The sequence below is a fragment of the Gallinula chloropus genome (assembly GCF_964237585.1).
Source record: "Gallinula chloropus genome assembly, chromosome: 26".
NCBI classification, from domain to species: Eukaryota; Metazoa; Chordata; class Aves; order Gruiformes; family Rallidae; genus Gallinula; species Gallinula chloropus.
The window spans coordinates 967696-1079115 of NC_140111.1; the positions used below are offsets into that span (position 1 = coordinate 967696).

Below are 111420 nucleotides of genomic sequence, written 5' to 3' on the forward strand. Positions count from 1 at the left end.
CGGGGTGGGGGGTGGGGGGGTTGACACCCCGAGAGGCGACAGCGACACCGGGGGCTGGGGGGGGGGCGGGGGTACCCGGGGGGTCTCTGTCTGGGGGGGGGGCGGGGGTACCCGGGGGTCTCTGTCTGGGGGGGGGGCAGGGGTACCCGGGGGTCTCTGTCTGGGGGGGGTGGGGGGTACCCGGGGGGTCTCTGTCTGGGGGGGGGTGGGGGTACCCCGGGGGTCTCTGTTTGGGGGGGGTGGGGGTACCCCGGGGGGGGTCTCTGTCTGGGGGGGGTGGGGGGTACCCCGGGGGGTCTCTGTCTGGGGGGGGTGGGGGATACCCCGGGGGGGTCTCTGTCTGGGGGGCGATGGGTGCCCCAGGGTGGCGGTCCCGCTGTGCGCGCGCAGATGGCGCCGTGCCCGCGCCGTGGCGCGCGCTGGCGGCGCTGGCGCTGCTGTGCCTGGGGGGGCTGGGGGGCGCCACCCCCCCCAAGCCCCAGAGCCCCGGCGACGACGCGACCCCCGAGGAGCTGGCGCGGTACCTCGCGGCGCTGCGACACTACATCAACCTGGTGACGCGGCAGCGGTGAGCGGGCGGGGGGGCGGGGGGGGAACGGCCCGTGCAGGGAGCACAGAGGGTCCTGTTCGCACGCGGGTGTGCGCAGCCCTGTGCACACACACACACCCCCTGTGCACACACACACAGCCCTGTGCACACACACCTTGTGCACACCCAGCCCTGTGCACACACACAGCCCCCCCGTGCACACACCCCCTGTGCACACCCAGCCCTGTGCACACACACTGCTTGTGCACACACACCCTGTGCACACACACCACACACACCCCTGTGCACACCCAGCCCTGTGCACACACACTCCTTGTGCACACACACCACACACCCTGTGCACACACATCCCCTGTGCACACACACCACACAGCCCTGTGCACACACTCCTTGTGCACACACACCACACACACCTGTGCACACACACCCTGTGCACACACAGCCCCCCTTGCACACACCCCCCCTGCACACTGTGCACACCCAGCCCCTTGCACACACCCTGTGCAAACACAGCGCCCTTGCACACACACCCCCATGCACACCCAGCCCTGTGCACACACACTCCTTGTGCACACGCAGCCCCCTTGCACACCCCCTTGCACACACACTCCTGTGCACACACAGCCTCCTTGCACGCCTGTGTGTGCCCCTTCTCCACACGCTGTGTGCACACACAGACCCCCTTACACGCCCTCTGTGCACACCCAGCCCCCTTGCACACCCGTGTGTGCCCCTTCTCCACACGCTGTGTGCACACCCAGCCCCCCTTGCCCCCCCCCGCACACCAGCCCCTTGCACGCCCGTGTGCCCCCTGTGCACACGAGTGGCCCCGTCCCGCAGGTACGGCAAGCGCGACAGTCCCGAGCCCGCCGTGTGGGGGCTGCTCCCGGGGACCAGCAGCGACAGGTCACGGTGAGTGTGTGCCCCCCCGTGCCCCCCCCGTGCCCCCCCCGTGTCCCCCCGTGTCCCCCCGTGTCCCCCCCGTGTCCCCCTCATCTCCCCCCCATCTCCCCCCATGTCCCCCCATGTCTTCCCGTGTCCTCCCGTGTCCTCCCATCACCCCCCGTGTCCCCCCATCTCTCCCCGTGTCCCCCGTGTCCCCCTCACCTCCCCCCATCACCCCCGTGTCCCCCCCGTCCTCATCACCCCACCGCAGGGGAAGGGGCTGCCCCGGGCTGGGGGTCCTGTGGGTAGGTTGGGGTCCCTGGGGGGGTCCCTGGGGGGGTCCGCCCCCCTTGGCTCACTCCAGCTCTTCCCTCCAGGTACGACGATGACTCGGCGTGGTGACCGGCCCCCCAGCCCCCCCGCCCCGACCCCCCGAACCCCCCGACCCCCCCCCCCCGTGGCTCCTGCGCCGCGGGGGGGTCCCAACACCCAGGGCCGGCGTGGACCCCCCTCCCCAAAAAAAGACTCGTGGACACCCAGAGCCCGGCCTGGGGGTGTCCGCCGGGGGGGACCCCAACCCTGTCCCCTCCCACCGCTGTCGGGGGTCCCGCGGGGTCCCTGTGCGTCCCCCCAATAAAGAGAACGATCGTGGGCACCCGCCTGGGCTGCGTGTGCGGGGGGTGCGGGGGGCGGGGGGGGGGCGGGGGGTGCGGGGGGCGCGGGGGTGCGGGGGGTGCGGGGGTGCGGGGGGTGCGGGGGGATGGAGGGGGGCGCGGGGGGCGGGGGGGCAGGAGGCGTGTGGGGAGGGGGTGGGGTGCAGGGGAATGAGGGACGGGGGGACCCGGGCAGAGGGAGGGGGGAGTGGGGGGTGGGGGGGTCGGTGGGGGGTCGGTGGGGGGCTGGGGAGTGGGGTGTCCGGGGGCTGGAGCGCGCTGGGGTCGGGACTGGGGTGCACTGGTGGGGAGTGCTGGAGGGGCTCTGGGTGGGGGGGTACGTGATCGATGGGTGTGGGGTGTCCTGGGGGGGGGCACTGAGGGTGGGGGGCGCAGTGGGGTCCCTGTCATCCCAGTCACCCACTGGGGGCTGCGTCGGGACTGGGCTGGAGGCCCCACAGGCCGGGGGGTCTCACACCCCCCCCCCCCGACCCCCCCATCACCCTGAGTCCCCAGCCCAGCCCGCGGGGGGGGCGGGGGGGGCGTCCACGTCCTTGGGCTGCCGCCCACCCCCCGCTCCGCTGCAGCCCCCTGTGTGGCCCCTCCCTGTCCCCCGTCCCCCCATCCCTCTGTCCCCCTGTCCCCCGTCCCCGTGTCCCCCTGTCCCTCTGTCCCTCTGTCCCCCTGTCCCACATCCCTCTGTCCCTCTGTCCCCTGTCCCTCTGTCCTCCTGTCCCCGTTCCTCTGTCCCCCTGTCTCCCCGTCCCTCTGTCCCCCGTCCCTCTGTCCCTGTCCCTCTGTCCCCCTGTCTCCCTGTCCCTCTGTCCCCTGTCTCCCCGTCCCTCTGTCCCTCTGTCCCCCTGTCCCCCCGTCCCTCTGGCCCCCCATCCCCCTGTCCCTCTGTCCCACCCCTCTCCCCGGTGTCGGATCCCATCACCCACCCGTCCCCCTCCTCCCTGCCCACCCGCCTGCTCCTCTGCTGTCCGTCTGTCCCACCGTCTGTCCCTCTGTCCATCCCTCACTGTCCCTCCGTCCTGCTGACGCCCGTCCCCCCGTCCCCCTGTCCCTGCGTGGGGGCAGACGGGGACACCCATCCCGGTGCCCCCAGCCCCCCGGCAGCCCCCCCAGCCCGGGGGTCAAACATTAACCAGCCCCACTTGAGGGGCCAGGTGGCCGCTGTCCCCCCTCTGCCTCCATGGCCCCTGTCCCCCCCTCCCTGGCCACGTCGCTACCACCTGTCCCCATGTCCTGCGTGGCAGGGTGACATCACCTGGGGGGGCCCGGGGGGATATAAGGGCCGGTGTCGGGGTGGCAGCGTGTCACTGGGGAGCGGGGACCTGAGGGCAGCGTCCCCCGTCTCGCCGTGTCCCCCCGTCTCGCCGTGTCCCCCCGTCTCGCCGTGTCCCCCCGTCTCGCCGTGTCCCCTCGTGTCGCCGCTCCTGGCAGCAGGTGAGTGTGGGGGGGCTTCACCCCAGGGGGGCACGAGGGGCTGAGGGGGGGGGTGTGAGCGTGGGGCATCCCGAGCAGCGTGCAAGGGGGTGCGTGCACCTGGGGGGGAGCAGGGTGTGCACAGGCCTGTGCAAGGGTGAGGGTGTGGGGTGAATGGGGTGGGCACACGCGTGTGGGGGCTCTGGGACCGGAGCGGTTTTGGGCACACTGGGAGTGGGGAGCACACGTGTGTGTGTGTGTGTGTGTGTGTGTGTGTGTGTGTGTGCAGCTGTATGTGTGTGTGCACACTGGGGTGTGTGCTGTGGGACTGGAGGGTTTGTGTGTGTGCACTCAAAGCAGAGGTGTGAGTGTGCAAGGGCTCTGAGCAGGAGTGTGCAAGGGCTCTGCACATGAGTGTGCAAGGGCTCTGGGTGTGAGTGTGCAAAGGCTCTGCACATGAGTGTGTGAGGCCTCTGCGCATGAGTGTGCAAGGGCTCTGGGTGTGAGTGTGCAAGGGCTCTGTGCTCAGAGCGGTGCGCGTGGCCGCGCACACGTGCCGCCCGGCGTGTGTCCGTGCGTGTGCACACGCGTGTGCCCGGCGTGCGCAGCCATGGCTCCCCGCTGGCCCCTGCTGCTCCTGGGCTGCGCCCTGGCGCTGCTGGCGGGGGCTCCGGCCGCCGCGGGCCCCGCGCAGCCCACCTACCCCGGGGACGACGCGCCGGTGGAGGACCTGCTGCGCTTCTACAACGACCTGCAGCAGTACCTCAACGTGGTGACGCGGCACCGGTGAGCGGGGCCACGGGACCCCCGGGGCGCCACGCGGGCACCGGCCTCGGCCGCCGCAGAGTGTCCCTGTCGCGACACCCATCGCGGTACCACCCCCCCATCGCGCCCTGTCGCGACACCACCCGTGTCACAGCACGGTCCCTGCTGCAGCCCCAGCCCCATCCCCGTCCCCATCCCCATCCCCATCCCCATCCCCTCCCATCCCAATCCCCACCCCATCCCCATCCCCATCCCCATCCCCACCCCCATCCCCATCCCCATCCCCATCCCCATCCCCACCCCATCCCCAGCCCCATCCCATCCCATCCCCATCCCACCCCATCCCCATCCCCATCCCCATCCCCATCCCCATCCCCATCCCAATCCCCACCCCATCCCCATCCCCATCCCCACCCCCATCCCCATCCCAACCCCATCCCCATCCCCATCCCATCCCCATCCCCATCCCATCCCCATCCCCAGCCCCACTGCCCCGTGCTCCCCAGCACAGCATCCCCCGTCGGGACACCAACCGTGCTACCCCCGTTGCCCCCGTTGCCCCCGTTGCCCCCCGTTGCCCCCGTTGCCCCCGTTGCCCCCCGTTGCCCCCGTTGCCCCCACCCCGTCCCCGCTGCACCCCCGGTCACCGTCCCGTCCCCCCCGCAGGTACGGGAAGCGGTCGGGCGGCCGGGTGCTGTGTGAGGAGCCCTTCGGCGCCGCGGGGTGCTGAGCCCCAGGTGAGGGGGGGGTGGGGGGTCCTGTGCAGCAGGTGAGCCGGGAGGGGGCGTGGGGGGTAGTGGGAGCTGGGGGTGGGGGCGTGAAAGCTTGGCGACCCCCCCCCCAGCGCCACCCGTGCCTCAGTTTCCCCAACTCATCCCAGGTGGAGAGTGGGGCCGGGCCGGGGTGGGGGGGGTTTGGGGGGTCGCTGCGGGGTCGCTGAGCCCCTCTCGTTGCAGGGACAACGCTGGGGCCGAGCGGGTGAAGAGGAGCCGGGGGGGGGGCTGCTGCGCGCGCGGCACCCACAGCACCCACCGAGCCGCAGCGCCCGTCACCGCGGGGCCGGCTGGGCCCCCCCCCCCCCCAATAATAAACCCCCTTTGCAGCCACCTCCCGCCTCTGCCTGCTCGGGGAACGGGGGGCACTGGGAGCACTGGGAGCACTGGGAACAGTGGGAGCAGGGGGGACACTGGGAGGACTGGGAGCACTGGGGGCACTGGGGGCAGTGTGGGCACTGGAGGCACTGGAAGGACTGGGAAAAGCTGGGGGACACTGGGAGTGCCGGGGGGCGCTGCGGAGCACTGGGAACAGCGGGAGCAGCAGGGACACTGGGAGCACTGGGGGAAGTGGGAGCACTGGGAGCGCTGGGAACACTAGGGAAAGCTGGGGGGCACTGGAAGCACTGGGAGCACTGGGAGGCACTGAGGGGACTGGGGGTACTGGGGGCACTGGGCGCGCTGGAAACAGTGTGAGCACTAGGAGCAGTGGGAGCACTGGGGGGCACTGGGGGGCACTGGGGGGCACTGGGGGCGCTGGATCGCGGTCCCTTTAAATCCGCGCGTGCGCCCCCCGCTGCCATGGCAACAGCGCATCCCCCGCGCCCCGCGCGCGCCCTTAAAGGGGCCGGGCCCCGCCCCGCAGCGCGGAGGCTGCGCGGGGGGGGTGGGTGGGGGGCTGGGTGTGCAAGCGGGGGCGGGCACGCGCCGCGCGTGTGCCCCGCGGGTCTGCACGCGCGCGTGAGCGGCGGCTGGGCGGGCGCGCGCGGGGCCGCGTGTGTGCACAGGTAGGTGTGCAAGCACGCGCGGGGCGGTGAGTGTGCACGGGGGGGGTGAGTGTGCACGGGGGGGTGAGTGTGCACGGGGCTGTCTGTGCGCAGGGGGGTGTCTGGGCGCGGTGCGGTGCGTGAGTGTGCAGGGGGGTGAGTGTGTGTGCAAGGGCGTGCGTGTGCACACGTGCGTGTGTGTGTGCACAGGTGTGTGTCCGTGCGCGTGCTGCTCACACGGGTGTGCGCTCCGCGTGCAGCTGTGAGCTCACACCACTCCCCCCCCCCTCCCCTTGCTGCGGGTGTGCGAGGTGTTTGCACGCCCACGTGCCAGGACCCTGCCTGGCCTTGTGTGTGTGCACGCGTGTGCAAGGGCCGGGGGGCGCGGGGCCGGGGCGCAGGCGGGGCTGGGGACACACGGACAGATGGACACACGGACACACGGACACGCACACGCGTGTGCACACACGGACACACGGACACGCAGGGACACAGGGACACAGGGACAGGGACAGACACACGGACACGCGGACGGACACACGGTCCCCCCCCGCCCCCCCCGCGGTACCCGGATCTGGGGGGCAGGCGCGAGGCCCGGCTCCGCGCGCAGCCATGAGCGGAGGGGCCCCGGCGCGCGCCCCGCGCCCCCGCCACCGCCCCCCTGGGCCCCCAAGGTACCGGGGGGGGGCGGGGGGGGGCCCCGGGGGGACGATGCTGCGCTGGGGCCGCGCGGGAGGGGCGCGGGGGGTGGGGAGGGGGGGGGAAAGAGGGAGGGGACGGGGAGTCGGGGGGTCGGGCCGGGCCGTGGCCCCCAGACGCTGGAGGGGGAGGTGAGGGGGGGTCGGGATGGCAAACGGCCCCCCCGCGCCGCGAGCATCCCCCGCCACTGCGGCGCGGCCCCCGCATCGGACCCCCCGCGTGGCCCCCCCTAAACTGCAGCCCCCCCGTATTGCCCCCCCCATCGCCTCTGTGCTTTGCCCCCCTGATGCGCTGCATCCCTCCGATGCATTGCCCCCCCCCCCCCGCATTGCCCCCCCATTGCAGCCCCCCCGCTGTGCATCGAGCCCCCCCGATACCTTGCAGCCCCCCAATCGCACTGCACCCCCCATAACGGCATTGCTTTCCCCCCCCCCGGATTGCAGCCCTCCCTTCGTACCCCCCCATTTACACCCCCCACCCCCCCCCCCGCATGCCCTGGCTGTGGGGAGTGCCCCCCCCCTCCTCCCGGGGGCATTTTGGGGGGTTTCCCCCCCATCACCAGGACACGTCCCCAAAGGGCTGGTCTGGGGGGGGGTTTAGGGGGGAGGGGATGTCTCCTTGTGGTCCCCACTGTGGGGGGTGGGGGTGCAGCGATGCACGGGGGGGCTGGGGGGTGTTTAGGGGGACAGCAGGTCTGGGGGCAGCTGAGCTCTTTGCAGGGGAAACTCGGATGGGGAAACTGAGGCACGGGAGGGGGGGGCACATTGCTGGGCAGCCTTAGACCTTACCCCCCCGTGAGGTGCTGGGGGGGTCCCCACATACCCCAGCCAGGCAAGGTGGGGTGATGCTGCTGCTGTGCAAGGGGGGGCACCCCCCCATGTGTCTGTCCTTCCTGCACCCCACAGGTCCGTAACGGGAGGGGGGAACAGGATGGGGGAGACACACAGCGACTTTCACACTGATGCTCAACCCTGCTCTGTCCCCCCCAATGTGTGTGTGTGTGTCCCGTGTCCCTGCCCCACCCAATGTGTCCCCCCCCCCGTGTCCCTGCCCCCCCCACTGTGTGTCCCCCCCTGTGTCCCTGCCCCCCCCAGCCATGCAGCAGGTGCTGGACAATCTGATGGGGCTCCCGGGTACCCCGGGGGCCGCTGACCTGGACCTCATCTTCCTGCGCGGCATCATGGAGAGTCCCATCGTGCGCTCCCTGGCCAAGGTACGGGGCACGGGGGGTGTGGGGGGCACGGGGGGTGTGACCCCCGGCACGGGGCACGGGGGGTGTGGGGGGCACGGGGGTGAGCACCGGGGTGGGTGTGTGCGGGTGGGCACACCTGTGATGTGGGGTGTGGGGAGAGATGTGCGTGTGAGCACGTGTGTGCACAAAGGCAGGTGTGTGTGTGTGTGTGTGTGCACAGGGAGATGTGTGCAGATATTTGCACACGCGTGTGTGTGTGTGTGCACACGTGTGCATGCGTGTGCCGTGCATGTAGGCACGCGCCTTTGTGCGTGCATGGGTGTGCACTGACACGTGGGGGTGTGTGCATGCGTGTGCACGTGGGTGTGCACGTGGGTGTGCCCGCAGGGAGGTGTGTGCTCGTAGTTGCACGTGGGGGTGTGTGCATGCGTGAGAGAGCGTGTGGGCACGTCTGCGTGTGCAGGACAGCCCTGTGGCAGCACGGGGGCGATGGGGGGCATGGGAGGGCGCCGGGTGTGCACACGTGTGTGCAGGGCTGTTCTGGTGGGGTGTGGGTTGGCATGGTGACCTGTGTGCGAGGGCGTGTGCACAAGTGTGCACCCAGCAGGGTGGGTTTGCACGGGGGGAGTGTACACAGGGTGTGTGTAAAGGTGGGTGTCCTCGTGTGTGTGCATCCTCGTGTATCTGTGTCCTTGTGCGTGCTCTTCCTTGTGCGTGTGTCCTCGTGCATGTGATCCTCGTGTGTGTGCATCCCTGTGTGTGCTTCCTTGTGCGTGTGCATCCTCATACACGTGTGTCCTCGTGTGTGTCCTCGTGTGTGTCCCTGTGTGTCTGCATCCTCATGTGCATACATCCTCGTGCGTGAGCATCCTTGTGTGTCTGTATCCTTGTGCGTGTCCCCCCCGTGCGTGTCCCCCCGTGCGTGTCCCCCCCGTGCTGCGCCCGCTGTGCTGCCCCGGAGCCCGTGCCGGGGTCCCTGAGCCGCGGCCCCGCAGGCGCACGAGCGGCTGGAGGACACCAAGCTGGAGGCCGTGAGGGACAACAACCTGGAGCTGGTGCAGGACATCCTGCGGGACATCGGGCACCTGGCGCCGCGGGACAGCGCCGCCGCCGAGCTGGCGCGCATCCTGCGCGAGCCCCACTTCCAGGTGGGGGCGTGTGCCACACGTGTGACATGCGTGTGACATGTGTGTGACACATGTGTGAGATGTGAGTGACATGTGTGTGCCACACATGTGACGTGTGTGACATGTGTGACACGTGTGTGCCATGTGTGTGCCACACATGTGACGTGTGCGCCATGCGTGACATGCATGTGCCACATGTGTGTCACGCATGTGATGTGTGTGCCATGCGCATGTGATGCACGTGACGTGTGTGCCATGTGTGTACCGTGCGCGTGATGCGTGTGCTATGACATACCATGTGTGTGCCATGCGTGTGCGATGCTCATGTGATGCACGTGACATGCACGTGACCTGTGTGCGATGTGTGTGCCATGCCTGTGTGATGTGTGTGCCATGCGTGTGCCATGCACGTGGCATGTATGTGCCATGGGCCTGTGATGTGTGTGCTGTGAGCATACTATACATGTGCCATTCATGTGCCATACATGTGCCATGCGTGTGCCGTGCACGTGCCACATGTGTGCCATGAGTGTGCCACGCAGACGCCCTGAGTGCTGTGTGTGCTGTGTGTGCGCTGCACATGCCATGTGTGTGCCGTGCATGTATGACGCCTGTGTGATGCACGTGCCATGTGTGTGCCACGTGTGCACCACACGTGTGCCATGCATGTGCCATATGTGTGCACCACACGTGTGCCATGCGTGTGCGAGGCGGCCAGGCGCGACCCCCCCGTGTCCCCCCGCCCGTTTCAGTCCCTGCTGGAGACCCACGACTCGGTGGCCTCCAAGAGCTACGAGACGCCCCCGCCCAGCCCGGGCGCGGCCGTGCCCCCCCCGGGCAGCCAGCCCGTGCCCCCCGACGCCGTGCGCATGGTCGGCATCCGCAAGACGGCCGGAGAGAACCTGGTGCGGGGACGGGGCTGGGGGGGCTGGGGACGTCCTGGGGGGTGCGGGGGGGTGCTGGGCTATTTGGGGGTGCTGGGGGGTGCCAGGGTGGGGGGGATGTGGGGTGCTGGGGTTATTCCTGGGGGGGATGTGGGGTGCTGGGGTTATTTGGGGTGGGGTGTGCTGAGGTTATTCTTGGGGGGGGGGGGGGTGTGCAGGGTGCTGGGGTTACTTGGGAGGTTGTGCTGGGGTTATTGGGGGTGCTGGGGATGGTCCTTGGAGGGTGCTGGGGTCATTCCTGGGGGGCGATGTGGGGCACTGGTGGTGTTTGGGGGGTGCTGGTGTTGTTTGGGGGGTGCTGGTGTTGTTTGGGGGTGCTGGTGTTGTTTGGGGGGTGCTGGTGTTGTTTGGGGGTGCTGGTGGTGTTTGGGAGGTGCTGGTGCTGTTTGGGGGTGCTGGTGCTGTTCGGGGGTACTGGTGTTCGGGGGTGGTGGTGTTGTTTGGGGGGTGGTGGTGGTGTTTGGGGGGTGCTGGTGTTGTTTGGGGGGTGGTGGTGTTGTTTGGGGGATGCTGGTGGTGTTTGGGGGTGCTGGTGTTTGGGGGTGGTGGTGTTGTTTGGGGGGTGGTGGTGTTGTTTGGGGGTGCTGGTGGTGTTTGGGGGTGCTGGTGTTGTTTGGGGGGTGCTGGTGTTGTTTGGGGGGTGCTGGTGGTGTTTGGGGGTGCTGGTGGTGTTTGGGGGTGGTGGTGTTGTTTGGGGGGTGGTGGTGTTGTTTGGGGGGTGCTGGTGGTGTTTGGGGGTGGTGGTGTTGTTTGGGGGGTGGTGGTGTTGTTTGGGGGGTGCTGGTGTTGTTTGGGGGGTGCTGGTGTTGTTTGGGGGTGCTGGTGGTGCTCGGGGTGCTGGTGGTGCTCGGGGTGCCGCTGCGGGGTGCTGACGCGGGGCCGCGCAGGGGGTGACGTTCCGCGTGGAGCGGGGGGAGCTGGTGATCGCCCGCATCCTGCACGGGGGGGCCGTGGCTCAGCAGGGGCTGCTGCACGTGGGGGACGTCATCCGCGAGGTGAACGGGCGCGAGGTGGGCAGCGACCCCCGCGCGCTGCAGGACACCCTGCGCCAGGCCAGCGGCAGCGTCGTGCTCAAGGTCCTGCCCAGCTACCAGGAGCCGCCCCCCCCGCGACAGGTCCGACCCCCGGCTGTGCCTCCCCCCCGGCTGCACCCCCCAACTGTGCCCCCCCCAGCCGCAACCCCCCCGGCTGCACCCCCATCTGAGACCCCAAACTGCACCCACAGCCGCCCCCTGGCCGCCCTCCGGCTGCACCCCCACAATCTGCACCCCCCCAACCTGCACCCCAATCCATGTCCCCCCATTTGCACCCCCCCCATCTGCACCCTTATTTATGCCCCCATCTGCCCCCCCCAATTTCTTCCCCCCCCACTGGTGCCCCCCAGCTGCACCCCCCCAATCTGCACCCCCCCAACCTGCGCCCCAATCCATGCCCCCCCCAGCTGCATCCCCCAGCTGCACCCCAATCCCTGCCCCCCCCATTTGTACCCCCCCATCTGCACCCTTATTTATGCCCCCATCTGCCCCCCCAATTTCTTCACCCCCATTGGTGCCCCCAGCTGCACCCCAGCTGCACCCCACAGGCACCCCAAGCTGCACTACCCAATCCGCACCCATCTGCACCCCCAGATGTGCACCCCCATCTGCACCCCCTGCCCATGCCCCCCCCCACCCCCTGCCCCCCATGTCCCCCCACCCACAAACAGCAAAGACCCACCCCATGTGCCCCTTCCCAGCTGACGGGACCCCACTGCCCCCCACCCCCCATCACCAGGGTGGGCACCCCGTGCCCCCTCCCCGTGCCCATCCCCGCGGCAGGACCCGGGTGGCACCGGGTGCCCCGTCCCCCCCGCAGCCCCCCCGCCCCTCCCCGTGCCAGCCCGGCGCAGGCACCCGCTGCCACCCAGGCCCTGTGTGGACAAAGCCACCCTGTCACCGTGCCCCGGGCACCACACGTCCCCACAGCGCCCCGTGTCGCCCCGTGTGCCGGCACACGCGTGTGTGCAGCGTGTGACACGCGTGTGGCCGCCTCCATGTGTCCCGTGCTGGGGGCGGCGGCGGCGGCTCTGGGGGCGTGTGTGTGCCTGTGCGTGGGTGCGGGGCTGTGCGTGGGTGCTGCTGTGGGTGCCCTGTGGGGTGCTGCCCTGGCTGCCGGCCTGGCCTGCCTGTGCGCCGGTGCCACCCGCGTTTGGCTGCGCCGGGTGATGCGGGGACGGGGGGACGGGGAGGGCGCATAGGGGGGTACGCAGGAGCTGGGGAAACTGAGGCAGGGCCCGGCAGCAGCCAGGGGATGCTGAGTGGGGACCCCCGGCAGCCGCCCCCCGCCGCTCCCCCTGACCCCCCCGGCCCCCAGGTGTTTGTCAAGTGCCACTTCGACTACGAGCCGGCCACCGACAGCCTCATCCCCTGCAAGGAGGCCGGGCTCCGGTTCACCGCCGGGGACTTGCTCCAGATCGTCAACCAGGATGACCCCAACTGGTGGCAGGTCAGGGGGGGTGTTTTGGGAGGGGGGGTGGGGGGGGTGTCCTGGGCCTTTAACCCCTCCCCAGACCTCCCTTCCTGGGGAATCCTGGCAGCTGGGCTCCGTGGAGGGTCGGGGGGGGGTTTGGGGCTGGGGGTCCTTGGGAATTTGAAGGGTCCCTGTGGGGCTTGGGGAGGTCCTGGAGGGGGGTGGAACTGGGATGTAGGGGGCCTTGGACCTGGGGGGGTTTGTTGGAGCTGGGGGTTCCTATGGAGATGGGGAGGGTGACTGTGAAATGGGAGGGTCCCTGGGAGTTGGAGGAGGGGTGTCCCTGGAGCTGAGGGCATCCCTGTGGGGCTCAGGGTGTCCCTAGAGCTAGAGGGGGTGTTCTCTGGAAACTGGGGGCCCGTGTGGGGCTTGGGGGCATCCTGGGGGGCACTGGGATGGGTGGATGGGGGGGCACTGGGAGGTGGAGGGGTCCCTGGAGCTGGGGGGGGGGGGGTTATGGAGATGGGGAGGGGCCCTCCAAGATGTGGGGGTCCCTGGGAGCTGGGGTGGGGGTCCTTGGAGTTGGTGGGCAAGGGGTCCCTGTGGGTCTCAGAGCGTACCTGGAGCTGGGCGGGGGGTGTCCCTGTGGGGCTGGGGGGTCCCTGTGGGGCTGGGGGTCCCAGGCACGGCGCTGTGCCCCAGGCGTGCCACGTGGAGGGGGGCAGCGCGGGGCTGGTGCCCAGCCAGCTGCTGGAGGAGAAGCGCAAGGCCTTCGTCAAGCGGGACGCCGAGGTGACCCCCGCCTCCGGTACGGACCCCGACCCCCACCTCGGCGGGGGCACGGCCCTGGGGCGGGGGGACAGGAGGTCCCGTCCTGAGGGGGCACGGTGGGTCCCCTGCGCCCCATGGTGATGCCCCTGTGCCCGTGGCACATCCCCGCGGCCCTGGCCCCATCCCATGGCACTGGCCCTGTGCATCCCTGTGCCCATCCTATGGTACCGGCCCCCTCCCATGGCGCTGTCCCTGTGCCCTGGCACCATCCCTGTCCCCATGCCATGGCACCATCCCTGTGCCATGGTCCTGTCCCTGTGCCCATCTGATGGCACTGTCCCTATCCCATGGCCCTGTCCCCATGCCACGGCCCCGTCCCCGTGCCCAGCTCAGGCAGCCCCCGTGCCCTGGCAGGGGCCCTGTGTGGCAGCCTCAGCGGGAAGAGGAAGAAGAGGATGATGTACCTGACGACGAAGAACGCGGGTGAGCGTCCCCATGGCATTCCCCAGGGGAAAGGGAGGGGGTGTCCCCCCCAGAGCCGTGCTCGCGGTGGCTCCTGGCTCGGGGTGCTGCCGGGGGTGCCAGCGCCGTCCCTCGCCCAGAGTTCGACCGCCATGAGCTGCTGATCTACGAGGAGGTGGCGCGGATGCCGCCGTTCCGCCGGAAAACGCTGGTGCTGATCGGGGCGCAGGGCGTGGGGCGCCGCAGCCTCAAGAACAAGCTCATCATGTCCGACCAGGCGCGATACGGCACCACCATCCCCTGTGAGTGGCCCCGGCAGCGGCACCGTCCCTCACCAGCATCTCCATCCCTCGCCAGCATCTCCATCCCTCGCCAGCATCACCATCCCTCACCAGCATCTCCATCCCTCACCAGCATCTCCATCCCCCACCAGCATCTCCATCCCCCACCAGCATCTCCATCCCTCACCAGCATCACCATCCCTCACCAGCATCACCATCCCTCACCAGCATCTCCATCCCTCACCAGCATCACCATCCCTCGCCAGCATCACCATCCCTCGCCAGCATCACCATCCCTCGCCAGCATCACCATCCCTCGCCAGCATCTCCATCCCTCGCCAGCATCACCATCCCTCGCCAGCATCACCATCCCTCGCCAGCATCACCATCCCTCGCCAGCATCTCCATCCCTCGCCAGCATCTCCATCCCTCGCCAGTATCACCATCCCTCGCCAGCATCTCCATCCCTCGCCAGTATCTCCATCCCTCACCAGTATCACCTGTCCCCTGCCAGCATCACCATCCCCTTGCACATCACTGACTTCCAGTACCACCATCTCTCACCAGCATCACTGTCCCCTCACCAGCATCACCGTCCCCTCGTGCATCACTGACTTCCAGCATCATCATCCCTCACCAGTACTGCCAATCCCCTGCCAGCATCCCTGTCCCCTCACCAGTATCACCATTTCCAGCAGCACCACTGACCCCAGGACCATTCCCATCCCCACGCCCATCACTCTCCCCCAGAGCATCCCAGTCCCCACCCAGCATCCCTGTCCCCAGCCCAACCTGACCAGTGCCAGGTGCGCCGCAGCCCCGTGTCCATCACCGCAGGCTGTGGATGCCCCTCAGGGTGGGGAACCCCCCCCACCCGACCCCGGGACAGGTGGGTGACCCTCGGGGGTGCTGTCCCCACGCAGACACGTCGCGGAAGCCGAAGGAGAGCGAGAAGGACGGGCACGGGTACCGCTTCGTGTCGCGGGGGGAGATGGAGGCCGACATCAAGGCCGGGCGGTACCTGGAGCACGGCGAGTACGAGGGGAACCTCTACGGCACCAAGATCGACTCCATCCGCGCCGTGCTGGAGGCCGGCAAGATGTGCATCCTGGACGTCAACCCCCAGGTAGGGGACCCGATGGAGGGGGGGACATGTGCGCCAAGGGGTGGCTGAACTGCCCCCCAGGTAGGGGACCCGATGGAGGGGGGGACGTGCGCCAAGGGGTGGCTGAACTGCCCCCCGGGTAGGGGACCCGATGGAGGGGGGGACATGTGTGCCAAGGGGTGGCTGAACTGCCCCCCAGGTAGGGGACCCGATGGAGGGGGGGACATGTGCGCCAAGGGGTGGCTGAACTGCCCCCCGGGTAGGGGACCCGATGGAGGGGGGGGCATGTGCGCCAAGGGGTGGCTGAACTGCCCCCCGGGTAGGGGACCCGATGGAGGGGGGGGACATGTGTGCCAAGGGGTGGCTGAACTGCCCCCTGGATAGGGGACCCAATGGGGGGGGGACATGTGCGCCAAGGGGTGGCTGAACTGCCCCCTGGATAGGGGACCCAATAGGGGGGGGACATGTGTGCCAAGGGGTGGCTGAACTGCCCCCTGGATAGGGGACCCGATGGAGGGGGGGACGTGCGCCAAGGGGTGGCCAAAGCTGCCCCCCAGGCAGGGGACCCGATGGAAGGGGGGGACATGTGTGCCAAGGGGTGGCTGAACTGCCCCCTGGGTAGGGGACCCGATGGAGGGGGACATGGACACGCACACCAAGGGGTGGCCAGAGCTGCCCTCTGGTAGGGGACCCAATGGAGGTGGGGGGGGACATGCACCAAGGGGTGGCCAGAGCTGCCCCCCCAAGCCCAGGGCTCAGCTCCGTCCTGTCCCGCCCAGGCAGTGAAGGTGCTGAGAACGGCTGAATTCGTGCCATACGTGGTGTTCATCGAAGCCCCCTGCCCCGAGACGCTGCGGGCCATGAACCGGGCGGCGCTGGAGAGCGGGGTGGCCACCAAGCAGCTCACGGTGGGTTCCCATCCCCCTCGCCCTGGGTTGAGGAGGGAAGTGGGGTGGCGGGGGGGGGGGTTACTGGGAGCACTGGTGAGCTGAGGCTGGGGGGGGGTGTGGCGCAGGAGGCCGATGCCAGGCGGACGGTGGAGGAGAGCGGCCGCATCCAGCGCGGGTACGGCCACTACTTCGACCTCAGCCTGACCAACGACGACCTGGAGCGAACCTTCGGGCGGCTGCGCGAGGCCATGGACCGCCTGCGCGCCCAGCCGCAGTGGGTGCCCGTCAGCTGGGTCTACTAGTGCCCCCCACGCCGCCCCCTCCCCTCCTGCAGCTCCCGGGGGGGGTGGGGGTCCCCCCAACACCCTCAGCTCCCACCCCCAGCCCGGCCAGGAGGGCTGCGGGAGGAGGAGGAGGAGGGTGGTTGTGTTGTGTCCTCCCATCACCACCACTGTTGTCTCACCCACTAGTGTGATGAGCTTGCCGTGCTCAGCACTGAGGGCTGGGGGGGGGCTCTACAGAGACCCCTCTTTATGGAACCCCCCCCCCGCCCAAACACAGCCCCTCTCTCCCTCCTACTCAGCCCCAGAGTTACTGGGGGGGGGGGGGGTGGGGGGGCGTGGGGGGAGAAGCAGTTTGTGGGGTCTCATAGGGGGGACAGACCCCCCCCCCCCCACTGTGCCCAGCACCCACACAGCTAATTCACTGCCAAAACCTCACCCCTCCTCAACTGTGCCCCCCCACCCCAGCTGGGGTTGCTGCGAGCTGGGGGGCACAGGGAGGGTGGGGGTTCCCATAGCCCTGTGCCTCAGTTTCCCCACGGGGAAGCCCACCCTGCCCCACAGCAGCGTGTGGAGTGGGACCCCCAGGGCCACGGGGGGGGGGGGGGAAGGAGGTGGGGGGGTCACACCCACAGCCCCACAAGCTGCCAGGGGCCCAGGCATCCTGTCGTACCCCCCCCAGGGTCCCACCCCCCCCCAGGGACCCACTTTCAGCCTTACCAGGGTGGGGGTCCCCCTCTGTCCCTTGTGTCACCCTTCCCAGGTAGCAATAACAACTCCCCCCCCCCCCCCCAGACCCCCTGCCCACCTGGGTCCAACCCTGTAATTAACCCTTAATTAACCCTCTAATTAACCCCCGGGGGAAGGGGCTGCGGGGAGGGGGTGGGGTGTGTCAGGGTGCGGGTGGGGGGGGTGGGTGGGGGGGCTACCGCGGGGTGACCCCCGAGGGGCGGGGACGCGGGGGGCGCCGGGCACACGCGTGTGCACCCAGGGGGTGGCCGTGTCCCCGTGTCCCCCCCGCAGCCCCCCCGGCTGCTCCTTTTGGTACTTGGTGACTTTTATTAAAGCTCCAGGGTTGAAACGCGGCCGGTTGGTCCGGGGGGGGGGGGTGAGGGGGCGGGTCTGGACCCCCCAGGGGTCGCGGGGGTGTCTGTGCCCCCCCGTCCCGCGGGGGGCTCACGGGGGTGGGGGCGGGGGGGGGATGCTGGTCCTGCAGACCAGTGGGGTGCCCTAGTTCGGGGGGGGGGGGGCTTGGGGGGGGGCACACGCGTGTGTGTGGTATTGGGGGTTGGAGGGGGGATGAGGGGGGTGGTGGGAGGGTCGGGGGGTGCGCGTGCCACTGCCCGGCCGGGCCCTACTGGGTGCTGCCGGGAGGGGTCAGCAGAGCTGAAGGCACCGGGCTGGGGGGGGCGGAGTGTGTGGGGGGTGTGGGGGGGGTGGGGAGGGTGCAGGGGGGGTGTGGGGGGTGTGTGGGGTGGGGGATGTGGGGGGATGTGGGGGATGTGGGGGCTGTAGGGGGGTTGGGGGGTGTGTGTGGGGTGAGTGTGCACCAGGGTGGGGGGGTGTGTGGGGCTGGGCTGGGGGCCCAGTGTGCGCAGGGTTGTGCGTGTGTGTGTGTGTGCCTGTGTGTGTGCACATGTGTGTGTGCAGGTGCACACGTGTGTGTAGGGGTGCCTGTGTGTGTGCACACGTGTGTGTGTGTGCCTGTGTGTGTGCACACGTGTGTGTGGGGGTGCCTGTGTGTGTGCACACGTGTGTGTGTGTGCCTGTGTGTGTGTGTGCCTGTGTGTGTGCACACGTGTGTGTGTGGGGGTGCCTGTGTGTGCACACGTGTGTGTGTGCACTTGTGTGTGTACAGGTGCACACGTGTGTGTGTGTGTGCCTGTGTGTGTGCACACGTGTGTGTGTGCACTTGTGTGTGTACAGGTGCACACGTGTGTGTGTGTGTGCCTGTGTGTGTGCACACGTGTGTGTGTGCACTTGTGTGTGTACAGGTGCACACGTGTGTGTGTGTGTGCCTGTGTGTGTGCACACGTGTGTGTGTGCCTCTGTGTGTACAGGCCTGGCCCTGCCCCACCGTGTCCCACTGCTGCCGCCCAGGGGTTACAGTGGGGGGGCCCTGCCCGCCCCCAGCGCCGCCTGCTTCTCGCCTGCAGCAGGTACCGGGTGCTGCGGCTGTGGGTGCTCTGGCCATAGGGCGCTGTGGCTATAGGGTGCTGTGGCTATAGGGTGCTGTGGCCATACACTGTCATAGCTACAGGATGCTGTGGCTATAGGGTGCCATGGCTATAGGCTACTGAGGCCAGAGGGTCCCATGGCTATATGGCGCTGTGGCTATAGGGTGCTGTGGCCATACTATGCCATGTCCATACAGTCCTGTGGCCATATGGTGCCATGGCTATAGGGTCCCATATCCATAGGGTCCCATGGCCATATGGTGCCGTGTCCATAGGGTCCCGTGTCCATACGGTGCCGTGGCTATAGGGTCTCATGTCCATATGGTCTCATGGCCATAGGGTCCCATGTCCATATGGTCTCATGGCCATGGGGTCCCGTGTCCATATGGTGCCGTGTCCATAGGGTCCCGTGTCCATCCGGTGCCGTGGCTCTGTGCCCGGTGTCTCTAAGCCGCTGGGGCTCTCCGGCTCCGTGCTGATAATCACCCATAATCTCCTCAGCCCAGAAGGTGCCGGGGGATCCGTGGGGCGGCTGTGGGGTGCTGAGCGCGGCGCCGGCCATGTGGGTCCCACTGCTGCTGCTGCTGGCCCTGGCCACGCTGGCCCTGGGGCTGGTGGCCCACCGGCTCCTGGCCCCGGGGGGGAACCCCTTCTCCCAGCCACCCCCAGGGCCCCCCCGGCCACTGGTGACGGACCCGCGCGCCCGGGACAAGGTCCTGAAGCGGGGTGAGTACGGGGGGTGCCGTCCGTCTGTCCACCCACCCCATGGCTCTGTCCCTCCCCACACGGGTGTGCACACGTGTGTGCGGCGTGTGTGGCTCTGACACACGCGTGTGCCCAGGCTTCAGCGCCCAGCGGGTGCCAGCAGAGCTGGATGCCGTGGTCATCGGCAGCGGCGTGGGGGGCTTGGCGGCCGCCGGCACCCTGGCCAAGGCGGGGAAGCGGGTGCTGGTGCTGGAGCAGCACGACCAGGCCGGAGGGTGCTGCCACACCTTCCAGGAGCGGGGCAGCGAGTTCGACGTGGGTGAGGGACCCCCCAGCCCCCCCGGGACTCCCCGGCTGCCCCCTGCCTCGGCACCCGGCTGTGTGTGTCTGCGTGTGCAGGCTGCGTGTGTCAGTGCGTGCAGGGTGTGTGCAGGCTGCGTGTGTCTGTGTGTGCACACAGCGTGTGTCAGTGTGTGCAGGGTGTGTCCACACAGTGTGTCTCTGTGTGTGCAGGCTGCGTGTGTCGGTGTGTGCACACAGCATGTGTCTGTGTGTGCAGGGTGTGTGCAGGCTGCGCGTGTCAGTGTGTGCACACAGCGTGTGTCAGTGCGTGCAGGCAGCACATGTGTGTGTGCCAGCTGCGTGTCCCTGTGTCCCCGTGCCACGCGTGTTCCTGCAGCGTGCCAGGTGTGTGCACACAGGCTGTGGTGCACCAGCAGCTTTGCACACCCCTCCTGTGCGTGTGAGCGCGTCTCGCAGCGTGCGTGTGCCACACGTGTGCCGTGAGCGCCCGGGACACGCCAGCGCACCTCCAGGTGACCCGTGACGGATGAAGGGCAGACGTTGCTTTCCCTCCACTGCCACTCACGGGGGGGTCTTGGGGGTCCCATGGGGGTCTCACAGAAGGTTCCACGGGGGTCCTATGGGGGTCTCAGAGGGGTGTCCCACGGGGATCCCACAGGGCTCTTATAGGGGTCTCATGGGGACTCCCATGGGGGTCTCACAGAGGGTCCCATGGAGGTCTTGTGGGGGTCCCACAGGGGTCCCATGGAGGGTCCAATAGCAGTGCTATGGTGGGCTCACAGGGGTCCCATGGGGGTCCAGTGGGAGTCTCATGGAGGGCCCCATGAGGGTCTCACAGGGGGTGTCACAGGGGTCCCACAAGGGTCTCATGGTGGTCCCATGGGGGCTACTATGGGGGGTCTCACAGGGGTCTTACAGGGGGTCCCGTAGGGCTTTTACAGGGGGTGTCATGGGAATCTCATGGGGGGGGTCCCACAGGGGTCCCATGGAGGGTTCTATGGGTGTCCCGTGGAGGTCCCACAGGGGTCCCACAGGGGTCCCGCAGGGTCCCCACGTCCGCCTGACCCCCGCACGCCGCAGGCATCCACTACGTGGGGCAGATGCACGAGGGCAGCATGCTGCGCGTGGCGCTGGACCAGCTGACGGACGGGCAGCTCTGCTGGCAGCGCCTGCCCGACCCCTACGACGAGGTGACCCTGGGCCCCCGGCGCTACCAGCTCCGCGCCGGCAAAGCCGCCTTCGCCGCCGCCCTGGAAGAGCAGTTCCCCCAGGAGAAGGCGGCCATCAGGGAGTTCATGAGGCTCTCCAAGGTGGGGCGGGGCTGGGATGTGGTCCCCAGGGCTTGGTGGGCACGTCCCCAGGGCTGGGGAATGGGGGGGTGGCACCCGTGGGTGGGTCTGGGGGATGGGGGTGGTGATGGGAGTGGTGGGGCTTGGGGATGGGGGTGATGGGAATGGGGGGGGGACAGGTGTCAGGGCGGTGGGGACGTGGGTGATGGGTGTGTGGGGACATGGGGGTTGGGTGCTCTGGAGATGATTCCCAGGGGTGGTGGGGACGTGGGTAGTGGGGACATGGGCTTTGGGAGACACGGGTGGTGGGGACACGGGTGATGGGGGTGGTGGGGACATGGCAGAAGAGGAGATGAGTCCCAGGGCTGGTGGGGACACGGGTGGTGGGGAGGAGGCAGTGGGGACGTTGGGGACATGGGTGGTGGCTGTGGTGGGGACATGGGCTCCGGGTGCACGAGGGACAAGTGCTGGGGACGGTGGGGACGTGGGTGATGGGGGTGGTGGGGATATGGGCTTTGGGAGCAGGGGGGACAAGTCCCAGGGGCGGTGGGGACACGGGTGGTGGCTGTGGTGGGCACAGGGGCTTCGGGTGCTCCGGGGGGCGAGTGCCGGGGTGGTGAGGCTGTGGGTGACGGGCGCCGTGGGGACGGCGCGGGGATGCGGGCGGTGGTGCAGGGTGGCCGTGGTGACACGGGCGGTGGTGCGGGGGTGGCTGGGGTGACACGGGCAGTGGTGTGGGGGTGGCTGGGGTGACACAGGCAGTGGTGCAGGGGTGGCCATGGTGACATGGGCAGTGGTGCGGGGTGGCCGTGGTGACGGGCGCGCTGCGGGCGCAGGTGGCCTCGCGGCACGTGGCGCTGCTGGCCGTGCTGAAGATGGTGCCGCGCTGGTTGGCCGCGCTGCTCATCCGCTCCGGCCTGGTGTACCGGCTGTCGCCCGTGTTCCGCATGGCGGCCGCCAGCCACAGCGAGGCCGTGGCCCAGCTCACCAACGACCCCGACCTGCGCGCCCTGCTCGGCTACCTCTTCTACGGTGGGGCTGGCGTCATAGGCAGGGGGATGTCGCGATAGGGAGGGGGATGTCGCGATAGGGAGGGGGATGTCATGATAGGGAGGGGGATGTTGTGATAGGGAGGGGGATGTCGTGATAGGCAGGGGGATGTTGTGATAGGGAGGGGGCTGTTGTGATAGGGAAGGGGCTGTCACATTAGGGGGGGGGCTGTCGCGATAGGGAAGGGGCTGTTGCAGTAGGGAGGGTGACACTGCCGTAGAAGAGGAGGGCTGTGTGGTGGTGGGCTGAGCCCTGTCGGGATAGGGGAGGCCATGTCACGATAAGAGAGGCCATATCAAGATAGAGAAGACCATATCATGGTAGGGGAAGCCATATCACGATAGAGGAGGCCACGTCACACAGGGGAGACCCTCCTCGGGTGGGGGCGGGGGCCCAGCTGTGCCCGCGCCCCCCCATCGCCCCCCCTGCCCCCAGGCACGGCGCCGCGGGACTCCAGCTTCCTGGTGAACGTGCTGATGGTCCATCACTACCAGCGGGGGGCCTGGTACCCGCGGGGGGGGGCGAGCGAGATCGCCTTCCACGCCGTGCCCCTCATCGAGCGCGCGGGGGGGGCCGTGCTGGTGCGCGCCCCCGTCACCCGCATCCTCGTCTCCTCCGCCGGCGCGGCCGTGGGTGAGCGATGACCCCCCCCCAGCCCCACGCATGGAGGGGGGGGACAGGGTGGGGACAGGGTGCCCGTGCCCCCCCCCCCCAGGCCCCCTCACCCCCTCCCTGCCCCCAGGCGTGGCGGTGCAGAAGGGGCCGGGGGAGGAGGAGGAGGAGGAGGTGCGGATCTTCGCGCCGCTCGTCATCTCGGACGCCGGCGTCTTCAACACCTTCGGCAAGCTGCTGCCCCCCCCGCTCCGCAGCCACCCAGGTACCCTGTCCCTGTGTCCCCGTGTCCCTGTGTCCCCGTGTCCCCATCTCCCTGGGCCTCGGTCCCTGCTGGGGCCCGTGTCCTGGTGTCCCCAGTGTGCCCAGTATCCCCATGCCCCTGGTGTCCCCTTGTCCCCAGCATCCCAGTGTCCCCATGTCCCTGGTATCCCTGGTGTCCCTGTGTCCCCAGCATCCCCACATCCCTGCTATTCCCAGTGTTCCCAGCATCCAATGTCCCTGGCATCCCAGTGTCCCCATGTCCCCAGCATCCACACATCTCTGCTATTCCCAGTGTTCCCAGCATCCCAGTGTCCCCACATCCCTGGTGTCCCCCTGTCCCCATGTGCCCAGCATCCCCATGTGCCTGGTATTCCCAGTGTTCACAGCATCCCTGTGTCCCTGACATCCCAGTGTCCCCGGTGTCCCTGGTGTCCCCAGCATCCCCACATCCCCAGTGCCCCCACGTCCCCGGTGTTGACATCCCAGTGTCCCTCATCCCCGCTGTCCCCCCGGTGTCCCCCCAGGCGTGCGGTCGCGCCTGGCCATGGTGCGGCCTGGCATGGGCTCCTTCCTGGTGTTCGCGGGGCTGCGGGGCAGCGCGGCCCAGCTGGGCCTCCCCCCCACCAACTTCTGGATCTACCCCCACAACGACCTGGACGCCATGTACGGGCTGGAGGGGCCGGGGGGGGACACGGGGGGGGCTCATGGTGGGTCACAGGGGTGCACGGGGGGCTCATGGTGGGGCACAGGGGGTGCATGGCAAGTGGGGTGGGTGCACAGGGGTGCCCAGGGGATGCAGAGGGGGTGCATGCTTGGTGGGGAGGGTGTATGGTGGGGGGTCGTGGTGGGTCATGGGGTGAATGGGGAGTGCATGGGGGTCACAGAGGGTGCAGAACGGGTGGGATGGGTGTGTGGGGGGCTCATGGTGGGTCACAGGGGGTGCAAGACGGGTGGGGTGGGTCACAGCGGGGACATGATGGGTGGGGGGGTGCATGGGGGGTGCTCAGGGCATGGCAGGGGTGCACAGGGGGTGCGTGGTGGGTCACAGGGGGTGTGTGGTGGGTCACAGGGGGTATGGGGTGGGTGCAGGGGGGCGCATGGGGGTGGGGGCACAGGGGGTGCAGGTGGCCCTGCCGGCAGGATGACCCGCTACGCTGCCCTGAGCCGTGATGAGGTCCCCGACAACCTGGCCATGATGTTCATCACCTTCCCCGCCGCCAAGGACCCCACCTACGAGCAGCGGCACCCCGGTACGGGGCGGGGGGGGGACACCCCCACCCCCCCACGTATTCCCCCCCAGCCCTGATCCGCTCAGCTGCCCCGGGCTCGGAGGCTCCTTCATCCCACCCGCCGGGGCTGCGGGATGGGGGTGTCACGGGGTTTGGGGCCCCCCACTCGCCACAGGCCGCTCGTGCATGACCATCCTGACCATGGCCCGGTACGAGTGGTTCGAGGAGTGGGCCGGGACGCGGCCCCGGCACCGCGGCCCCGAGTACCAGCGCTACAAGTCGGCCATCGCCCAGCGGCTGCTGGAACGGGCGCTGCAGCGCTTCCCCCACCTCCGGGACAAGGTCACGGGGTCCCCGGGGTGGCACAGGGGTCCTCGGGGTGGCACGGGGCGTGGGGAGGGGGGATGGCGTGTCCTGACACCCCGTGGGGATGGGGTGTGCCACAGGGATGGGACAGGGTGGGGAACTGGGGTGCATGGAGGGGGATGGGTGTTCTGTGGGGTTCCCGGGGTGGCTGAAGGGGGTTGGGGTGCCCCAAGGGGATTGGGGTGCCCAGGGGGATTAGAGTGCCCCAAGAAGGTTGGGGTACTTGGGAGGGTTGGGTTGTCCTGGGGGTTGTGGGTGCCTCATGGGTTTGGGGGTGCCCCATGGGGTTGGGGTGCCTAGAGGGGTTGGGGTGTCCAGGACATCGGGGTGCCTAGGGGGGTTGGGATGGCCCAAGGGGGTTGGGGTGCCTGGGGCAGTTGGGGTCCCCCAAGGGGGTTGGGGTGCCCTACGAAACCACAGAGCATTGCAGCACCCCTGGTCTTCGCACAGGGTGGGCATCCCCCACCCCGCATAGACCCAGACCTGGGACCCGCTGCTCAGTGGGAAGGGTCTCCCCATCCCCCCTGTGCCCCCCAACATGCCCCAACCCCCCCACCCCCTGCCCGGGCAGGTGGATTTCGTGGAGGCGGCGTCTCCGCTCACCAACCAGCACTACCTGGGGGCCCCGCGGGGGGAGATGTACGGCACCGAGCACGACCTGGGCCGCTTCACCCCGGCCGTGGTGGCCGCCATGAGGGCAGAGACCCCCGTGAAGAACCTCTACCTGACCGGTCAGTGTCCCCCTGTGTGTCCCCCGTGTCCCCTCCCCGTGTCCCGTCCCTGTGTCCCCTCCTATAGTCCCCTCTCCATGTCCCCTCCCCATGTCCCCCTGCCCCTCTGGCCCCTTGGCCAGGTGTAGGTCCTGTGGGGATGTCCCACCATGGGGGTGGCTGTGTCCCCAGGGGGGTGGTTGTGTCCCGGGGGGTGGCCGTGTCCCGGGGGGTGGCCGTGTCCCTGGGGGGTGGCCGTGCCCCCGGGGGGTGTCCCTGTCCCCGGGGGGTGTCCCTGTCCCCGGAGGGGTGTCCGTGTCCCCGGGGGTGTCCCTGTCCCTGGGGGGGTGTCCCTGTCCCCGGGGGTGTCCCTGTCCCCGGGGGGTGTCCCTGTCCCACCGCGGCTCGTCCCCAGGGCAGGACGTGTTCAGCTGCGGGCTGGCGGGGGCCCTGCACGGGGGGCTGCTCTGCGCCTCCGCCGTCCTGGGCCGCCTGCTCTACCTGGACCTGCTGCTCCTCAAGAAGAAGATCAAGCGGCGCCGGGGCCGGCAAGCGGCGTGAGGGGGGTGGGGGGGATGGATGACACCCCCCCCCGTGCTGGGGACCCTCTTCCCAGAGCAATAAAGGCGATGTCCTGCTGGCCTGGGGTTAAACTCTGGGTGGGGTGGGAGTGGGGATGGGGATGGGATGGGATGGGATGGGGAGGGGATGGGGATGGAGATGGGATGGGGATGGGATGGGGATGGGGATGGGGATGGGGATGGGATGGGGATGGGATGGGATGGGATGGGATGGGATGGGATGGGATGGGATGGGGATGGGATGGGATGGGATGGGATGGGATGGGATGGGATGGGATGGGATGGGGAGGGGATGGGGATGGAGATGGGATGGGGATGGGGATGGGATGGGGAGGGGATGGGGATGGAGATGGGATGGGATGGGGATGGGATGGGATTGGGAGGGGATGGGGATCAGGGTGGGGGATGGGGATGGAGATGGGATGGGGATGGGATGGGGAGGGGATGGGGATGGAGATGGGATGAGGATGGGGATGGGGATGGGATGGGGATGGGATGAGGATGGAGATGGGGATGGGGTGGAATGGGCTGGGATGGGACAGGGCAAGAGGGAATGGGAGTGGATGGGATAGGGTCAGGACCATGGATGGAGACAAGGATGGGGCCAGGGATGGGATTGGGATAGGGATGTGTGTGGGGTGGGGATGGGAACAGGAACAGCTCTGGGGCCGGGGATGGGTCAGGGTGTCAGGGCTTGTGCATGCCCCCCCCTCACTGGCAGAGCCCGGGTGCGCTCACAGACAGGTTCACCCCCCCCCGGTAACTCTCCCTCTTCTTCCCCAGCCCCCCGAGGCCCCCCACCCCCCCAGCCCCCCCCAGCCCCCCGAAGCCAGCGGGGCAGGCGGCTTTCACACCTTTTAAAAGCATAAATAGAGGTCTCTGCTCCCCAAGGGCACGGGTGGGGGGGTACAGACCCCGGGTCCTGGGGGGGCACGATGACCCAGGCACCCCGATGGTCCCTCCTGGGGTCACCCGGACCTGGGGTCCATGGGGCACCCCCAGGGAAGGGGGGTGGTGTCAGCAGGCAGTCCTTGGAGGGGGGGTCACCCCTAGAAGTTGGTCTGTGTGGCGAAGGGGGGGTGGGCCCCGGGGTTGTGGCCACACTCGGGGCACGGCCCCTGAGGCAGCGGGTACAGGAAGGGCTTCGCCGTCACCTGAAGAGGAGGGGGGGTCACTGGGGGGGTGGGGGGAATATGGGGCAACCCACCAGCTCCCAGGGTCCCCAGGGAATGGAGGGTGCCCCCACCCAGGGGTGAACCTCATAGGAACTGGGTGCCCCCCGCTTTGGGCATGGCAAGGCAGGGTGCCCCAGGCAGGGTGAGGGGGGGCTTGTGCACCCCACAGTTCCCCCCATGCTCTGCTGAGCCCACAGCCCCAGTGCCCACCACCCTGTACCCCCAGCACCCACCACCCCATATCCCCACCACCCCATATCCTCACCCCATGCCCCCAGCACCCGCCACCCCATATCCCCACCACCCCATGTCCTCAGCACCCCTCACCCCATATCCCCAGCACCCACCACCCTGTACCCCCAGCACCCACCACCCCATACCCCCATCACCCCATACCCCCACCATCCCATACCCTCAGCACCCCTCACCCCATGCCCCCAGCACCCATCACCCCATATCCCCAGCACCCACCACCCTATATCCCCACCACCCCTCACCCCATGCCCCCAGCACCCACCACCCTGTACCCTCACCCCCCCTCACCCCACCCCCCCCAGCCCTCCTTGCCGGGCTCAGGGGGGTGCCCAGCACCCACTGTCAGGTGGGACCCACCTCGCTGTAGGGGGGGGGCTCCAGGCCCGGGGGGATGGCCCCCCCGGGCAGACTGGGGAGCGCTGGCATGGGGGTGAGCGGGGGGGGCACGGCGCCCGGGAAGTCCTCGTAGGGCGGGGGGGGCAGGGGGTCGCGGCACAGCTTGCGGCAGACGTGGAAGATGAGGATGAGGAAGGTGATGGCTATGAAGATGACGATGATGATGATGAACAGCATCCTGGGGACACCGAGAGGCGCGTGCTGGGGGCTGGCAGGTCCCCCCCCCTCCCTCCCTCCCACCCTGGGGTCCCTGTCGTCGTGTGTGTCCCCCCCCCCCAACCCAACCCCACACCCACAGGGCTCCCGGGGCCTCTCCCAGTTCCCCATCCCACAGCTCCACCCCCCGAGTCCCATCCTGGGTTCATCCCCCGCACAGCACCCTTTTTGGGGTGCCCCCGGGTTCCAGCCCTCCCCGCTGCCCCCCCCAACGAACCCAGGCGTCCTGGCACCCCCGGGCACCGTGGCGTCACCCTGCTCGTCAGAGCCGGACTCTGGACCCGGGTGCCCGGGGCACCCCACTCCCAGCGCCCGGCGCCCGCTGCCCGGGTGCCCTTTGGCCCCTCCCTGCCCCACCGCGGAGTTTGACCTGGGTGGGGGTTCAGGGTGGGGGGGGGACCCCCACAGTGGGGTAATGGGTGGGTGTGGGGGGCAGTTGGGCCGCTTTGGGGATGCAGGGTGGGGGTGGCACCCTGCGGTGGGGGGTGGCACAGTGCTGTGGGGTGCTGCCCCCCCAAACCTGGGGAGGTAAGGGGGGGGTCACCCTGCTACTGGGAGGGGGGGTCCCTGTGGTGCCTGGAGATCTGGCCTCTGTGTCTGTCTGTCTCTCTCAGTGCTCAGGGGGTGTGGCACCCCAGGGTGTCCTGCTGTCACCCTGGGTTCCTGGGTGGTGGGGGTCCCACCCACACTGAGGGGTGGCCCCAGGGATTGGGGGGCTCAGCCCACTGTCCCTGGGCTGCTCTCCTTCCCGCAGCCCCCCCACCCCTGCCAGCCATCCCCCTCCTCTGGTCCATCCCTCTGTCCATCCCTCTCTCCTCAGGCCCTCCCAGCCCCCCCACCCCCTTCCAGCCTCCTGCCCCGTTCTGGGGGGCTCAGGGGTCCTGGTTCGGCTCCGTGTCCCCGTGCCCACCTCGGGGGTCCGTGCCCGGGGGGTGCTGGGGCTGCACCAAGCGCTGCCCCTTCCCCCCACCCCATCTGGGGCCCAGCTGCACGGGGGGGAGGGGGGCCCTTCCCTGCTCCTGCTGATGTGGCAGCCAGCGTGGCCGTGTGTCTGTGTGTGTCCGTGTGTCCCTGTGTCCCTGTGTCCCTGTGTCCGTGTGTCCCCGTGTCCCTGTGTCCGTGTGTCCCTGTGTCCATGTGTCCCTGCGTCCGTGTGTCCCCGTGTCCGTGTGTCCTCATGTCTGTGTGTCCGTGTGTCCCCATGTCCCTGTGTCCGTGTGTCCCCATGTCTGTGTGTCCCCATGTCCGTGTGTCCCCGTGTCTGTGTGTCCCCATGTCCCCAGGGCCATAGCCACCTGGCCAGGGGGGGGTGAGGGAGATGTAGGGGGTACTGCTGGAGGGATGTTGGGGGGATACTGGGGGATGCTGGGGGACGCTGGGGCTGGCTGGTGGGTGGGCACCTGGGTCCACCCCCCCCAACCCCCCCAGCAGCACTGTGCCCAGGGCTCTGCAGGGTGCGGGTACCCTCCCCACAGAGGGGTGGGTGCTCAGGTGGGGGGTGCAGACACGTGTGCAAGGTACATGTGTGTGCAAGGCACACGCGTGTGTGCGTGTGCCCAGCAGCAGGTGTGTGCACACGGTGGTGAGCCAAGGGGGTGATGTGTGTGTGTGTGTGTGTGTGTGTGTGTGTGTGTGTGTGTGTGCACACGTGTGTGTGTGTGTGTGTGTGCGCACACGTGTGTGTGTGTGTGTGCACACGTGTGTGTGCATGGCACATGTGTGTGCGTGTGCAGGGCACCCCCGCTGTGCAGGGAACAGGCCCAGGGGTGCTCAGGGTACCTCACAGGGTGCTCGAGGAGGCTGCTGGGGTGCCCGGGGGGGGGTGTCCCTGGCCCTGCTGCTGTGCCTGACCCGCATCCCGTGGCCGGGCTGAGGATGAGGAGCGAGCGGCGAGGCCGAAGGGGCAGCGGGATCCCCCGCAGGTGTGAAGAGCCGCGGCGGCGCCGGCTCAGGACCGTAAGCTGCCCAGAGCCGATCAGCACCCTGAGCCCCACACCGGCTGCCAGGGGCTGTGCCAGGGGGGTGCCCCACGCCGTGTCCCCCCCAGACCCGGCTGCGGGGGGGGAAGAGGGTGAGTTGCCCAGGGACACGCGGGGAAGCGGTGCCGGGGGGGACACAAGGTGATGGGTGGGGGGAAAGGGGGGCTTGGAGGGCTGGGGGGTGGTGGGGGGGCTGGGGGTGTCGAGGCGCTGCCCTAAGCAGGATCATCCCCCTAAAGGGTTTAAGGCTGCCCAGGGTCGTGGGGCAGCTCCGGGCCCGTTAATTGGCTCAAGGGTTTAACGAAGGATTTGCTGCCTCACGTCCTCCCGTGCCCCCAGCAGGACCCCCCCCCCAGCTCGGGGACCCCCAGAATCAGTCTCCTGCTGAGGCAGAGGACCCCCAGCCAGGAGGGTTCCCCCCACACCCCCCTGAACACCCACCTTCAGTGCTATGAGTTTGCCAGGTCTCAGCCACCGGCTGTGGGGCCCCTTCGCCCCCTCGCAGCTGGGGTTGTGACCCCCCCGCCCCCTTCCCCAACCCCCCTTTCCCACCCCGGGGTGTGCACCCATCTCTGCGGATGGGGGGTGCCCCAGGGGGGTTTTGGGGGGCTCCTATTTACACTGGAGGGCAGAAAGAGCCAGGAACCAAAACGGGGGTGTGGGGTATGTGTGTGTGTGTGTGTGTGGGGGGTGTGCACAGGGATGCACACACGTGTGTGCACACACACACTTGCACACGCATCCCCCGTGCCCTCTGCCCAGGCCACCGCGGTGCCACCACCAAGCCTCAGCCCCGGCTGCTGTCCCCAGATGACCCCGTTTCCCAGCCCAGGGTGGTTGGGGGTGGTGGGGGGCACACGGCAACCGGGGGCTGATCCCCCCACCCCGGGCACAGCCACGCCAGGGTGGGACATGCCACCATCTCCACCCATGAGGTAGAAGGACGGGGGTGCAACCTGGGCTCCCCACCCTCCCTCCCCTTCGCTGTTGGGCGCGTTGGTGGCTGCGCAGACACGCGGCTCTGCCCGGGGCCCCCCCAAAACCATGGGAACCGGCTGCAGTGGAGCATCCTGCTGGGGCTCTGCTGGCTGAGGCTGGGTTGTGGGCACAGCCAGCGTGCCTCCGTTTCCCTCTGTGGCAGCTCAGGAGGGTCTGGCACGGGGTGGGGGTGGGGATAAGGAGATGTCACCATACAGATGGGTGCTCCGTGTGTCCCTGTCCCCTCCACGGGTCTGGTCATGTCACCATGTGTGTGCACACCCCCCGACATGTGTGACACTGTGCACAGGCATGCAGAAGTGTGCAGAGGCATGTAGAGGCATGTAGAGGCATGCACAAGCATGTAGAGGCGTGCACAAGCATGTAGAGGCATGCACAAGCATGTGCAAGCATGTAGAAGTGTGCAGAGGCATGTAGAGGCGTGCACAAGCATGTAGAGGCGTGCACAAGCATGTGCAAGCATGTAGAAGTGTGCAGAGGCATGTAGAAGGGTGCACAAGCATGTAGAGGCGTGCACAAGCACACATGTGTCTGAGATCCCCCCCCCCCCCGACCCAGTCGCCGCCCCCCCGCGCCCGCAGAGGGACCTCTGTCTCTGTGTCCCCATCCCCACACCCTGCCCGGCCACGGCCTCTCCGACCCCCTCCCGCCCCCCACCTGGCCCGGGCCCCTTCCCCAGCCCGGCCCCCCCCTCCCGCCGCCCCCGGCCCGGCCGTTCCCCTCCCGCCCCGCTCTCCGGAGCGAGTTTTTCCACAGCTGCTGCCAAGAGCCGCTAACGAGAACCAAACGGCTGCTGCGAGCGCCGCGGCCCACACACCTCCGGCTGCCGGCACGGGGCACCCTCCTCCTCCTCCTCCTCCCAGGGCACCCTCCTCCCAGGGGCACCATAGTGCTGCCCACCCGGACCAGCACCGGGCATCCCCATCCTGGGGACCTCCATCCTGCCCATGGGCACCATCCCTGGGCATCTCCATCCTTCCCATGGGCACCATCCTGGGCATCTCCATCCTGCCCATGGGCACCATCCCTGGGCATCTCCATCCTTCCCATGGGCACCATCCTGGGCATCTCCATCCTGCCCATGGGCACCATCCCTGGGCATCTCCATCCAGCCCATCCAGGACCATCCCTGGGCATCTCCGTGCTGCTCATGTGCCTCTGTTCCTTGGCGTCTCCATCCTGCCCATCCAGGACCATCCCTGGCCACCTCCATCCCACCACACGGCAAAGCTGAGCCAAGGAAGGGTCCCACCAGCCCCCAACCACCGTGTCCCGCCGCAGCCACCCTCCTCCAGCGCGCCCATCCCCGCGGGGACGCAGCCGGAGCTGCGGGTGCGGGATGGGGCCGGGCGCGGGAGCGGCGCTGCGGGGTGCGGGCGAGTGGGAGGGCGCGAGGGAGTCCCGAGCTGTCCCGCGCCCCCCCCCCCCCCCGCCTGAGCCGGGGCCGCAGCCAAGCCCGTGCTGTTCCAGTTGGCCCCATCCCGGCCCCGAGTTATCGGCAGCTCCGCGGCCGCTCACATTTTCCACTGAGCCCTGTTTGTGTTCTGAAGGCGGCTGGGAGGGGGGGATGGGGGGGGGGAGAAGGGCTGAGACCCCCTCGGAGCCACACCCAGGGTGGGCTGGGGTGGGAAAGGGGATGGGGTGAGAGTGGGATTCGGGCCCAGGCATGGGGGCAACAACTGGAGGGGATGGAGTGGTACCTGGGATGGGAGCGGGGGTCAGGATGGAGCATCGGCTGGAGGTGGGAGTGGTACCCGGGGGTGGGGATGTTCCTGGGGGTGGGGATGCTCCCTGGGGATGGGCACAGGACCCTGGGGATAGGAGCATGACCCGGGGATGGGCGCAAGACCTGGGGCAGGCAGGACACTTTGGGAGCCAGAGCATTACTTAGGGACAGGAGCAGGATGTAGGGATGTGAGTGGCACCCCGGGACGTTGAGCATCCCCCAGTGCTGGACCATTCCCCAGGGCTCAAGCAGACACAGACACAGCGCGGGCGTTGTGCCAGCCGAACCCTTGTGCCACGGCCCCAGGACCCCCCTCCTCATCCTCAGGCTGTCCAGGCCCCCCACATCCAGGCCCCCCGGAGCCAGGCTGGTTCCTCGAGCGAGCGCACAGCGTCCAGGCCCGAGCTGGGCCGGAGGGGACGTCACCGGGCGCCGAATCCTCGCCCCGCTTCCTCGAAGGAGCCGGCCGCTGCCGGTGCCAGGGTGACGCTGGCTGCTCGGGCCTCCTGACCTGGTTTCTCTCCTCCAGCCCTTCCCCTGCTCCAGCATCCCTCCGGCTGGGCCCGGCGCCGGAGCAGAGCCAGCAGCCAGCGGCTTCCTGCGGGGGCGGAGGAGGAATTTGGCGCCGGGAGGGGGAACGGGGAGCCGGACAGCGCGCGCTGCCCTCCCGGCACCCACCGTGGGGACACCCATCGCCCCCGGGCAGGATGGGCCTGGGGGTGAGACCCCCCCCCCGGGGATGGGGGCGTGGGAGGGGGTGGGCTGGAGTGTGCACACGCGTGGCACAGGCGTGTGAACGCGGCTGCAGCGCGGCTTGCACACGGGCAGGGGTGGTGTGCACGGGGGGTACACGCACGGGGGTCACACCCAGGGGTTGTACACACACGGACTGCACACCCAGGGTTGTACACCCAGGGGCTGCACACGCAGGGGTTCCATACACAGGGGTTGCACACACAGGGGTTCCATACACAGGGGTTGCACACACAAGGGTTGTACACACAGGGGCTGCACACCCAGGGGTTGCACACCCAGGGTTTGTACACACAAGGGTTGCATGCAGGGGGGTTGCACACGCAGGGATTGCATGCACAGGGGTTGCACACACGGGGTGCACACACAGAGAGTGTGTGCCCAGGGGTGTCACACACAGGGGTTGCACACAATGGGTTTGAACAGGCAGGGGTTGCACACCCAGGGGTTGCACACACAGGGGTTGCAGACACACAGGTTGCACACCCAGGGGTTGCACACACAGGTTGCACACGCAGGGGCTGCCTGCACAGCAGTTGTGGGTGATGAGTTGCATGTGCAAGGCTTGCACACACAAAGCCCCATCTCTCTGTGCCCCCCTTACTGCCCCACTGCCCCCCTTCCTGTCTCCCCTTACTGCCCCCTTCCCGCTGCCCCACACCCCCTCCTTATTGCCCCCCTGCCCCATTGATCTGCCCCCCCATTACTGTCCCACCGCTGCCCACAGCTCGTCCCCCCCGCTGCTCGTGGCACCCCCCACCCCACCCCATCCTCCTGCCAGCACCTCAGGGCGATGCCCGGGGGGGTGGGCTCTGGGTTGCAGCCCCTCCCAGGGTGGGGACCAGCCCCTCACAGGGCGCGGGGGGCTCTCTGTGCCCCCCCCACCCCCCCGGTTCCCGGCACGGCCCCTGCCCCCCTTTCCCTGCCGACGTGGAGGCTGCGCCGGGGACGTGTCAGCGGCGGGGCGGGAGCCAAGGGCATCGCCTGCCCCCGGCTCGGGGGGGCTGCAGCCGTCAGCACCCGCCCCGCCAAGGGAGGAGGCCCCGGCCGGCGGGGGCCAGAGGAATGTGCCGGGCACCGGAGCCGCTCCCGGGATCCCGCCCGGTCTCCCCTCGGCCCCATCCCTGCCCCCGCCTGGGGACGTGTCTGTCCCGGCTCCCCGGGGGGTGGGGGGGATGCGGGGGATCCCCCACCCCCTCCTCATCCTCCCTGCACCCCGGCGCTGCCTCTCCCGGGGGTCTTTGCGGGATGGGGGGCTGGGGAGGGGGTCTCTGTGCCGGGCACGGCCCGTGACACGGCACCGGCCCGGGGATACGGCGCCTCCGGCCGTGCCTCAGTTTCCCCACCCGGGCGGGTGCACACGTGTGCACGGGCCGGGCCGGGGCCGGTGGGGAGGGGAGGAGGGGGGAGGGGGGGAGGGAAAGACTTTTTAACATTTTTTTTGGCTTTGCCCCATTTTCAGCCCTTTGAAATCCTTTTGTCGGGTGGCCCCGCCCCCAGGCCCCGCCCCCACGAGACGTTCCCCCCCCAACACCCCCCCCCAGTCCCCCCCCCCTCTATATTTCCACGATGGTCGGATCCCGCTGCCAAAGCGGCAGAGCCCGGCCCGGCGGCTGGGGACGGGACGTGGCGGGGATGGAGGTGGGGGCGGGGAGGGGGGGGATACCGTGGGACGGGCGGGGGATGGATGGGGGGGGCGTGTGGGGCTGGGGGACACCAAAGGATGGGGGGACCCCATGGGGAGCAGCGGGCTGTGAGGGAAGAGTTACCCCCCCCCCGCCCCCCTACCCCCAGCCCCATCCATACTGGTCCCCCGGGCGGGGAACTGGGATGAACTGGGGGGAGCGGGGCCTGGGAGGAAGGTGCTGACGTGGGGCTGGGAGGAGGAGGAGGAGGAAGAGCTGAGGCTGGGCTGGAGCATCGCTGCTGCTCGGGCCAAGCTCCAGCTGGAGGGACCCCTCGTCGGGGGCGGTAGAGATGGAGAGGCCGGGCTGGGGGGGCCGGGCTGGGGGCACCCGTCGCAGCTCCCCCTGCCAGGCCCCAGCTGAGCCCTGCCCTCCTCTGGGGGGGATGGGCCCTGCCCCCCCCCCCAGGACCTCCCAGGCCCCACAGACCTCGGGACCCCCAACTTTAGGGATGCCCCCTCCCCAGGGACCACCCAGCGCCTCCCTGGGTGAGGGGTGGAGGTTGGGGGACCCCCCGTGCTGTGGCACCTCAACACATGGTGGCCTTGCAGCCCTCCTGTCCGTCTGTCCGTCCTGCCCCTGAATCCTCCTAAGCAGGGAGAGCACCAAGCCCCAGCCCCAGCACCCCCAACCCGACACCCCCACCCAACACACCCCAACCTGACAGCCCCACCCAACACACCCCAACCCAACACCCCCAACCCAACACCCCCACCCACCAACTCCAACCCAACAACCTCAACCTGACACCCCCAACCCAGCAACTCACCAAGTCCAACAACCTGACTACCCCAGCCTGACAACCCCAACCAACAACCCAACACCCCCAACCCAACACCCCCAACCCAACACCCCCAACCCAAGACCCTCAACCCAACACCCCTGCCCACCAACTCCAACCCAACAACCTCAACCTGACACCCCCAACCCAACAACACACCAAGTCCAACCACCTGACTACCCCAGCCCAACAACCCCCAACCCAACAGCCCCCAACCCAACACTCCCCGCCCAACAACCGCCAACCCAACAACCCCCAACCCAACAGCCCCCAACCCAACACTCCCCGCCCAACAACCGCCAACCCAACAACCCCCAACCCAACAGCCCCAACCCAACAGCCCCAAACCAACAGCCCCCTCCCCAACAACCCCCGACCCAACAACCCCCGACCCAACAACCCCCAACCCAACAACCCCCGACCCAACACTCCCAGCCCAACAACTGCCAACCCAACAACCCCCAACCCAACAGCCCCAACCCAACCCCCCCCCCCCGCCACCAGCCCCAGTGCTGGGAACACCCCCACCCTGACCCAGCACCAGGGGCATTGGCACCCAACCTGCCCTGTGGCCCCTTGGACCCAGGGACCCCCACCCCTGCTGCTGCCGGGGGGTCACCCCCCAGCTCTGCCCCACCAACCCATCAGACCCCCACCCCTGGGAGCACCGGGATCACCCCATCCCTCCTGGGGGTGTGTGGGGGCTTTTGGGGTTTGCACACCAAGACTTTGGGGTACAGCCCCCCCCCCCCCCCAGGGTGACCCCAGCACATGGGGGTGCTGTCGGGTGGGGGGTGGGTGTCGGAGGGTGCGAGGGGGGTGCCCCACGCCCCGGCCACGTGGCACCACGGTCCCAGGCAGGGCCCGGGCTGGGGTCCAGCCCGCGGCGGGGGGAGGGATGAGGTCACTCACCGGGAGAGATCCCAGCCAGGCTCCGGTGCCGGCCGGCAGCGCCGGGAGCCCTCGCACCCCCATCCCTGGGGAAAGGGCTCTGGCAACCCCCAGGGATGGCTGGGGCTGGGGGATAGGGTGGGGACACCCCCCCCCCTAAAATGAGGGGGGTGGGGGTGCTGCTGCTGACCCCACATCCCTCCTGGTCCCACAGCCCAGCGGGGATCAGGCTGGGGAGCATCATCCCAGCACCCCTGGGATGTCCTTTTGGGGGGGGCGTGGGGGGGCCATGGGCAGGAGCAGCAAATTCTTCAATGAAACTGAAAAGGAGCAAAAGGGGGGGGGGGGGCGGGGAGGGGAAGGGAGGGGGGAGGTGGGGGAGGGAAAGAAACCCAGCGAGAAGCGACCTGGCAGGGGAAGTGTTCGGCGTGGAGCTCGGCCCTCAGAGTTTCCATCCCGGAGCTGCGAGCCCAGACGGCTGGGGCCCGGGCTGGGCGGCTGCGCCCCGCCTGGGACCCCCCCCCCCGAAAGAACCCCTGTCCCCCCAAGCACTGCGCACCCCGGGGGTGTTCCGTGTTCCACCTCCCGCCCCAGCTCTGCTCCGGCCACCAGCACGGGATGGGGGGGGGGAGGGGGGGTGAACCCCCCCCAGGGGGGACCCTGGGGTGTGGGGGTGCGGATGGGGGGATAAGCCCCCCCAGTGACCCTGCGGCTGTGGGGCTGCAGATGGGGGGATATTCCCCCCCAGAATCAACCCTGGGCTGTGGGGCTGCAGATGGGGGTGGGAAGACCTCCCCCCCAGGAGGAACTCACCCTTGGGATTTGGGGGTACACATGCGGGGGGGGATAAGTGGTGGGACCCATCCCTGTGAGATCTGACACCCCCTCCCAGGAGGGACCAATCCCTGTGAGCAGAAACCCCCCCCCCCATTCCCATCCCATCCCCATCCCCATCCCCATCCCCATCCCCAGGCCCCCTCCTTGCTGCCTGCTCACCCCCCCTTCCATCCGGGGGTCCCCGTGCCATTCCCCACGGGGACACGAGCATCCTATTTTGGGACCCTCCCCCCCCGCCCCTCCCCGCAGCCGGTGCCCCCGCCGAGCCGCGTCGTGGCGTTGGCGGCCCAGAGGCCAATTAAGCCGCTGGCTGGAAATAGCCGGGGCAGCCGGTGCCCGTGATTACGGGGTCCGGCCCTGCCCGCCGCAATTGAGGGTGCCGAGGGCCCCGCGGCCACCAGGAATAGCCGGGGCGGTGCCGGGCTGCGGCCGCGGCGGGGCGGGGAAACTGAGGCACACGGCGCCCACCACGTCCCCGTGGGGGTGGCGGGGTGGGGGGGTGAGAGAAGAGGAGGGAGGAGGTGAAGGTGCTTTGGGTTTGGGGGGGAATAACCTTCCCCTCCTGCTCCCCAGGGGGTTTTTTGGGTGCTGGGGGGGTTGAGGGGACACTGGGGATGTTTGGGGTGGTTTGGAGATTGAGGGGGGGCTGCAGCGGGGACCGGGGGGGGGTGAGCAGCCCCCGTCATGGTCACACACCTGCGGCTGCCACCGTCCTCATCCTCGCCTGGACCACCACCCTGGGCACAGCCACCGAGCCGGGGGGGGGACACGCACCCCCCCACACCCAGGTGTCCCCAGCAGACACCTGCGGGATGGGGAGCGGGGTGATGATGGGGAGCGGGGTGATGATGGGGTGTGGGGGGACAGGGAGTGGGGTGATGGGGAGCAGGGTGATGATGGGGAGAGGGGTGATGAGGAGTGGGGTGATGATGGGAAGGGGGGTGATAATGGGGAGAGGGGTGACAGGGAGGGGGGTGATGGGGAGCGGGGTAACAACGGGGAACTGGGTGGCAGGATGGGAGCAGGGTGATGGGGAGTGGGGTGATGGGGAGTGGGGTGACAATGGGGAGAGGGGTGACGGGGAGGGGGGTGATGGGGAGGAGGTTGGTGGGGAGCAGGGTGACAGTGGGGAGCGGGGTGGCAGGATGGGAGCAGGGTAATGTGGAGTGGGGTGATGGGGAGGAGGGTGATGTGGAGCGGGGTGACAATGGGGAGAGGGGTGGCAGGGAGGGGGTGATGGGGAGCGGGGTGACAGCGGGGAAGGGGGTGACAATGGGGAGAGGGGTGACGGGGAGGGGGTGATGGGTAGGGGGTGATGGGGAGCCGGGTGATGTGGAGTGGGGTGATGGGGAGTGGGGTGATGATGGGAAGAGGGGTGATGGGGAGTGGGTGATGGGGAGCGGGGTGACAGTGGGGAGTGGGGTGGCAGCAGGGAGCGGGGTGCCGGGCCGGGGAGGGGAGGGGGGGCCCGATGCGGGGCTGGCTCTGAGCACGGAACGGGGCGAAGGGGGAGGCCGGGGGGGGGGGCGGGAGGGAGGGAGCAGGGAGTTAATCCGATCCATGTGTCCGTGTGTCGGGGGGAGTTAACTCACACCAGATGCCGGCGTCTGCTCCAGCTCTGCTCGGCGCAGGCAAACAAACCCCAGCCCTGCCCCCCCCCCAGCCCCCGGCCCCACCGCTCTGCTTTTCAGCAGGTCCTACCCAAAAGGGGCTGGGGGCTGGTCCTCACCCCCAGTCACGGGGGGAGCCCTTCTCTGGATGCTGCCACCCGTGGTTTGGGGCACCTGCCAACCTTTTTTTGGGGTCACCACCCAGATTTTGGGGCTCACACCAAGTTTGGGGGGGGGGAGGAAGGAGGGGGGCAGCCACCTCCACTCCCACACCACCCACCCCAAGTCCAGTTGGCACCAGTGAAACCAGTCCAAGGTGTGTAAAAAGGGGTCTTGGAGACCCCACAAAGCCTGGGGGTGGCGGGGGGATGACAATGGGCGACCAGCCCCCCCCCCCCAGAGCCGGAGGGTCCCATGGGGGTACCACCCCCCTAGACACCACCCAGCACCCCGGGGGAGCATCCCCCATCCCCCAGGAGCCACCCCGGGCCTCCGCTTGGCATCTCCCACTCCCCTTCCTGGGATCCCCGACGACTTTTCCAGCCTTTTATTATTCCTCTTCATAACCATCCTTATTTATTCCATTCCCAAACGCCTCCCTCACATATATATTTATTTCTTTCCAGCCAGATTTCTTCCTTTTCCCCTCCCAGCCCCCAAACCCCCTCCACCAAAACCCTCCTGCATTCCTTGGGCGGGCGGCCGGGGGGCTGATGAGGTGGCACCGTCCTGCTGCCCCCCCCCCCCCTTCTTTATGTTTCATTTCCCCTCCCTCTCCATGCAGAGAGAGAAAGGGAAAAAAAAAAGGGAGGAAAAAGAAAAAAAAACCCTTAAAAGAAGAAAAAAAAAGCCCTTAAAAAAAGAAAAAAAGCCCTTAAAAAAAGCCCCACGATGACATTCTTTTCTTTTCTGTCATGCTGCAAAAATTAAAGACACATCTCCAGGCTGGAGCCCGGCCAGGGGGTTTCGAGTCGCCGAGGACCCATTGGAGGGTTCTTCGCCTGCAACGTGTCTCGGAGACACGGATACAGCCCGGGCGGGCGGCCAGCGGCTCCCTGCGCGCTCCCGCCGGCCGCGGCTGCGGGGGCGCGCGGGGAGAACCCCGCCTGGGCTGGGGGGGATTTATTTATTTCCCTTTTTTTTTTTCTCTTTTCCCCCTTTGTTTTCCTTTCTATACCCTTTCTCCCTTTTTTTCCCTTCCCTCCCCCCTTTTTACCCCCTCTTTTCTCCTCTCTTTTTCTTTTTATATCCTTTCCCACCCTTTATTTTCCTTTTTATATAATTTTCCCCTTTGTTTTTTCCTTTTTATATCCTTTCTTCCTGCCCTTTCCCCCCTTTTTCCTCATTTCCCCCCCTTTATTTTCCTTTTCATATCCTTCCCCCTCCTTTTTTCCCCTTTTCCCCTTATTTCCCCCTTTCCCCCCCCTTCTTCTCCTTTCTTTTTTCCTTTTTCCATCCTTTTTCCTTTTTTTCTCCTTTGCCCCTTCCCTCCCCCCCTTTTTCTCTCTTTCTCCCTTACCCTTTTTCCTCCTTTTTTCACCTTTTTTCCCTTTTCTCCCTTTCCCCCCTTTGTATTTGGTTCCATTCTGGAAAGACAGACCTGGAGAGGTCACCAGCACAAGGGTGGGTTGGGATGGGTTTTTCTCATTCTATCGACGTGTCTCTTCTCAGCGCCCCCCAAACACCCCCCAGCCCTGTTATTTCATTGCTAAATCCTGTTCATTTATTTTTTCCTGTTTAAAAAATAAAGAAAAACAGAGAAAAGAGAAAAGAGAGAGAGAAAAAAGGAGAATAAAAAGAGGGAAAAAAGGGGAAAAGGGGGGGAAATGACCAGAAAAAGGGGGAAAAGACAAAAAAGGGGGAAAAGGATAAAAACAGAGAAAAAAGAGGGCAAAAGAGGAAGAAAAAAGAGGGAAAAGGAAGAAAAAAGAGGAAAAGAGAGAAAAAAAGAAAAAGAAGAAAGAAGAAAAAGAGGAAAAAAGAGAAAAAAGAGGAAAACAAAGAGAAAAAAAGAGAAGAATAGGAAAAAAAGAGAAAAAAGGGGCGAGGGGAGAGATAATAAAGTAACTTGGTGGGAGCTCCTGCTTGGCTGGAGTTCCCAGTTCTCCCAGTGCTCCCAGTATACCCATGAGCCTACAAGCCCCTCCTGATGGAGCAGGGTTGGGGCTGGGGGGTTGCACACCAGGGTGTAAGGGCGGTACCCCCCCTTCTCCCCTCACTCTCCAGCAAGCCCCCAGCCCCACACCCCACCCCTGACAATGAAGAGGGGGTGCCCCCCACCCTCCCCCGCCCCCCCCGTTCCCCGGTGCCACACTGGCCATGCTGCTCCCCCTCTCTGCCCCCGGGGTGCAGGCGGCCTGGGGCAGCTGGGGGTGTTTTTCTGGCGGGTAATTGCACCCTCCCCAAATTGCACGGTGCGCTGCGGCCGGGCGCCCAGCAGCTCGCGGCTTTTTCCAACCAACGTGGCTCCTTCGAACGTGGAAACGGCCGTGGAGGGGTGCCAGGAGGGGAGTGGGACGGCAAAGGGGGGGGATAGAAGGGAGAAGAGGGGAAGAAAAGTGTTGGGGGGGCAGTAGGGGGAGGTTTTGGGGGTGTTTTTGGGGGGTGCGCCTTGGGCCGGGGTCCTCGCCCGAGGGATGCTCTGGTTTCACACCCTTGGCCTTCGCACCGAGCTGGGGGGTTGGTTGTGGTGCATGAGGGGCCCGGGGAGGGTTTTTGGGGGGGGTAATGGGGAGCCTCTGGGGTTGGGAGGATGGGAATGAGGATAGAAGTGGGGGTGATGGGTGGGAGTGGGTGTTTGTGGTGCCCTGAGCCCCCTTGGTGCAGCACCCGGCGTGGCGTGGCACCGGGGTCCCCAAAGCGCCACGTGCCACATCGCCGATCCCCACCCTGCCCAGCCACATCCAGCCCCCCCGACCCCTCCAAATACACAACAACCCCCTTCCAGACCCCTTCCAACGCCCCCAACCCACCTCCCCAAAACCTCTCACCCCCCCATCGCCCCCTTCCCACCCACCCCACAGCCACCCCGCTGCGGGGAGCGACACGCGTGTGCACGCCTGCGTCTGCGTGTGCATGAGCGGACGGGAGGAGAGGAGAGGGGGGGGGATGTGTGAGGGGGAAGAGAAGGGAGGGGTACCAGGGGTGCCCCCCGAACTCGCTGGGTGCCTCTGATTGGCCGAGGGGCCGTCCAAAATTCCCTGGTCGGGCCGGGTCCCTCCTCTCGCCGCCGGCGCATCGTATATAAGGGGAGGCGAAGGAGTGGGCAAGGGCAGTAGGAAGTTTCTGCTGGGGTCGGGATTTGGAGCTCCAGAGTCGGATCGGCCCCGTATGACCCCAACCTAAGAACAAAAGAGACCCCAAAGAGTCTACATGTCTAATATTTAGACATGTTCAGCTTTGTGGATTCTCGGTTACTGCTGTTGATAGCAGCGACTGCACTACTCACCCGCGGGCAAGGAGAAGAAGACAGTGAGTAGTCGGCCTCGGCTGAGGTCCCCCCCGCCGGTGGGGTGAGGGTTGGGGGGTGGGTGGCGATGGGGAGCGGGGCTGTGGGGAGGGGAAGGGGGTTTTTTTTGGAGGTGTCTTCCAGGATTCACCTCGACGCTTCGCGCCGCTGCCGGTGGGGTGGTTGGGGTTGGGGTTGGTGGGGATGTGGAGGAAGAAAAGGGTGGGGAAAAAAAAGAGGTTTTTGAGAACAATTTGGGGAGATTGTGGGGGGTTGGGGAAGGGGAAAGTGGGTGGGGGGTGAAGGGGTTGAGTGGGGAAGGGTTTTGAGGGGTGTCTGTGGTGGTGAGGAGAGTCGGGGCGCCCTGCCAAGGGAGGGGAGGGAGGGCAGGGGGAGAGGAGAGGAGAGGAGCCGGCGGGGAAGGAGGGAGCTGGGGAAGAGGGGAGGAGGAGCCGCGAAGGGAAAGGGGGGAAAGAGCGCGGGAGAGAGAGCGGAGAGGGGAGGAGAGGGGGGAGAGGGGGGGGGAGCCCGGCTGGGATCTGCTAAACCCATCAGGAAAGAATTAGAAAAGTCTGGGATGATTCATAAGGAAAACGTCTCGGCAGCACGGAAAGCCGGGGCTGGCCAGGCGCTCGCTGGCCCGGGAGGGGGATGGCACCCCACGGCCACCCTGGGACAGGGATGGCACCCCATGGACACCCCACTATGGGGATGGCACCCCATGGACACCCCACTGTGGGGATGGCACCCCATGGCCACCCTGGGACAGGGATGGCACCCCATGGACACCCCACTATGGGGATGGCACCCCATGGACACCCTGGGACAGGGATGGCACCCCATGGACACCCCACCGTGGGGATGGCACCCCTAGACACCCTGGGACGGGGATGGCACCCCATGGACACCCCACCGTGGGGATGGCACCCCTGGACACCCTGGGATGGGGATGGCACCCCATGGACACCCCACCGTGGGGATGGCACCCCTGGACACCCTGGGATGGGGATGGCACCCCACGGACACCCCACCATGGGGATGGTGCCCCATGGACACCCTGGGACGGGGATGTCACCCCATATCTGCCCCAAGATGGGGATGTCACCCCATGGACACCCCACCCTGGCGATGCCACCCCACGGCCGCCCTGGGATGGGGATGCCACCCCATGGCCACCCCAGGAGGGGATATAAATCACCCCACAGCCACCCCACCATGGGGATGCCACCCCATGGGGCTGCACTGGGACCAGAGGAGATGGGGGGTCACAACTGGGGTCACCACCCCCACACTGCCCCGATCCCCCTGCGCCCGCAGACATGGGGACCCGGGGGGTGCAGGGCTGGGCCTGGGGCACCCTTTACGTTTGGCCCAGTCTGTCTCTGGGCAGGGGGGGGATTATTCATTTTTGGGGGTGCTTTTTCCCTGTGTTCTGTGCCTGGCAGCATCCCCCCAGCTGCCAGAGTGTCGCGGGACACGGTCCCTGCTTGGATGCTTTTTGCCTTTGATTACATTTTATTACCTGTTATTTTATTCTATTTTATTCTATTTTAATATATTATATTTTATATGATTTTATTTTATTATTGTGGGGTTTGGGGTTGTTTTTACTTTGGCCAAGCAGAGGTGGCCACAACCCGGGACAACCCCACACCCCCCTCGCCGTGGGGCCCTGGCTCCCTGCCCTGCCCTCCCCACGCTTCCAGCCTCTGGCTTCTCCCTTCCCAGCCCATCCGGCTTCATCCAGCCCCATCCAGCACCCGCCTGGATCTAATTTCAGCCCAGACATTGGGGTCAACCCACCCCATCCCACCCCATCCCACCCCGTCCCCTGAAGAGGGGGTGGGGGACACCCCTGCGTGGGGTATTTGCCTTGGCCCCGTCCTCTGCGGGACGCAGGGGCTGGCTGGGGGGGTTGTTTAGATTCCAGTGGGTGTGGGAAGGGCTCACTGTGGTGCTTTTCCCGTGTCACCACGGCGGGTGATGAGAACCAGATGAAGGAGAAAGGCTGGAGGAGCAAAAGGGGGGGATGAAGGGAGGAAAAAGAGGAGGGGGGGGTGAAGAGGAAGGAGAGGAAGGGTCTTTCTGGCTGCTGCCGTGCCCCCCAGCCTCATGTTCTCCCTCCCCCCGTGTCCCCCAGTCCAAACTGGAAGCTGCATACAGGATGGACTAACGTACAACGACAAGGATGTGTGGAAACCAGAACCCTGCCAGATCTGCGTCTGCGACAGCGGCAACATCCTCTGCGATGAGGTGATCTGTGAGGACACCTCCGACTGCCCCAACGCCGAGATCCCCTTCGGAGAGTGCTGCCCCATCTGTCCCGACACCGACGGTAGCGTCCCCTGCCCCTCCTCCTCCTCTGCTCCCCACCGGCACCCCCAGCACCCCCAGCATCCCCAGCAGCACCCCCATCAACCCCATCAGCATCCCCAGCATCCCCAGCACCCCCAGCATCCCCATCATCACCCCCATCAATCCCATCCTCCCCAGCATCCTCACCATCCCCAGCATCCCCAGCATCACCCCCATCAATCCCATCAGCATCCCCATCATCCCCAGCACCCCCAGCATCCCCAGCACCCCCAGCATCCCCATCAGCACCCCCATCAATCCCATCCTCCCCAGCATCCTCACCATCCCCAGCATCCCCAGCATTACCCCCATCAATCCCATCCTCCCCAGCATCCTCACCATCCCCAGCACCCCCATCACCACCCCCATCAACCCCAACATCCCCAGCATCTCCATCATCCCCAGCATCCTCAACATCCCCATCCTGGCTGGTCCCCAGGGAGCCGTGGGGATGGATCCTGCCCTGGCTCAGCATCCTGCCCCTGGGGCTGTGGGGTGGGTATAGGGCTGGGTGGGGTAGTGACCTCTCTGAACACCCCTCCTTTCTCCCACAGCCTCCCCTGTCTACCCAGAAAGCACTGGAGTAGAGGTAAGGGCTCTCTGGGACCCCCATCCCATGATATCCCTCCCCATATGTGCTCTCTGTACCTCCCATCCTGTGATAGCCCCCCCCCCCCGAGTTTTGGAGAACCCCCCTTTTCTAACCCCCCATCTCACCTCTCCCCCACAGGGTCCTAAGGGAGACACCGGCCCCAAAGGAGACAGGGTGGGTATCACCCCCCCAGAGCCCCCCGCTCCCCACCGGGACCCCCGTCCCCCTGGGGCTCACCCTCCTCTCCTCCTCACAGGGACTCCCCGGCCCCCCTGGCAGAGATGGCATCCCTGGACAGCCTGGCCTCCCAGGACCCCCAGGCCCCCCAGGTCCCCCAGGCCTCGGCGGAGTGAGTATGGGGGGGTCCCTGGCTGTGCAGACCCCCATGGGGGTGCCAGCACGCCCCTCACCCCCTGCTCTCCCTCCTGCCTGCAGAACTTCGCTCCTCAAATGTCTTATGGCTACGATGAGAAAGCTGGTGGCATGGCCGTGCCCGGGCCCATGGTGAGCACAGGGGGGGGCTGGGGTCCCTGTGAGGGGGGACACGGTGGGGGGGACACGGGCTGAGAAGCTGGGTGGGGTGCTGGGAGTTCTTCCTGTGCCGAGGATGCTGCTGAGCTGGTAGGAGGTGGGAGGGATGGGGAAGGATGTTGGACCTGGAGGTGATGGGGACAGGGATGGGGGATGATGGGGTGGCAGTGGGGATGGGGATGGGGACAGGGACTGGATGGGGATGGGGACAGGGATGGGGGGTGATGGGGTGGCAGTGGGGATGGGGAAAGGGATGAGGGCACAGATGGGGACAGGAATGGGGACATGGACTGGGTGGGGATGGGGACAGGGATGGGAGACTGATGGGGTGGCAACGGGGATGGGGATGGGAACAGGGATGGGGCAGGGATGGGGACTGGGTGATGGGGATGGGAGGCTGATGGGGTGGCAGTGGGGATGGGGACACAGATGGGGACATGGATGGGGACAGAGATTGGGTGCTGGGTGGGGATGGGGACAGCAGCAGGATGGTGGTGGGGTGTGATGGGGTGCCAACAGGGACAGCAACAGGGTGGGGGTGGGGACAGGGGCTAGCTGGGGACAGGGACAGGGACAGGGACAGGGACAGGGATAGGGACAGGGTGCCGTGGCATCCACTCATCACCACCTCCCGTTCTCCTTGCCAGGGCCCAGCCGGTCCCCGTGGTCTCCCCGGCCCTCCTGGTGCTCCTGTGAGTATCCCCTCCCCCCTTCCCGGGTACCCTGGGGTGGTGGGAGGCCGGGTGGGCCGAGCCGGGGGGCAGGAAGGGGCCTCCCACCCTTCCCACCGTGGGGACACGTGTCCTCATGGGGCCTGTCACTGCCAGGGGCGCCTCCAGCCCCAACCTGTCCGTTTCCTAACCCATTCCTTCCCTTCTTTTTCCTCCCCCCACCCCAAAACCCGCAGGGTCCTCAAGGTTTCCAAGGTCCCCCTGGAGAACCCGGAGAGCCCGGTGCTTCTGTGAGTCCCACCACCCCCTCCTGCAGCCTGACGTGCCGCGGGGATGGGGCCACGGCCGCCGCTGCCCAGACCCACCCTGTGCCACAGCATCGCGGCTGGGACTTTGGGGAGGGGGCTGCCGGAGCCCCGCGCTGGGTGGCAGGGTGACAGGAGACGGTTGTCACCCCCAGCACCCTCATCCCTGCCCTGCCTCTCTCCTAGGGTCCCATGGGTCCCCGCGGTCCCGCCGGCCCCCCTGGCAAGAACGGAGATGATGTAAGTGGCTTTGGGATGGGGTCTCCACCCCCCCCACGCCCCCCCCCCCCCTATTTTGGGGCCTGGTGGCCCTGTGAGCCCCCCCAGTGAGCAGGAGCCACCTGCCCTGGGGATGTGTCACCAACCTGTGTCCTCCGTAGGGTGAAGCTGGAAAGCCCGGCCGCCCCGGCGAGCGCGGTCCCCCCGGTCCCCAGGTGAGATGCTCCCTGCCAGGGTCCCCTCCCGGAGCAGGGGGGACACAGGAGGGGACACCCCCACTGTGGCCTGCAAGGACATGACGGCAGCTACATGGTCCTCCAAGGATGGGGACAAGGGGGTGCAGGGAAAGCCCCCCCTGCCCTCCTGAGCATCCCCATCACCTCCTCCCCCTCTCTCCTAGGGCGCCCGTGGTCTCCCAGGAACTGCTGGTCTGCCAGGCATGAAGGGTCACAGAGTAAGTCCTGCAGGATTCTGGGAGCAAAGGGCACCCCGACCTCACCGAGGGGCTCCTCCTGACCTCCCCCCACCTCTCCCCTTCCCTTCTCTCTCCTGCTCTATAGGGCTTCAGTGGTCTGGATGGTGCCAAGGGTGAGCCTGGTCCTGCTGGTCCCAAGGTGAGGAGCAGTGTCACCCCGTCCCGGTAAGGTCCCCTCTGCTCCCTCCTGTTGGGGAAGGGTCCCTCAATGTTGTCCTTCCTCCTAGGGTGAGCCTGGCAGCCCCGGGGAGAACGGTGCTCCTGGGCAGATGGTGAGTTCTGGAGTCCCCAGGGTCTGGAGGGATGGATGGGGGGGAGATCCGGGATGGGGATGGGCAGCAAGACACATGGAGAACCAGCCCATCCCTGGGGATGCTTCCCCAGGGGATGCTCGGGGTGAGGAGGGGGTTTAACCCCAGGAAACATCGCTGGGGGTGGGCACGGAGGGGCACAGGGGTGGGACCAAGCCCCAAAGTGAGAAGGTGGCTCTCTTGGTGACCAAAACATTCCTCTCCCCTCCACAGGGTCCTCGTGGGCTTCCTGGTGAGAGAGGCCGTCCCGGCCCGTCCGGCCCCGCTGTGAGTGTCTGGTTTGGGCAGGGCTGGGGGTGGGGGCTGCTGGGGACAGGGCTGGGGGGATGCTGGGGACAGGGCTGGGGCTGGGGGGATGCTGGGGACAGGGCTGGGGGTGGGGGATGCTGGGGGCTACCTGTCCTGCCCAGTGGGCATCACTAACGGGTGGCTCCTCTCCTCTCCTCTCCCGCAGGGTGCTCGTGGTAACGACGGTGCTCCCGGTGCTGCTGGTCCCCCCGTAAGTAACCCCAAACCCCACCCACCCTTCCAGCAGCTCCGGCTTCCCAGGAGGGAGATTCCCCTCCCGGCTCCATCGCAGCCAAGGGACCCCTGGCTGGGAGCCAGAGCTCTGCAGCCTGGAAACCTCCCCCACCCCCCCACCCCCCAGCACCAGATGTGGGAGGTGGGATCTCTCCTCTGCCACGTCCCCTCTCTCCTTTCTAGGGTCCAACTGGTCCCGCTGGTCCCCCCGGCTTCCCCGGTGCTGCTGGTGCTAAGGTAGGACCTGCCTGGCCCTCTGCTCCCAGGTGGCATCTCCTGGGCTGGGAGAAACTGGTGGGAACTGGGAGCTGGTGGCAGGAGGACCCAGCATCAGAGGGGTTCCTCATGTGGCCCCCGGTGTGAGGACACACCATGTGCTGCGGGGTCCCCGCTGCCGGGGGGATGGGGACGTCCCCAGCCAAACCCCGTGGATGCAGCTGCTGGCGTCACCCCCCCCCCCCAGGAAAGGAGCCCTGGGCAGAGGGGGAGCGCGGCCGTGTCGGGGCACCAGGGCAGCCCCCCCACTCACGCCTCTTCCTCCCTCCTCTTCCTCCGCAGGGTGAAACTGGTCCCCAGGGTGCTCGCGGCAGCGAGGGTCCCCAGGGTGCCCGTGGTGAGCCCGGTCCCCCCGGCCCTGCCGGTGCTGCTGGTCCTGCTGTAAGTGGCATCTGATGCTCCCTCAGCCTTCAGCCTCACGTCCTGCTGGCCCCGGCGTAACCCTCCTCTTCCTCTTCCTCTTCCTCTTCCTCTCCACAGGGTAACCCTGGTGCTGATGGTCAACCCGGTGCCAAGGGTGCAACTGTGAGTGTCCCCCCGCCCTGGCCCCCCACCTGGCTTTGGGATGAGGGTCCGTGCTGCCCCCTCACCTCCTCCTCTGCCTCTTCCAGGGTGCTCCTGGCATTGCTGGTGCTCCCGGCTTCCCCGGTGCCCGCGGTCCCTCCGGACCCCAGGGTCCCAGCGGCGCCCCCGGCCCCAAGGGTAACAGCGTGAGTATCCCCAGCCACCTCCATCCTCTTCCTCCCGGGGCTCGCAGCCCTTCTCCTCCTCCAGCAAGCTGCTGTCCCACCTGGGGACATCTCTGGCACCCCATTCCCTGTCCTCTCCAGCCCTCCTGCATGCTGACAGACGCTGAGCATCGCCCCCTCCTGCTGAGGGGCTCCCTTTGCTCCCTGGTCCGGTGTTAAATGCCTTTTCCCTCTTCTCCCACCTCCAGGGTGAACCCGGAGCTCCAGGCAACAAGGGAGACACAGGTGCCAAGGGTGAACCTGTAAGTGCCCCAACTCCCATCTCCTGAGGGGCTCAAGCCCCTCCTGGCTCCAGCGTGTCCCATGGGTGCTCATCCCTCTGCCTCCTTCTTCAGGGTCCCGCTGGTGTCCAAGGTCCCCCCGGCCCAGCTGGTGAGGAAGGCAAGAGAGGAGCTCGTGGTGAGCCTGGTCCTGCTGGGCTTCCCGGCCCCGCCGGCGAACGTGTGAGTAGTAGTGATCCCTGTCCCATCCCTGCCACTTCCCTGTCCCCATCCCTGTCCCCATCCCTGTCCTCCCAGTGACCAGCAGCTGGGCCTCGTGGCTGCTCATGGGTGGGCACCCACCGTGGTGATGCCCACGCCCTCCAAGCCCCTTCCAGCACCCCACTGAGATGCTCTGCTCTGGGACACCAGGCTGCTCCCACCGGGTCCCCTGCACCCCCAAACCCACCGAGGTCACCCCTGTCACTGTGTCACACTGACCCCTCTCCTGTCCCTCGCAGGGTGCTCCTGGCAGCCGTGGCTTCCCTGGCGCTGATGGCATCGCTGGTCCCAAGGTAGGTTGGGCTTATCCCACCTGGGATGGGCTGTGGCCTCCACAGCGGGGTCACCAGGGGCATGTCACCCATCCCAGCACGATGCTGAGACTGGATCCCAGCCCTGGTGACATCCTATGGCTGAGGGTAACCTGTGTCCCCCTCCCCAGGGTCCCCCCGGCGAGCGCGGCTCCCCAGGCCCCGTCGGCCCCAAAGGATCTCCTGGTGAAGCTGGACGTCCCGGGGAACCCGGCCTCCCCGGTGCCAAGGTGAGGTGGTGGGGTGGTGGTCAGGGTGGCGGGGGGGCTACAAGGAGCAGCCAGGCCGGCCACCCTGCTCCAGGGACGGCCGCTGTGCTCGCCGTGCCGGTGGAGGAGCCGCTCCCCGGGGTGTCGGAGCATCCCTTGGGATGCTGAGCCCCTAACCCACCCCCTGATGCCTTGCAGGGTCTGACTGGAAGCCCTGGGAGCCCCGGTCCCGACGGCAAGACTGGCCCCCCGGTAAGTGAGACCCACCGATGCCCCCTCCCTCCCTCCCCCCACGGCTCGTCACGGGCTTCGTTAACGAGCTGCCCCCTCCCCACCCCTATTACAGGGTCCTGCTGGTCAAGACGGTCGCCCCGGCCCCCCTGGCCCCCCCGGAGCCAGAGGCCAAGCTGGTGTGATGGGTTTCCCTGGTCCCAAAGGTGCTGCGGTGAGTGTGGATGGGAGCTGCTGTCCCTGGGGGGTCTGCGGGGGGTCCCGGTCCCCGGGGGATTCCCACCTGGGACGGTGGCTGATGGGTGGGCACGTCCCTGAGGAGGGTGGCTCAGGGTGTGTGTCCCTCCCTGGGGGAGCTGGTGCCTGTGGGTGTCGGGGTCCCGTCGCAGGGTCTCATCCTGCTCTCTCTTTTGTAGGGTGAGCCTGGCAAGCCCGGAGAGAGAGGAGCCCCTGGTCCCCCCGGCGCTGTTGTGAGTAGTCACCGGAGCCCTGACAGCTCAGCCTGGGCTTGGAGAGGGGTTTCGCTCCCACGTGGGGCTGTGGGATGGGGCTGTGGGGGGTGACGTGGGATGGCTGAGCTCCGAGGAGGAGGAGGAGGATGGCAGCAGGTCGCTGGGACTCCAGCCTGGTGACTGCCTGCCACCTTGGAGCGGGGACAGCGGGGAGGTGACGTGGCCGCGGGCAGCTCGCCACGAGGGATGCTCCACGGGGCCACATCCAGCCCCACGCCTGGCTGGGGAGGGGAGGGGGGCTGAGCCCCACGGGGGCATCGCTCAGCTGCAGGTTGGGGCTGTGCTCTGAGCACCCTCTTCTCCCCCCTCACCACCCCAAATCCGCAGGGTGCTGCTGGCAAAGATGGAGAAGCTGGTGCCCAAGGTCCCCCCGGCCCTACCGTGAGTATCCACGAGCCCTCGGCCCCCCCGGCCACACTCGGCCACCAGAGGAGGGGTTCAGGAGCTGGCTGCCCCCCCCTCACGCTTGTTCTGTCCCCCCCAGGGTCCCGCTGGAGAAAGAGGTGAACAAGGTCCCGCTGGTGCTCCCGGTTTCCAGGTGAGGGGTGTCCCTGTCCCTCGGGGTGGGGGTGATGCTCTTCCTTCCATCACCCACCTCGGTGGTGTCTCATGGCTCCTCTTCTTCCTCTTCTTCCTCCCCAGGGTCTGCCGGGCCCCGCTGGCCCCCCTGGTGAGGCTGGCAAGCCTGGTGAGCAGGTGAGTGTGGGCGAGCATGGGGGTGCTGGGGGAATGTCCCTGTATCCCCCCCTCAATGGGGAGGGGGCTGCTGATGGGGTGCCCCCCAGTGCACCCTGGGGCGATGTGCTTGGTGCTCTGGGAGCAACAGGGACCCCAGGCTGTTGGGACCCCCTCCTTCCCCATCCCTGAGGCCCCTCCCCACACCCCTGGGACCCCTCTGCCCGTCCCCAGGGCCACCCCTTCCCACCCTGACTCTGCACCCTCCCCCACAGGGTGTCCCCGGAGATGCTGGTGCCCCCGGTCCCGCCGGTGCCAGGGTAAGTTGAACCCAGGTCGCTCCCCACCCCGGCTCTCGGCACACCCCCGTGCCCACCGCCCCACTGACGGCCTCGGCCCTTCATCTTCCTCCCCTCCCCAGGGTGAGAGAGGCTTCCCTGGTGAACGTGGTGTCCAAGGTCCCCCCGGTCCCCAAGGTCCTCGTGGTGCTAACGGTGCTCCCGGTAACGATGGTGCTAAGGTGGGTCTGAGCTCTTGGCTTCACTGGGCTGGGCTGGGGACATCCAGGTGTGACCAGTGACTGTCCCCAGTCGGTGGCTCCTTGGAGTGGGTGGGTGGTGGTTGTGGGGGCGGGGGGGGGGGGGTGTAGTTTGGCTTCACTCCCTTTTCCCGGGGTGGATCCCACAGGATCAGCTCCTGTGTGGTGCTGGGTGGACTTTGCTGTGCTGGGAAGCGCTGGGCTCTTGCTAACACCCCTTTTTTGTCTCTCCCACCCAGGGTGATGCTGGTGCTCCCGGTGCCCCCGGGAACCAAGGCCCCCCCGGTCTGCAGGGTATGCCCGGAGAGCGTGGTGCTGCCGGCCTGCCAGGCGCCAAGGGTGACAGAGTAGGTGTCCCCCCAAAATCCTGACCTTCCTCTTCGGTCCTCTGCTCCCAGCCACCCCTGTCCCCCCTCCTCCTCATCCCCCGGAGCTGCAGCCCCTGTGGGAGGGGGGGTGCTCGGTGCCACAGCTGTCCCCAGCCGAGGGTGGCCCTTGGGGTCTGTCCCTCACTGCCAGCTGGGAACTGAGCCCAGCTCGTCCCCCAGAGCCCGGGAGGAGGATGAGGATGGTCTTTGCCCTGGGGAGGGCAAAGATGACACCCTGTGCCCTGGGGAGGGCAAAGATCCGGGATGCCTGGGTGTTGCTGTGCAAAAGGGAAAGTGGAGGTGACCCCCCGGCCCCGGAGGAGGGTGACACCCCTTCCCAGGTGACCCACCATCCTCTTCCTCTCACAGGGCGACCCCGGTCCCAAAGGTGCTGACGGTGCTCCTGGCAAAGACGGTCTCCGTGGTCTGACCGGCCCCATCGGCCCCCCCGGCCCCGCTGGTGCTCCTGGTGACAAGGTAAGGTTGTCCCCAAGCTGGATGCTGGACCGACGTGTCCCTGCACCCACCGCCACCTGCTCGCCGTCGCCTTCACCTCCTTTGCTTCCCTTGTTCTCCTCCTCTTCCCCAGGGTGAAGCTGGTCCCCCCGGCCCAGCCGGTCCCACTGGTGCCCGTGGTGCTCCCGTAAGTGTGCCCCCCACCCTGGGCCTTGGGTGGCCATCCCTCAGTGGCCATCCCTCAGTGGCCATCCCTCGGTGGCCGTGCCCTGTCCCCTGTGCTGACACCGCTCTCCTCATCTCCCTCAGGGTGACCGTGGTGAGCCTGGTCCTCCTGGTCCTGCTGGATTTGCTGGCCCCCCTGTAAGTGCGACACCATCGCTCCTCCCCTCCCCTTTATTTTGGGGGGAGGGACACACCTGCTCCTGCTGCCCCACCGGGGTGATGCTGTGCCCACCCCTCACCCCTCTCCCCTCTCCGCTCCCCCGCAGGGTGCCGATGGCCAGCCTGGTGCTAAAGGTGAAACTGGTGATGCTGGAGCCAAGGGTGATGCCGGTCCCCCCGGCCCTGCCGGCCCCACTGGTGCTCCCGGCCCCGCCGTAAGTTGCCCCCCACTCCCCGCTTCCCCCCCTACTCGGGGTCCAGCCCCACAGCACAGCTAACCCCTCTCCTGCTCCTCTTCCTCCTCCACAGGGTGCTGTTGGTGCTCCTGGTCCCAAAGGTGCTCGTGGTAGCGCTGGACCCCCTGTAAGTACCAGTCTGACGGTGGGAGGGGGGTTGGGGGCTCCCTGGGGGACCCCTTTGGTATAAACACCCCCAGGGTCGGGGGAACTCCCTGCTGTGCCTCACTCCATCCCCCCAAACCTGTGGGGCAGAGTGGAGCTGCGGCATTTCCAGCCCTGCACCCCCAAAACTGTGCTGGGGGGGGTGGGAGCGGGTAGCATTGCCCTGGGGGTGCTTCATCCCTCAGAGGAGCAGCTGAGGGGCAAAAGGGGTTTGCCCTTATCTCCCCCCACCCCAAACCAGCCCCAGGTCCCTCTGGGATGGACACTCTCCTCCTGCCCCCCAGCCCTGGGGGTCCCTGCGCTGCCTTGGCCCCTCTCTGCGGGTGCAGGTGATGCCGGGGTCCAGCCCCCAGTGACCCCATCCTTTCTCCCTTCCAGGGTGCTACTGGTTTCCCTGGTGCTGCTGGAAGAGTTGGTCCCCCTGGTCCCTCTGTGAGTACCCCCACGGCGGGCTGAGGGGGGGTGAAGAGGGGGTGGGAGGCTGGGAGAGGGGGGGTGAAGAGGGGGTGGGAGGCTGCGGGACAGCGGCTGCTGGCGATGGGGGGATGCGGGACGGGAGCTGCTGGGCACCCACCCAGGAGGCTCCACGTGGCCGCCCTGTCCCAGTTGGCACTGGGACACCCTTGGCCGCCCTTCAGCTGGCAGCTGGGGGGGGTCCCGGGCTGCTGTTTGATTATGTCACCTTCCCCCCTCCTCTCCCCCCACCCAGGGAAACATCGGCCTCCCCGGCCCCCCCGGCCCCAGCGGGAAGGAAGGTGGCAAAGGCCCCCGTGGTGAAACCGGCCCCGCTGGCCGCCCCGGGGAGCCCGGCCCCGCTGGCCCCCCCGGACCCCCAGGCGAGAAGGGTTCTCCCGGCGCTGACGGCCCCATCGTAAGTCACCCCCACTTCACACCCCATCCCACACAGAGCATCACCACCTGGCACCCCTCGGCTGTCCCCTCTGCCAGGATGGTGTGTGTGTCCCCCCCCAACCCCACGCTGAGGTGCTGTTTGTCCCCCCCAGGGTGCTCCCGGTACCCCCGGACCCCAAGGTATCGCCGGCCAACGCGGTGTTGTGGGTCTCCCTGGACAGAGAGGAGAGAGAGGCTTCCCTGGGCTGCCCGGCCCCTCTGTGAGTACCTGGGGGGCTCCTGGGGATGGATGACATTGGGACCCCCCCTCCTGGGGTCCAACTCACCCGTGTGGCCCCCACGGCTGTGGGTCTGAGGGGGAGGATGCTGCTGGTATCTGACGTACCCCCCCCCGCCACTCCCATCTTCTCTCCTGGGCAGGGTGAACCCGGCAAACAAGGTCCCTCTGGCTCCCCTGGCGAGCGCGGTCCCCCTGGTCCCATGGGCCCCCCCGGCTTGGCTGGACCCCCTGGTGAAGCTGGACGTGAGGTGAGTGGCTGTGGGCAACTGTTGGTGTTGGAGGGCATGGACTTTCCCCCCTCCCCCAGCCAAGGTCAGCCGTGGTTTTGCTGTGCTGAGGACTTGCCAACTTGTGGCACCCATGGATACTGCTCGGTGCCGGGCTGAGCAGAGATGGTGCTGTCCAGGTCTTCGTTAGCCTTCGCTCGCTCTAATGAGGGGGGGTCTTTGCTTCTCCACAGGGTGCTCCCGGTGCTGAAGGTGCCCCTGGTCGTGATGGTGCTGCTGGTCCCAAGGTGAGTGGGCTGGTGAGGGGGCTGTGGGAGGGGGTGATAGGGCTATGCTGGCCCATGCTGACCTCTCCTCTTCCTCCTCCTCTTCCTCCTCCTCTTCCTCCTCCTCCTCTTCCTCCTCCTCCTCCTCGCAGGGTGACCGTGGTGAGACTGGCCCCGCTGGCCCCCCTGGTGCTCCCGGTGCCCCCGGTGCCCCCGGCCCTGTTGGTCCTGCTGGCAAGAACGGAGACCGCGGTGAGACCGTAAGTGATGCTCTGCCCGGCGCATCCCCCACCTCAAAATCCCCCCCTCCCCAGCCCAGGACTCCCACCCCTGGCTCGACCCAGTCTTGGAGCAAGGACTGATCCCAGAGGGAACGTCCCCGGGATGCCCGGCGTGCCAGGCGTCACTCCACACAGCGTGATGCTGTCCCGTGCTGGGGGCAGCAGAAGCTGGAGGATGCTCTAACCTGTCCCCTTCTCTCCTGTCCCAGGGTCCCCAAGGTCCCGCTGGCCCCCCTGGTCCTGCTGGTGCTCGTGGTCCTGCTGTAAGTTGATGTTCTCCTCCATCCTCCTCAGTGCTTCCGCATCCCTGTGGGTGTGGGGGCAGCGGTTGGCTTGGACCGTGCTCAACTCATCTTCCTCTTCCTCCTCCTTCCTCCTTCCTCCTCCAGGGTCCACAAGGTCCTCGTGGTGACAAAGGTGAAACCGGTGAACAGGGTGACAGAGGCATGAAGGGTCACAGAGGCTTCTCCGGTCTCCAGGGTCCACCTGGTCCTCCCGTAAGTCCCATGGGGTGACAGTGGCCCCGGGTGCTGCCCCCCGAGCAGAGCGCGATGCTGATGGGACCTCTTCTTCCTCCTCCCGTTGCACAGGGCTCTCCTGGTGAACAAGGTCCTTCTGGTGCTTCTGGTCCAGCTGGTCCAAGAGTAAGTCCCTGGCTGAGCCACCACCTCCTGGAGCATCCTGGGGGGGGATGTTGGGGTGGGGGGGGTGCTGGGCTGTCCCCTGCTGTCATCAGGTTTCTCGTGGGGACGTGGGTTGGTGCTGGAGGGGCCGGCTCTGCCCAGGCAGGGTGGTCACGCTCCTCACCCCTTCTCCTCTCCTCTCCTCTCCTCTCCCCAGGGTCCTCCCGGCTCCGCTGGTGCTGCCGGCAAAGACGGTCTGAACGGGCTGCCCGGCCCCATCGGCCCCCCCGGCCCCCGCGGTCGCACCGGTGATGTCGGCCCCGTCGTACGTATCGGCCCCTCGGCCGCCGCCTGCCCAGAGCCGCCTCGCTCGCCTTCACCTCCACCTCACCATCCTCCTCCTCCTCCTCCCACAGGGTCCTCCCGGCCCCCCTGGCCCCCCAGGTCCTCCCGGCCCCCCCAGCGGCGGTTTCGACTTCAGCTTCCTGCCCCAGCCGCCCCAGGAGAAGGCCCACGACGGCGGCCGCTACTACCGCGCCGACGACGCCAACGTGATGCGCGACCGGGACCTGGAGGTGGACACCACCCTGAAGAGCCTGAGCCAGCAGATCGAGAACATCCGCAGCCCCGAGGGCACCCGCAAGAACCCCGCCCGCACCTGCCGCGACCTCAAGATGTGCCACGGCGACTGGAAGAGCGGTCAGTGCCCCCACCGGCCCCGCGCCCCGCTCCCACCTCCGGCCCTCTGTCCCCTCCACCTGCTCCTCAACCCCCACCTGTCCTCCAGCCCCCTCCAGCCCGGGGTGATCCTCACCTTCCTTCCTCTGTCCTGTTCCCGTCTCTCGCCTCCATCCCCCAGCCCTTCTCGCAGCGGCTCCTCTCCTCTCTCTGCTCCTCTCAACTCCACGCTCCAGCTCCCAGATCCCTCCTACCTGCTCCTCACCTCCCTCCTCCAGCTCTCACAGCTGCTCCTCGCCTCCATCCACCATCCCTTCACCCCACAGCTTCATCCCTTCACCCCACAGCTCCATCCCACCATCCCTTCACCTCACAGCTTCATCCCTTCACCCCACAGCTCCATCCCTTCCTCCCTTCACCCCACAGCCTCATCCCTCCATCCCTTCACCCCACAGCTCCATCCCACCATCCCGTCACCTCACAGCTCCATCCCTTTCTCCCTTCACCCCACAGCTCCATCCCTTTCTCCCTTCACCCCACAGCTCCATCCCTTCCTCCCTTCACCCCCACAGCCTCATCCCTCCATCCCGTCACCCCACAGCCTCATCCCTCCATCCCGTCACCCCACAGCAAACCCTCCACCATCCCTCCACCCTCCATCCCTCCTCCCACCCGCTCCTCACCTCCTTCCTCTGTGGTTTCTCCTCACCTCCAGCCCTCACAGCTACTCCTCACCTCCCTCCTCCATCCGTGGTGGCCCCCTGCCTCCCTCCCCCCAACTCCCTGACCCCCCCCTTTCCCTCTGCCCCCCAGGTGAATACTGGATCGACCCCAACCAAGGCTGCAACCTGGATGCCATCAAGGTCTACTGTAACATGGAGACGGGCGAGACCTGCGTCTACCCCACCCAGGCCACCATCGCCCAGAAGAACTGGTACCTCAGCAAGAACCCCAAGGAGAAGAAGCACGTCTGGTTCGGCGAGACGATGAGCGATGGCTTCCAGGTAGGCAGGGGGGCAACGAGGGTGGAGGGGACAACGGGGATGGGTGATGAGGGGACCAGCAGGATGGACGACGAGGGGATAACCGGGATGGATGATGAGGAGACAGCTGGGATGGATGATGAGGGGATAACCGGGATGGATGATGAGGAGACAGCTGGGATGGATGATGAGGGGATAACCAGGATGGATGATGAGGAGACAGCTGGGATGGATGATGACAAACTGGGATGGATGATGACAAACTGGGATGGATGACGACAAACTGGGATGGATGATGAGGGGACAGCCAGGATGGATGACGACAAACTGGGATGGATGATGAGGAGACAGCCAGGATGGATGATGAGGAGACAGCCAGGATGGATGATGAGTACCTAACCCCTCTTCTCCGGCAGTTCGAGTATGGTGGTGAGGGCTCCAACCCAGCCGACGTCGCCATCCAACTGACCTTCCTGCGCCTGATGTCCACCGAGGCCTCCCAAAACATCACCTACCACTGCAAGAACAGCGTGGCCTACATGGACCAGGACACCGGCAACCTGAAGAAGGCCCTTCTCCTCCAAGGAGCCAACGAGATCGAGATCAGGGCCGAAGGCAACAGCCGCTTCACCTACGGCGTCACCGAGGACGGCTGCACGGTGAGCGCTCCCGCCGGCGGCGATGGGCTGGGTGGTGCTGGGGTAAGGGGGTTGAGGAGGGTGTGGGGGGGGGGGCACAGGGCTGATTCCTCACCTCCCCACAGAGTCACACCGGTGCCTGGGGCAAGACAGTGATCGAATACAAGACGACGAAGACCTCCCGCCTGCCCATCATCGATTTGGCTCCTATGGACATTGGTAGCCCAGACCAGGAATTCGGCATGGACATCGGCCCCGTCTGCTTCTTGTAGTAACCCGGATGCCCCAGGCGTGACAGGAGAGAGTATTAATAATAATAATAATAATAATAAAAAAAAAAGAACAAAAAAAGAACCAAAAAAAAAAAAAAAGCCAAAAAAAAAGGAGAAAAATTTCACATGGACTCAAATTTGTGTCGGTTTCTGTCCAGCGCCTCCAAAAAGCCTTTCTAAACCTCTCCCCCTGACACCCCCCTCCCAAAAAAAAATAGATCCCCCCCCCCAAAAAAAAACCAACCAAAACCGACCCAAAAAAAAAGCATTAAACAAAACCCAACCTAAGGAAAAATTATATAAAAAAATAAAAGACTTTTCAAACCAAATCACCAGGAAGTGGGTTCGCTTGCTTGCCCCCCCCCACCCTGCCCCTCCCCATCCATCCATCCATCCATCCCCTTCCATCCTCTTCCTCATCCTCCTCATCCTCCTCGGGTACCCCTCAGCCCCCCTCCCCGAAGACAACAGCGCTCGCACCAAACCTCCTCCCTCTCTCTCATCAGTGGTGCTGAGCTCCCCCCAACCAAACCCAGAGCACCGACACCAACTGACCGCCCCCAATTCCCCTTCCCCCAGCCAACCCCCCTCCTCATTTTGCTTCTTGCATCTCATTAGCCTATATTAATGTTATCGCTGCAGGGAAGATGTTGAACTCCTGGTTTTAACCCTCTCCTTGTTGTCCTTTCTCCCCTCCCTCCTCATCCTCCCCCAATTTATTTCCCCTTCTCATTTTTTAATTTTAATTTTTTTTTCTCATTTTCTTCTTTTTTTTTTTTTTTAATTTAGGCAGAAAAAAAAAAATCCCAATCCCCAAACCCCCCCAGTTAATTCCCCAGCACATCAGGGGAGCAGCCGCTGCCCCGGCGCCGAGCAGACCCGACCCTTCGCCGCATCCTTTCCCGGGAGGCTACCTCGCCGCTGTGCTTTGGGGTTCACTTTCTCTTTTCTTTCCTTCCCCCCCTTTTATTTTTCATCATTCTGGGTCTTTTTCTTTTTTTTTCCTTGGTTTTCCCTTGAATTCTGGAAGTGGTTTTAGCTGCGTTTGGGATCTGATGTTGTTTTTTTCCAGCCGTGCCGGGACTTTTCCGCCAGGTTCAGAGCCAAAGGTGCTGCTGGTTGGTCCCTCTGCAGATCCCCCCTCCCCATCCCTGGGGTTTGGTGCTCTGGTGGGTGGTTCATTCTCATGTTTCTCCAGTCAAGGTGTCTCGGGACTCGCTGAGGTTTTTCTTACCCGTTGGATATTTTTTTCCTCCTGGTTTCTTTCTCTCCTTTGCATTTTGTGTTTTGGGGGGGAACAGGGGTGTTTAATTAGCGGTTCTTCTTGGTCGCCCAGCCCCAGGACCGCTCGGTGCTACAGCCTCCGAAGACGCCGCTCGACTTGATTGATCTGACTTTCTCCGGGGGTGTTTTTTCCCTCCCTCCCTCTCTCCTTCCTGCCCAGCTCAACTTGTGAAGTTTCAAAGGTGCTATTTAACCCCCACTGCCCCCCCAAACCCTCCCCACCCCACCCCACCGCCCTCGCCGCCTCATTCCCGCAAGCAACTGCAAGGTAAATTAAATTAAAGCAATTAAAACCTGGGAAGGGACTAAGGACAAAGCCCCGCTCCGCAGGTGGATCATCAGCTCCGCTCTCATCTTCCAGCAGCTTTTTCTCCATCCATCCATCCATCCATCCATCCATCCATCCATCCATCCATCCATCCATCCATCCATCCATCCATCCATCCATCCTCCCTCCCCAGGGCACGGAGGGGCACGAACCCACCCCCCTTTGCCAGCCCATCTCCCGGCGGATGCTCTGGGCTCTCCTGGAGTCTGTACCTAGTTTGTTTGTGTATAATTAATAATAATTGGATTTTTTTTTTTAATTATTAATAGTTTTTTTTTCCTTTCTGACTGCTGAAATAAAGCATGTGAAATGATCCAACCAACCTGGGGTGCTCTTCAGCGGCCGCTCTCGGGACTTGGGGTCCTGGCTGGGTTCGGGGAGGAGGATGAAGGTGCGGGGGGTGTGTGCGTGGTGGGGTTGGGAGCCCATCACCCTGGTCCTGGTCTTGTCCTGGCTGCTCCCGTTGAGCTTCTGAGCTGTCCTCCTGTCTGTCCTCCCACCTCAACACAGCCCCTGTCAGCCCTCCTCCTCCTCCTCCTCCTCCTCCTCCCTCAGCCCCCTGCTGCCCTTGGGGGGGTGGGAAGAGGAAGGAAGGGGGGACCCACCTCCCCAGCAAGGAAGGCTGGGCTGGATTTGGGAAGAGGGAGGGGGGCAGAGCTGTGTGCACCTCTGGTGAAGGGGATGTTGTGTGTCCCCTCCTCGAAAAGGGGGAGGAATTGGGGGGAATGAGGGAGGAATGAGGGTAGGAAGAGGGCTGGCGGGGGGAAGGAGGGTAGGAAGGGGACTGGGGGCTGGATGGGGGGAGGAATAAGGCTGGGGGAGGAAAGGGGCTGGGAGGGGGGAAAGGAGAGTAGAAAGGAGGCTGGGGGAGTGGGGGGAGGAAGGAGGCTGGGTAGGCTCAGCCCAGTGTGTGTCCCCCTGAAATGAAATTGAGGGGGGGGACATGACAGGACACAGCTGGCAGGGAGGGGAGGCACAGAGAGCGGCATTGGAATTGGGGAGGGGGATCGTGGGGCTTGGAGGGGGGATATCCATGGGCAGGGGGGTCTCAGCCCACACGCTCCCTCACGCCAAGGCCACGCGTGTGCGTGGGCCGGCTCGTGCCCGCCGCGTGCCATGGCGGGGGGGCACCAGCCAAGGCCCCTCGCAGAGGGGGGCCGAGGGGGCTGCGCAGGCCTCAGGCCTCAATGGCGCCTTTCTCCCCGGCCGTCAATGCCGGCCCTTGTTCCCCGTGTTTGCCTAACCCCCACCCTGGCGTCCGGCCCCGCGGGGAGGGGGGGCTGCCGTGAAAGGGGTCCTTTCTTTGGCGGCGAGGGGCCGGGCTGGGGGACCCCCCCAGCCTGAGGGGAGGGATGGTGGGGTGCTGAGCGGGAGGCCTGGGTGCGCGCGGTGGAAGGGGCGAGCGGCCGGCAGCTCCAGGGGAGATCTGGGGGGACACAGGTGAGGTGGGGGGGGTTTTGGGGGGTATGGGAGGATATGGGGGGGGTCCTGGGGCTGTGTGGTCCCCCCCCTGCTTTGGGGTGTCCCTGTCCTGCTCTCCGTAAGCCCTTCCTGCTCCGTGGGGCTGGGTGGCAGGGTCAGTGTGAGCCCTAACTGGGGGTGCATGGCTTTGGGGGGGCAGCGATGGAGCAGGGTGGGTGCAGACCCTTGGGGGGGGCATGGGTGGAAGAGGGAACCGGGTGGGTGAATGGTTTTGGGGGGGCCATGGCTGGAGCAGGGTGGGAGTAGGTGCCAGCAGAGCACCCAGATGGAGCAAAGCAGCTGAAGAGGGGGGCAGAGCGGAGCAGGACACCTTCCCCCCCCAATAGGAAGGACAGAGCAGGAACTGCCCCCCCAGCCCACCCCCCCCCCAGCAGGACCCCAGCCCCCCAGCACTCAGCATCCCCCCAGCCTTGGGTCACATCCAGCTTCTTTTGGGGCTGGCCAGGGCAGAGAACTGGCAAGCTCGATGCACCGTTTGCAGCCAGAAGGAGCCCAGCAGGCAGCCTGCACCCCAAAACCCCCGACCCACCCCAAAGACCACCACGGCCGGGCAGGACTCTGCTTCCAGAGGGTGACAAATAAAGCAGCAACACCACGTCTCATCGCTCAGCAGTCGCTTTATCACCCCAAACAGACCCCCCAGCCCCGTCCCTCGGCAGGGCCCATGGCGGGGTCACCCCCAGCGAGGTGACACCCCAACAGCCACTCCTGTTACCTGGAAAATGGGAAAAACACAAAGTTTATAAACCCCCCCCAAAATAACCCCAAAGAGGCGTGATGCCCCCACTGCTCTTGGTGGGAGAGATGAAGCTGGAGGGGAAGGGATGGGATGCAGGGGTCCTGTATTGACCCACCGCTGCACGGGGGTGCTGATAACCCCCCCAAAGAGTCACAGCCCCCCCAAAATGCCCCAGTGCTAGGTGGTGGCCGGTCTGGCTGGTCTCTGCCCACTGACGGGCTTTTGTGCCCTCCGAAGTGTCCCCAAATGCATCCCACCACCCTTTCCTCCACCCCTGGGACTGCACCCCCCTGCCCAGCAGCCCCCCGCCCCCCGGGGTCACCCCGGTACCCACTGTGGCAGGAGGGGGACGCGGGCACCGTCCGAGGCCCCGGGCAGGGGGCTGATGCGCTGCCCCGTGCGCACGTTGAACATGGGGAGGGTGGAGAGGGGCCGCGGGACGTCGCGGCTGCCGGCCATGTGCCGCAGCTCCTCCGTGTCGCCGTGGATGCTGGTGTGGTGGACCAGCTGGATGCTGAGGGGGAAGGACAAATGGGGGCTGCACCCCGTGTTTCCACCTGCACCCCTTTTGGGGGGGGGGTGGGCCTGACCTCCCGTGGTTGGGGGCTGCTCTCCGTCATTGGGGTCTTCACCCTGTCACTGGGGTCTGTACCCCATCACTGGGGTCTGCTCTCCATCACTGGGGTCTCCACCCTGTCATTGGGGTCTGCACCCCATTGTTGGGGGCTGTGCACCCATCATTGGGATCTCCACCTTGACATTTGGGTCTCTGCACCCCCTCACTGGGGTCTGCACCCCACCACTGGGGTCTGCACCCCCTCACTGTGGTCTGCACCCCCTCACTGGGGTCTGCACCCCACCACTGGGGTCTGCACCCCCTCACTGGGGTTCCCTCCTTGCTGGCATTGAGTCCACTGGCGAAGTGAACCAGCTCTTGTGCTCCAGCCTGTATCTGGGGGGGTTACTGGGGGGGTGCTGAGGTGTGGGGAGAGGAGGGGGGTGCTGCGGAGTGACCTGTGGGCTCCATCCCCCTCATAGCACCCCATAGCACCCCATAGCACCCCCCAGCACCCCCCCAGCACCCCCATCACCAGCACAGTTCAGCCCGAGCGCGGTGACTCACTCAGACGTCGCCAGGTCCCGCTTTTGCCTGGAAAACAGATGGAAAAGGGCAAAAAAATCCCTAAGGGTGGTGAGAAGGACCCCCAGCCCCTCCCCAGGCTGTCCTGGGGCTGTGGTGTCTGGGGAAGGGACCCTTTTTGGGGGGGACACACCCCCAACTCACACTCCCTCCCTGCGGCAGCACATGAGGTGTCCGAGGAGCAGACAGAGCAGCGCGGCCACCGCCAGCGGCACCAGCAGCGTCACCAGGAACCCCGGCAGCAGGTCCCGGGGGGGGGCATCGGTGGGGGGCTGGAAATCCCCCCCCTCCTCCAGCACCCCAGAACCCCACGTCGGCTCCAACGGCGTGGGGCTGGGCTGGACCTGCAGCTGCGATGGGGTGATGGTTGGTGTGGGGTGGTGGGGGCGAGGGGTGCGCGTGGCGGGGTGGGGGTGTGTGGGGGGGTACACACACAGTTGGGGGGGGTCTCACCAGGGTGAGGTTGCACCAGCGGATGGCGAAGTGGGGGGCGAAGGCGTCGTAGCAGGGGGCGAGGGGCTGCTGGCCCAGGCTGCAGCGGAAGCGGCTCTGCGGGGACGCCGCGGACCCCAGGCAGCGCGAGGCGGCGCCACGGGAACCCACCGACACGTACACCCTGGGTGGGGGCACCGGGGGTGGGACCCCAAACCCCACGCACAGGGGTGCGGATGGGGATGGGGATGGGGTCTGCTCAGCAGCAAGAACAGCATGCCAGCCCCATGGTGTACCCCAGCCCCACACTGCACCCCAGCCCCACAGTGTACCCCAGCCCCACACTGCACCCCAGCCCCACACTGCACCCCAGCCCCACACCACACCCCAGCCCCATCCCATACCCCAGCCCCACACTGCACCCCAGCCCCACACCACACCCCAGCCCCACACCACACCCCAGCCCCACAGTGTACCCCAGCCCCACACTGCACCCCAGCCCCACACTGCACCCCAGCCCCACACCACACCCCAGCCCCATCCCATACCCCAGCCCCACACTGCACCCCAGCCCCACACTGCACCCCAGCCCCACAGTGTACCCCAGCCCCACACTGCACCCCAGCCCCACACTGCACCCCAGCCCCACACCACACCCCAGCCCCATCCCATACCCCAGCCCCACAGCATACCCCAGCCCCACACTGTACCCCAGCCCCACACCGCACCCCAGCCCCACAGCGTACCCCAGCCTGAGGCTGTTCCCCAACCCCACCTCATATCCCAGCCCCACACCATACCCCAGGCCCAGGCCGTACCCCAGCCCCATCCCATACCCCAGCTCCAGCCCATACCCCAGCCCCACACTGCACCCCAAGCCCACACTGCACCCCAAGCCCACACTGCACCCCAACCCCACACTACCCCAGCCCCATCCCATACCCCAGTCCCACACCGCACCCCAGCCCCACAGCGTACCCCACCCCATCCCACACCCCATCCCCAGGCCGTACCCCTCCTTACGCCCCTCGATGGGCAGCGGGACGCGGCCGCCGCGGTCCAGGGCGGAGGTGACGTTGAGCACTCGGACATTGTCCCGCTCCCAGAGCTCGGCCGCGGCCTGCAGGAACATCTCCTGCGCCGCCGCCGCCAGCAGCTCCTCCACGTCCCGGTTGCCCACCAGGAACTCAGCCTGGTACGGCCACTCCCCCCCTGCGTGGGTCACACAGCACCCATGGGGAGACCCCCAGCACCCACCCATGGGGGGGCCCCGGTGGGGTTTGGGGTGGCACAGCCCTTACCTGGCGCGGGGATGACGGTGATGACGAGGCGCTGTGCCACCGTCCCGTAGCTGTGCCGGTTGTACGCCAGCACCTGCGAGCCAAGGAGAGACCCCCCCAAAGATGCCAGCGCCCCCCACCCCACGCCTGTGTCCCCCCCCCACCCCCAGCACGATGCCTACCTCAATGGTGTGGGTGCCCACCTCGGCGGCCGTGGGGCTGCCGTAGAGGTAGCCCGACTGGCGGGGGTCTCGCTGGATGTACCGCAGCCACCGCGGCAGGTCGGGGTGGTCCCGCAGGTGGGCTTGGAAGGTGATGGGGGCGGCTGCTGGGCGCCAGGACACACGGACGGGGTGGCATGGGGATGGACATGGGGACATGAATGCCGTCGGGCTGCACCATGGGAGGACCCCCACCCCGATGGGCAAGGCGAGGGGTCCCAGCGCCGGCTGTGCCACGGAGGGGGGTGTCCTGCTCCCAAATGACCCCGAATTGAGGTGCCCCCCAACAGGTCAGCGGGGGGAAGGGACAGGGGGAAGGGGTAACAGCGCGATGGGGAGTCCCCAAATGGGTGGAGGGAAGGAGAGGGGGTGGATGGTGAGAGGGACGGATGGAGGGATGGCACAGCTGGGGTTGTGCCTGGTGGGCTGTGCCCCCCCCCACCCCGTTAACAGTCCCAGACTCCCCTCCCACGCCAGGCACCACAGGACCCCCCCTTTGTCCCCACGCCCCTCAGCTGGGCCCTCACCGCTGCCATCGTCATCCTCCTGGCTGGTGAGGAAGGCCGCCTGGAACAGCTCCCGCTCCAGCTCGTGGACGAAGATGACTCCGGTCTCGGAGGAGACGCGCTGGTCCGGGAGGACTTGGTGGTCAGGGAGGGTGGCCCAGGACCCCCCCAGGGCCACGGCTGCGGCCAGACACGGGGCTGGAGCCTGTGCTGGGGGACACGGCTCCTCCCTGCCTCAGTTTCCCCATTGCCCAGAGACCACAGGACCCCCCCAGACACCCGCCTGGGGCAGACACGCGTCCCCGCGGTGCCAGGCGTCCCGGGACAAGGGGGTGGGCTATATTTGGGGACAGGGACAGCACCTGCCCCGGTCCCAGCGCCCAGGGGTGCTGCTCGGTGTCCCATCCCTGTCCCCAGCCCCGGCTGGCACCAGGCACAGGCGGCTCTCTCGGCTTTATTTAGCCCTCAGGTCGCAGCCCGGGCACCCCCCTGTCCCCTCCCACAGGCACCCCCCATCCCCGTCCCCATCTGCAGGGGGAGGGGGGCATCCCCCTATCCCCTCCCCGCTGGGGGTACCCCCAGCCTGTCTGTGTGCCCCGGGGAAGGGTGGGGGGGGGTCCCACTCGCCTGCCAGCACCCAGAGCCGCAGCAGCTCCGGGGCCTCCATCTTCACCCACCAGCCGGGAGCGGGGCCAGGGCTGATTGACGGGGGCAGCGGGATGGCCCGGGCGAGGGGGGGCCGCCTGGGGGGGTCCCAGCAGGGACGGGGCGGGGTGGGGGGGGCACCCTGTCACCGCCACCCCACCGCCAAGGCCCCCGTGGCGCCGAGCCCCTCGCTGGGACCCACGGCACGGAGCGGGGGGGTCCCTGGGGTGGGGTCATCCTGGTGCCCCCCGACGCGGGCAGTGGGGGCACAGGGGGATGGGGGGGGGGCACATACACACACTTGGGGACGGCTGCGACCCCCCCTGCCCCAGACAGCATGACAGGCGGATGTCCCGAACACCGCCCCGCCTTGTGCAACACGTGTGCACACGCGTGTGCACCCACGGGGGGGGGGGGGGGGGGGGGCCGGGCCCCGCAGGGGGGGTCGGGGGGGTGGGGGGAGGGGTTGGGGGGATGTTGGGGGGGGGGATGGGGTGGGGATGGCGGCGGAAGGGGAAGATGGGGAGCCGTGGGAGGATCATCGCCCGGTGTCATCATGTGACGTCACGCCACGTCACGCCGCGTCACGGCGCTGTCCGCAGGGTCCTGCTGCCCGCACGCTCGCGGGCCTGGGGGAGCAGGGCTGCCCCCCCCACCACCCACCCAGCGCTGTCCCCCTCCCCACCGCAGCCCCAGCCCCTCGGGATGTTCCTCCTGCAGCAGGGACCCCCCCAGCACAGCCCCTGCCCCCCCCCCCCCCCCAGCCTCCCCCGGGTATCCCAGTGGGAACCCAGAAATCCCTGGATGACCCCCCCAGACGTCACCCGGCAGGTACAGAGGGGCTGGGGGTGCGACAGAGCCCCTCCCCCGGCTCTGACACCACCCGGCCTCAGTTTCCCCTCCTGACACACCCCCCCTTCCCGGCTGGAGGATTTGGGGGGGGGGGGGACACACCCCCACACTCGCTGCACCCCACTTTATGGGGACAGAAAGAAAAGAGGGGCCCTGTGGGGACACTGGGGGCACCTCGAGCTGGGGTGGGGCTTGGGGAACGGGCACAGTGGTCCTGGGGCGGGGGGAGAGAAGGGGGGCACTGGGCAAAGCTGGGGGGACATGGGGACAGGAGAGGGGGACACGGGGACAGAGGCAAACTGGGGGACACAGGGGTAATGAGAGGGCAAACTGGGGGATGTGGGGATGATGTGGAGCAAACTGGGGGATATGGGGATGGGGGATGAGACGAACTGGGGGAGATGTGGGGTCAAGATGGGGGGTACGGAGACTGCAAAGGGGGGGGGGGGCGGCAGATCCAGGGGACGTGGGTGCAAAATTGGGGGGCAGAGGGACAGGTACGGGGGGACATAGGGACCAGCCCCCCACCCCCCACCCCTCCAAACCCGGGGGGGGCGGGGCAGGAGCTGAGCTGGGGGGCGGGGGGGGGATGACACCGGACACGGATGCCGGGGAGGGGGTGGGAGGGGGGGACGCGCCGCGGGGGAGGGGACCGCGGGGCATCTCGGGGATCCCGGGGAGGGTGGGGGGGGAGGGAAGGGAAGAAGGGGGGTTGTGGGTGTCCCCACGGCCGAGCCGAGGCGGCGGCGGGGAGGAAGAGGAAGGGGAAGGGGAAGGGGAAGAGGAAGAGGAAGAGGAAGAGCCAGCGCGCCGCTAAGACCCAGAGGGCTCTGCGGGCAGCGGGGCGGGCGGATCGCAGCCAGCGGCGGCTCCATCACCAGCCACAGAGAAAGGGGAAGAGGAGGAGGAGGAGAAGGCAGGCAGGGAGGAAGGAAGGAAGGAGGGCAGGGGCGGACGGGGCCCCCCCCTTCCCCCTCGGGATGGACATGGCCTGACCGGAGCATCCCCCCCCCCCGCTCCCTCCCCGCGGGCCGGTGCAGGTGTGCCGGACCCCCCCTCTCCCCCCCTTCCTTTCCCTTTGCCCCTTCCCCTTGTCCCCCTTCCCCTTCCCCTTTGCCCCCCCCTCCCCTCTCCCCTCCCCTCCCCATGGCGCTGTGAGGGGCCGGGGGCCTCGGGGGGGAGCGGAGGAGAAGCAGCGGCGGCGGCGGCAGCGGGCGATGCTGCGGTGCCGGTAGCGGCATGTTGAGGACCGAGGCGAGCGGCGGTGGGGCGACCACCGGTGGGGGATCCCCCTCCGGTGGGGCGGCGGGCGGCGGCGGCGGGGGGGGTCTACGGAGCGCATCCCCCCACCGGAACGCCTACGAAGCCAGCATCCAAGCCCTGGCACCCACAAAGGAAGGCGATGGAGAAGAGGGTAAGAAGAGCCGGGGTAAGAAGTACGGCTCCAACGTTCACCGCATCAAGAACATGTTCCTGCAGATGGGGACGGCGCCGGGCCCCGAGGGCGCCTGCGACCTGGCCAAGGCCAAGGAGAAGCCCGTCCGCCTCTCCTTGCCCCGGGCCGGCAGCCTCAACGAGAACGTGGATCAGGGGAACCTCCTCAAGCTGGGCACCAGCGTCTCGGAGAGGGTCAGCCGCTTCGATTCCAAACCCGACAAACCCTTCTCCAAGCTCCAGGAGACCCGGAAGATCTTTGAGAGGAGCCCTCAGGAGAAGGCCACCACCACCAAGCTCTTGCTCCGTAAGGAACGGGCTGGTTTCCAGGACCGTAAGCTGGACGTGGTGGTGAGGTTCAACGGCAGCACCGAGTCCCTGGACAAGCTGGACACCGAAGCCGTCTCGCCCACCGTCAGCCAGCTCAGCGCCGTCTTCGAGAAGGCCGACCTGCGGAACAACCTGCACAAGGCGCCGGGGCGAGCGGGAGGGCCGCTCAACGCCAAGGTGGTGGGCAAGCGACCCCGGGTCTTCTTGCCGGGCGCCGAGGCCGGACGGCCGGGTGATGGGCACCCTGCCCCGGCCCGCGCCCGACCGCCGGAGGAGGAGAAGGCGGCGGGGAAGAGCGGGCGGCCGGCGGAGAAGGAGGCAGCCGCCCCGCGGGTGCAGGAGGTCTGCAAGATCAAGCCGGTGGAGGTGGAGGAGAGCGGCGAGGCCGAGGAGGAGGAGGAGGAGGAGGAGGGGGAGGCAGCCACGGCAGAACCGGCGCCGGCACCCCAACCAAGCAAGGAGGCCGAGGGTCCGGCGCCCACCGCCCCCCGGCTGGACGGGGGTCCCGGGGTGGCTGTGGGTGAGGAGGGCGTCAAGGGTGAGCGGGCGGAGGAGAGCGATGCCTACGAGGAGGCCAAGAAGGAGGACTTCTCCGAGGCGGACCTGGTGGACATAAGTGCCTACAGCGGGCTCGGGGAGGACTCTGGGGGCAGCGGGCTGGAGGAGGAGGAGGAGGCCGAAGGGCTGTACGAGCCCGAGTCGGGTTGCGTGGAGATCCCTGGGCTGTCTGAGGAAGAGGAGCCCGTCCCCAACCGCAAGATCCAGTTCAGCACGGCCCCCATCCAGGTGAGACCGCAGGGGATGATGGGGGGGGGGGCAGCTGGGGATGGGGGGGTAACCCAGCGGGGCATGGCTGACCTCCCCTTCCCCAAAACCACCCCTCTGGGGGGAGGCTGGGGGTGTAGGGTGGGGGTCTGCACCCCTCTGCACCCATGGCATCCCTCTTGGCCTCACGCCGGGGGGGGGAAGGCAGGCTAACGAGCCGGGTAACGAAGGGCCCTGCCCCTGCGCAGCCTGGGCCCCCCCGTACGGGTGAGGGGCTGATGTGACAGGGAGGGGCGGCCCTGGCACCCCCTTGGGTGGGCACGCACAGCACCCCCCTCCAAGAAACCGCCCTGCCCGGGCTGGGCCTGCACCCCCCCTGTATTTTGGGTGGGGATGCCCAGAAAACCCGGCCATGGGGGTGCTGGGTGCGGTGGCTGCGGCGACACCCCCCCTTCCCCATCCCTGGGGGGCTCTGGGTGCTGGGGCTCCTCCCAAACGGGGGGTCCTAGGCAGCAGGGGGGGGGTGTGGGGGGATTTCCCCCCCGTTCCGTGGGCCCGGCCTAGCGCCCGGGGCTGGCTGGGGAAGCGGAGGAAGGGGAAGTGTCTGAGCAGCGTGGCCGAGCCGGGGGCAGCTGGGGCTGGGGTGCCCATCTTGGGTGGTCCCCCCCGAGATGCGTCCCGGGGGGGGGGGGGCGTGGGGGGTGGGGGGGTGAAGAAGGGGCCTTGCAGCGCTTTCGGGGTGTTCCCTGCTGCTGAATCCCCCCGACCAGAGCAGCAGCGTTTGCTTTGTGCCGGAGCTGGGTTATTTTTAGAGCCCCGGCCTATATTCTGGCTCTGAGTCAGAGCGGGTGGGTGGCCCCCGCCCCACCTGGGATGGGGGGGGGACACGGCCACGGCCACCACCGTGGCCAGGGCACCGCGGTGGCAGCTACGCGCCGGTGGGGGTCTCGGGCCGGTGGGAGCCGGCCACAGCCCGGCATTGGGGAGGGAACCCTGCCCCCCCCCCAGCCCTTCACCCCCACCGTGGCTGGCTGTCCTTTTTGGGGTGCCCTGCTCCCCCCCCCACACCCCTTGTTGCCCTCCAAACGCTGCCTGCATCAGGGTGATGGGGGGGGGTCCCATCTCCCCACCTTGGGTGATGCTGAGCACACACATTCCTCCCCCCTCCCCCCCACCCCAAACCTGCTGTAAGGGTGGGGGGCTGGGAGCGCTGGGGACCCCCACCCATCCTCAGCACCCATCCCAGCATGGGGCACCCTGTGCCCTGGGGATGTGGGACATGTCACCAGCCCCTTCCTTGGCCACGTGCTGCTCCACTCAGAACCCACCCCATGCCCCCCCCCCACCCCCAGCACATCCCAGACCCCCACTCCCACCAGAGCCCAGGGACAGGGGTGGGGGGCGCAGCGGGGCGAGCCAGGACCTGCACCCATGGCTGTGTTTGGGTGCTGATGGAAGAGGACACAGCCACCCCCTGGGGACCACATGCGGGGTGTGGGGGTACACAGAGTCATGTCCCCTGCCCTGCTCACCCCTGGGTGCCACCCGGGTGGGTCCTGCCTGTCTGTGGGTGTTGCTGGGCTTTGTGACTGACACTCATCCCTAATTCCCTCTGTGGCCAGGCTTTGGTGTTATCCCTAATCCCACCGCCCCGCAGGGACATCTGCCACGCTCAGCACCCAGCCCCATCCAGGGAGGGGTGCAGGGACAGGGCACCCCGTTCCCTCCAGCTCCGGGCTGGGGACATCATCCCAATGGCACGTCCAACCCCTCAGTGGGGGCACCTCGAGTGTGGGGGTGCCCCCAGCCCCTCTGAGCCAGTTTAGGGGGGCCTCATGGTGGGGTTTACCAGTGAGGGGACCACACGTGTGTCCCCCTGACCTCTGTCACCTTTCAGGACCCAGCTTGGGTCCTGGACTCACCAGTTTCACCCATCCCCATCCCTGCTCCCCTGGGACTGGAGGGTGTTGGGGACCTCCATGTCCCCAGGGGTGCAGGAGGATGGGGGCAGCACCAGACCCCCAAGGTTGACCCCTCCTCAGTGCCCAAGTGCCCTGCAAGGGGAGCCTGATGGGGAAGGGTGGGCATGGGTGTGGGGGGGTGACTTGTGGCTCCATCCCTCCCTCCCTCCCTCCCTCCCTCCCTCCCTTTATCCTTCCTTCCTCCCTCCATCCCTCCATCCCTCCCTTTGTCCATCCCTTTGTCCATCTCTCTGTCCACCCTCCCAGGGGGTGCAGAGCACGGTACCATCCACCCCCAAACCCTCTGTGCTTCCTTACCCCCCCCCTCCCTTCACCACATCTCTTGGGGGGTGGGGGCAGGTTCCCCAGTGGCCCACGGGCTCAGCAAGACCCCCCATTCCCCTGCCCAGGGCTCCCCCCACCCAGGACTGTCCCCTTGGCAGTGGGTGCTGCCGATGCCGGGGGTGGGGGTAGGGGGGGTGGCTGCAGTGGTGTCCCACCCCCACCCTGCTGCCCCTCTGAGCAGCCCCCCTCACCCCACAGGTCTTCAGCACTTACTCCAACGAAGACTACGACCGGCGCAATGAGGACGTGGACCCCATGGCCGCCTCCGCCGAGTACGAGCTGGAGAAGAGGGTGGAGCGGCTCGACCTCTTCCCCGTGGAGCTGGAGAAAGGTGGGGTCCTCCCCGTGCCCGGGGGCTCCACGGGTACCTCAGGGACAGGCCAGGTGGCTCTGGTGGCTCTGGGTGGCCTCCTCTCTGCCCCATGCCCTGGGCACCCCATGGGTACCTCAGGGACGTCAGGTGGCTCTGGTGGCATTGGGTGGCCTCCTCTCTGCCCCATGCCCTGGGGGCTCCATGGGTACCTCAGGGGCAGTCAGAGGTGGCTCTGGGTGGCCTCCTCCCTCTGCCCTGTGCCCTGGGGGCTCCACGGGTACCTCAGGGACAGGTGGCTCTGGTGGTGTTGGGTGGCCTCCTCTCTGCCCCATGCCCCAAGGGCTCCATGGGTACCTCAGGGACATGTCAGGTGGCTCTGGTGGCTCTGGGTGGCATCCTCCCTCTGCCCCATGCCCTGGGGGCTCCATGGGTACCTCAGGGGCAGTCAGAGGTGGCTCTGGTGGCTCTGGGTGGCCTCTGCCACCCCTCCAGGACATGTGTCTGTGTCTCCCCAGACTCGGAAGGGCTGGGGATCAGCATCATCGGGATGGGCGCCGGCGCCGACATGGGCCTGGAGAAGTTGGGCATCTTCGTCAAGACGGTGACAGAGGGTGGGGCAGCCCACAGGGACGGCAGGTAGGGCCCTGCCTGGCCTTGGGGGGCGGTGGAGGAGCTGCTGTGGGAGCAGGGTGATGCTCCAGATGTCCCCCCAGCCCCGGGAAGGGGGGGAAGGAGGTGACCCTGCTGTCTGGCTGTCCCCAGGATCCAGGTGAACGATCTGATCGTGGAGGTGGATGGCACCAGCCTGGTGGGTGTGACACAGAGCTTCGCTGCCTCCGTCCTCAGGAACACCAAGGGACGTGTCCGGTAAGGGATCAGGGCTGGGGGGGTGGATTTGGGGGGGCTGGGGGACCCCCATGGCCCCTGCAGCACCCTGTCCCAGAGCACCCCAGTTCTCAGGCTGGGCTGTCCCTCTGCCCCAAAACACCCCCATCCCCACGCCTGCCCTGTGCCACCCCAGCACCCTGACACCCCCACATCAATCCAGCCCCCCCCAGCCCCCCAACCTACCCCCAGCCCCTATACCACCCCCTCCTCCCCACCCCCCAAGATCTGCTCTGTCCCCAAGCTGTGCCACTGAGTGTCCCTGGCTCAGCCCCCACCGCGGTCAGAGCCCCCCTCCCCACTCCCCATCCCCAGCTGAGCCCCCCCACCCCATTTCCCCCCCCCTCAGGTTCCTGATCGGGCGGGAGAAGCCGGGTGAGCAGAGCGAGGTGGCCCAGCTGATCCAGCAGACGCTGGAGCAGGAGCGGTGGCAGCGGGAGATGATCGAGCAGCGCTACACCCAGTACACCGAGGACGACGAGGAGGTGGGGGCTGCAGCACCCACCCCGGGGGGGGCGGGCAGGGGGCTGTCCATCCCCCTTCCCACACCTGACACGGGGCTGGTGACTCAGTTTCCCCAGGTGGGATGGGGCTGGGGGTGGGGGTGTGTGTGTGTGTGTGCCTGGCTGGGGGGTCAGTGCTGCTGTGTCCCCCCCCTGCAGACAGGTGAATACGCCACGGATGAGGAGGAGGAGATGAGCCCCATGTTCCCTGGGGGGGAGATGGCCATCGAGGTGTTCGAGCTGGCTGAGAACGAGGACGCGCTGTCCCCCGTGGAGATGGACCCCGAGAAGCTGGTGCACAAGTTTAAGGAGGTGAGGAGGGGCCGGGCAGGGGGCTGGGGGTGCCAGGGGGAGCCCCCTCCACCCGCCCTGTGCAAACACTGTGCAATGGCTCCTCCCCAGCTCCAGATCAAGCACGCCGTCACCGAGGCTGAGATCCAGCAGCTGAAGAGGAAGGTGAGCGGGTGGCACGGCTGCCCCCGGGTGGGAGGGACCCCCCCTCTGCATCTCCTCCAGCTCCTCGCCCCAGATCTCCATCTCCCCATCCCCTCCAAACATCTCCCCATCCCCTCCAAACATCTCCCCATCTCCCCATGTCCCCATCTCCCCATCCCCCCAAACATCCCCCCATCTCCTCCAAATATCTCTCCATGTCCCCTTGTCTCTCTTCCCCTCCAAACATCTCCCTATGTCTCCATGTTCCCCATCTCCTCCAAATATCTCTCATCTCCCCCATCCCCTCCAAACATCCTCCATGTCCCCCATCCCCTCCAAACATCTCCCAGTGTCCCCTTGTCCCTCATCCCCTCCAAACATCTCACCATCCCCTCCAAACATCTCCCCATCTCCCCCATCTCTTCCAAATATCTCTCCATCTCCCCATGTCCCCGATCCCCTCCAAACATCTCCCCATGTCCCCTTGTCCCTCATCCCTTCCAAACATCTCCCCATCCCCTCCAAACATCTCCCCACCCTCTCCAAACATCTCCCCCATCCCCTCCAAACATCTCACCATCCCCTCCAAACATCTCCTCATCCCCTCCAAACATCTCCCCATCTCCCCATCCCCTCCAAACATCTCCCCACCCTCTCCAAACATCTCCCCATCTCCCCATGTCCCCATCTCCTCATCCCCTCCAAACATCTTCCCATCTCCTCATCCCCTCCAAACATCTCCCCATCCCCTCCAAACATCTCCCCATCTCCCCATGTCCCCATCTCCCCATGTCCCCATCTCCCCATCCCCTCCAAACATCTCCCCATCCCCTCCTAACATCTCCCCCCCCTCTCCAAACATCTCCCCATCTCCCCATGCCCTCCAAACACGCCCCCCGGCCCCTCGCCGTGCCGCCCCGGTGCCCTGACCCCGCTGCCCCCAGCTGCAGTGCCTGGAGCAGGAGAAGGCACGCTGGCGGGCCGAGAAGGCCCAGCTGGAGCAGAGCGTGGAGGAGAACAAGGAGCGGATGGAGAAGCTGGAGGGGTACTGGATGGAGGCGCAGAACCTCTGCCAGGCCGTGGACGAGCACCTCAAGGAGACCCAGGCCCAGTACCAGACGCTGGAGCGCAAGTACAGCAAGGCCAAGAGGCTCATCAAGGAGTACCAGCAAAAGTGAGGGCCCTGGGCACCCAGCCCCCTCCCCGGGCATGGACCCACCCCCCTGGGCACCCCTTTTCCCTGGGCATGGACTGTCCCTTGGGAATGAGCCATCCCGAGGGCGTGGTGGAGCCACCCCTGGGGCACTGAGACCACCATGGGCACCCCTTGTCCTTGGGCATGGACCATGCCTGGGGCATGAGCCTGGTCCCTGGGCAGGGACATCCCTGGGGCAAGGACCTTCTTCTGGGCATGGACCCATCCCTGGGGCACCAACCCCTTCCTGGGCATCCCTCATCCCTGGACAGGGACCATCCCTGGTGCAAGGACCATCCCTGGGGCAAGGACCTTCTGCTGGTCATGGACCCATCCCTGGGGCACAAACACCCTCCTGGGCATCCCTCATCCCTGGGCAGGGACCATTCCTGGTGCAAGGACCTTCTCCTGGGCATGGACCCATCCCTGGAGCACCAACCCCTTCCTGGGCATCCCTCATCCCTGGGCAGGGACCATCCCTGGGGCACCAACCCCTTCCTGGGCATCCAAGGAGCATCCCTGGGACATCCCTGGCCGCCACCACCACCCCACTGAGCACTGTCCCTCCCTGACACCCGAGTCCTTGGGGTCCCCCCGACCTGCCTCACCTTCCGGGGGGGTGTCTCCCCAGTACTGGCTGGGGTTGGGATGGGGGGTGTGACGGGCTGTTCCCCGCAGGGAGATCGAGTTCCTGAAGAAGGAGACGGCGCAGCGGCGGGTGCTGGAGGAGTCGGAGCTGGCGCACAAGGAGGAGATGGAGAAGCTGCAGGAGAAGGTGGGCACCGGGCGCCGGGACGCGGGGTGCCCCTGAGCCCCCCGGCCTGGGCCCCGCCGCCACCCGCCCGCTCCCGGCCCGCCACGCCGCTCCCGCCACGCCGCTGGATCCCGGGATGGATCACTGGGGATCTGCTGCTCCTCGGGGCCCCGCGCGCGCCCGACGCTGGATCCCGCGCCGGGGCGGTAGCGGAGCCGCACGGGGGGTGTGGGGGGTGTGTGTGGTGGTGGTGGGTTACCAGCACCCCCTGGACTGAGCTCTGGCTGCTGGATCCCACACTGGATCACTGGGGATCTGCTCTGGGCGCCGGCTCCTACTGGATTGTGCTCTCCCCACCGGCACCGGCGGGCGGGGGGCTGCTGGATCCCGCGCTGGAGTGCAGTGGGGTGGGGGGGGGGGTTGGGTCGCAGGGGATCCCCGCTGCAGGGTGGTCTGACATCCCAACATGGATCCAAAGGGATCTCCTGGGGCGCTGGATCCCAGGCTGCGGGATCCCACCGTGGTTCCTGGGAGAGCTGGCAGGGCGCAGGGGCCACGCTCGGTCCTCTGCTGGGAGCTGGATCCCATGCTGGTCATGCTGGATCCCACTACGGATCACACTGGATTCCATGCTAGCGACACTGGATCCCCCCCCCTTTCTGATCTGTTCCCACCCCCCCACACACACACCCTCCCCAGGAGGGGCCAGAGCTGTGCAGGGTCATAGCGGATCCTCTGTGGGATCACCGGATCCTCTGTGGGATCACTGGATCCTCTGTGGGATCACCGGATCCCGCAGCGCCAGGGAGGCCGCTGTGGGTTTATAGCGGGGGGGGAGCTTGGGGGCGGGGGGGCTGGCACCCACCCAGGGGGGCACCAGGGCGCAGGCGGGCAGCGGATGTTTGGGGGTGTCCCTGGTACCCAGCAGAGCCCCCCCATGCACCCCCCAACACCCTCCTCCATCACCCCCAAATTGCCCCCTGACACCCCCAAGAGACTCACCCACCACCTCCCTGCAGCCCCCCAAACCCCAGCCCTGTGCCCCCCCATCGCTGTGCCCCCAGCCCCACGCTGGCCCTCCAGCCCCCCACCCCCTGCCCTCCGCCCCCCCAGCCCCGTGTCTCCCCCCTCCCCATCCCACCCCCCCATGGCCTCCCCACCCTCATGTGCCTTCCCCATCCCCAATTCCCCCCATCCCCAATCCACCCCCCATCCCCATTCAAGCCCCCCTCCCCAATTCCCCCCATCCCCAATCCACCCCCCTCCCCAATTCACCCCCCATCCCCAATCCACCCCCCTCCCCAATTCCCCCCATCCCCATCCAAGCCCCCCTCCCCAACCCACTCCCCCCATTCCCAATCCCCCCCCCGCAATCCCCGTGTCCCCGTCCTGTCCCCCCCAACCCCTGTCTCCCCCCCCACGTCCACTCCCGTGTCCCCATGTCCCCCTCCCCGTCCTTGCGTGCCCCCCGCCCCCCCCAGCCCCCCAGCTGAGACCTCTCCCCTTTCCTGTTTTTCAGGATCTCTGAACTGGAGGCCAAGCTGCAGACACTGAAAAATTCCAACCCGACTTAAACCACCCTCAAGCGATTTTTGGGGGGGGGGCAGCCCCTCTCCCCCCCCCCAGCCCTTTTCCTCCCCCCCCCCACAACTCCCTTTGCCCACCCCCCATCACCCCTTCCCCACTGGGGAAGAGGAGAGACCCCTGCCAAGGCGTCCTGGTGCCCCCCCAACGTGCCCCCTGGGAGCACACGCAGCTGGGGGGGGGGGCTGGGGGGTTGTGCGACTCAGGGGGGGTTATTTTGGGGGGGGGGGCGCCCCGCGTTCGTGTCTGTGTCCAGTGTGAGTCTCGTGGTGACGTGATGGACCGATCGGGGTGGGGGACATGGACCCCCCCCCGCCAAGGCCTCTCCCCCCCCCCCCATCCCCAGGTGCACCCTCCCCTTGACGTGACCCCCCCCCCCAAATCCCGGAGGCAGAGCTGGCACCCCGGCTGGATGCTGGAGGGAGGGGAGGGGGGGGCAGGCAGAAATGCCCTCCCCCCCCCCAAATGTGAGCCATACTGGGGAGCAAAAAGGGGGAGATGTGCTGGAAGCCCCCCCCCCCCCCATATCCCCAGCTCCTCTTCTTGGGACTCTCCTAGAGCACCGGCCGGGGGGGGTCTGTTGCCTTTGGACCCCCCCCCACCCCAAACCTGTGGACTTACCCCGGCCTCTCAGAGAGGTGCCCCCCCCCCCCAACCCCCCCCCACCTCGGGTTTGGTGCCTGGGACACCGTGGACCTTCACCACGGGGGGGGGGACCCCAATTACCCCCCCCACCCCCCGTGACCCCCCAGTGCCACCCCAGGGCAGGAGGCACCGCCCCCCCCCAGCCTTTGCCAACCCCTGCAGCGGGCATGGCCGGGGGGGGGGGCGCATCCCCCCCCCCAAACAACCGCCACTACCCCCCCAAGCCCAGGGCTTTCGCCTTCCCTGGGCGGGGGGGGACACACACGGGGGGGTCCCCTTCCAGGCTGGGGGCATTGCCCCCCCCCCCCCACCCTGTAAATACCCCCAACTAAATCACAGTATTTCTCTGGGGCTGGGACACCCCCCCCCCACTGGCCAACTCCAACTGGGTCGGGGGGGCCCAGGGAACCCCTTTAGCTTTTGTTTCTATTTTGCCCCCCCCGCCCCCCTCTCCAAGCCCCCCCCCCCCCCAAAATACCGAGTCTCCGACAGTAACTGGATGTGGGGGCAACTGGGAGCCAGCGCTGGTTATACTGGGAGGGGGAGGCGGGGGGGCACGCGGGGGGGGGGGGGATGGGGTGGGGGGGGGTCCGACTGGATTGGAGCCGCTTGGAGGGGGGTGGGCGGGGGGTGTATTTAAGGGGGGGCGGGGGAGCCCCGGGGGGTGCGGGGTATTTAATCTCACACGTGTTCCGGGGGGGTGTATATAGATATATATATCTGTACGGACCGGCTGCTGCCTCTGTCCCGCCGCGGGGGGGGGGGGCACTGGGGAGGGGGTGCTGGGGAGGGTTGGGGGTACTGGGGAGGGGGTGCTGGGGAGGGGCGGGGGGGCACTGGGGAGGGGAGGGCACTGGGGAGGGGTGGGGGACAGGGAGCACTGGGAAGGCGGGGGACACGGGGTGGGCACTGGGAAGGGTTGGGGGCACTGGGGAGGGGATGCTGGGGGGGTGGGGACACTGGGGGGGGGCACTGGGGAGGTTTGGGGGACAGGGGACACTGGGGTGGCACTGGGGGGGTTGTGGGGGCACTGGGGAGGGGTGCTGGGGAGGGGCGGGGGGGCAGGGAGCACTGGGGAAGTGGGGGGCACTGGGGGACACACTGGGGAGGGTTGGGGGACAGGGGACACTGGGGGGGGTGGGGGCACTGGGAAGGGTTGGGGGCACTGGGGAGGGGTAGGGGGGTGCTGGGGAGGGTTGGGGGACAGGGGACACTGGGTGGGGGGGCACTGGGGGGGTTGGGGTACTGGGGAGGGGTAGGGGGGTGCTGGGGAGGGGTGGGGGGCACAGGGGACACTGGTGGGGGTGGGGCACTGGGCAGGGTCGGGGGGGCACTGGGGGCACTGGGAGGCTGATGTACCCGGAGGGGTTTGGGGGCGCTGGGGGGCGGGTGGGGTACATGGGGGGGTGGGGGGGGTGCGCGTGCATCGCGCGCGGGTGCGGGTGCGCGCGGCGCTGTCCGTTCAGCACCGCCCGAGCCGGGGCCCATCCGACCCCCCCCCGCTCCCCCGGCCGCTTCCGGGTTCCTGTTCCCCCTCCCCCCGCGGCCCCCGGCCCGGCGGGGCGGCCCCGGCTCCGGCCCCGGCTCCGGCTCCGGCTCCGGCTCCGGCTCCGGCTCCGGCCCGGTCTGAGCGCGGGCCCGGCGGCCGGACGCGCCCAGGATGCCCGAGGAGCGCGGGTGAGTCGGGGGGGGGCGCAGGGCGGAACCCCCGGGGGGCCCAGCCCCGGGCAGCGGCCCGGTTACAGCATCCCGGGGACCGCATCCCGGGGACAGCCCCGGTACAGCATCCCGGGTACAGCATCCTCGGTCCCACCCCCCTCCCCCGGCACAGCATCCCTGGTCCTATCCCCCACCCCCCGTACAGCATCCCCGGGACAGCCCCCCCCCAGCCCCGGTACCGGCCCCCCAGCCCCGAGACAGCCCCCCCCACCCCCGGTACCGGCCCCCCAGCCCCGGTACCGCCCCGGTACAGCGTCCCGGGTGCCCCCCGCCCCTCCCGGTCCCGTCCCCCCTCCCGGCACTGCCCCGCCCCGCCCCGCCCCGCCCGCGCTCCCTGGGGAGAGGGAGGGGCCGGGGGGGAAACCGGGTTTAGATCTGCGCCCCCCCCGTGATTAGGACTCGACCCCCCCCTCCCCGAACCTCCAAACACCGCGGCGGGGTGAGGAAGGGGGATTTAACCCCTTCCCGGCTGCCCTACAAAGAGCATCCCAGTACCTGCCCCCCCCAGCCTGCTCCTACCCCACTGCCCCCACGTAACCCCCAAGTCCCCGTGCCCCCAATCCCCATCCCCATCCCATCCCCATCCCCATCCTCATCCTCATCCCCATCCCCATCCCCATCCCCATCCCCATCCCATCCCATCCCATCCCATCCCCATCCCCATCCCCATCCCCATCCCACCCCCACTGGGTGCATTGGGGTCTGGGGTCCCTTCCCTGCTCCCCTCACCCCCCTCAGCGCAGGGTGCCCCATCCCTGACTGTCCCCTCTGTCCCCAGCCCTGTCCCACCATGTCGGTCTCTAAACTGCAGGACGCGGATGAGGTTTTCGGTGAGTCCCTGGGGGCCCCTGGGGCACAGACCACCCATGGGTGCTGCCTGTGGGTCCCTGCCCACCCTCACAGTGTCCTCAGTGGTGGGGGAGAGGGACCCCAGAGCTGGGCTTGGGGACACGGGGACAGGCATGGGGCACATGGTTATGGGGGGCAGGGGGACAGGGGGTGTGGGGACAGGGGGTGTGGGGACAGCGGGTGTGGGGACAGGGGGTGTGGGGACAGGGGGTGTGGGGACAGGCGTGGGGCAGGGGTTGTGGAGCCACAGGGCCGTGCATGGGGCACTGCAGCATGTGGGGGTGAGGTGGACATGGGGACACGGCCCAGAGCTGCTCCTCGGGCTGGGTTGGGGTGCAGGGGGCGCAGCAGGGGCAGACACATGGGGGGAACCCTGTCAGACCCTGGGCAGTGTCGTCACCCGCTCCGTCCTTGGGGACCCCCGGCCTGGGCGTCTCTTTGAACACTTCTCTCTGTCCCTCTGTCCCCTGTCCCACCCCACTGGGGTGCCCCATCCATCCATGTCCCAAATAACCCCCTCCCGGTCTCCACTGGGATCCCCACCCCTCCTTTGACTCCTGCTGTGTCCCTGCACCCCACTGTCCCTCTGTCCCCTCCCCACCGGGCTGGTTCCTGATGGTCTGTCCACCTCTCCCTCTGGTGCTCTCCCGTCCCTTCTCCCTGTCCCTACCTGGCCATCTGTCCATCCCTGTCTCCTTTTCCTTACTGTCTGTTTGTCCCTCCCTCCCTCCCTCCCTCCCTCCCTATCTTACCTGTCCATCCCTCCCTTCATCCCTCCATCCATCCCTCCATCCATCCATCCATCCATCCATCCCTCCCTCCCTCCCTCCCTCCCTCCATCCATCCCTCCATCCATCCCTCCATCCATCCATCCCTCCATCCCTCCCTCCATCCCTCCCTCCATCCATCCATCCATCCATCCATCCATCCATCCATCCATCCATCCCTCCCTCCCTCCCTCCCTCCATCCCTCCCTCCATCCATCCCTCCATCCATCCCTCCATCCCTCCATCCCTCCCTCCATCCATCCATCCATCCCTCCATCCCTCCATCCCTCCATCCATCCATCCATCCATCCACCCACCCATCCATCCATCCATCCCTCCATCCATCCCTCCCTCCATCCATCCCTCCATCCATCCCTCCATCCATCCATCCATCCATCCATCCATCCATCCATCCATCCATCTATCCATCCATCCATCCCTCCCTCCCTCCCTCCATCCCTCCCCATGCCCACCCCTCCCCTCCCTCACCCCCACCCCACCCTCCTCTTCCCTCCCCGGTCCCTCCCGTCCGTCTGTCTGTCCCGCTCTGCCCCGGGGTCTCTTTCACCCCCAGATTTCACCGCTGTGGTTCCAGAGACCCCGCGCCTGGACAGCAGCCTGCAGAAGGCCCGCGCGCGGCTCCTGGCCAAGGGCCGGCGGCACCGCCCGGGCCGCTGCCGCCTGCGCGACAGCGCCAGCTCCACCGAGGGCGAGGAGGGGCCCGAGGCGCTGGTGAGCTGGGGAGGGGGCTGCAGGGCTGGGGGGGGGCACACAGCACCCCAGGGTGAGGGGGCTATGGGGGTCTGACACCCATTCTGCGTGCGCCCTGGGGAGCTGAGGGTGACCCCCCCCCCAGCCCCTTCGCCCACCTCCTGTGGGGATGAGTTTGTGAGGAAGGGGCTGCCCAGAGAGGGGGTGGGTGCCCCGTCCCTGGGGGTGTTCAAGGCCAGGTTGGATGGGGCCCTGGGCACCCTTGTGTAGCTCCAGGCCTGGAGGTTGGTGTCCCTGCCTGTGGCAGGGGGCTGGAGCTCTGTGACCCTTGGGGGTCCCTCCCAGCCCAGCCCAGTCTGGGATTCATTCTGTGAGGTGGGGGTGGTGTGGTGGGTGCTGGGGGGGATCCCCCTGCGCCCCCCAGCCCCCCTCACCAGCTGCTACCGGCCAGGAGGGGCTGGCGGGCACCCCCTCGCCCAAATCCTGCCACAGCTCCGACAGCTCCCCCGGCTTCGCCCGCAGAGACACCCGGCCCCAGCGGCACAGCGAGGGTGAGACCCCACCCCCCGCCCCAGGGACGCCCTGGGACCACCCCCCTGCCCCACGACAGGTGGTGACACCCCCCTTCTCCTCCTGCAGACGACAGCCGGGACATGAGCCCCCCCGAGCCAGGCAGCCCCCCCGTGGGGCTCGACAAGAAGACGAGGAGGAAGTTCCTGGATTTGGGGTGAAACCTGGAGGGGGGCGGTACAGGGGGCACAGAATGGGGAGACAGGGGTATGGAGTGGGGAGACAGGGGGCACAGAGGGGAAATACAGGGGTACAGGGGGTGAGATGGGGTACAGGGGGGATACAGGGGGCTGGAAGGGGGATAAAGGGGACACTGGGGGGGGGAGATGGGATATGGGGGGGTGGATACAGGGGACATGGAAAGGTGGGGTACAGGGGGCACAGAGTGGGGGATACAGGGGTACAGGGTGGGAACACAGGGTGCACGGAGGATTGGGATATGGGGGTGCAGAGTCAGGGGAGATAGGGGGCACAGCAGGGGGAGATGGGGTACGGGGGGGATACAGGGGGCTGGAGGGGGGGGTACAGGGGACATGGAGCAGGGAGGGATGGACAGCGGCTGGAGGGGTGCAGAGGGATAGAGGGAGGTGCCTGGGAGGGATGCAGGGATGCAGGGGGGGGATGCGGGGGTGGAGGAGGGATGGAGGCAGCGGGGTGTCCGTGGAGGGGTCTCTGAGGAGGAGGAGGAGGCCTGGAGGTGGGGCACAACCCTCAGGACACCCCCGCTGCCCCCCCCCAGGGTGACCCTGCGCCGGGTGTCGTCCAGCAAGAGCCGGAAGGAGAAGGGCAGCAACCGCCTCTCCATGGGCAGCCGGTGAGGGACCCCCAGACCCCCCGGGGAGGGGGGAGGGGGGTGCCCGGGGACCACCCCCGGGCCCTAACGTGGCTCTGTCCCCAGGGAGGCGGCGGAGGGTCCCGGCCGCCCCTCGGGCTCCCCCTTCCTGCCCTTCTCCTGGTTCTCGGACGGAGCGAGGGGCTCGGCGCCCCCCGGCCCCGCCTCCCCCGCCGGGTCCCCCCGGCACGAGGGGCTCAGCCCGGCCAAATCCGCCTCCCAGGTCAGTGCCCGGGACGGGGGGGCTCGGGGGGGCGGGTGGGGGTGGGTGTGCTGTGGGTTTGGGGAGCTATGGGGGGGTCTCAGAACCCCTTGGGTGGGGGTAGCTGTAGGGATGGGGAGGGGAGGGGGGCAGGGGTAGCGGGGAGGGGGCTCAGAGCCAGGAGGGGGGTTCGGAGCCCCATGGGGGGGGGGTGGGGGGGGCTGGTTTTAGGGGGCACCAAAGCCCACAGGGTCTGGGAGCCCAGAGGAGATGGAGCCCGGTGGGGCTGGAGGGAGGATGCTGGTTGGGGGTGGGGGGGCTGTGGGCTGCTTCGGGGGGCCCCAGCCCTGCCCTCACCCCTCCTGCTGCCCCAGGACTCGACGCTGAGCGAGGATTCCCCCCCACCCAGCGCCAGCCCCCGCCTGCCCGGACCCCCCCTCACCAAGTGCTCCTACCCCTACCACACCCTGTCGCAGTCCTCGGATGAGGTGAGTCCCCCCTCCCAGGGCTGGGGTGTCCCTGGGGACCCCTCCCCACCATTAACTGCCACCCCCCCGTGCCCAGTTCCTGGATGAGCCCCCGGGCACGGCCGCGGGCTGGACGTGCCGGCAGGTGGGACAGTGGCTGGAGAGTCTCAACCTGGCGCAGTACGCGGAGGAGTTCTCGGCCCACGGCGTCGATGGGCCGCGGCTGCTGCACCTCGATGGGGCCAAGCTCAAGGTACGGGGCTGGGGGGGGCTGTCTTCTGGTGGGGGGCAGGTGGGAGGGCTCCAGGTACCCCAACTGGTTCAGTTGGAGGGCAAGGGGTTCTAGGTACCCCAACACGGGGCAGTTCTGGGAGGGTTTAGGGATCCCAACAAACCCATCACAGGATGACAGGCTCTAGGTAGCCCAAGAGGATGGTCCATGGGGGCAGACATGAGGAGGTTCTAGGTGCCTCAATGGGACACCAGGTTCTAGGTACCTCAATGGGACACCAGGTTCTGGGTACCCCAGTAGGACACCAGGTTCTAGGTACCTCAATGAGGACACCAGGTTCTGGGTACCCCAGTGGGACACCAGGGTCTAGGTACGTCAACTGGCCATCAGGTTCTAGGTACCTCAGTGGGACACCAGGTTCTAGGTACCTCAATGAGGACACCAGGTTCTGGGTACCCCAGTGGGACACCAGGGTCTAGGTACGTCAACTGGCCATCAGGTTCTAGGTACCCCAGTGGGACACCAGGGTCTAGGTACGTCAACTGGCCATCAGGTTCTAGGTGCCTCACTGGGACACCATTGAGGTTAGGGGTACCTGTGATGAGGCCAACTGGCTGCTCCACAGGGCAGGAGACGGGGGGGATGTTCTAGGTATCCCACTGCTGGGAGTCAACGCTGCAGCCGGGAGGTTCTAGGTGCCCCAAGGGGAGGGGTGTGGGTACCTCAGCAGGATGCTCCCACGGAGCGGTGGCGTTGGGTGGGGACTCCAGGTGCCCCGGGGGGCGGCGCAGCCCCCCAGCAGAGCCCGGCTGTGCCGCAGGCGCTGGGCGTGGGCAGCGCGCAGCACCGGGCGCTGCTGAAGCGGCAGCTGAGGGAGCTGAGCCTGGCCCTGGAGAAGGAGCGCAAGGCCCAGGGGAAGGCGGAGAAGCAGCGGGAGAAGCAGAAGAAGAGGGACCAGGAGCAGCGGCGGAGCTGAAGGGTTGGGGGGGGGGGTCTGGAGCACCCCTAAACCCCCTCCCCACAGCCCCTGGGACACCCCGGGGGGGGGGGCACCCGGCTCCCACCCGGGACGTGCCGCCGCGGCCAAGGGACGCTGGTGCCAGGCTGAGACGGGACCCCTCCCCAGTTCCTCCCACCCCCCCAGGCTGCACCCCCTGTACCCCCCAGGCACAGTCCGGGCCCCCCCATAGGCCCCTTTTCCGGATGCAAATGACATGTTGGACGCCCACCCCCCACCCCATCCCACCCCCCACCCCATCCCATTCCCTACACCCACCCCGAGGGGTCTGGGGGGTCCCAGCCACCCCTCTCACTCCCACCTCCCGGCACAGCGTGGCACTGGCCAAGGGCAGTGCATGGCCTGACCCCCTCCAGACACACCCCCCTCCCCAAAATCGGGGTGCAGGGAGTGAAAGCAGACCCCCCCCCCCCTCCCTCCCAGTCCCAGAGGACACCCCAGGAAATAAAAGGGTATCAAGGGCCAGTGCAAACCAGTGTGACCAGTGTGAGCCTGACTAGATGGGACTGGGAGGTAAGATGGGGTGGGGGCAGCTCAGTGCCAAGCTGGGGGCAACTGGAGATTGGGGGGGGGGGGGGGCAAAACATGGCTCCTGGGGCCCCTCTTCTGCCTGTGCCCAGGGTGGGTAAACTGAGGCACGGGCAGGGGGTGGCACAGTGACTCACTTGGATGAGGGGGGTGCAGAGTGGGGGGTGTTCCTGGGACCCCAAAACACCACACCAGAAGCTGAGACCACATCAGATTTACTGACAGCAGAGGTGGGGCTGAGGGGGGGGCTGGGGGAGTTCCCAAAGAGGTCAGAGGACGTGTGGGGAGCCCACCCTGGGGGGCTGGGGGGACACAGGGAAACAGCTCAGTAGTGCAATGCCAGGGATGGCACAGGAAGCTGGGGGTGGGGGAGCTCAGGCCTGGATCCCCCCCCCTCCACACACACACACACACACCCCCTCCAGTGAGGGCTGGAGAGGCAGGGAAGTGCTACTGGTCATACTGGGCAAGGAGCAGTCCCTCGCTGCACCCCCAGGTGCACCCCCCTGGCGTGGGGGGGACACACACAACAGGGCTTTACCCTCCCCCCACTGCTCCACCCCCCCCCCCCCAGCACCGTACCTAAACGCCACCAGGGGCTGGGGGAGGGGGTGCTGTGCCCTGGGGACCCCCCACTCACCCCACATCTCACGTGCAACGGGGATGCTGAACCACCACGCTGGGGGTGGGGGGAAAGGGGGACACCCTGGGGGGGAACGGGGGGGAGGGGGCTATTGACAACGGTGCCCCCCCCAGGGGGGGTCCTAGGGCACGCGGTAGGTGGAGGTGTTTTTGGGCTCGGTGCTGGGGACACACCAGTCCCCCCCTTCCTGGCTGGCCTGGTAGTGCCGCCACGCAGACTTGTTGTAGACAGGCAGCCGCTCCACGGAGTCTGTGGACAGGGCCTGGGGGGGACAGGGGGGTGAGGAGGGTCCCAGAGGCCACAGCCCCCCCCCCGTCCCCCCCATCCCCAAGGGCAGGTCCCACCTTCAGGTAGATGACGGCGTCGGTGCCGAATCCCTCCATGGAGAAGAGCTGCAGGTCCCCCTGGAAGTACTTGGCGTAGAGCCGGGAGATGGGCAAGCCGTAGCCAAAGCCGGCCTGGGGGCGGGGGGGGGTCCCCAGGGCTGGGGTCAGCACCCCCAGGGCACCCCCAGCCTCCCCAGGCAGCACCCACCAGCGTCCGGGTGTCACCTCTGTGGTCCCCACGGCACCCCCGTGTCCCCATCACCCCCCACAAGTGTCCCCAGGGCACCCCAGTGTCCCCACTGCGCCCTCCAAAGTGTCCCCAGGGCACCCCCGTGTCCCCATTGCCCCCCACCAGTGTCCCCAGGGCACCCCTGTGTCCCCATCACCCCCCAAGGTGTCCCCAGGGCACCCCAGTGTCCCCATCAGCCCCCACAGGTGTCCCCAAGGGCACCCCAGTGTCCCCATCGACCCCCAATGTGTCCCCAGGGCACCCCAGTGTCCCCATCAGCCCCCACAGATGTCCCCAAGGGCACCCCAGTGTCCCCATCGACCCCCAATGTGTCCCCAGGGCACCCCAGTGTCCCCATTGCGCCCCTCAAAGTGTCCCCATGGCACCCCCATGTCCCCATCAGCCCAACAAGGGTCCCCAGGGGCACCCCAGTGTCCCCACTGCGCTCTCCAAAGTGCCCCCATGGCATCCTGGTGCCCCCATCATCCCCCCCAACAGAGTCCCCAGGGCACCCTGGTGTCCTTATCACCCCCCAAGTGCCCCCATGGCACCCCAGTGTCCCCATCATCCCCCCCAAAGTGTCCCCATGGCACCCCCGTGTCCCCATCATCCCCCCCACCAAGCACCCCAAAGTGCCCCCTTGACACCCTGGTGTCCCCATCCCCCCAAAGCATCCCCACCCGAGCACCCCCAAAACCTCCCCACAACCCCCCTCCAGCTACCACCCCCCCTCCCCCCGAGGCGCCCCCAGCCCCCCAGCCCCACCCCGGGGTGGGGGGGGGTCACGAACCAGGGGGGCCCCCCCGGTGCCGAGCTGGGGGGTGGGCGCGGTGGAGTACAGGTAGCTGAAGAGCCGCTCGATCTTGCGCAGGGGGACGCCCATCCCCCGGTCACTCATCTGCAACAGCCACGTCACTCCGGGGCTCCCCACACCGCCAACCAGGGGTCCCTCCAGGACCCCCAAAACCTGCCTGGGGTGGAGCTTTGGGGGGTGGGTGGGGGGTCCCTCACACACCTTGATGGAGAGGTCCTCCTGGCCCAGGGCCACCATCACCCGGATGGCCGGCAGCCGCGGGCTGTTCTCGTGGCTCTCCACCGTGGCTCTCATGGCGTTCTGGGGAGGGGTGTGTGGGGTGGGGGAGGTGGTTTAAGGGGACCCCCTGCCCCCCAAAACCACCCCCCCCACCCCAACAGGGCTGGGGTTACCTTGAAGAGCTCGAAGAGCATGTGGTAGAGGTGGGACGGGACATAGACGATGCTGATGGGCTGCTGGGAGTTGCTGGCTAGGAGGAGGAGGAGGAGAGTGGCCGTCACCTTCATCATCCTCCCCAACCCTGAATAAGCCACCTGGGAATCCCCCAAAGCAGGGACACCCTCCCCTCTCCCCCCCCGAGCCCCCCCCAGCCCGGGCTCACCGTTCACCTCCTCGATCTCCAGGTCAGGAGAGGACATGTAGTACTTGTCACACAGGAGCTTGGCCATGTTGTAGGCGTCTGGGAAGGGGGGGAAGAGGAGTCAGCACCCCCAGCAGGAAGGTGAGGGGGGGGGGGGGATTTTGCCCCCTCTTAGTTTCCATTCCCACAGACCCAGCAAGTTTTTGGGGGTCCTTTGGGGGTCCCCAAAGCGCTGCGGACACCTGGGCTGAGGCCAGCCCAAACTCGTGACATGAATGGCTCCCCAACAGGCAGATCCCAGGGCAAGGGGAAGATTGGGGGGGGGATCTTTAGCCATAACCCCCCCTCCTTCCCCAATCTATGCCCCTCCCCCGGGGGTGGGAGCCCCCCAGACCCCACAGACCTCTCACCACGTTGGCCACGCTGCAGTGGGGGTCGATGCTCCCGATGTGCTTGGGGTGCGCGGGGTTGGTGCTGCCGTCAAAGAGCAGTGCTGGGGGGGGGAAATGGGGAGGGGGGGGGACAGTGAGCACCCACCTTGGCCCCAGAGACACCCGAGACCACCCCCAGCCCAGCCCCAGCCCCGCTCCAGGTTGGGCTTCCTGCCACCCCCCCCCAGGGGTGAGGGGAAAGGGATGTACGGGGCTGGGGGGGGGACAGGGCTGGGGAGGGGGGGATGGTTCTGGGGGGGGGTCTCAGGGCTGAGACATGTCCAGGGGGCAGCTGGGGCCAGTGAGGATGCTCAGGGCGGGATCCCTGGGGTGGGTGTGGGGGGCAGGATTTGGGGAAGGATCCCTGGGATGGGGGGGACACTTGAGACAGGATTCCTGGGGCTGGGGGGGCACATTTGGGGCAGGAGAAAGATCATGTGGGCTGGGGGGACCCCACTTTTGGGGCAGGGGAAGGACCCCCAGGAGTGCAGGGGGGACACACTCGAGGCATGATCTGGGGGGGGGCACATTGGGGGCAGGGGAAGGACCCCCAGGAGTGCAGGGGACACACACTCGAGGCAGGATCTGGGGGGGGGGCACATTGGGGGCAGGGGAAGGACCCCCAGGGCTTGGGGGGCCCCACTTTTGGGGCAGGGGAAGGACCCCCAGGAGTGCAGGGGGGACACACTCGAGGCAGGATCTGGGGGGGGGGCACATTGGGGGCAGGGGAAGGACCCCGGTGTGGGGCTGGGACACTCAAGGCAGGACCCCCGGGGCACATTTGGGGCACGACACCCCCAGTCTGGAGGGGATGCCGGCACGCAGGGGCCGGGGGGGGGGTCCCGGGGGGGGGTCTCACTGTGCTGGTTGAGCAGCATGCGGATGGAGATGCGGCTCAGGTAGAACCGGTCCAGGAAGTACTGGATGTTCTGGTTGGACACCGGGTCGTCCCCGTAGGTCTCCTTGTACTCGATCACCCCCTGGGCCATGGTGGGCACCACGTCGTTGTGCCGGTTCCGGATGGTCACCAGCGCGTCCGTGAACCTGCCCAGAGCAGCTGCCTCAGGACGCTGGGATTTGGGGGAGGGGGAGGGGGACAGAACTGGGGGTACCCGGTCCGGGCAGAGCTGGGATCCAGGCCGGGTTTTCCCAGGAGCTGGTGGCACTGGGGAAAACACGGAGCGGGATCCGGTGACCTGGGGGATGCTGAGGGGAATGCGGGGTGGGGGCTGTTTGGGGAGCCTGGGAGGAGGTGGCACGGCGGGGTTGGGGATGAGGGGGTGTCATGGGTGCGCTGTTACCCCCCCTCCCCCCCCACAACTTACTGGCCCAGGGTGGCCTGGTCCTCGGGGTCCCTGTCGAGGAACTCCATGATGTCCAGCAGGCTCTGCACGTACCTGGGGAAGGGGATGGTGACCCCCCCGGCCCGCTGCCCCCCAAGGGAGGGGGCACCCCGGGGACCCCACGCATGGGGGGCACAGGGTGTCCCGGGGCACCGGCCCACATGGCAAGAGGGCTCAGCATCCCCTCAAACAGGACCCCCCCCAAAATGAGCTCAGCACCCCCTCAAACAGGACCCCCCCAAAATGGGCTCAGCACCCCCTCAAACAGGACCCCCCAAAATGAGCTCAGCACCCCCCTCAAACAAGACCCCCCCTAAAATGGGCTCAGCACCCCCTCAAACAGAACCCCCCCCAAAATGAGCTCAGCACCCCCCTCAAACAAGACTCCCCCCCACCACGAGGGGCTCAGCACCCCCTCAACCCAGCCCACCCCCCCCAAACCCTGCTGCTCCCTGATGCCCCCCCCATCCTTTGGCAGAGCCCAGGCTTGTCCCAGCAGCAGCAGCAGGACCCCCAGGGACACCAGCGGTGGCACCTCCACACCCCCCACCACGCGGGACGGGGTGGTGCGATGGGCAGCAGGACCCCCAGCAGCACCAGCCCCCCCCCCCCAGCCGGTCCCAGTCTCACCAGCTCTGCACCAGCTGCACCGAGGGGGTGCGCAGCACGCGGTCGGGCAGCAGGTTGATCTCCTTCATGATGTTGGAGAGGCGGACGGGCAGCTCCTGCCGCAGGAAGGTGAAGGAGGTCTTCTCACAGGCATTGCTGGAGCCTGGGGAGGGGGGACACAGAATGGGGGGGGACACAGCCCCACGGCTGGCTTCGCTCCTGTCCCTGCACTGGTGGGCACTGGGGGGGACTGGGCAGGCTGGAGGCAGGAGCAGGTCGCTGTCTTTGGTTGGAAGGGGACAGTGGGAGGGCTGGGGGGGCTCCCAGTGCAGCCCAATACAGCCCAGTGCAGCCCAGACTGGTGCTGGATTTGGGGAGGGGGGTACGATGAAGACCTGGGACACCCTCAGAGCTGGGAACACCCAAATGTCCCGCAGAGGGGCGAGAGCCCCGAGTGTCCCCAGCACCTGGGTGGCCCCAGCCAGGAGTTGGCGGGGGGGGATTGGGGGGGTGTGGGGGCAAAGCTGCCCCCAAGACCCTGGGAATGGGGGACACACACACAGCAGGAACGGGACTCGAGGGGGTTCCCGGTGCTGCTGGGATGGGATAGAGCTTGGGAGGGAGGGGGGGGCAGGTAGGGACCCCCAGGGTGCAGCCACCAGGCTCAGGGCGGGACAGCCCAGGGCACACGGGTAAATATAGCGCTGACATTAACACCCCGGGGGCACGGGGGGGACAGGGGCCTGGTGACAGCGCTGGGACGGGACATCTGCACCTCCCCGGGTATCACCCAGCTCATCACCTGCCTGTGCGGGGGGAGGGGGGGGGGGAGCACCCCAACACCCCCCACCTGTGGTTATTGGGGGGGGGACGTTCAGGAGGTGTGTTCCCAGCTGTTATTTACCCGGCACTGGGTGAGTGCAGGGGGGGGAAAGAGATATTTACCCGGGGCCAGGGCAGCTCCTGGGGTAACCCCCACCTCCCAACAGGGTACTCGAGGGGGTGGGGGGGGTAGAGAGGGGGTGGTCCCCCAGGCCCAGCCACACCCCAGTGTGGAGGGACAACAACAACCCCCCCCACCCCCGGGGATTTCTCACCCGGGGATTTATTTCCCGGGAGGAGGGGGCGTTTCCCCGAAGCCCCTCCCCAGAGCACCGCCCCCCCTTCCCCCCCCCCCCCCCCCGGCATATTTACCCGGGGTATACCGGGTGCATTCCGGTCCCTCCCTGCGTGGGGGGGACACACACAGCCCCACGGACACCCCCCCTCCCCCGCGGTGCCGTCCCGGGGGACCCCCCGGGGCTGGGGAGGGGGGTCTCGGGGTGGGGGTGGGGGTGGGTTGGGGTATTTACCGAAGTCCAGGAACTGCTTCATGGAGAGCGGCGACGGCGAGAACTTGCTGAAGTGCTCGATGTAGGTGGGCACCCCGGCCAGCGCCGCCCGCTTGCCCAGGCACCGCAGCAGCCGCATGGCGACCCCGGCCCGAGCCCCCCCCCAGCCCCCGGCCCGGCCCGGCGCGCTCCGCCCACCGCCGCGCGCAAACAACCCGCCCCTCCACCAATCAGCGCCGCGCCTGCCGCCCCGCCCCGCCGGGAGGGGTTAGCTCCGCCCCCGTGGGCGGGGACACAGAGGGCGCTGCTGCTTGGCCCCGCCCCCGTATGGGGATGGGTCCGCCCCTTCCGCAAACCACGCCCCCTCCGCTGGAGTAACGACGCCGCAGGGTGCTGGACACACCCCCTGGGCGTTAACCACGCCCCCTTCGGGCTTAAACCACGCCCCCAACAGTGGTTGACCACGCCCCCTCAACGGGAACACATCAGCGGTAACCACGCCCACACAACGGACATAGCCACGCCCCCTCATGTTAGCCACGCCCACCTCACTGACCGCCCCCCCCGCGCTGACCACACCCCCAACGGCCCCCGCCCTCCGCGGTAGCCACGCCCCCCCACCCGGTGACCACGCCCACACCTGTTGACCACGCCCCCTCCGTGCTGCCCACGCCGGCGGGTTTAACCCCTCGGACCCCCCCAGATCTCCCCCACACCCCCCCCGGGACACCCCCCCCCCCCAGCACACGGGGACAGCCGGAGTTACAAATCCCGGAGCGAGGCTTTATTGGGCCCCAGACTAGTGGGGGGTCAGGTGAAGGGGGGGGGGGGGGCACAGGACACCCCCTCCTCACACTCCTCCACCTCCCCCAGTACCGACCGCGCTCTGGAGCTCAGCCCCGAGCACGCTGACAGCGAATAACTTAATGCCCGGGGGTGGGACAGACAGACAGACAGACAGACCCCGGGGCATGGGCTGGGGTGGCGGGGTGGGGGGGTGGGGGGTGTCACAGCCTCACGCTTTGCCCCCCCCCTCCCAAAGCTGTGGGGTGCCGGGGGAGGGGGCGATGAGCAAGCAGGATCAGCCCCCTGCACTGCTTTGGGGAGGAGGAGGAGGCAGGGGAGGAAGGAATGAGTGTGTCCCCCCCCTTTATGTAGCCTTGGCCCCACACCCAAGGGGGGTGCAGGGGTTGGGGGTGGGGGGGGGGCGGGTAGCGAGCGTGTCCCAGCGTGCAAGGACGTGTCCCGGTGTGCAAGGAGGGGCGCAGGACACGCGCGAGGAGTGTCTGCGTGGGGCGGGGGGGGAAGGCACTGGGTGAGACCAGCAGCGGTCACGTCGAGGGACGGGGCAGGGTGGGCACATTTGGGGCTGAACCCCCCACAGGCGTGCAAGGCACGAGTGTGCAAGAGCCGAGCGTGCAAGAGCCGAGCCCGGAGAAGCAGAGGGGGGCGGAGCAGCGGCGGGACGCGGCCGCATCCCGGGCAGGACGCGGGGATGCGGGGGGGGGGGATGCGGGGATGGGGGGGGGGATGCGCTTGTGCAAAGTCCAACGCCCCCTCGTGCGGGGCGGAGCACGACGGGGCTGGGGGGGGGGGTTCGGGGGGCTGGGGGGGTCAGTAGTACTTCTCGGGCTCCTGCCACTTGGTGACCCAGTGCTTCTTGCGCCGGCGGGGCAGGAGGCTGCCGGGCGGGTAGCGCTGCTCCTGCCGGACCCGCACCGCCTGGTGCTTGGGCATGATGCGGTAGTAGCGTGTCCGCTGGAAGAAGTCGCACTGCGGGGAGGAAGATGAGGAGGAAGGTGGGGAGAGGGGCCGCAGCACAACGCCAGAGAGACAAGGAAAGAGACGGCGGAGGCAGCGAAGAGCAGAGAGACCCCCCCCACAGACCCCCCCTCATCCCTCTACTGAGACAGGCAGCGAGGAAGAGGATGCTGAAGAAGAGGAGGATGCTGCTGTAACCGGCCCCACGGAGTATTACCAAGCGGGTGGCGTGGGTGCCCTGGGGGGGGGGGGGAAGCAGCGGGGCTGCCCCCCCCGGCCCCCTCCCCACTAGTAGCTGTCTGTCAGCCGCTTGGTCTCCGAGGGCTGGATCCGCATCTCCGCCTTCTGCCCCTTGGCTTCGTACATGGCGCGCGTGTTGGCCCGCCGGAAGAAGCCGCACTGCGGGGAAGGAGCGATGGGGGTCAGGGGGGCACAGGAGAGGGTCGGGGGGGGCTTCCTGACCCACCCCCCTGGGGTTGGGTGGGGTGCAGGGGGGGGTGGAATGGGGCGCGGCGCTGGGTCATTGCACCCTCACCATGATGCGCTCCCCAGGGGATGCTGGGGGGGGGCACTGGGGACCTGGGTAACCCCTCCGAGGCAGAGCAGGGTCCCCAGGGAGTTGGAGGATCCCCCCCTCCCCCAGTCCCCTTCCATCCCTGCTGTGCAGGGGGAGATGGGAGCCACCAGCACCCTGGTCCAGCCCTGCTGTGGGTGGGAGCTTTTTGCAGCCCCCCCCCCCCCCCATATTTTGCACCAGGGGTTACGTCAGGACTCTGCTCCTCTTCCTCACCGGTGCCTTCCAGCCAGTGGAGGGGGGGGTGGCACCTTCCACCCCGCACCACAGCCAGGCGGGAAGGACGGCAGCCACTGGTGAGATGAGCCTGCCAGGCCTCAGCAGGGCTCCCGCACTCCCTTGGCGGGAGGGGGACAGGGACAGACACCCCCTCACCTTCCAGAGCAGGAGGATGATCAGCCCCAGCAGCAGCAGCCCGGCCGCCACGGCCACCAGCACCAGCCACAGCGCGATCTCAGCCGGCTGCTCCTCCGTCAGCTCCGAGTCCACGTCCACCGAGAACTGCAAAGGGCCGGGAGAAGCTTCCTCAGGGGCAGAGCTCCCAGCAGCCTCCCAGTCCCTCCCAGTAAGGGGGCTGCGGCGTGGCTCACCCGCACCGTGTGGTTCCTCATGCTGATGGTGGGGACGCGGGTGCGCAGGAAGAGCGTGGCTGTGCCGGACACCTTCACCCGGTCAAACTCCCTGAACTCCTGGGGGGTGCAGTTTGGGGAGGGGGAGGGAGGGGGGGAGTGCAGGGGAGGGCACAGAGGGGGGGTCCAGAGCTGAGACCTGGCAAACTCAGTGCCTTGGTTCAGCCCCATCCCCGAGGGAGCAGCCCCTCTGCCCATCACCCCCCCAAAACCATCGCCCCCCCCCGATGGACCCGTGCTGACCTCGATGAAGGTGCTGTTCCACACCCGGGCGCGGATGCTGAAGGTGGTGGGGTGCTGGGTGTGCAGGAGGGGGCACTCGAACCAGATGCAGTGAGCGGTGCCCTTGGAGCAGCTCTGGGAGATACGGGGAGGGGGGATGTCGGGGGGGGGGGGGGGGGTGTCAGGGTCCCCAGGACCCTCAACTCATCACGCCAGTGCCAAAGAGCAGCGGGCAGAGTGGTCCTGCCCCCCCACCCCCACCCCACCCAGCAGCACCCACTCACCAGCACCATCTCTGACTTGGCTTTCTTGCCCGTGGCCAGGGTGATGGGGGGCTCCCCCTGCTCGGGGGGGTCCAGCTCCCGTCTGCGCCTGGATGGAGCCTCCTCCTCCAGTAACTGGGGGAGGGGGGGAGGAGAAGAAGCCCCATCAGAGCCCTGACGGGTGGCTCTTTCCACCCCGGGGAGCTGGGAGCACCCGGGCCGTGGCCACGGTGACTCACGGTGAGGTTGAGGGGGTTGATGACCCCCCCGGGGGGGTGGCAGGTCTGGTTGGTGTTGATGAGGATCTGGGTGGGGTACAGGAGCCATTTGCCGTTGGAGATCTCGTAGGGCCACTCGAATCCCAGCAGGATGGTGCCCAGGCTGCCCAGCGACTCGCCCTTGGTGGTCACCTGAGGAGCAGGGGATGGACACCAGCACTCCTCCCACCCCCACCCCAAAATCCCCCCCCCCACAAAGCCTCCCCTGGGCACTGGTGGCCCCCCCAGCTCACCTGGAAGTCGAAGGTGAGGGGGCTGCCCACGTCCTGCTCCCGCTGCATGGCCGACTCGCCCACCACCTGCCCGCTGAAGTACGACTGGGAGTGGGGGGTAGTTCTGGGGGGGACAGGGGGGGCAACACTCAGACACAGGGAGCATCCCTGGGGCATCCATCTGCCCCACTCCTGGGGCACGGGGGGGGCTCTGCCCACTCCTGATACAGCCCAGTTCGTGTGGGAGGGGGATGCGAAGGGATGGGGAGGGGGTTGGGGGGGTGTAGGGGTGTGGGGGGGGCTGTGGGGGGGTTGGGGGTGCACTCACACGCTCAGTGAGGACTGGATGCTGTAGTCCACCAGCAGCTTGGCCAGCACAGGCTGCAGGTCCTCCTGGGTGCTCTGCCTGCCACAGCACGGGGGGGGGGTGTCAGCGGCCCCCAGACAGTGTGGGGCAGCCCCCAGCCCCCTCCCAACGGGGTCCCCATCCTGCCCGGACTGTCGGATGCTCCAGGAGCCCCTTCCCACCCCATGAAGCCCCTTCCCAATCTGGGAAGCCCCTTCCTGCTCCAAGAACCCCTTCCCACCCTAAGAAGCCCCTTCCCACTCCAGGAACCCCTTCCCACCCTGAGAAGCCCCTTCCCACTCCAGGAACCCCTTCCCACCCTGAGAAGCCCCTTCCCACCCTGAAAAGCCCCTTCCCACCCTGAGAAGCCCCTTCCCACTCCTTGATGAAGCCCCTTCCCACCCTGAGAAGCCCCTTCCCACCCTGAAAAGCCCCTTCCCACCCCTCGATGAAGCCCCTCCCCACTCCAGGAAGCCCCTTCCCACCCTGAGAAGCCCCTTCCCGCTTCGAGCAGCCCCATCCCACCCCGTTCCCACCCCCCAGGGACACTCACGTGGACAGGTCCATCCACACCGCGATCTCCCGCGTGTCCAGCACGATGCCGATGGCCTCGAAGGTGATGATCAGCTCCGCCTGCAGCACGCACAGACCATGCAGCAGCTCGGCCCGACCCCCACCTGCCTGCTGAGCCCCCTGAAAAGGGCTTGGGAGGGAGGGAGGAGGGGGTGGGGGGAAGCACTGACCCTCTGGTTCCTCTTGAAAGGGTTGCCCAGCTCGCACAGCACCGTCTCTGCGAAGGTACAGGCTCCGCTCTGGGGAGGGGAGGAAGGTGAGGGAGGGGAGGAAGGCTCTGGGGGAACCCGCCTTGACCCCTGCACCTTCCCCAGGCGGGGAGGGGGTCGCTGCCGGTCGCTTACCGGGCGGACAGCAGAGGGCAGCAGGCTGGGGGGCACGGTGAGGTTGAGCAGGGCCTCGTGGGCGTCCTCGCCGTTGGAGGGGGTGCTGGGCACGTTGGTGATGTTGATGCTCAGGTAGAGCTTCCGCACGTCCCGGTTGTAGAGCAGCACCTGGGTACCATTCACCCTGCCCAGAGAACAGCCACGCTCAGCACACCCGTGGGGACCCCACCACCCCCCCCCACCCAGGACAGCCAGGGGGGTGTGGAAGGGGGATGGTGGGTGGGGAGACCCAGGAGGGACCCGCTGTCACCTGGGCAGGGGCTGGTTCTGGTCGGTGACGAAGCTGCTCTGGAGCTGCAGGTTGCTGTAGCACTGGTTGTCCGAGCCACATTCCTTCTGGAACTCCACCTGGAGGGGTGGGGGGTGTCCCCGTGAGCCTGTTCCCACCCCCACAACCCCCCCTGCCAGGCCCGGGCTGCACCCAGCAGCCTCCCAGCACCTTGGTCTCATTCTCATGGGACTGGTCCTGGTTGAGGATGGGGAAGGCGTCGAGCGAGCGGGGACCCAGCTGGAAGGACCTGGGCTTCTCCACCAGCGAGTAGTTCATGGAGAGCACGATGGGGTGCAGCTTGTCCCGGATGTTGTCCTGTGGGGTGGGGCAGATCACAGCAAAGCCCCCACCTCCCTCCCCGTTCAACCCCACTGCTGCTGCCTGGCAGCCCCCCCCCCGGGTACCAGCTCCTGCTCATGAGACCCAACAAACTCATCGCAGGAGTGATGGAAGGACCTGCTTCCGCCTCCTTCCCCAGCCCTGCCCTTCCCAAACCTCTCTGCACCCCATCAGCCCTCTCCCAAGAGCCACCACCACCCCTGTCCACCCTGCCTCCAGAGCACGCCACAAACACGTGTGTGCTCATGTGTACATACATGTGCTCACATGTAAACGCGTGTGCTCACGTGTACACGCGTGTGCTCACGTGTACACGCGTGTGCTCACCAGCAGCAGCAGCTCCTGGGTCTGGCAGCGGGTCTCAGGCATGGGGAAGATGCCGTGGTAGGTGGCAGAATGTGTCCCCAGAAACCTGACCCTGGGGGGGTGCCGGTCCTTGTCAGCCTCCAGCGTGTACTCCAGGGCTGGGGGGTGGGGAGAGGAGTTTGGGGGGTTACACACACGTGTGCCCCTGACATGGGGGTTACACACGTGTGCCCCTGACATGGGGGTTACACACGTGTGCCCCGACACATGTTCCCCTGTGCACATCCCCACACACCTTGATACCCCCCCATTTGCACCTTCCCACCCCCCTTGCACAAGCACTGGTGAACACCCCCCCTCCCCGTGCCCCCTCCCACACTCACTGATCCTCTCCCTGTACGCGGGGTCCCCGGCGCTCTGGTTGTAGGAGAAGCAGACGGTCACCGTGATGCTGGGGGGGACGGACAGACACACGGACAAGGGGCCGTGAGCGGCGCTGCTGGTGCCACGAGACCAGCTGAACTGGGGAGGGGGGGGTCTGGGGGCTCACCAGGATTCAGGGGTGCACCGTGCAGGGTCCACCCTGCTGGGGGTCACCGTGAAGGTCTTGTTCAGGATGTTGATGACGGGCCGAGCTCTGGGCAGAGATGGGGGGAGGGGGGGGTGGGTGTGTGTCCGTGTGTCTGTCTGTCCATCCATCTGCCCCACCCTGGAGCTGTCCCGGGAGGTGGCAGGGAGGATGGAGGGCTGCAGGACCCCGGCCCCCCCTTACCTGAGCAGGATCACCCTCTCGGCCAAGCTGCCCACCAGAAGGTCTGGGTAGGAGTTGCCATCCACGTCCAGCCCCCCGCTCAGCGAGTACCCGAAGGTCCTCATGCTGGCGGGGCCCAGGTCCGCCCCGCTGATCACCTGGGGGGGGGGCAGGGTGGATTGGGAAGGGGGGGGAGCGGGGGGGGTGTCACCCCCTGCTCATCAGCCCCAGCGATCTGGGGATCCCCCCTCGCTGCATCCCACCCCGCAGCAGGGGATGCTGGGAGGGGGTGCGGGGGCCCTGCAGGTGCGGTGAGGGGTCCCCCACCCCCAGCAGCCCCCCCGGGGCTGTTACCTGCCGGGGTCTCTCCAGCAGCCCTTCGGCGCTGCTGTGGTAGATGTAGACCTTGCCAGGCCCCTCGAAAGGGGCCCCCACAGCGATATCTGTGGGGAGAAGCAGGGTCAGCCCCACGGGGACGACACAGGGGGGCTGCCCCATGGGACCCTCACACTCCTCAGCCCCTCTTCAATCCTCTCACACAGCCCTTCTCCTCCTTGAACACAACCCCTTCCCCCACCAAAACGCCCCCCACCTCATTTGCTTCACCCCAAACCTCTGGAGACCCCCCCCCGCCCCTCCTGAGGGTCCCCAGCCCCTCACCCTGGAAGCCATCCTGGTTGACGTCCCCGATGCTGGCCACGGCGAAGCCGAAGCCGGAGTAGCTGGGGCCGGTGAGGACCAGGTTGGGGTTCTCCTGGAAGTCCCCCACCTCGTTCATGTAGACGTAGACTGCACCCCCCACCTCCTGCTGCCGCTGGAAGTAGTAGGGGGCTCCCACCACCAGGTCCTGCCACCTGCGAGGGGGGGTCAGAGCTGGGGGCTGCGACACAACCCCTCCCCACCCCAGCACAACAAGCACAGTGGGGGACACCCCCCCCCCCCAGTAATCCACAGAAAGACCCAAAATCAATGAGACCCCCCCCACCCCAGGAGCCGTGCTCCTCCCAACCCCCACGCTTTGACCCACAGGGACCCCACTCGAGATGTGGGGTGCCCCAAGTCAGACCCCCAGGAGATTTGGGAAGGGGGTAACCCAGCTCAAGGAGATTTGGGAGAGGGGTGTATCCCAGCTCAAGGAGATTTGGGAGGGGGGTTATCCCGGCCCCTGGAGATTTTGGGAGGGGGGGTATCCCAGCCCCTGGAGATTTGGGGGGTGAGGGGAGAGGGTATTGCGGCCCCAGGAGATTTGGGAGGGGGTGTATCCCAGCCCCTGGAGATTTGGGAGGGGGGGTATCCCGGCCCCAGGAGATGTTGGGGGGTATCCCGACCCCCGCCCTCACCCATCGCTGTTGAGGTCCGCCAGGGCCACGGCGCTGCCGAAGTAGGAGCCGACCTGCTGCCCGCGCAGGACGCGGCTGCTGCGCAGCGTCTGCTCCGGGCTGCGGCTCAGCAGGTACACGGCCCCGGCGTGCTGGTACCGCGGGGCGCCCGTCACCACCGTCACCGCGTCCTGCTGCAGCACCCCGCTGCCCACCTCCACCGTGTACCCTGCCCGACCCCGGGGAGATGGGGCACAACATGGGCACGGGCACACACCACCCCACCCCCCAGCTCCCCCTTGCCATGACATCCCCAGACCCCCCCACTAGGAAGCCCTCCAGCCCTTTAACCATCACTGCCCCACAACGTCCCCAGACCCCCCCACCAGGAACCCCTTCAGCCCTTTAACCATCACTGCCCCCCCAACATCCCCAGATCCCCCAGGAACCCCGCCAGCCCCCTCCCCATCACTGCCCCCTCCCCCCCAACTCCCCCATCCCCTCCAGGAACCCCTCCAGCCATGTAACCAGCACTGGCCCCTTGCTCAAGGCACCCCTGAGGGGGCTCTGAGCCCCCTTAAGCCTCACACCAACTTAAGCCCCACCCCAAGATCCCCCCTAAACCCACTTAACCCCCTGATTTAACCCCCACCCCAAGGTCCCCCCTAAATCCACTCTCCACCACCCCCCCCAAAGGACACAGGGGGACCCCCTGCCCCCCACCTATGTAGGTGTTGCCGCTCTTGTTGTTGGGGTAGGAGAAGTCGTACAGGTCCCACATCTCCCGCTGCAGCACGTAGTCAGTACCTGCGATGGAGGGGGGGGGGTTGAGGAGTGGGGGGGTAACCGCCCAGCAGGGTAGGGGGGCACCCTCTCCCCTCACACACTGCGCGTGAGCTCACACTGTCCACAGAGGGGGGGTTGCAGGGGTGGGTAGCAGGGACATGCCTGCACAGACTAAAGGGGGTGCCAGGCAAAGGGGGTACCAGGCAAGGGGGGTGCCAGGCAAAGGGGGTACCAGGCAAAGGGGGGTGCCAGGCAAAGGGGGGTGCCAGGCCAAAGGGGTGCCAGGCAAAGGGGGGTACCAGGCAAAGGGGGTGGCAGGCAAAGGGGGGTGCCAGGCAAAGGGGGGTGCCAGGCCAAAGGGGTGCCAGGCAAAGGGGGTACCAGGCAAAGGGGGGTGCCAGGCAAAGGGGGGTGCCAGGCAAAGGGGGGTGCCAGGCAAAGGGGGTGCCAGGCAAAAGGGGGTGGCAGGCAAAGGGGGGTGCCAGGCAAAGGGGGTGCCAGGCAAAAGGGGGTGGCAGGCAAAGGGGGGTGCCAGGCAAAGGGGGGTGCCAGGCAAAGGGGGGTGCCAGGCCAAAGGGGTGCCAGGCAAAGGGGGTACCAGGCAAAGGGGGGTGCCAGGCAAAGGGGGGTGCCAGGCCAAAGGGGTGCCAGGCAAAGGGGGTACCAGGCAAAGGGGGGTGCCGCTACTCCACCTTGCCAGTTGTAGGCACCGGGAGCCCCGAAGTAGATGATGTTGGCGGCGATGCCGGCGCTGGTGCCCATCTGGCACATGCCGGTCTCGTCGGTGTCGGTGTTGGCGTTGCACATCTCGTGGTGGTAGGTCTGCCACTCGTCGCTGAGGTTGAGCCGCAGGTCGTTGCCCCGCACGTAGCACTTCCCCACCATGCGGCGCTGGTCCTCGCTGCCCGACCACAGCACCTTGGTGTAGCGGTGGGCACACGCCTGCCGGGACAGCCACGCGCCCCCCTCAGCCGCTGCGATGCCCCCCGGGGGTGCCAAATGACCCCCCCCACCACCCATCCCCATCCCTGCATTGGGATGGAGACACGGATGGTGCTGGGGTGTTACTGTGGTGTGGGTGCCACTGGGCACCCCAAACCCACCCATGATGGGTTATAGGGCACGGGGCTGTCCTGACACCCAAGAGCACCCCCCACCCTCACCCCACTGAGGAGAGGGGTCTGTGTGCCCTCCCACCCCGCAGCCACCCAGCCCAGAGGATGGGGAGGTGACAGGGACCCCCCCACACCCATGGTGGGTTATAGGGCACAACGCTGCCCTGTCACCCCCCCACTCACACCCCACTGAGGAGAGGGGTCCGTGTGCCCTCCCACCCCGCAGCCACCCAGCCCAGGGGATGGGGAGGAGACAGGGACTTCCCCCCCTCACCCCCCTCCCCATAGCATCTCTGCCAGGCCCATGAGGGAGCCCCACAGCCGTGCAAAGCACCAGCACACGCGTGTGCAAGGGCACTCACCAGCACCCTCCCGGCCGGCTGCCGCTGGCTGGCCACCGTCACCCCCAGCCACATGCCGTCGATGATGGCCTTGTCGGGCTCATCTGGGCGAGGGAGAGGCAGCGTGAGAGCGGGGACCCCCCACCCCCGCAGTGCTGGGGGGGGCAGGGGGTGTGTTTCGGGGTGCCCACGTACTCTTCATCTGGATGTCGAGGCGCTGGCAGTCGGTGATGGAGGCGCTGAGGGGACAGGCGTAGACGGCGCCCGTCCGGGTGCCATTCGCTGGCTCCACGTCCTGGGGGGCCCCAACCAGCAGCCTGGGGAGGGGGGGATGTGAGTGGTCAGGGGGGTAGCATGTCCCCCCACCCCAATGCTCTCTTATTTTGGGGGTGCAACGGTGCCCAGAGGGCACTTGGGGAGCGGGGAGGAGCTGCTCCCCTGGAGCTCATCACACCCTGGCACCCCTAAATAAAGGGGGCACTGCGCCCCCAGCCCCCTCTCCAGAGTGTGTGGGGGGATTCCCCTTGGATGGACACACACAGAGCTGGCAGCAACCAGCCTCTGTCCCCCCCAGCACCCCCAGCACCGGGACAGAACCCCAGCTCAGGGCAGAGGACAGACAGACGGACGCGCTCTTCGCCTCCTCCCCAGAGCATCCCAATCCCAGGCCTCCCCCGTCCCATCCCGCAGCGGATAAGGGGCGGGGGGGTCAGCCCGAGGCCGGCCGGGCCAGCAGAGCGGGGAACAACCGCTCGGCACAAGGCGGCTGCCGGGGCCCCTGTGCCTGTGTAAACAGCCCGGGCCCTTCCCCGCCAACCTTTGAGCCGGCGGCGGGGCCAGGGCCCCCCCGGCACAGCTGCGGCGCGTCCGGCGGACAGGCCCCCCCCCCGCCCCCCCTGCCATGAGAACCGGGTGTCCCGGCAAAGGTGGGGACCCCCCTTCCCAATTCCCCACCCTCCCCGGGTGAACTGGGACCAGTTCCAAGACGGGCACACGCGCATCCCGCTTGCCAAGAGGAATCCGGGATGGATTCACACCCCTTCCTCATCCCCCCCACCCCAGGCTGCGCTGGGGGTCTCCAGGGGAGGCAGCACCCTTCCGGGGGGGTGACTCAGGGCCAGGAGGGGCAGAGAGGTCCCAGCTGAGTCACGGCAGTACCACGCAGGGGGGAGGATGCCCGCATCCCTGGAGGGATGCCCAGGCTGAGGGTGCCCAGCCCAGCTCCACGTGCGTCATCCCCCGGGGGCTCAAAGGTGATGAAAGGACCCCAGCACCCACCTGACCCCCCCAGTTCCCCACCCCAAGGGAAGAGCTGGGGGAACCTAAGGGAGCACTGGGGGGGCAGAGGGTCCGCAGCCCTGCCGTGGGGCTGGGGGCCAGCGGGAAGACCCGGCGTGCCCGGGGGGCTCCGGAAAGGCCAGCCTTTCCGCCTGGAAGTCCTTCTGGATCCCGAGGACAATGGTGCGGGGGAGGCACGGCCCGTGCCGCGCCGGAGGAGGAAACGCGTCCCTCCTCACGGGCAGGATGGACACGGGCTGCCAGGGGGGGTAAGACACCCAGGTAGCTGCTGCAGCGCCCCCCCCCCCCCCCCCAAGACATTTTCCCAGGGCATCGCTGTAATGAGCTGGCCAGTCCTCAGCCAGGCTCATGTCTCCATCCCGCTGCTGGGAAAGGAGCTGGGGGCACGCTGTGCAGGGAGGTGGGGGTACACTGTATGGGGGGGCTGGGGGTACACTGTATGGGGGGCTGGGGCACGCTGTGCAGGGGGGTGGGGGTACACTGTATGGGGGGCTGGGGGTACACTGTATGGGGGGCTGGGGGCACGCTGTGCAGGGGGGTGGGGGTACACTGTATGGGGGGCTGGGTCACGCTGTGCCGAGCTGCGGGAACACGGGAGCCGGGCGCGTCCGGGCAGCGCTGGGGCTGCTGACTCAAAGCCCCGGCACAGGAGGAATGCGGGGCCCCAGGCAGCCCCCGTCCCGACACGCCGGAGCCCCCCCCGCGCCCGCCCGCGGACGGGCACCGCTGCGGCTGAGTCAGCGGCAGCGCGGAGGAGCCCCCGGGGGGGGGTCGGGGGGGTCCCCAGGAATGCTGGGCTGGGGATGGCAGCAGCATCCGCACCCCCCTGGGAAAGTGGGATCCACCTGTGCATAAGCAAGGGCTTGGGGGGCTCTTTCATCCCTCCTGACCCCCTAATTACACCCCCCCACCCCAATACACCTGAGGGACACGGGGGGGGACAAGGGGACCATTGTCCCCTCTTATCTGGGGAGGAAGTGACTCAGGGCAACTGCGCTGTGACTCAGGGCTGGAGGGAGATGTTGGGGTGTGTGTGGGGGTGTGTCCTGACCCCCCCCACCCCCAGCAGGTCCCACAGCCTTTGGGTGCTGCCTCCCCCCCCCGCCAAGTGCAGGGAACACATATAGCCCCTTACCCGGGGCTGTGCGACCAGGATCTGCCCCCAGCCCCCCCAAGGGGTGGTCCCAGCTTGGTGGGACCCCCACTCCAAGCACTGCTGTGTCCCACCCCCACCCCTCCTGCCAGCATCCCGTGGATCCGGGGGCTGGGAGCCGACCCCCACCAAGCTGCTCCAGCATCTCGCTGCCTCCCAACAACTCCCACCCCCCACCCCCAGCCCCACAGCTCACCTGCTGCTCCTGAGGGTGGGCCTGGGGGGTGCTGGGGCAGGGGGTGTGTGGTGTGTGTGCACTGGGGTCTTCCACCCAAGGTGCCATGGGGAGCACAGGTACCTCGATGCCAGGATGCTGGGGGGTCCCATCACAGCCAGGGCAGGACCAGTTTGCGGCACTGGTCCCACCCGGGTGAGGGGGGGACAAGAGGGGATGGGGCTCAGAGCAAAGGCAGGGACGGACAAACAGCAGCGAGAGGAGGAGACAGGAATGCGAGAGGCCATGGCCCGTCCTGATCCGCCCTGGTAACCCAGGGGGAGTGTTCGGGGGGGGGAGAGGGGGGGTGGCAGCAGCAGTGCGGGGTGTCCCTGCCAGCGCTGGGGCACTGACCAGCCCCGAAGTGCGGCTGCCTCCCCCACCAAGGGGGAGAGGGCTGATGGGGGGGGTGAAGGGGGATCCAGTGGGGTGGGGGGGGTCAGCACCAGAGGACTGTGCCATGGAGGGGGGAAGAGGGGGCCTGTGCACCCCCCGAATGGCTGCACACCCACCCCAGCTCCAAAGCCCCTCCCCAGGGTGGGGGGCAGCTGGGCAGTGGGTGCAGCACCTCATCCATCTCCTGCCCTGCTCCAGGGGTGACAAGGACCCAGGGGGTGGAGGGGGGGGGTCCGGCACAGCACCACATCCCCCACCCCACACAGCACCCAGCCCAGGGCTGGGGACCCGTCCCCACAGATTTCACACCCCAAACCTTGCCCACACCTCTGGGTTTGGGTCCTCAGGCTGCAACCCCCCAGCACCCCCTGCACCCTCAAATTGGGCGATGGGGCAGGGGGCAGGGGCTGATCCCAGCATAGCCCCCCCCCCCCTCCTCAAGAGCTGCTGCTCCAGAGGAGCCCCAAACCACCCCCCACCACCCTGACTCCCTGACCCCACTGTTGCTGCTACGTTTGCAGGGGGGGGGTGGGGGTGTCCTAAAGCGATCGACCCCCCCACACCCCGGGGGGGGCCTGAACAGGGAAATCTGCTGCTGCCCAGGCAGGAAGGAGGCGGAAGAGGGGGAGATCTGGCTCCCCGAAGCACTGAGGGACAGACAGACAGACGGACTGATGACCCCGCCCAGCCCCGCTGCGGCGCATCCGTCCCCCCTGTGCCTGGCAAGGAGCTGCGGCCCAGCAGGACCCCGGCAGCTTTTTGGCAGCCCCAGCCGAGGCGGGGGGAGCGGCCAGGCCGGCTCTGGCAACCGGCACAACCCCAGGCGAGGGGGAGGGAAAGCTGGGAGCTCAGCTGTCTGCTCGGCCGGACACGCTCCCCTCTTCCCCATCAGCCTGCTGGGACCAGACAGACACCCCCCCCAAACATCCAGCAGAGCCCCTGCTCCCCCACGCACACCAGAGGGAAACTGAGGCACACACAGGGTATCGATGCAGGTGCTGCCTCCCCTGGCAGCTGAGACCCTCACTCTCCTTGGCACACCGTGCCTCAGTTTCCCCGCATCACTCAGCGCCCACCAGGCGCTGCTGGGGTGGCCGTGAGCCGAGCCACCTCCCCCCAGGGCAGCCCGTGGGAGCAGCCGGACCCGTGGCGGCAGCCAAAGGAGTTTCTTAACTCAGGCAGGGAGATAAGGCTCCCACCTCGCCTTCACCTGGCCCGGGGAGGGGCGAGCAAACAAACCCGCCGCACGGGCTGAGCTCCAGGATGTGAAAAACACCGCAGGAGCTGGGGGTGGGGGAGCTCTGGCCAGTGGAGCCCCCCCTGAGCCCCCCCCCAGCCGGGATGCTGCTTCCCCATCTCACCGGGAACAGCAGCCGCTCCGCAGAGCATCGCTCGCGCCTCCCCACCACCCCCCCCCAAATCTATATCAGGACCAGGCCAGGCTCAGAAACAGCACAGGACATTCCCCCCCCCCCGCCCCATTCCCCCCCCTGCGACAGGGGATGGTGCAGCAGGAAACCTCCCCTTTCCTGTCCCCACCCCGCTGCGGGGAGGCTGCACCTGCCAGGGCTGGGCCGGCGGGCCAGGGGGGTGGGGGGGCTCCATCCGCTGCACGTGGCCAGGCAGGGCAGCGGGGTCACCCCGAGGTGCTGCACCCCCACTCATCACCCTCCCGCCCCCATCCCGGCCCAGCCCTGGGGAAGCAGCCCTGGGGTGATGTGGGGACACCCCCACACCCCTCCATCCTGCACCTGTCCCACCTCAGGGCATCTCCCCCCACAGCCCTGATGCCCCGGGGGAGAACAGCAGAGACCCCCCCCCGCCAAGGATGGAGCAAAGCCTCTGCCAGGCTCCTGCCCACAGCAACTGGGGAGGAAGTGGGGGGGGTCACGCAGCTCCTCAGGAGCATCTGGCCATCATCACGCCAGCATTTCTCTCCTGCTGCTTCCACAAGTGCCCTGGTACCTCCTGGACCTGCCTGTGGTGAGCGAGCCCAGCCCAGGTTTGGCAGGACCAGCCCCCCCCTCACCCAGCACCCCCCTGCCCACACCACATGCTGCCTACACACAGGGTGCCACAGGGAGTAAGGATGCGCCCAGCAGCGCTCACAGGGGTCCCCCCACGCCCCTTCCCCCCAGATGGGCACAGGCAGAGGAGTGCTCCCAGGGAAAGGGGGGGTTGAGGGGTGCAAATCCCACCCCCAACCCCCCCGTGGGGTTTAGTGCTCCAAAACCTTTTCCCCACTGAGCACGGGGCCTCCACACCTCACCAGCATCGCGCCCAGACACGCACAGGCCACGTGGCCCACGCCGGGGGAACACAGGCTGCTGCTGGGGCCTGAGCCCCCACCCCAAAACACACCCCCCGGAGACAAAGCAGCAGCCACCAGCAGCCTCTCAGGAGGACGGATGAGCTGCCCTGTGCCACGGCCAGCCAGGACCCCGACCCTCATCCCCCCTCACCAGCTGCTCCGGTGCCGCCGGAGCCGGGAACGCGGCTGTGGATGGGAGCCAGGGGGTCCCCACGTGGGATGAGGGGGGGTCCCCAGGGGGCTGGGCTGGGCTCCAGCACCCCCACAGCTGTCCCGTGGGGGGGGGGACACACAGCTTTACTCCCTCCCGGCCGGGAGCAAGACCAGGGCGTCCCACGGCAGGGTGAGCGGCCGAAATGCATCCATGGAATGCGGAGCAGCAGATGCCTCCGTCCTCCAGCAGCTGCCGACGGTCCCTCTGCCACGGGGACGGCGGGAAAGAAGGAGCCCTGGGGGGCTCTGAAGGGCCATCACCCCCCCCAATCTATCCCCCTCTCCCAGCTCCGCAGACGGGACTTCCAGGGGAGGGTGAGCCAGCAAAAACCTGTGCCCCGGAGCGAGGAAAACCCAACCCACATCCCGCAGCTTCTCCCAAGCACCGACACGCACCTCGCACCTCGGCCGGGAGGAGGAGGAGGGATGGAGGAGACGCTGCCTAGGGGAAGGGAGGGGGGGAATGGGGGGGGGTGTCTGTCTGAGCCAGGGGGACAGCGGGGGACGCGGCGAGGGGCAGCGGTGAGATCGCACGGGGGATGCACCCGCTGAAAAGGGCTTTTGTCGGGGGTTCGCTGGGCAGCGGCAATTACAGCTCCACAGGTTCCCCCCCCGCCCCCGAACCGGGGCTGCTGGGGGAGGGGGGAATGACACACGGACATGGGGCTGCTGGGGGGGAAAGGGGGGTGCTGGAGAGGGGGATGATGTACTCGGGCTGATGAGGGGAAAATAGGATTGGGGGTGGGGGGGATGACATGGGGTTGCTGGGGGGACACACACACACATGGGGGTGTTGGAGGGTGGGATGGATATAGGACTACTGGGGGGATACTGGGGTGCTGGAGGAGGGGGACGGGGCTACTGAGGGGGGGACACACAGACACGGGGCTGCTCAAGGAGGGGGGGTCACGGGCACGGGGCTGCTGGGGGGGGACACACAGACACGGGGCTGCTCAAGGAGGGGGGGTCACGGACACGGGGCTGCTGGGGGAGGGCCGGGGGGGTGGGGGGTGGGGTATCACGGACACGGGGCTCAGCCCCAGGAGGCCAGAAGGGAAGCAGGGATGTGCCCCCCCCAACCCCCACCCCCCGGAATCGGCACAGTGGGAACGGGGGCGTTTGGGGGTACCTCCCCCCACCCCAGTGCAACTACCCAACTCCATGCCCACCACCAAGCAGGTCCCCACGGAGCCCCCCCCTCAGCACCCGGGGGGAGATACCCCAGCATCACACTGAGCCCCCTCCCCAATACCGGGGTGCAGAGCCAAGCCACGAGCAGGGACCAAACACTCGGGGAGCTGGTTCACACCCTATAACCCCCCCTCTCACTGCACCCAACCCCCCCTGGGACACCCCCACCACCTCCTCACCCCTACCCCCTGGGACCTTCGCGCTGCCCCGGGGACCCCCCGCCCTGGAGAGGGCGAGGGGTCCCCGGGGCAGCACGAAGGTCCCCCCTAACCCTTCCCTGTCCCCCCCCCGCACTCACAAGCATCGCTCCCTCCGCTCCGTCTGCCGGTGCAGCGCTACCGAGAAGCCGAAGAAGCCCCCGGGGTTCGTCCCCTCCTTGAGCACCGGGAAGGCGAGGTCCAGGTTGAAGGAGGCGGCGGAGCCCAGTAACGCTCCCAGTAACGGGAACAGCAACCGCCGGGACCCCGCCATGTCCCGCAGCGGGACCCGGACCCACCGGGACCCGGAGCAGCCGCCGCCGACCGCGCCCCACCGGGGCCGGTGCGTTAAGGGGCGGGGGGGGGGGGGTGGATGGGAGGGGAGGGGAGGTAAGAGGGGGGAGGACGCACCCTTCCGGGCACACTCCTTAAAGGGGCCGCACACCGTTTTAACCCCCCCCTCCTCCTCCTCCTCCTTCTCCTCCTCCTCCTCCTCCTCCTTCTTCCACCATCACCCCCCCCCTCCCCGTCAGTACCGGGCACCTGCGGGGAGGGAGGGATGGGGGGGGGGGGGGAGGGAAGGGGCAGCCCCGCGCGTGCGCACGGGGAAGGGGAGGGGGGGGAAATTGGGGGAGGGTTGGGGGGCGGGGACATACCTGCGCGTGCACAGAGGGGGGCGGGAGCACGCGCGCTGGTACATGCCGCGCGCACGGTTCACCCACCACCCCCCCCTCCCCTTCCCGCATCTCTTCCCCACCCCCCCG

The 111420-nt window shown here is 67.7% G+C and overlaps 10 protein-coding genes across 12 annotated transcripts; 7 read left to right on the top strand and 3 right to left on the bottom strand.

Annotated features, from left to right (window-relative positions):
• Positions 1-350: 350 nt before the first annotated feature.
• Positions 351-1837, top strand: LOC311201046 (pancreatic propolypeptide YG-like; the record flags this gene model as incomplete). Its single annotated transcript, XM_084275352.1, has 3 exons — positions 351-568; positions 1391-1462; positions 1813-1837. The coding sequence occupies 3 exons, from the start codon at positions 351-353 to the stop codon at positions 1835-1837; spliced, it is 315 nt and encodes a 104-aa protein (XP_084131478.1).
• A 2289-nt stretch (positions 1838-4126) lies between these two features.
• Positions 4127-5011, top strand: LOC311201218 (pancreatic polypeptide-like; the record flags this gene model as incomplete). Its single annotated transcript, XM_084275562.1, has 2 exons — positions 4127-4302; positions 4948-5011. The coding sequence occupies 2 exons, from the start codon at positions 4127-4129 to the stop codon at positions 5009-5011; spliced, it is 240 nt and encodes a 79-aa protein (XP_084131688.1).
• Positions 5012-7835: 2824 nt separating this feature from the next.
• On the top strand, positions 7836-16261 carry MPP2 (MAGUK p55 scaffold protein 2; the record flags this gene model as incomplete). Its single annotated transcript, XM_084275441.1, has 11 exons — positions 7836-7952; positions 8927-9079; positions 9811-9963; positions 10890-11117; positions 12355-12486; positions 13153-13258; positions 13636-13704; positions 13824-13985; positions 14888-15090; positions 15849-15977; positions 16085-16261. 11 exons carry the CDS (start codon positions 7836-7838, stop codon positions 16259-16261), a joined length of 1629 nt encoding a protein of 542 aa, XP_084131567.1.
• A 2716-nt stretch (positions 16262-18977) lies between these two features.
• LOC311201047 (all-trans-retinol 13,14-reductase-like) lies at positions 18978-25506 on the top strand (the record flags this gene model as incomplete). Its single annotated transcript, XM_084275353.1, has 11 exons — positions 18978-19143; positions 19259-19441; positions 20506-20735; positions 21509-21746; positions 22200-22397; positions 22507-22641; positions 23165-23303; positions 23781-23890; positions 24045-24211; positions 24807-24966; positions 25361-25506. 11 exons carry the CDS (start codon positions 18978-18980, stop codon positions 25504-25506), a joined length of 1872 nt encoding a protein of 623 aa, XP_084131479.1.
• A 16712-nt stretch (positions 25507-42218) lies between these two features.
• COL1A1 (collagen type I alpha 1 chain) lies at positions 42219-59645 on the top strand (the record flags this gene model as incomplete). The annotated part of the gene is made up of 51 exons (XM_084275354.1): positions 42219-42300; positions 44418-44612; positions 45187-45221; positions 45363-45398; positions 45481-45573; positions 45660-45728; positions 46403-46447; positions 46663-46716; positions 46918-46971; positions 47112-47165; positions 47351-47404; positions 47511-47564; positions 47653-47697; positions 47950-48003; positions 48191-48235; positions 48442-48495; positions 48817-48915; positions 49015-49059; positions 49146-49244; positions 49472-49525; positions 49619-49726; positions 50005-50058; positions 50208-50306; positions 50484-50537; positions 50632-50730; positions 50933-50986; positions 51356-51409; positions 51513-51566; positions 51671-51724; positions 51979-52023; positions 52125-52223; positions 52481-52588; positions 52979-53086; positions 53199-53252; positions 53375-53428; positions 53557-53664; positions 53759-53812; positions 54229-54282; positions 54560-54721; positions 54855-54962; positions 55123-55230; positions 55443-55496; positions 55628-55735; positions 55966-56019; positions 56146-56253; positions 56347-56400; positions 56597-56704; positions 56796-57078; positions 57871-58061; positions 58457-58699; positions 58804-59645. The coding sequence occupies 51 exons, from the start codon at positions 42219-42221 to the stop codon at positions 58948-58950; spliced, it is 4362 nt and encodes a 1453-aa protein (XP_084131480.1). The 3' UTR covers positions 58951-59645.
• A 2991-nt stretch (positions 59646-62636) lies between these two features.
• SGCA (sarcoglycan alpha) lies at positions 62637-67077 on the bottom strand. Of its 2 annotated transcripts, none has more exons than XM_084275463.1 (10): positions 66991-67077; positions 66385-66543; positions 65819-65961; positions 65658-65730; positions 65370-65568; positions 64378-64540; positions 64069-64274; positions 63907-63933; positions 63118-63297; positions 62637-62759 (listed from the first exon to the last, which is right to left on the bottom strand). In XM_084275463.1, exons 1-10 carry the CDS (start codon positions 67028-67030, stop codon positions 62756-62758), a joined length of 1194 nt encoding a protein of 397 aa, XP_084131589.1. In that variant the 5' UTR covers positions 67031-67077; the 3' UTR covers positions 62637-62755. The 2 variants fall into 2 exon arrangements, with proteins under 2 accessions (XP_084131589.1, XP_084131588.1); XM_084275462.1 differs by having other exon boundaries at positions 65819-65964.
• Positions 67078-69079: 2002 nt separating this feature from the next.
• Positions 69080-79341, top strand: PPP1R9B (protein phosphatase 1 regulatory subunit 9B). 2 transcript variants are annotated; one of them, XM_084275492.1, is made up of 10 exons: positions 69080-70410; positions 72894-73026; positions 73524-73644; positions 73771-73875; positions 74243-74378; positions 74556-74708; positions 74799-74852; positions 75776-76005; positions 76705-76800; positions 78300-79341. In XM_084275492.1, exons 1-10 carry the CDS (start codon positions 69100-69102, stop codon positions 78352-78354), a joined length of 2394 nt encoding a protein of 797 aa, XP_084131618.1. In that variant the 5' UTR covers positions 69080-69099; the 3' UTR covers positions 78355-79341. The 2 variants fall into 2 exon arrangements, with proteins under 2 accessions (XP_084131618.1, XP_084131617.1); XM_084275491.1 differs by having other exon boundaries at positions 74243-74708.
• A 2177-nt stretch (positions 79342-81518) lies between these two features.
• SAMD14 (sterile alpha motif domain containing 14) lies at positions 81519-86334 on the top strand (the record flags this gene model as incomplete). Its single annotated transcript, XM_084275493.1, has 9 exons — positions 81519-81558; positions 82919-83076; positions 83507-83606; positions 83695-83782; positions 84365-84439; positions 84524-84680; positions 85034-85147; positions 85224-85379; positions 86179-86334. 9 exons carry the CDS (start codon positions 81519-81521, stop codon positions 86332-86334), a joined length of 1044 nt encoding a protein of 347 aa, XP_084131619.1.
• Positions 86335-87109: 775 nt separating this feature from the next.
• PDK2 (pyruvate dehydrogenase kinase 2) lies at positions 87110-93378 on the bottom strand. Its single transcript, XM_084275730.1, has 11 exons — positions 93232-93378; positions 91901-92042; positions 91253-91324; positions 90787-90971; positions 89900-89989; positions 89518-89595; positions 89309-89385; positions 89118-89216; positions 88893-89000; positions 87892-88005; positions 87110-87809 (listed from the first exon to the last, which is right to left on the bottom strand). Exons 1-11 carry the CDS (start codon positions 93347-93349, stop codon positions 87669-87671), a joined length of 1224 nt encoding a protein of 407 aa, XP_084131856.1. The 5' UTR covers positions 93350-93378; the 3' UTR covers positions 87110-87668.
• Positions 93379-93986: 608 nt separating this feature from the next.
• On the bottom strand, positions 93987-110930 carry ITGA3 (integrin subunit alpha 3; the record flags this gene model as incomplete). Its single annotated transcript, XM_084275355.1, has 27 exons — positions 93987-94983; positions 95921-96046; positions 96136-96234; positions 96418-96531; positions 96681-96794; positions 96899-97069; positions 97171-97273; positions 97478-97555; positions 98049-98128; positions 98239-98307; positions 98413-98578; positions 98705-98802; positions 98894-99040; positions 99392-99528; positions 99754-99821; positions 99921-100007; positions 100143-100279; positions 100476-100564; positions 100782-100975; positions 101462-101669; positions 102164-102247; positions 102919-103168; positions 103704-103786; positions 103878-103999; positions 105072-105217; positions 109632-109710; positions 110758-110930. 27 exons carry the CDS (start codon positions 110928-110930, stop codon positions 94825-94827), a joined length of 3381 nt encoding a protein of 1126 aa, XP_084131481.1. The 3' UTR covers positions 93987-94824.
• Between the last annotated feature and the right edge of the window lie 490 nt (positions 110931-111420).

What these genes read in the sequence shown, in the direction of transcription:
- PPP1R9B (XM_084275491.1), top strand. Translation starts at nt 69,100, where the DNA reads ATGTTGAGGACCGAGGCGAGCGGCGGTGGGGCGACCACCGGTGGGGGA. An exon ending in TCAGCACGGCCCCCATCCAG is followed by an intron (nt 70,411 to 72,893) that starts GTGAGACCGCAG and finishes CTCACCCCACAG; the next exon opens with GTCTTCAGCACTTACTCCAA. An exon ending in TCCAGCAGCTGAAGAGGAAG is followed by an intron (nt 74,853 to 75,775) that starts GTGAGCGGGTGG and finishes CGCTGCCCCCAG; the next exon opens with CTGCAGTGCCTGGAGCAGGA.
- SGCA (XM_084275462.1), bottom strand. Translation starts at nt 67,030, where the DNA reads ATGGAGGCCCCGGAGCTGCTGCGGCTCTGGGTGCTGGCAG. An exon ending in GGAGGATGACGATGGCAGCG is followed by an intron (nt 65,965 to 66,384) that starts GTGAGGGCCCAG and finishes CCTGGCGCCCAG; the next exon opens with CAGCCGCCCCCATCACCTTC. An exon ending in TGCTGCCGCAGGGAGGGAGT is followed by an intron (nt 63,934 to 64,068) that starts GTGAGTTGGGGG and finishes TCTGTTTTCCAG; the next exon opens with GCAAAAGCGGGACCTGGCGA.
- PDK2 (XM_084275730.1), bottom strand. Translation starts at nt 93,349, where the DNA reads ATGCGGCTGCTGCGGTGCCTGGGCAAGCGGGCGGCGCTGGCCGGGGTG. An exon ending in GAAGCAGTTCCTGGACTTCG is followed by an intron (nt 92,043 to 93,231) that starts GTAAATACCCCA and finishes CCCCCTCCCCAG; the next exon opens with GCTCCAGCAATGCCTGTGAG. An exon ending in TGCTCTTCGAGCTCTTCAAG is followed by an intron (nt 89,217 to 89,308) that starts GTAACCCCAGCC and finishes ACCCCTCCCCAG; the next exon opens with AACGCCATGAGAGCCACGGT.